Source organism: Muntiacus reevesi, chromosome 1 (genome assembly GCF_963930625.1).
Source record: "Muntiacus reevesi chromosome 1, mMunRee1.1, whole genome shotgun sequence".
NCBI classification, from domain to species: domain Eukaryota; kingdom Metazoa; phylum Chordata; class Mammalia; order Artiodactyla; family Cervidae; genus Muntiacus; species Muntiacus reevesi.
Genome location: NC_089249.1, coordinates 205,689,668 through 205,833,846, shown reverse-complemented (window position 1 = coordinate 205,833,846; position 144,179 = coordinate 205,689,668). Strand labels below are relative to the sequence as shown.

At 40.8% G+C, this 144,179-nt stretch overlaps 3 protein-coding genes and 1 pseudogene across 3 annotated transcripts; 3 read left to right on the top strand and 1 right to left on the bottom strand.

Moving 5' to 3' along the window:
- Nucleotides 1-23,757: 23,757 nt before the first annotated feature.
- ALDH7A1 (aldehyde dehydrogenase 7 family member A1) lies at nt 23,758-59,694 on the bottom strand. The gene is made up of 18 exons (XM_065918192.1): nt 59,464-59,694; nt 57,801-57,854; nt 57,053-57,118; nt 50,413-50,493; nt 49,811-49,934; nt 46,601-46,733; nt 44,358-44,402; nt 41,038-41,115; nt 38,436-38,533; nt 35,881-35,922; nt 33,906-34,000; nt 32,044-32,128; nt 30,987-31,093; nt 28,533-28,649; nt 27,224-27,321; nt 26,927-27,000; nt 25,570-25,645; nt 23,758-24,031 (listed from the first exon to the last, which is right to left on the bottom strand). The coding sequence occupies exons 1-18, from the start codon at nt 59,653-59,655 to the stop codon at nt 23,977-23,979; spliced, it is 1,620 nt and encodes a 539-aa protein (XP_065774264.1). The 5' UTR covers nt 59,656-59,694; the 3' UTR covers nt 23,758-23,976.
- Nucleotides 59,695-64,524: 4,830 nt separating this feature from the next.
- On the top strand, nt 64,525-73,423 carry PHAX (phosphorylated adaptor for RNA export). Its single transcript, XM_065918190.1, has 5 exons — nt 64,525-64,679; nt 66,345-66,958; nt 68,854-68,974; nt 70,311-70,394; nt 72,632-73,423. Exons 1-5 carry the CDS (start codon nt 64,584-64,586, stop codon nt 72,899-72,901), a joined length of 1,185 nt encoding a protein of 394 aa, XP_065774262.1. The 5' UTR covers nt 64,525-64,583; the 3' UTR covers nt 72,902-73,423.
- Nucleotides 73,424-73,746: 323 nt separating this feature from the next.
- SPMIP10 (sperm microtubule inner protein 10) lies at nt 73,747-78,933 on the top strand. The gene is made up of 3 exons (XM_065918191.1): nt 73,747-75,231; nt 75,778-75,886; nt 78,724-78,933. Exons 1-3 carry the CDS (start codon nt 75,146-75,148, stop codon nt 78,931-78,933), a joined length of 405 nt encoding a protein of 134 aa, XP_065774263.1. The 5' UTR covers nt 73,747-75,145.
- Nucleotides 78,934-81,392: 2,459 nt separating this feature from the next.
- On the top strand, nt 81,393-81,821 carry LOC136157108 (large ribosomal subunit protein uL24 pseudogene; annotated as a pseudogene).
- The last annotated feature ends 62,358 nt before the right edge of the window (nt 81,822-144,179 follow it).

The following is a 144,179-nucleotide window of genomic DNA, read 5'->3' as shown; positions in this document are numbered from 1 at the left end:
CAGCCTGCACACGGGCAGCCCTCAGTTCAGTTCAGTTCAGTTACTCAGTCGTGTCCAATGCTTTGCAACCCCATGGACTGCAGCACACCAGGCTTCCCTGTCCATCACCAACTGCTGGAGCTTGCTCAAACTCATGTTCATTGAGTCAGTGATGCCATCCAATCATCTCATCCTCTGTCGTCCCCTTCACGTCCCACCTTCAATCTTTCCCAGAATCAGGGTCTTTTTAAGTGAGTCAGTTCTTCACATCAGGTGGCCAAATGCTGAAGTTTCAGCTTCAGCATCGGTCCTTTCAATGAATATTCAGGACTGATTTCCTTTAGGATGGACTGGTTGGATCTTCTTGCAGTCCAAGGGACTCTCAAGAGTCTTCTCTAACACCACAGTTCAAAAGCATCAGTTCTTTGACTCTCAGCTTTCTTTATAGTCCAACTCTCACATCCATACATGATTACTGGAAAAACCTTAGCTTTGACTAGACGGACCTTGGTTGACAAAGTAATGTCTCTGCTTTTTAATATGCTGTCTAGGTTGGTCATAGCTTTTCTTCCAAGGAGCAAGCGTCTTTTCATTTCATGGCTGCAGTCACCATCTGCAGTGATTTTGGAGCCCCCCAAAATGAAGTCTCTCACTGTCTCCATTGTTTCCCCATTTATTTGCCATGAAGTGATGGGGTCAGATGCCACGATCTTAGTTTTCTGAATGTTGAGTTTTTGGAAAAGACCAAACCCAAAGAAAAGCAATGCCAAAGAATGTTCAAACTACCACACCATTGCACTCACCTCACACACTAGCAAAGTGATGCTGAAAATTCTCCAAGCCAGGCTTCAATAGTATGTGAACCATGAACTGCGGATGTTCAAGCTGGATTTAGAATGAGGCAACCCTAGAGCATATAAATCTGGTAACCAGGAGGGAGTGCACTGCTGGGTCCCATAGGATATCATCTATGTAAGGCCACTTCTCTAGGGTTAGGAAACATAACTGATCCACCTAACACAGAGAAATAAAAACAGAGAATTAGGCGAAATGAGATGACAAAGGAATATCCCAAACAAAGGAATAAGAAAAAGTCCCAGAAAAAGAACTAAGGAAAGCAATTACAATGAAAAGATCAAGGTAATGATCGTAAAGATGCTCAACAAACTCGGGAGTAGAAAGAATGAATACAGTGAGAAGTTTAACAGAGTTTGAAACTAAAATGAAAAGCCAAATAGAGTTTAAGAATACTGTAACTTATCTATTACATGTATAGTAGTTTGTGTCTGTTAATCCCATATTCCTAATTCATCCCCTCTGCCTCTCCCCTTGGGTAAGCATAGTTTGCTTAATATTCAATATCTTGTAATAACCTATAATGGAAAATAACCTGAAAAAAATGTGTATGTATATAACTGAATCACTTTGCTGTACATCTGAAACTAATACAACATTGTAAATCAACTAGAATTCAATTAAAAAAGGATTTTTAAAAAGTGGAAAAAAAAATACTGTAACTTGAACTTCCCTGGGGGTCTAGCTGTGAAAAATCCATCTGCCAGTGCAGAGGACACAGGTTCGATCCTCGTTCCAGGAAGATTCCACATGCCATGGGGCATCACAATGACTTACACCCTGTTAGTGGGAATGTAAATTGGGGTAGCCACTACAGAAAACAATATGGAGTTTCTGGAAAAAAATTAGAACTACCACGCAACCCAGCAATTCCACTCCTGGGTATCTTTCCAGAGAAAACAAAAACTCTAAAAAAAGAAATATGTGCCCCACTGCAGTTTTATTTACTAGCCAAGATATGGAAGCAACCTGAGTGCCCATTGATGGATTAATGGATAAAAAAGATGGTATGCACACAGATACACTGGAATATTGTCATTAAAAAAAAAAGAATGAAACCTTGCCATTTGCAACAACATGTATGGACCTAGAGGGTATTATGCTAAGTGAAATAAGTCAAGCAGAGAAAGCGAAATACCATATGATTTCACTTATATGTGGAATCTAAAAACAAAATAAATGAGCAGCACAGCAAAACAGTAACAGACATAGATACAAGAACAAACAAGTGGTTTCCAGAGGGGAGGCAGATGGGGAAAAATGAAATAGGTGAAGCATAAATTTCCAGTTATAAAATAAATGAGTCGTGGAGATGTAACACCCAGCACAGGTATACAGTCATTTTGTAATAACTTTGTGGGGTGACAGGTGGTAACTAGACTTATCACGGTGATTATTTTGTAATGCATAGAAATACTGAATCACTATGTTGTGCACCTGGAACTAACATAGTGTTGTAGGTCAATTATCCTTCAATTTTCTTTTTAAAGTTTGCTAAATGCCACCTGGGGAAGTGGTGATGAATATGAAATAAGGACACCTGAAAAGTCCCTGAAGCTATAAAATGACATAAAACTGTAGTAAGATGATGGCACTTACAGGGTTGCCTTTTCTGAGGTGAGTAACCTTAATGGCCTGAATAGATCTGTGTGAAAGGTCGCCAGTTTTCTGTCTGGTTCTGCTCCAAGTAAATATTCCCCATGACCACACCTGCTAGTGAGGTGTGCTGTGTGCTTAGTCACGGAGTTGAGTCCAACTCTTTGGGAATCCATGGACTGTAGGCCACCAGGCTCCTCTGTCCATGGCGATTCTCTAGGCAAGAATACTGGAGTGGCTTGCCATGCCCTCCTCCAGGGGATTTTCTCAACCCAGGGATCAAATCCTGGTTTGATACAGGTCTCCCGCATTGCAGGCAGACTCTTTACCACCTGAGCCACCAGGAAAGCCCCAACGTACAGAAATAAGAACGTAAAAAAAGAACGTAAAAAAAAAAAAAAAAAGAAATAAGAACGTGGTCTTCCTGGAAAAAAAGGAGACTGCATCTATTTCTAAATCAACATTTTTAGTCTTTCGTTCCAGTACCATCAGGTTTTTACATATAAAAGACTTCCTGGCCTTTGGATAAATGTTAATCAATCAACCCAGGTGTTTATAAAGAACAAAATAAATCACTCACATTCTTTGCTTCCAATTTCACTACCTGAGCAAGTGAGATTAAATAATTTTCTGGATGCCAAGCGCCTAGAACTGACCCAGGGGATTTGCTTTAGACCATTCAGTTTCCTTTCAAATCTGGGAGCTAGCCATGTGGACGTTTTTATTAAAACACACCTATATGATGGGGAAAAAGTGGAAACAACAGCAGATTTTATTTTCTTGGACTCCAAAATCACTGCAGACAGTGACTGAAGTCATGAAATTAAAAGATACTTGCTCCTTGAAAGAAAAACTATGACAAACCTAGACAGCATATTAAAAAGCAGAGATAACCTACATCGTTTGTGTTCAAGTTACTTTGAAGGGGCTGCCTTGCTTGGATGGCTCTAATATTTTTCCTCCAGGGAGAAAGGGAAAAATGTATGTTTATATCAATTTGCAAATTCCTATATATAGAGATACATATTTTTTAAGTGTGAATGTAACAACATACTGTGAATTTCATCTTGGTTACAAACGACACTCCTTCAGTCAGATACCCAAACAAAATCAGTTCTGAAAAAAAACCAGAGACATTACTTTGCCAACAAAGGTTCAAAGCTAGAGCTTCCCTTGTGGCTCAGCTGGTAAAGAATCCACCTGCAATGCAGGAGACCTGGGCTCAATCCTTGGTTTGGGAAGATCCCCTGGAGAAGGAAAAGGATATTCCTTTTTTTCCACTCCTGTATTCTGGCCTGGAGAATTCCATGGACTGTATAGTCCAGGGGGTCGCAAAGAGTCGGACACAATTGAGCGAACAGGCACACACACACACACACACACACACACACACACACACATAGTTTTTCCAGCAGTCATGTACGGATGTGAAAGTTGGACCATAAAGAAGGCTGAGTGCCGAAGAACTGATGCTTTTCAATTGTGGTGCTGGAGAAGACTCTTGAGAATCCCTTGGACAGCAAGGAGCTCAAACTATCAATCCTAAAAGAAACCAACTCTGAATATTCATTGGAAGGACTGATGCGGAAGCTGAAGCTCCAATACTTTGGGCACCTGATATAAAGAGCCGACTCATTGGAAAAGACCCTGATGCTGGGAAAGATTGAGGGCAAGAGGAGAAGGAGGATGAGATGGTTGAATGGCATCAACAACTCAGTGGACATGAGTTTGAACAAATTCTGGGAGATAATGAAGGACAGAGTAGCCTGTCATCCACGGGGTCGCAAAGATTTGGACACAACTTAGCTACTGTACAATACTATCTAGACCTTGGTTTTAGGAAGTAAGCAAGCATAGAAGTTAGTTTTTTCTTTCATGAATTTGATTTTCAGTAAGCATTTAGGATCCCATGAACATTATATTTCATGTTTAATGGTATTACTTATTTACGGAAACTTGGTACCAGACAGTACAACGAGACACTGCAATTCCCTGGTGAGATTAGTTTGAACAGCTAGGACACAAATGCTGCCTGAGTTTGAAACACTCAGCTCAAGCAGCTCATTTTCCCAGGTATTTAGGTTTCATCTACCTTCAAGCTCTCCTAACTTACTCTGGCACTGGGAAAAGTGCAGGCCTGCTGCAACAGAAGTGTTCTTACTGCCTCTCTTTCTCAATCTGATTCTGTGACAACAGGCCCAGACTGAGGAGGAATTCTTTGATTACTGGGCCATTCTATTTAGCCACTCTGCATTTCTCAGGGATAAACTCATAATGAAATTAAAGGCATTGGCCCTCCCACCAAAACTACATGGTCAACGCCGACCTCAGCATCCTAGGGAGGTAGATCCTGAAACCCCGTCAGATCTTCTGAATTGAAATTTCTGGTGATGGGTTTGAGAATCTAGTCTTCTCACTTAAAATAAAGTAAAATGGTTAAATCCAAATGCATGCTAGCTGTGAACCATGAGTTCCTTTACATTTGCAACAGAGGACAGTAAGTCTAAATATCACATTTATTAGGTAACTTGAGAACTTCATTCTCAAACGTACTAAAAAGGATCATAATATGCTCTCCCATTTAGACAAAGAATTACTTTGTGCTGAAGGCTTTTGAGTCCATGAGATCTCTTATCTACCAAAAAGCAGAGCCTCCCAACAGAACTCAATTGTCATAAGTCCACTCCCTGAGAACTCTAATTTAATCACACCCAAACAGACATTGTTGGAAGACTAACATTTTTCTACTTAGTCTCCTAAGTGAGCCCATTTACCTATCTAAAACCTCATTTGTTTTCCCCTCAGTGCCTTTTCTCTCCCTCCCTTTCTCCTATTCAGTTAATATATAAGACTCCAACTATGTAACTGCTTCTTTGGGATTTTCATTTCTTTTCTGTGAAGTCCTTCATACATGTAAAATTATTTATATCAGTAAAATCTGTATAGATTTTCTTCTGTGAAGCTGCCATTTATCAATTTAAATTGTAGGTCTCACAGACTGAACATAAGAGGACAGAGGAAAAGCGTTTCCTCCCCTACAATGTCAAATAAAGTCCATGGAAATTTGTGACCTTCATCCAATAGAACAACAAAAAGAAGAATTTTGTATTTTTGGATTAGAACTGGCCCAGCCAAAGGACATAGATATTCTTGATATTCCCAGGAGTTCTGGAGGAAGTGATAAACCAATTTCTAAATCTAGTGGCTTGTGAGCTCAAAAGTAGTTAGCAAATGTCGAGAGCATAGATTCTGGAACCCAAATCGCTACATTCAATTTTTTTTCCAGTGACTTACTAACACTGAGGTTTGGCAAAGTTCCCTGTCTTTTTGGCATTCATCACATTGCCTGCAGTGGAGATAGTGACTCACAATTCTGCATGTTTATTGGGAGCATTCAATGAAATAATGCGCACAATGATTCAGTAACAGGGTCACCTAGAGCTCGACATTGCTGTTGTTGATGGCAGGATGGGAAGAGAATCTGAGCCGCACCTTCCAGGGATATTAAATGCAAAATTCCCCCTTTATGATTATTTTTGTCTGATTAAGGGTCACTTGTGTTGGAATTGAGCATCTCATCATAGAATGCAATTAAGAACATATCTGAGGTTTCTCCTTATAAGTCACAAATTATACGAACACTGTCTTTCTCACACAAGTAGTAACAGGAATTGTTACAAAGCTCTTTTTTTATATAAAATGTGCCTTCAAGCCACAGAAAAATCTGGCCAAAAAGAATTTATTCCCATATTAATATTAAAATTTTACAGATGAGGGAGCTAAATTCTGAGAAACTAAATGACTTTACTAAGGGACTAAATGACAGGGGAACACACTTGAACCCAGATGCTCTGATTCAAAACTCCCAGCCTCTTCCTACCACACACTCTGCCGCATGAGCTTGTCCTAAATCCACACTGCAGTGCTTTGAAAAATCTCCTAACCAGTAGGGCGGAAAAGGAAAGCTAATCCCAAAAGACTCTCGAAATTAAAAATATTGTAGACTTCATGTTATATCACATTTCATTAACCATAATGAGTTGTCACATGTCACAAACCAGCTATTATATGGACAAGATTAATACAGCCATCCTTTAAATAACTCAGTTTGCATTTTTTGTTAAATATAACAGTAGTTTAAGAATTTACATTTTGCCTCAAGTTATGCAAACTTTCCCCAGAAATTCTGAAACAAGTTTGATTTGGATCTTGTGGGAACAACTCTCCTTTGCTTAAGGGCAGTGTTGGGCTCATTAGCCTTTCAAAATCCATTTAGTGCAATGATCCTAAGATTTTACTGAGACCTGAAATTTAAGTTCAATTGTATGACTAGTATTTGTGATTATGGTGTTGCCATGGTAACTTACATCATTATAAAGAACATTAATGTACATACAAGGCTGCTAATAAGGGGGGAACAAATTCACTACAAAAGTATCTTTGATAAGAATTAATTGAAGTCCATATAAAATATGAAATTACTATCCTCTGGACTTTCAGTTCAGTTCAGTTCAGTCACTCAGTCATGTCTCTTTGCAACCCCATGGACTGCAACACACCAGGCCTCCCTGTCCATCACCAACTCCTAGAGCTACTCAAACTCATGTCCATCGAGTCGGTGATGCCATCCAACCATCTCATCCTCTGTCGTCCCCTTGTCCTCCCGCCTTCAATCTTTCCCAGCATCAGGGGCTTTTCAAATGAGTCAGTTCTTCACATCAGGTGGCCAAAGTTTTCGAGTTTCAGCTTCAGCATCACTCCTTCCAATGAATATTCAGGACTGATTTCCTTTAGGATGGACTGGTTGGATCTTCTTGCAGTCCAAGGGACTCTCAAGAGTCATCTGCAACACCACCGTTCAAAAGCATCAATTCTTCAGTGCTCACCCTTCTTTATAGTCCAATTCTCACATCCATACACGACTACTGGAAAAACCATAGCTTTGACTAGACAGACCTTGGTTGGCAAAGTCATGTCTCTGCTTTTGAATATGCTATCTAGGTTGGTCATAGCTTTTCTTCCAAGAAGCAAGTGTCTTTTCATTTCATGGCTGCAGTCACCATCTGCAGTGATTTTGGAGCCCCCCAAAATAAAGTCTCTCACTGTTTCCATTGTTTCCCCATCTATTTCCCATGAAGTGATGGAACCAGATGCCATGATCTTCACTTTCTGAATGTTGAGTTTTAAGCCAACTTTTCACTCTCCTCTTTCACTTTTATCAAGAGGCTCTTTAACTCTTCTTCACTTTTTGCCATAAGGGTGGTGTCATCTGCATCTCTGAGGTTATTGATATTTCTCCCAGCAATCTTGATTCCAGCTTGTGCTTCACCCAGCCCAGCATTTCTCATGAAGTACTCTGCATATAAGTTAAACAAGCAGGGTGACAATATACAGCCCTGACAGAAATGTAAATCAATTCATGTATTACTGGTATCAAATATCTCATATGAATCTAGTCCTAACACATTAAGATTTAAACACCCAGATTCTATTCCAAGCATCCAGGGAATTTTTGAGCTTAAAAACATTTCTACATCTCCCAGATAACAATGCAATTGCTCATTTGCTCCATTAGTTTCTACTCCTACAGAATTAACTTATATCACCTCATTTATCCAGGTTTCAACCCTCCAGAATCCTCAAGCAACCAGAGCATCTCATACTCTGATAGTTCAAAATAAAAGAAAGCAAGAAATAGTAATAAAAAGGCAAAAGTTAACCAAACAATTAAAAAGAGAAACAGTCCAAAGAATAACTGAACATACAACTTCTGGAGGTTGTTAGAAGGCAAAATTCTGGTTTTCTGATGACCAGGCCTGGCCCTTTGTATAAAGGTCATAAAGCAATGGGGAAATAAAAGATGATTGGAGAAAAAGAGCAAAGGAAAACAGAAACAGCTGTTGATAAGGAGAAAAGAGGATGGGTCAGAGAGCCAGGCAGCGTCCACTTAGTGAAAAAGAGAGCAGAGGCACCCGTCCGAGAGGGTCCCCCTCTCTGAATGGGTCACTCAGGCTTCTACCCGCCCTGTGAGTGCCAACACCAGAGCGGGGTGTGCCCTGCACCCAGAATACAGCCTGAGGCCAACCAGTTCCCACTGTCACCTTGGGGGGAAGGCTGGGAGCCAGACCAGGCCAGGAGAGCCCTCAGACCTTACTGTAAGTCTAAGTCCAGGGAGGAGACAGACAGAAGGTTGGCTGAAAACATCATGAAAGGTGGGTTAGGCGGAGCTGTCAAGAAGTCCTTAGGCCAAAGGGGCAAACAAAGGCGCTCCAAGCGGTCCAGCATTGGGTCTGTCTTCACATTCTACCACGCGCAGTGGGCTACAAGCAGCTGTGGGGGCCTGGCCTCAGTGCACCTCGGTGATGGATGTCAGAGTACAGCGGCTGGCGCCCTTGGTCAGTCATGCTTCCTGCAGCCAGAGGTCTGCGAAGCACATCCGAGTGACCACCATGTCCCCCACCTCTTTGGATAAGTAGTGAAACTGAGTCACAGAGAAGTTAAGTAACTTCTGAAAAGTCAGAGCTAGTTAGAGGAACCAAGGCTTTGATGCTCTGGTTTCAGAAGCCATGCTGCTGAGCACTATGCTATAGGCTGTCTCCTGTCTAAGCCTACATTTTTCACACCTTCAGAAACTGTTTAAAATTCACAACATTGTCTGTAACAGGCAACTTCATGTGCTTCACTGGGAATACAGCATTCAAGAAAAGGCAATCTACAATAGTTTCAGTAGATGCCCATCAAAGCACAGTTACTACATTCATAAACCACCAAAATTAGGAGAGTATTTCTTAGCCTAGATAACTACAGAGCAATCTAAAAAAATAAAATAAAAATCACACATCTAGAATGACTCCTGAGCCCATGATGTGGAATAATTGAAATGATCACTATTTCTTGTTTTATTTCCATCCCACCCCCCTGCCCTTGACAGTCACAAATCATTCTCTATGTCTGGTCACTATTCTTTTTAATAGCACAACATCAGTCAACTCTATTTCATTAGGTCCCTCAAATCTTAGAACACCTGATGTATGTTTCCATTCTCTAGGACCAATCAAGGTCAAATTCTGAATGAGAAACCAGGTAAATAGTCCTGTATCACTGGGTGAAGATTTTCTTAGTAGACTTGGAAACATGTCTCAGTATCCTAAGTTTCTTCCCTACAAGTAAACATTTCTAGAAAAATTTTCTTTACAGAAAAGGGACTACAGAACTGAAAGCCCTGGAAACAAAAGCTGCATAAGGGGTTCCCCAGGGACTTTCATTACATCTCAGGTTGAACCCAGTCCATCTGTCATTTGCTGTCTGGCTCCAGCTCTGGAGGTCAGTGCAGGCACCCTTGGCCTCCACAGCAGCCCAGGACCCTCGTCTAATTCCCTCTGTGGCCAGGACTGCAGCCAGCACCCTGGAAGCAAAGACATAAGGAACCAAAGCCACTCCTCATTCATGCCTCGCACCCAGGAGCTCCAGGGGCCCAAACTCCCCATTTCTTTATAGTCACCTGAGAGTAAACCTATTAAATTGTTGAAGATTTCGAGGGCCAGAGAAAAGTTATCCGAAACTAAGTCAAGTCTTCTGGAAGCCATTCAGTGGATAACATCCACGCTCTGGCTTCCATCCATCTATCCATTCAAATTTTGCACCCAAGGGCACTCATTTGGGAATCACAGTGTCCCTGGACTCATTATCATACAAATGGCAGGTCTTTTGTCCTCTTTCTGGGCCTCAGATTGCTTAATAAAATACATTTCAAGTGTCTTACTCCCTCTGCATGTGACAGACAAGCAGGAACTTTAACTTTTATATAGAGAAAATCCACTAAAAGCAAAAACCTATTTGTATTAATTTGTTTTCCTTATGATAGTTCAGGAAAATAACTGCCAAGAATAATGGTCCCAAATCCTCTAAACCTGAGTCTGGTCTGAATGTGCAATGTATGAGGCCACCCTCCCCCATCCACCCCCAGGAACACACCAACCCCAGAATGCACTGGGCTCCTGAGACTGCAGCTGGAGGCAGCTGGCACATCTCAGATCTTAGGTTTCACCAAAAAGTGGATCAAGTGGGAAATTTCAGCTGGGTAGGGACTGTGGGTGGTTTTTTCCTCGGACTGGGTGTGTGAGAATGCGGAGGTGTCCTTTTCTCACCATCCACCAAGCTAAGCTTTCCAATGCACAGACAAACGTGAAAAGAATCTCCCTTTTCTAACACCCTGTAAACCCTGGGAAATCGCCCACCTGTAAAAAAAAAAAAAAATGTCCTTGGCTTTTTGTTTGTTTTTGTCTTGGGTAAGCCTGCCTTCAAGTACTGCCCAGAATACACCAATCATTTTTGCCGTATGTGCCTCTTAAAACTGTCTTTTTCACTATGAAGCTTGACTAGTCAGAACTCGATACTAAGATTCACAGCATTGAAACTCTGAAAGTAACTCATGTCAGACGGGTACATGCCATAGTCCCTGTCTCCCTTTTGGTGATTATCAACTGAAAACAGTGATGATGACCCAAAGGAGGATAGTGATGCAAAGCAAACACAGCTCTCTCCCCAAACGCCCCACTGATCTACCATCTGAAAGGCAGAGGGGCATATTAATTTCTCAGAGAAATCAGAGTATTACTCTGGCTAAATATCAAGTTATGTTATGTGATATTCTGAAGAAAACAAAAGCAGACAATAGACAATACAAAGTGTGACAACTTAACTAAGAGTATTAACATTGTGTACAAATTCAATTTTATCCTCTGGGCTTCAGAGAAGGCAGGAGACAAGTCAATAACAAAAAAGGATCTTTTCCTCTCAGGAAGATGCCCACTTGTAAATTTTTACTCAGTTCCAGGGGAACTACCTTCATAGCTCCTTATACAGGAAAGGGGCAGGTTTCCTTTACATTGGTAGGAAGAGCTAATCTAGTTCCCTAGGTTACAAAGGCAGTGACAGAGCAAGAAACCAGCAGGATTACCTGGGTAAGGACCCTAGCGTGGCAAAAAGACTCTGGACCCAAACCATAGGTATTGATAATTTAAAAGAGTACGTTACAAACGATGAGGGACACAGACTTATTCCGTTTTTGCTTTTAAAATGACACACATAACTAATATCCCTGTGGGTCAGAATTCTAGCTGTCTTCCTAGTCTCATGAAAGTGTGCACCCCGTTCCCAGCACACACCCCCTGCTTCACTCCAGGCCGGTCACACCAGTCTCACCCCGCTCCTCCTAGAAAGTCTGCCCTGTGTGCCAACCTCTTTCCTGTGGGAGAAGAAGCTGTTCCTCCACCCTCTCAGCTTCTGTGGCTCTGGAGCCTGTGGACTGAACGGACAAAAGAGAGATTAAGAACAAAAATTTCCACCAGGTCAACCTGATGACCCAATCTGCTTTCAGGGCATGGGGCATGCAGAGTTAGAAGTGTTTATTTTAATGTCGCATGACTCCAATCAGATTGATAAAATTCCCCACTTCATGACTATCTAAGCTTAATGGGAGTTCCTAGGGGGGAAAAACGTATTATAAACTGAAAGCTGAAGGGAAAGCCTTTTCTCATACAACCATGTCTCACAAACCTTGTATCTAGAGGCACAGGTCACAGACTGCCCCCTTCCCACTGCACGTCACCGCAGTCACCACTCCTTGAAAAGAGACAGAATTTCCTTGTTGCTTTACGGTTAAGGTAAATGAAACACAGCTTAGACAACTAGGTGTATGTAGGAAAGAACTAGTTTAAAAGATAAGGAAACATGTGATTGTCAAGAAGTTCTTGCTCATATGAGCTAAATTAGACTAGGCAATAAAGAAATTCAAATCTTATAAAGGACACCAGGAAACTGAAATTGCTTCCAATGACATAAACATAATAGGGGAAAAAATTAAAAAAAAAAAAAAAAGCAAGCAAGTGGTTGGTTGCACTCTCCTTATACTTAAGAGCAAAATAATACCAAGGTGGGTATACCAGACTTTTGGCTCTGCTGCCGGTAGCAGATGTGTAGCTACTTTCAGCCTCATAGAGCAAATCAATAGATCAACACTTAATGTACTGATTTGTTATTTACATTTCTAATCCAAAGGGTAACAGATGACATGCTCCATTTTGCTGAGCATATTTATGAAATAAATTGCCAAAGAAAATGGGCTTCCCTCATAGCTCAGTCAGTAAAGAATCTGCCTGCAATGCAGGAGACCCAGGTTCAATCCCTGGGTCGGGAAGATCCCATGGAGGAGAGCATGTCAACCCACTCCAGTATTCTTGCCTGGAGAATCCCACGGACAGAGGAGCCTGGCAGGCTACAGCCCATGGAGTCTTGAGTCGGACACGACTTGGGGACTAAATCACCACCACCAAAGAAAATACCCTCAGCTGAGGCTGTCCTAAGATTCAGAACATCTCTAACTGACATGGTTTTCTATGATCATCCCAACTAGATTTAGATTTCTAATCCAAATCTCTCCTCAGAAATGCAAAGAAAAGCCAAGACACCTGTTACAATTAGGTTTGGTTGCAAGTCATAAACAAAACACTGTAACTGCAACAGCATAAACAAGCTAGATGGTCATCTCTCTGTCTCAAAAGAGCCTAGGAGTTTGCAGTCCAGAGGTGATTCGTCTGCACCTAGAAGTCCTCGGGAACCCCAGCCACACCTTGCTGTAATAGACTAGCAGATGCTGTCTGTCTTCATCCAGGCACTCATGCACCCTCCACAAGACGGCGAGGATGGAAGCTGGAGTAGGAAATGAGCTGTCTCTACCAGATCCAAATCCTACCAAACACATAAAAGGGGTCACAACATGCCGCCCCCAAATATGCCACTTTGGCAGAAGAATTCTCCTTGAGCGGAAGGCCATTGAGAAAAAGCAGACCCAGGAAAAGCTCTCTGCTCATCTCCCATCAGCCTAAAAGCTTAACTTGCCTTGTGAAGAGGTCCTCCTCTCTCACACCCAGAAGGAAAGAACCACCTTCATCACCAGAGCTTAAGACAGCACCCAGACGAGTCCGCAGAAACTAAACCTTACTATTGACAGATAACCCTTTCTTCCATTATGTTTCCCCATATACTCAACATTCTCAAATTTACTACCCTTAGCAACTCAAACCCCCTTAACTTCATCTTTCAATTCGCCACCATTCACTGCCCTTTGTTAAAATGGAACGTAAGTCCCCAACAATAACTACTTCTTGGGTTTCCACTTCATTTGTAAGAAGGCCTCTGTGTACATGCATTTTAGTTGCTCAGTCATGTCCAATTCTTTGGAACCCCATGGACTGTAGCCTGCCAGGCTCCTCTGTCCATGGTGATTCTCCAGGCAAGAATACTGGAGTGGGTTGCCATTTCCTTCTCCAAGGGATCTTTCCAGCCCAGAGATTAAATCCAGGTCTCCTGCATTGTAGGCAGATCCTTCTGAACCACCAGGGGAAGACCCCTCTGTGTACATAAAGTAATATTAAAATTTGCATTCTTTTTCTCAGTTTAATTCACAGGGCTCAGTGAAAGAACATAAGAGTGAGGAAGAATTTTTTTTCCTTCCCCACACATACAAATAAAAGTCAAACCCTCCACAGAGCATCCATTTATTTCTTTATTCAACAAACATTTACTGATTCCATACTATGTGGGAGGAGAGACAGAAAACTTGGTTAAGTTCTGCAAGATCCTGCCTTCACAGAGCTTTCCTTTAGTGAGGGAAGCAGACATTAAACAATTACTGGGGCAGCGCTTCCTGGTGGCTCAGTGGTAAAGAACTCTGCTCACGCAGGAGACACAGATTCAGTCCCTGATCCGGGAAAATCCCACATGCCCCGGAGCAACTAAGCCTGCGAGCCTCAACTACTGAAGCCTGTAAGCCTAGAGCCACTGCTCCTTAACAAGAGAACCCACTGCAATGAGAAGCCCATGCACTGCAACAAAAAAAAGTAGCCCCTACTCGCCACAACTAGAGAAGAGCCCTCAGAGCAATGAAGACACAGCACAGCCAAAAATAAATTAATTAATTAAAAAAAAAATTACCGATGCAGCAAAACCGTGGGGATGCAACAAGGAGATCTAACACTGGGGTGAGAAAGATCATATGAAACTTTCTGTAATCTTCCTTATTGTTTTTAAGGAACAGACAAAACAAAAAAAGAAATAACAAACCAGAAGTCGACCTTGTAAGTTCAATCACAGCCCTGAAGTGAATTTCCTGTAGTGACTGACTTGGAGCCACAGAACAGCCAGCACTAAGCTGCTTAATGGTAAACGAAAGTCAGCCAGGGAGACTTCGCTGGAGGAAATCGATCGTCCAGTTAAAAAAAAGCCTCTTTTGTTTCTGGAAGCTACTAAAAACCCAAGCCCTGCAAGTCAGTTGGGCAACACAGAGGGAACAATTGGGCTTTCCCCGTTTTCAGAGGATGCACTTTATGGAGACGAATCCTGCTGGGGGAAAACAAGGGCAGCCCACTGACTTGGCTCTTTATAAAGATCCGGGACTGGGGGGATGGCGTGACTTCAGCCACTTAGCCAGAGCGGCGCGCAGACTGTGGCATCTTGACCTGGGAGGGAGGGGGCCCTTGGTGGTGCGGAGGCTCTGAGCAGGCTGGGAGGGAGGCAGGGGGGATACCAGCAGCAGCCAGCCCTCTGCTTTCATGAGCAAGAATAAAATGAAATCCCTCAAGGAGGAAAGGAGGGAGTGTGGTCATGAGAAAGTCCTTGTTACATGTGCAGAGGTCAGAAAATACAGTGGGGAACGCAGACTCAGCTTACCTGTGTTCATACGAGAGGCTGGAATGATCTGCCACTTACTAGGCAGCTAAGGCAGACTGTAGAGGTAGGCTCCTTGTGCAGGGCAAACTACGAGAATAAAAAATTCACTGGGTCATTCCTACAGAGTCTACAGCCTGAAGCTGTACAAAAAAAAAAAAATTTCCTGGTACTTTTTCCCTCAGAGGTTCTTTTCCATTTCAAGAGGTTAAAATCATTTGATAACTCTGTTTTGCATAGCTAGAATCTGGATTTAAAACACAAGGAAACACTGCAATAATTATGCAGAATTCTTTTAAGTCAGGGCAGGTCATTAAGTCAAGAAGAGAAAGAAAAACCTTCAATGAATCATCTTTGTTATTCTTACCACAGCTTGTTACATTTTTTAAATGAATAACTGAGGGAAGTAATATAAAACTGACAAGTTGCAATTCAAAATAAAACAAGATGCATCCCTGAGACACTGTCCCCTCCTGTTATCCCCAGAAAAGACAAGGCCATGTGTCATCTCCTCCCCCAAAAAGAACACAGGAAAAGACGCTCTCATAGTCCTCTCGTGAGGACTCCTCTCACAGGCTGTTTGAGATTATGAGCAAAGAGCATTTCCTGGCCCACAGCTGAATGTCCTCATTTTAATTGAAAACTCAATCCCTAAACTGGAGGAAATGTCTCCTCTTTTCACTCAGAAGACTTTTTCACAGCTGAAAGCCAATTTGAAGGAGTTCAACAGCTCAAAAGGAGAGATTCAGTGGTTTGGCATGTGGCTCACTGCAATCCAAGATCAAACCAGTTCCAGTCAGGGTTCTTGGGTTCCTCTAAAGAGTCCTAGGTTAAGACTTCCTTAAAGGGACTCTGAGCTCATCAGAGCACTGGCAATCCCACCACGACAGGAGTAGCCCAGTCTAAGGAGCATCTTTCTGACCACACACGAGACTGTGCCCATCCTCCCCACTCCTTTCCAGATATGGGTCTATGCTGACAGCCTAGGTCTAGACCTGCCAAATAGGAGCTAACTGCCACACTGTGAGGTCTCTCCCAGACCTTGTTTGTCAAAGGAATGACCTTTGAATCAGAAGTGACCCCCATCAGTCCAGATCCCTGAGCTTAACTAAATCAGTGCCCCTGGGCTGGCCCAGACCAGCTCCACACAGAATACAGGGAGCTCCACCGCTTCTTCCAGTATCACCAAGCATCTATTACACTTAACCCAGAAAGTTCTAACATCTGACATCACACTCGTATTTTACAATAGTGCTGGGAAAAGTATTGGAGGAAGATTATGCCCATTTTACAGAGGAAGACATAAGCCTCAGTAGAGATGTGGTTTTCCCAGTTACGAGGCACAGAGTTGAGACAGCCCTGATTCAAGATTAGAAATCCACTGAGCCACATCAGAAAATGCAGTTCACATCTGGTTCTCAGCCTCTCTTCCTTTTCCCACTTCCCTTTAACCAGCAATGACTTCTCCGGGTACCCACTTTCCACTTGGCTGTTGGCTCTCTACAGCATTTCCTGTCTTTGTCAACTCTGCCTCCAACTATCCCATTTGTCGAAACTCATCTCTTCCACCTCCCATTCTGTTCTAACCAACTCTGAAATTCCCCTGACTGGCTGCTTTTGGAAGCTGATGACTTCTATTTTTTATGAAGGGTCATGACGAATAGCCCTAAGTAATGATAGCAGAATCTAAATGCTTAATTGGCTGATCATCAGAGCCTAAGGAAGTAAAATGACATGTGACAGAAGACATTCCGCAGAGTACTTTTAACAAACACTCTGGTAGAAGTTGCTAATTTTCCCCCATTAATCATTTTGTCCTCTCTCAACAGAACACCCAGGTTGTGTCGGAGTACACAGCTCCCAAAACTAAGGTTTCCCAACCTCCCACTGGGCTGTATATGCTATGTGACTAAGTTCTGCCATGTGATGTGACTTGTTGCAACTGACAAGTGCAACTTCCTGGTCACACCCTTAAGTGGGAGAGTGCCCTCCCTTACCCAAGTATGTGGTAGTGATGAGTCATCTTTCATCAAGCAGAAAGAACAGAAGCTTCAGGCCCAGACACCAGGAGGTCACCAGTCCACCCTGGACTACCTACATCTGGACTGCTAAGTAGGAAAGAGATTATTACCTTGTCAAACTTTCATTCTCTGCAGTCTCCGAAAGAGAAGCTAAAATCATATCCTAAATATGGGCCTTGACTGGAAGTCTAGAAGCTGTTTTCATTCTTCTCGGTATAAACACTGCCTTTAGCTGAGAAGGGTCAGACTGGGGCAGGCGTGATTCACCAGAGCCCAAAGAATAAAGCCTCAAAACCTCTGGGCTGGAAGGAAATGTGTGAAACTTGGAAAGATCATCTGAGCTGTGGCTCACCTGTGGTTAACTGGCATGCACAGCAGCTTCCTTCCAAAAAAATTTAAATTCAAATTTTTTTCTGAAGGCTAACACCTAAGTATAAATCAAGCACTTAGCCAATTTTGGCCCATGGTCACCACATGGCCCAGCCTATTCACTTTACAGATGAGGGAGCTAGGGCACAGAAAGTTCAGATTACTCCCCTAAGAACATTCAGCCTCCTAGAAGCAGAGCTGCGCTGAGGACACAGGGGCTCCGCCTCCCAGGCCTGCGCCACCTCTACATCTAGCTGAAGCCCCAGGCATCTCAGCTCCCAGACAAGCAGGCAGGGTCAGGGACAGCATCATTTTCACTGACTCAGGATTCAACATTTAAGGAAAGGTCAGAGAAATTACCTTGTTGAGCCTTCATTCTTTGTAGTCTCTGTTACAGGAGCTAAAATTTACTCTTTGCCTACTTTATTTCTTCCAGAGCAGTTCAGTCCTAACACCATTAGGCAGGGAGAAGACTGTCCCCATCTGGGGACAGCTATGTATAGGATGCCTGAGTTGGCTGAGAAGGACATCCACATGTGAGATGAGACCAGCACCCTCAAAACCAGAAGCAGGTGAGGGAGGTGTCCTCAGAAAGATGGGAGGTTAGTTACTCTAGTGAGAAATACATTAAGGGTAATGAGAAACAGTTTCTTGCTATCAGAGTTGCAAATACCAAAAGAGAAAGAACTAAATGAACCCTGTGATGCTGGGCTGGATATGGAAGTTTTGATGTGAACTCCTAGCTTTCAGTATAAGCAGACAGATTCAGAAGTAAACACAGAGGTACCTGTGTATACAGTTGACCCTTGAACAACGCATTAGTTCACTAACCCTCTGCAGTCAAAAATACACATATAACTTAAAGTTGGCCTTCTGTATACAAGGTTCTGATCCTGCATATTCAACCAACATATGACTGTGTAATACTGTAATTCTGTTGAAAAACATCTGAGCCTAAGTAGACCAGTTCAGTTCAGTCGCTCAGTTGTGTCCAACTCTTGTGACTGCGTGAACTGCAGCACGCCAGGCCTCCCTGTCCATCACCAACTCCTGGAGCTTGCCCAAACTCATGTCCACCGAGTCAGTGATGTCATCCAACCATCTCATCCTGTTATCCCCTTCTCCCCCGCCTTCAGTCTTTCCTAGCATGAGGGTCTTTTCTAATGAGTCAGTTCTTTGCATCAGGTGGCCAAAGTATTGGAGTTTCAGCTTCAGCCTCAGTACTTTCAATGAATATTCAGGGTTGATTTCCCTTAGGATTGACTGGTTTGATCTCCCTGCAGCCCAAGGGACTCTCAAGTCTTCAACACCACAGTTCAAAAGCATCAATTCTTCAGCATTCAGCTTTATGGTCCAAATCTCACATCCATACATGACTACTGAAAAAATTATAGCTTATGTAGACTAGACAGACCTTTGTCTACAAAGTAATGTCTCTGTGGGCCAGCGCAGTTCACACTTTTTCAAGAGTCGGTTGTACATGTATTTCCAAGCTTTAGCCTCTGTAAGGACCCAGCAGCAGTGATATCTGCTGATATGATGTCACCAGTCATACCTATTCCAGATCTTGGCTTCCAAATATGATTCATTACTATGGTTTTGGCTGTGCTTCGTGGCGTATAAGGTCCTAGTTCCTTAACCAGGGTTCAAACCTATGCGTGCTGCAGTGGAAACAGAGTCCTAACCACTGGACCACCAGGGAATTCCCCTAAATATGGTTCTTGACTAAAAGGAATCAGAGCTCCTGGGAGAAATAGCTGATACCAGAACTGGGATAGGTTAAGTACAAGAACAACCTGAGACATCTTGTTTCAAAAAGCTAGGAAGTGCCTGAAGAACAAGGACACATTCAAAAGACAAAGAAGCCAGCTCGAGGGGAACTCTGCTGGCCAAATCAGGGACATCAAGGTACACTGTGAGCATCCAAAGAAGTAATAAAACAAATGGACTATAACTTACTGTATAAAATAGGAAAATAGATGAGACAGCTAAGTGGATAAAAGAAAGTTTGAGGGAGAACTGAACACACAGGTAGTTTCAAAGTACCTCCCCACAAAAGACCGTAATTTACAAATGAGAAATAGTTCACAATGAAAAAAGCTGGTAGATACCACTCTGGTCAAGGTATCAATGGTAATATGAGTAATAAGACAAAATGCAATCATGTACCACCTCATGGGACGCAGTCAGGGGAACATGACATCATTTCTGCAATTGTAACTGCTAAAGGTACACAACCGGAACCTAATCATGAGAAAGCACCAAGGTGAAGGTCACCGTGCAAAGTACAAAGTCTACCTACAAAGTCTGCAGTTTCCAAAGTATCAAGGCCATAAACGTCAAGAGACGAAAGGAAACTAAGTATATATGACATGACTCCCTTTGCTAGAAGACTCTACTGGCTCAAATGAAAAGATGAATGGAATCAGAGTATTAGTAACGTATCAATTGTATATGGTTACATAGTAAAATGTAGTTTGTGGGAAATAAATGCTCAAGTGCTTGGAGCTGATGTGGAATCAGGTCAACAACACACTCTCACAGTTTAGAGGGGGGAAAGTTACTTCCATTTTTAAGTTCATGATTATATAAAAAATAAAAAACATTACAAAAGAAAAAAGAAAGATTAGCGACTGAGAAACAGGCAGGGAAGGACACATTGCTAGAGCTCCAGTTTCAGGGGCTGCAACTCCTGTCACCAGACAATAACTCTTGGGGCCAAAATGCTTGGGGGCAAATTTCAGTCCCATCATTTATCAGCAGTGAGACTTGGGGAAAGTTGCTTACCCCCTCTCTGTACCTGTTTCCTCATCAGTAAAATGAGGATTGTGATACTTAATTTGTAGATTTGTTGAGAATTAAATGGGTTTATACTTAAGTGCTTTGAAAAGTGCCTGGATCACAGTTTAAGTAAAACACAATGTCCCCTGGAGTTGTTAAAAATGGAGTAAACTCACACATAAGCTCACTACGGAGAGGAGGAGGAGGAAGAAAAATAATCCTTTTTTAATGTAAAGACACTATTCTGTGATTATAGCCATTGTTTTTCCTCTGACACTTCCGGCCTTACGTTTCACCTACGCACAATAATCAACTGCAGCAAAGGTGATCTGTGTAGTTATCAGATGGAGGAAGGGAAGGCGGGTAACCAATGGTGCTGGAATGAAAAGCAGTTCAGAAAAGCCCGGCATTGAGTTTAACGCAAAACCTTTTCCATGGTGACTTCCTGGATACCCAAGAGTCCGAAAGAATCACTCCCCTGCCAAACTGAGGCGCTTGCTCTGATCAACAGCGCCACCTGCAGGGCAACACCGTGAAGGCAATTTGGTAATACCTGATTCCTGGTGAGAATTCTCTCATGGAAAACCGGAGAATTGCCAGTGAAAAGACCAACACACCGCAAACGCTGAGGAGTTACTGAATCTGTCCTCCTATTTTCACACCTAATCTACCCAGGGAAGAAAGCTGCCTCTGCAACAATTTTACACATAAGGAAAGAGGAAAAAATCCAACTGACAACTAAAATCGTAAATTATATAGGAATAAATTTTGCTAAGAATGATAAATATTTGAACAGATACCATATACCTAGATTTTTTAAATGAGTACTATAAATTGGTTCTTTCCTACTTATAAATTTGCGATTCCAATAAACATTTCAAAGAAGTTCACTTTTCAAAAACCAATGCTTCTAAATTTCTTTCAGAAAAACACATTTAAAAAAAATTTTTAAGTGCAAAAAAAAAAAATTTTTTTTTTAAGTGCAAAGTACAGAACACACCCTAATAAACATTTACTGAGCTCTTACCATTGACAGGCACTATGTTACTTTTGTAATATTTTTAAAAAATCTTTATAATCGTTACTGTCCCATAGAGTGGAAATGCTAATCACAGCTGCTCAGGTCCACTGTGGAGGCAGGAACTCTCGCAGTATGGCCACAGCCTCAGAGGGGGTCAGACAGTCACAAAGGGATCCAGTGTAACCAGTAAGTAACCAGTAATCAGAAGCACAGGCCTAGGACTCCCAGCACCTTAAACATGTACATTTTAACTTCTATGGCTAAAAATATGAGTAAATTTTATTAAACCAGTAATAAAACAAAGAGGGCCATTTAAAGGCAAAATTGTTTAATAAATGTCACAGCAAAAAATGTCCTTGTTGCTAGAAAGATGTAGAAAACAGAATTAGTTTCAAAGAAAACTTTTGCAATCAGTTTAACTTGACTTTTATAACCTAAGATTAGAGCTGCTGGCACTCCTCTCACCAGTGTATTGGAGATTATTATTTCAAATTGGCTAGCACGGCATGGCTTCAGGAGATACACAGGAAGATGGAGAACCTCCTTAAATACCTGGAGAGAAATTACAAATGTAAAAATTTAAAAATTAAAACACCAACACAGCTTGTGTTTCAGAATACTTGTTAAAAAATAAAATGCTTGGGAAAAAAACTGGGTATAAAAAAAAATTTCAATCACTATTAATCTCATATAATTCCACAAAATGTAAACAGCCAGTTACTACATGGTTCCTAAAAATGTTTTTAAATAGTGCTTTATTTTCTTCAGACTATATTCTATAGTCAGGGCTACAAGACCTGGCACTGCAACTTACAAAGAAAAACCATGGCGAGGTTGTTTTACAAAAACAAATGCCCAAACATTAATTTTCTCAAGCATCGGCTTGTGTTAAAAAGTATGTATATATCAATACAAGGTGATTTAGTCTATTCTGAACTTCAAAACATGGAAGAAAACTTGGTTTTCAGCACAATCATTTCATGAGATGTTTAAAAGGAGTCCCTAGTTCAATAATGGGAAACAGATAAGTGTGCGGGGATGTGTGCTAGGGAGCGGGGGTGGTGGAAACGGGATCAAGAAATGGAGGATTTCAAGCACCTGATTCTCCAACCTCATTTTCTTTTTCATTGGCTTTCATTTTTAATCAAAGTTATACATCCTTTTGATTTAAAGAGACAAACAGCTCTACAAGACCTGTTATGGAAAACAGCAATGCCTCCTTCCCCATGTCCCTTCCCGCCACCAATTTACTTTCTCCTGAAGCAAAGATTTTTTTCAGAATTTCCTATCTTTATAAGCCTACATTGGTATTTCCTGTTTTATAACTTTAGACATTGCTCCTCCACCACAGAACATAAACTGCCTGCCTTTCTAACCTACTCTCAAACCCTGAACTTCTGCCGACATGCTCTCAAAAGGTTTATCACCATGTTTGGCTTAATATTCAAGGTTGACCACAGCTTTACCTAGATGAACACCAGTCACAGCTGGGCCATGGAACATGCTACGAATACCGGTCCTTCCCTGACAAGTTTATAATTGGTTGGTCTTTTCATTTGCTTGCTTCTCTGTCATAACTCAACCCCAAACTCTTTGCCCGTTGTCTAAATCTCTCCAGTACACCCTGACACATCAGGCCTTGTACAAACATCACGTTCTTCCAAGGCTTCTGCCCAGTCCAGTCTGGCAGGAGTCAAGGTGCTGAGTAGCTGCTACCCATTAGGGGGGCGAAGGCTGCAGGAAGATGGAACTGCAGGAGCCAGTATGCGCTCGGAAGGGCCCTTGGCTGAACCACGCCAGGGGCTCCTGGGCAGATTCTCAAGAGAAGGAGGCAGATGCTCAGCAAAGAGAAAGTGAATTATGCCGAGGTCACTGCAAACACATGCTGCTACACACTTGGTATTCTCTAAGAACAAACCTAAAGGCAATTACAGAAGCCTAACAGCTAAAAAGGATGGTCTGAGGTTGCCTAAGAAATCCAGAGGTGCTCTGCATAGAAGTCCAGTCATCCACAGGGCCAGGTTCTAGGTGGGGCAGGGGCAAAATCCCCATCTGTCTCACAAATTGCTTCTGTGGTGCCACAGGTGATCCTGAGCGAGAGAAGCTGTGATGGTGATGAATGCCCTCAGTCATCTTAAACAGCAAGTCGATCCACAAGCATGACTGTGCTATGGTCCTCCATAAACAAGCGACACTCTCTTCAATCACACCCTTTCCAGGGTGTGAGGGTGATGTGATCAAGCCCGTCACTGATTTATTTGCTTAGGAGATGTTCCTGCATCCACCGACCAGACTTCTATTTTCTTCTCTATTATGTTCAGATTTTTTCCAAATTCCCACCATGACATGTACTATTTTTTTTCTAAATTATAAAAATAGTCCTAAATGTAAAAAATCAGTAACTACTAGTAACATAAAAATTACTTTTTATTACTTGAGATGATGTCATGAAAAGTTTTATTTTTTTAAAAATGAGTCTCTTGATTTAGGCCTCAGAAGCATAAGGGATTAACCACTGTCATATTCAAAATGATGCATTTATTCAAGGCAAACACTCATTTTCTTTGCTTCTTCAGAAGAGTTACAACAATGCGTAAAAAGCTTGAAATGTCAATTAAAAGCACTTTTTTACTGAAACTTGATTCCTTGGGCCAGAGGAAGGTCCTTACTGTAGTTGATGGTACTAAGGGGGTAAAAAATGAACAAAATTAAATGAAGGATAGTACACATGTAATAGAGGAAATTTTATGCCATGAAAAAAATGTAGCTGATCTGCATATATTAACAAGGGCAAATGTTCAAGTTATAAGTTGGTGAAAAAAATTAGTATACAAAAAAGTTAGTATAGATTCAGTTTTATAAAAGAAAAAAAAAAGGAGAAACACAAAAGTCTGAAAAGACACACAGCATATGTGTTAGTCGTGGTTTTCAGGGTGTAAAGAATATGGAGACTATAACTTCATCTTCTTTATGTCTATCAATAACATGCAGTGAATTAGTAGGAAAAACACAGGGATTCACATTTGATAGAAATAGAATAAGGAACTATAATAATTTAGAAAATAAAAGCTTCCCTTTTAGCCATCTGGCTTTACTCCTGACACAGACTGTCCCCGTTAAATGGGCTCCAAAAAGGCCGCAGCTATTAATACATGCTTGGTCCCCTAGATCCCATGTACATAAGACAAATATAAGGAACAAGACTGTTTTCAACAAAAGGGAATCAGGCAAAGAGCGTGCGTATGTCTGAGACTAAACAAGCCATAGCCAAAGCACCTCAGAAACTCCTGACATACCTTCAAAAATTTGCTAAGAATAGATCTTAAGCACGCATGCACGTGCACGCACACACACACAAAGATGTGATGAGGTTAAGGATGTGCTAACTTGACTGTGGGAATCTTTTCACAATGTAGGCATAGGTAAATCATCATGTTATCCTTTTTAAATATATTGCGATTTTGTCAATAATATACCTCAGAAAAGCTGGAGGGGAAAAAAAAATTCCTGACCTACATGAAGTTGCTGGAGAACCCCCGACCTGCTCCTCATGAGGTTCTAGAGCCAGTAAGAAACAGTAAATGAGACCAAGACAGTGTCCTGGCCCCTCACCCGTGCTCCTTTAACACCTAACACCACACGGGCCTTCCATACCATCTTATTGCATTTGGATAAAGCGATTTCTATTTAAAGGGGAGGGAAAATAGAAAACAAGTAAAATGTCCTAATCGAAATCTCCCAGCAACACATTCCCTCACCAGTTATCTTTGTGCTGGGTGAACCTGCTTCTGCTTTCAAGGCTCATGTTCGCTACTCCCAGAGGACAGGATCCGCCCCCCGCTCACTAGCCAGGCCTGCAGGCAGCCTGCCCAGCTCCATTCCTTCTACCCTGATAGACTGCAGGGGTGGGTTGACTGCACCCAAGGAAAAAACTCGAAGGACAGCCTCTTCCACTTTATCCTGCTGGCTGACACCAAGTATCTTGCTACGGTGCTGTCCCTAGACAGAAACCGCTGGTTTCACAGTCAGGCGCTGGGCACTCGCTGAAGACAGTTAGGAAAATAATAGTACCAAGTGGATGATCAGGGAGGGGAGAGCTGCGGGACGTCAGAAACACAGAATGAAGAGAAATTACACGAACACACAGCAGAAAGCAGAAATGTGTAGGAGCATGTTCCAGAGGCTGTAAGGCCAAACCGCTTCCCCAAAGCCTTCTCTTACCACGTAGATCTTCGCATGTACTGCTTCCAGGCGTCGCTGCCCGACTCCCTGCCCCCGCCAGTGTGTTTCTCCCCTCCTAGAGAAGTGCACAAATAGCCCGTGACTCTACGCATAGCGGATATATGTGTGTGTACATATAGCAGCGCCTGTGTGGCCTCCTACTCAGAACCATGGAAATGAAGACACCAGGGGGCCACAGCTACCTGGCCAGTTACTTCACCTGCGGCCAGAGTAGCTCCTTTGCAAACAAATACATAAAAGACAGAGACCAAAATAATCACAAAAAAGGGAACCACTTTGGAAAATAAAGTTAAAGGAATTAACAAAAAATAGAAGTATCAAACAGCAGAAGGAAACCTAAAAAAAAACCTTACCATTAGACCAAGGTGTTAAGAGCAGAAACCTCTCGACAAGGGAAAAATAATTTATTTTCCCATTTATGCTTATCTGTATAAAATTTTCTAAAATTTACATAAACTGATCTTATAATAAAATGTTCGAATGTTAACAATTAATATTTTAAAAGAAATTATAAAAAGATAAATGATTCCACAAAACAAGAAAAGGTTACATTTAAAAGTATGCTATCAAAGTACATTTAATATTGTTTTTTGTAAGAGAAAAAACTTGAGAGAAGGATTAGAAAAAAAGTTTGAAGAACTCTCTCAAAAAGACTAATGAGATAGATAAAGGGGGAAAGAAACAAAACAAAATTAGATAATTCTTCAAGAGAGAACATTCATATAATAGGAGTTCTAGAAATTAAAACAGAAAACAATCAAAGGAAAAAAAACTCAAACACCACCAAAACAAAATAAAACTATCAAAAACTTTCCACAACTAAAATCTGTGAGTTCCGATGCTAAGGCCAATTACTAGCCCAGTGACTGTGCAAAAAGAATTTTACCAAGGTCTCCACTGAGGCATATTACTGAAGCATTTACAACATCAGACATAAATAACAGGCCCCAAACTTTTGAAATGAGAGGAAAGATCAGAAATCAAAGTGGATTGGGCTTTTCAACTACAGTAATGGAAAACAAGTAAATTATAACTTCAAAGTCTGAGAAAAGTTACAATCTGTGCAGAAAATACACAGCATATCTGTTTACAATGCCGCTAGCATCTGGAAATTTACAGGCTAACCCATACGGTCTCACTGGGCCAACAATGTAGTTTATGTTTAATACCTGTTTTCCTTCTGAGAGTCTGAAATTTGGGGGCACGTTAGGCCTTGCATGCCGGTGTGACCAACTCCTAATAAAAGCTTTGGATACCAAGTCTCTATGCTTTCTTGGCAGACAATGTTTCACACAAGTTGTCCAGCATGGTAAAGGAAAAAGCATTCTCTACATACCAAATGCTCCTCCAATCTCAGCCCCACTCGTCGGAATGTTGACGTTTACAATGCCACAATCTGATCCTTTTGGTCTGCGTATATAAAAAGGGAGGCACAGTGAAAGCAAAATATAGAGAAGTTTAAAAATATATATATATATATACAAAAATGAATAAATAAGCCGAACAAAACTTCTAAGATTCTCAATGCTGAAAAACAGATTTTCACCTATGATGGCTTCATTTTCTTTTTTGTAAAGTCGATTCACCACACAAATCAGACTTATATATATTTTCAAAATAGACAAAGTTATACCCAAGCCAGCGAAAGATTCTGCCCATATCCTTGGTAAAGATGCTACTTGAAAGTCCCTGTTTGACTTCATTATTCCACGCAAAGACCTCATCTTCATTCTAAAAGGACAGACATTGGAAGTTGTTAGAGGATACAGTGCCAGGCCCAATCACTAATGGTAAACTCATTCCATAAAATTTACCAGTATAATCGTAGGGGAACTGAGGAGTCAACATCTTCCTAATACAGTGCTTGGTGGGATCCTCCCCTCAAATGAACTTTGAGAAAAACATATAATGGGACGTGCTTGGCTGTCCAGTGGCTAAGACTCAGAGCTCCCAACGCTGGGGATCTGGGTTCCATCCCTCATCAGGGAACTAGATCCCATATGCTGCAACCAAGAGTTTCCATGCAAAGACCCAGCACAGCCAAATAAATAAATAAATATTAAAACACACACACACACACACACAAGTACATTCTTCCATTCATGCCACTACATACAAGATCTATTATTTACTAAGCCCTTAGCACATGCAACACAAACACAACGACATTGAACATACATTTATATATTTAATTCTCAGCCAATGACAGGCTCAATGTTATCTCAAATTTACAGATTAGGCAAGAGGGGTTAAATGAGATGCTCAGGAACTCAAACACGTAGATACATGACAAAACATGACATTACAATTTATAGTCACATTATGTGGAGCAAAAATAGACAATTTAAAGCAAGATTTTAATTCATGCAATCACATCATTGCAACAAGGTATGTCTCATTACCCTTTAACTGTTAATCACAGTAGCCAAGCCTCAATTCAATCTCTAAGCCTCTGCTGGCAGAGTAGGGCCTGTTGCACGTGAGGAAGGAGACCCTCTAGACATCTACATCTGCTGAAACCTCTGCAGCCTGTCCTCTGATACAGGTTGTAATTGTACATTTCTACCTTCTCATTTTGTCCACTGATATTGAGCACTCAGACTATCAAACTACCTGGTCCCTTTTGTGCACAAGATGATTGCATAGCGTACACAGCTCAGAATCAGGTGATACAGACAATGTGGGCCACATTCTCCACCAATTTCAACGTTGGCCCTTGGCTTGTCTCAATTTCCCTGGCATCTAACTTAACATGCTTTATTGCTTAAAGTGTTCAGATCATCCTATTTTGTCCTTAACTTTCAAATCTCTACTAATCAGAGTCATTTTATAAAACCTCCCCAAAAGGCTGAGTGAAATTTAATATGCCTTTATTTTCTCCTGGTCTTCTCATTTGTTTCAACATTAAACTAGAGAAAAGAGAGAAGGAATCCACATTTTACCTTGAATTTAAAGACATAAAGAATCGGGGCAAAAGTCTCTGTGTGTACGATGGATGCGTCATGGTCAAGACCTGTCACAATTGTCGGTTCTACGTAATTTCCAGGGCGATCCATAACCTGCAGCAGAGAAAAGAAATAAAATCAAGAACATTTGTTTTTGATTCTTCGGTTCAGAGGATACCATTTTTGCCTATACTTTAAGGGTTTTTGTTGGGTTTTTTTGGATATGGACCATTTTTAAAGTCTTTATTGAATTTGTCACATTATTGCTTCTGTTCTATGTTTCGGTTTTTTGATGGGGCATGTGGAATCTCAGCTCCCCAACCAGGGATCAAACCCACACCCCCTGCATTGGAATGTCAAGTCTTAACCACTGGACTGCCAGGGAAGTCCCATGCCTATACTTTTGGGGGAAAAAAAAGGACGATTTATAAGTGAATTATTTCTCCAAAATAATTTCCCATCATGAATGAAAATTTCTCTGCCACCTATTGGTTCTAACTTAGTTGGTCAGAAAAAGAAAAGAAAAAAGGGTCAAGGACAGAGAGCTGGGCTATGCATCATGACCAAGTTATAGTGAAAAAATGTGGCTACAGGTGGCTATTTTAAACTCCACATAATTTTTAAAGAGGTAATCTATATCCATCCTGTTACAACATACCCCACACCCCCCACCACCTTCCCAATTCTTACATTGAAGCCTTAAACCTCACCTTCTCCACTGTGACTAAATTTGAAGACAGGACCTTCAAGGAGGCAAAGTTAAAAGAGGTCATGTGGGTGAGGCCCTTATCAGATAGAACTAATTCCTCATAAGACACCAAGGACCTCCTCTTTCCAGACAGACCATGTGAAGACACTGAGAGAAGTGGCCACCTGCAAGCCAGAGGCCTCATCAGGAAGAACCAAACTTCCCAGCACCTCAAATTTGGACGCAGCCTCCAGAACTGTGAGACAATAAACGCGTTGCTTAAGCCACCCAGTCTGTGATGCTTTGTTACGGCAGCCCTAGCAAACTAACACACAGTAACACAGAAACCTAAATCTCCAAAAGGACATACTGTAGACACCCTCCTAACTGAGCTCCACGTAACCAAATTGCTAGTCCGTCTCCACGTAACTTCTATAAAATATTCTGATGCCGGCAGCAAGCTGCTTGGCCAGTGGTCGGTTCTCCAGTGTGCCTGTACAATTCTGCCCACACCTTCTGAGCTGTATGTTTACCCAGCGTCATCTGTATTTACTCCCAGTTCCATATGCAGCAGCTATATTTGTTACTGTAATCCTATACTGCATTGTGTACTTTAAGTAAATATTACCCAAGGAGGGGGGAAAGTTACCTCTAAAAAGATTAAGTTATATGCTTAAAAAAGCTCAAGGTAAATAAGTAACAAAAATACAAATATGCATATACATCTCTATCAGGTGAAATGTAGGTGTGTCAGTGTTAAGAGAAGGATTCTGCCCTCAGACAGCTTTGCGAGAAACTCACTTCACTGTGATTTTTAAAGAAGTGAAAATACATTGTAGGTAATAAATGATACTTATAGCTTATTCAAGGATGAAGACAAATTTCTATCATACATGAAAAAAATGCCTTGGGTCTACATCTCAAGAATCAAACAAATAGAGTGTGAAATGAAACTCATATTTTACAGCAAGACAAGAAAAATTTAACCATCAAAAGCTTTCTTTGCTCTATGGCCTCCTCTCTCCCCTCTACTGTGCATTGTGTATCTGCATTATGCATCCACCAAACCTCCCCATAAGCAGAAATACCTGCTCAACCATAAAGAGCAAACATTCTCCTAGCACCAATAAGACAATTCCTAAAATATAACACTCCTTCATTATCTTGTAAGGAGCCACAATGACATTTCTCTAGACTGTATAAACTGTCATTTAATATACAGCCCTGTTTAAAATACTTTTATAACTGCCTTGACTTTCTAACAGGCAGAACGGTTCTCAGAGCTTTCCAAGATGCTGTTCCTGGGTTATAATCCTCAACTTGGCTCAAATAAAATTTTCCATTTCTTTCTTAAACCAACTAATTAATTTTCCATTGACAACAGTAATATGTGTCAAATTAAAATGCTTGCAGTGTGTATTTTTTTTGATTCTCCACCTTAAATGACTTAAAAATCACTACTAAATGTGGATTTAAACTGCACTGAATACAGTCTTCCCCTGTACCATGAAAAAGAGGTCTTCATCTTCCTTCCATACAAATTGCCAGGCACTCAATTCAAAGATAACCTTGGCTCTGAGTTATGTCTTTTCAGAAATGTTCCATGTGTGTTACATTGTCATTCTTTCAAACATGTACTTACTTCCCTGTTACAAAAGGATTGCAGAAAAGAAAGCTGGTAGTCAGGGATACCTCATCAATTTACCCAGAGCCTACTTGTGTGCAAAAGGAAAAGAAAAGTCCTGATCTCAAGTGGTCATTACCTTGCCACCATAGACAACGGTGCCACCTTCTTTCTTTGCTTCTTCCACTGCTCCAAGAAACATGCTTACTGCCTGTTTGGTGTGGAGTGGCCCATAGAGAACGTTAGCTGGAGAGAAAAAAAGACTGCTCTTCATTTCACCCTAAAAGGCATCATTTTATTATTCTAACAGCTATCCCAATGAGCAGACCAGTCCCTTCATATATCACTTCGGCTTAGAGCAGGAGGCGCTTCAGCAACCTTTCTCTGCAAAGAGCCAGACAGTAACTATTTAATACTTGGTGTGACATATGTGGCATGAGTACTCAACTTCACCAATGCAGTGCAAAAGCAGCCACAGAAGATACACAAAAAACCAGGTATGACTGAGTCCTCATAAGCTTTCTATAGAGAAACACGGAGGGTCAAATCTAGGCAAAGAGCTACCAATTCATCAGGGCACTGCAGTCAAAATATAGGCTATGCTTACTCATTACAGGGTGACTGTTCTCTAAGAACTTCATAGGCCCAGCAGTCGTGAACAAGTTAAGGGTGCACAGGTGGTCGGGGGGGCAATGAGGTCAGACCATGCAAGACTATAAACTTGCTAAAACGGGACTCCAAAGGCATCGAAGTTAAAGTCCAAAAGCAATGACTGTGTTAAGCAAGAGAGTGAACTATCTAATTACATTTTTTAAATTGCTTTGGTTATGATGGAAGGCAGAAATGGAAGCAGAGAAGTCAGGTAGGTGCCTCTCGCTACCTTGCCAGAGGGAGGATGGTGCTAACTCCGAAGAGGGAAATGGAAAAGGAGAAGCTCATCAAACTCACCCCACCTCAAGATCATATCCCAAGCTCACCCACCAGCTCACATGAAACACTCAGATCCTAACTTGGAGCAGACTTGTCACCCTAACTGCCCAATAATAACCTGCTTCATAGTCCCTTGGGCCTCTCAGGAAAGGGAAAAGAAAAAAAAAAAAAAAATATATATATATATATATATAAGTAGAAAACCAGGAACTCTTATTAACACCAGTAGTTAAAAAGAAAATCTCTGAAATCAACCAGATACTCACAGTCCCAAGGGTTCCCAACACGGATCTGTGCGTAGGCCTTTTTAAGTCTATTGACAACTTCATCATGGATGCTTTCATGTAAGAACTAAATGAAGAAACATTCAAGGGATTAGGAAATATAAATGCACTAGTAATAGTATATATAAATAATACAAATAAATGCAAAAAATTGCTAACAATGTACAATTTTCTTTTTTTCCTGTAGCCTTTTTTTTTTTTCAGTCACATTGTGAAGCTGTGGGATATCTTAGTTCCCTGGCCAGGGATTGAACCCATGCCCTTAGCAGTGAAATCTCAGAGTCCTAACCACTAGACTGTCAGGAAATTCTTCCAATTTTTCTTAACATTACTGGTTTATACAAGTGACCCTGGAACAACATGGGTTTGAACTGCTCAAGTCTCCCTGTATAAACATATTTTTCTAGTGCGACTACATGGTTTACAGTTGGTTGAAACAGAGGGCCAATGATAAATCATACAGAGGTGTGTAGTAATGCAGTGGATTTTTCTAAAGACTACTACTGTCCCTATAGAAACTGATTTGGGTTATGACCAATAGTATCCTTTAATATTTGACACTTAATAGAAAGCATAGCTATGCATATTTGCTCCAGGACACAAAGGAAAAACAAAAGTTAACCAAATAAAGAAATGCTTGACATTTACATCATTTCATAGTTTGTCATGTAATTAAGATTGTAATATTTTGGAGTATGCCTGTTTCCTTCTAAGCTTTAATGTAACAAATACTTAAGGTGAACAAATTTAATAAATTGTAAATACTTTATGAACATTGTAGCTTAGATGTTTTTAAGAACTTCAACTGATTAATATAAAAACCAAGAAAAGATTGATATTCATCCATTGTAAAATATAGCAAGAGTGAAAATAAGTCATGGCAAAAGTAAGGACTCAAATTCCCTATTTTCTTATCTTATTCTAACTAATTTAATTGTGCTAATCTTATAAAGAATTCGTTCACATTCATTGTGGGTGAGAGGAAAAACCCAAAGCTAATTCCTCCATAATTTGATTTTTTTTTTTAATGACAGGAGGAAAACTCAACAATAATTATTTTTAAAAAGGCAAAGGTAGCCAAATTTTCTGCCTAATCAAAACTTGTTTGGCACAAGTTTCCAGTAGCACGAGTCATGAAAATCAAGGTTGTATCCCAGAAAAAAACATTTTAAAATCCAGCCAAAACTAAGGGTGGATATTAAACTTCCCAAGCCCCAAACACTGAAGGGAAACCACTTTCATCATATTCACTTAATATTTACGTGCTCTATACATTATGTGTATAGACTTAGACATTTCTAAAGAGAGAATACACATACATTTACTTTCCAGAAAATTATGTCACATCAAGTCAAATCCAAGACTTACAGGCCCAAATCTTAATTTTTAAAATATTTTACAACTTAAAATGTCTTTATAAAAAAGCCAAAATTGTCTTTCTTTTAGCAAACAGTTTCGAATTTTTCAAATGTTTTGTTGTTGTTGTTGAGGCTCTAAGTCGTGTCCGACTCTTTGCTATCCCATAGGGTGTTTAGATTGTTTTATTCTCTAAGTGACATGGGATTCTGTCCACAATGTTAGGTGCAGGATTGAAAGCAGGTCTAATCTCCCAAGTCCGACTCCAGTGAGGGCTGGACCACATCCAGCTTGGGCAGAGCTAAGGCAGAGACCCTGGCTGACCAGCAGAATGCGCCATGAGCCCAGAACAGAGTAGGAGAGTTAAACTATGTACAGAAACTGCAGGTTTCTAGTAGCGCTCCTGTCACACTTCCTGAATGGTACAGTGTGTTAAAAAATGGCAATGGAAAAGCAGGACACTCTCACACGCCCGTGCAGACACTCACCAGGCGCCTCGCGGTGGTACACCTCTGGCCGGCTGTCCCCACGGCTGCAAAGAGAGCCGAGGGGACGACTAAGCTGAGGTCCGCATCCTCAAAAGCTTAGGGAAACAAAACACACCATCAGTGTCGCGAGGGAGGCAGACAAGGTACTTGACGCTAAATGGTGTAAGATGATGCCTTTAGGAAGCGTAGGAAGAGAACATCAGGACTATTTCTGTAAGATGAGCAGGTTCACGCTGCAGAGGCAACTCCTCTCCCAGGGAAAATGATATGAGACTAGAGCGATGAGCTCATCCTCTTCCGACCTGCTTTATCTTTCACCCCTCGGGAGTTTCTGGTGCTGACTACGCCTTGTCTGCACCCATGTGATCTCTTCCATAAGACACCATTGTCTTTGTCAGTTTTACTTGCCTCCACCCTCAACCCCACGGCCGATTACAACGGCAACTTCCCTGGGCCAGGGAGCCCATTGGGACCCCTCTGATTTATTACCATCATCAAACCAAGCTCTCTAACAACATCCACACCCTCACCTGCATCAGTCCGTTCCCTTAAACGCCACTTGTTCCCCCCTCTACAGAAGTTTTTTCAAATCTCTCAAACCCCTCGTGCCCTTTACTCCCGCACCAGATGACCTCACCCTGCACGTCACGAAAAATCTTGGAGGGATCACACACCAAGCCCTTTCCTGCTTCCTCTGCAACTCTGAAGATATCAACGCAAAGTCACCTCTCGATTCCTCTCCCCTTTTGTCTATATTCCTTCCTCCTACTCTTCTGCCCTCTGAAGAAAAAACTCGCATCATCTTTACAAGATTAACCCTGCCAGTGATACACTGTATTACTTATAACTCCTTCCTTTCCATCCCTTCCATAAACTTACAGTCCCAATTGCCTTTTACATCCTCAATGTTCCCCTGTCCAGTTTAATAGCCTTCTCAGACTAAAGTGATAGTTAAGAAGGCAGTTTGTACAACCAAACAGACCAAAGTTCTTATCCATCCCCATCCCCTTTTTAGTTGTGTTATTTTACCTTTTTAAGCCTCGGTTTCCTCATCCATAAAATGGAACACTATTTCCTGGGGGTACTAATGGACGACAGGAAGGAGTTTTAGAAAGAGAGCTGTGCTCTGGGGTCTGATTGCCAGGATAGAAATGCTGACTCTGTCACTTTAGGCACATATTATTTTAAGCCTAAGTGTAACCTTCAAATGAGATTAATAAAGGTGGGACTATTGTGGGGATTAAATGACATATGGCATATGAAACAGCCTATCACAATACTTGTCAAATGCCTAGTGATAAATAAATGCTAACTGTATTTTTTAATCAGCTCCCTTTTACAAGATTAGAAGTTCACCCAGAACAAATCCTCATCACACACTTTTTCTATTCCTGGTGTCCCCCACAAACACAAAAGCATTAAACACGATAATGATAGCAATGTACAATGAGAAAGTTTTTTATCATAAAATTCATGATTCTATGAAGTCTCAACCAACTGATATTCATTATATTATCCAGAAGTTATGCTGGTGGACTATTTTCTTTTGTGTCAAACAAGTGAAAAAGAGAATTAAATAATCTCTAAGACTACAGCTTAAAATACCTTAAGGAAGTGTTCCTTCCCAATATAAAAGCACTCAATATTCCACTGAAGACAAACTAGTATTTCTGGAAACAGATCATATAAGAGTGCCTTATTTATTCTAGAGAAACACATGGCCAGTTTAAAAAAAAAAAAAATAGGAGAACAAGAAACATGCAACATTAGAAAGTCTCACACACAGGTTCTAAGCCCCAGGTGACGTTTTCCAAACAGGAACACACTGTGTTCTCTCTCGTAAGGAAAAGTTCCCACGCACGGGACTTAGATCTCAAACAACACACAACAGATGAGTTCTCACACGAGCTCTACACATTCAGGACGACTACTGAAGATATGCCGACCAGAAAACAAACAAAAAAGGCAGCCTTACCTATAATGGCATTGTTTCCTCCAAGTTCTAATAAACTTCTCCCTTTAAAAATATACAAACACAAATTAATGCCTATTTCAGTTTATTGCACACACCTGCAAACCACAGCCTATCCCATTTGTTTTACTTTGATTTAAAATACAGCATAAGCATAAATCAGTTGTACCTTAAGGAAAAGAAAAAAGAATGAGCATTGCATTAATGTCAAGATGACTGATTTTAATAACTGTATAATGGTTGTTATATGACAGAAAGTCCTTGTTCTTAGGAAATACACAAACATATTTAAAGGAATACAATGTCTTCAACTTTCTCAAAAGGTTCAAAAACAATATACTCTCACAATATATATGTGTTTTTATGTGTGTATGTGTGTGTGCTGCTGAAGAGAAAGTGATTTTAAAAATGGGGCAAGTGACTGGTAAAACTTGTTAAAGAGTACATAGGATTCTTTGTGTTAGTCTTGGAATTTCTCTAAGCTTGAAATTATATCCCCTTAAACTCCAAACAGTTAGTGTAGAATGGTACAATCACTGAGGAAAATTATATGACAATTTGACAATTTCCCAAGAACTTAAACACAGTACTACCATAAGATCTAATAATTCCACTCTGGGTACTTAACCATAAGAAGTAAACAGGGACCTGAGTAGTATTTGTAACAGCATTTTCCACAATAGCTAAAAGGTAGAATCAACCCAAGTATCTACTGACAGATGCATAGATAAACAAACAGTGGTATATCCATACAATGGAATATCATTCAGTCTCAAAAAGGAAGTTCTGACACATGCTACAACATGCGTAAACCTTTAAGATACTATGCTAAGTGAAATAACTGAGACACAGAAAGACATCTACTGTATGATTCTACTTCTAAGGGAGGTTCTTAGAATAGTCAAGCCTGAGGCAGAAAACAAAATGCTTGTTCCCAAGGCCAGGAGAAGGAAGAAATGGGGAGTTGGTTTTTAATGGGTAGAGAGTTGGGAAGACAAAAAAAGTTCTGGAAATGGATGATGTGACAGTTTCACAACAATATAAGTGCAAATGTACTTAATGCAACTGAACTGTACAGTTAAAGTATATATATATATATAAATCAAATATTAAGTTTTGTTATACATATATACATATATATTACCATAATAAAAAAGTTTAAAAATTATGTGCTCATTGTAGAAAATTATTTGAAAAAAAAAAAAAAAGCAAAAAAGAATCAAATAAGCCAAAGGCATGGCACAAATTACCATGAAATCTCTCCCATAACTTGATACAGTGCCTTCCAATCTCTTTCTATACATCTATATTCAGTTGAGATAATAATTTTGCTTTATTTCCTTAATAAAAACCTATACCTTTTCTCTAAATTATTAAGAGCTTTTTTTTAAACACCACAATATAGTATTCCATCACAGTGATATTAGCCAACTTTTATTTAACTTCTCTAGTGTTGAATATACTGGTTATTGATTACCTACCTCTCGATTACCTGCTTAGGTCAGCGCCAAAGGGTATGGATATTAGAGCTCCTGATGCACAATGCCCGGTTACATTCCAGGAGGGTATACAGGAGGCTATGTACACCATTCTCATTGTGCACTCCTGAGCACTGAGACTTGAGATTTGCCTGCCTCAACTTAGAGCTGTGGTTACTACTGATCTTTTACATATATATTTACTTTTTCTTAACTACACTTCAAAATCAGCTTCTATGTAAGTAACTTGTATTTACTTGTGATATTAGGAGCATATGTGACAACAGGAGAATATGTTCTCACCTCCGCGACTCTGAAACAGTTAAGCATCAAATGGATTTTTATTTTTAAAGGATTTTATTTCTAATTAATTTATTTTTGGCTCTCTTGGGTCTTCCTTGCCGCACAGGCTTTTCTCTAGTTACAGATGGAGGGGGCCACTCTCTAGTGTGTGGGCTTCTCACTGAGGTGGCTTCTTTTGTTGCAGAGCACGGGGCTCTTGGGCCTGTAGGCTTCAGTAGTTGCGGCTTCTGGGCTCAAGAGCACCAGCTCAATAGTTGCGCACAGCTTAGCTGCTTCAAGGCACGTAGGATCTTCCTGGATCAGGGATCAAACATGAGACCTGCAGTGGCAGGTGGATTCTTTACCACTGGGCCACCAGGAAAGCCTAAGCCTCAAGCGGATATTAAATTACATGGGGATGGGGCCGTCATCACCAAAAGCCACCGAGCGCTACATCATAAATGAGAGACGAACAGACACAAGTCTTCTACACCGCATTCACTCTAGGTCCTGTACTCTGAATAGTCCTGTTTAAATCCTGAGTTTTCTTTTTTTACTTGCTAAACTGGTCTGATACAGATTAATAAATACATTTGATATGATTCTACTACAGTCAGTTAGGGAGGGAATGACATCCTTTTCCAAATTATGGATATATATCTGCTGGTAATATTAACCCACCATTAACTGTATCTTTTCTTTTACTTGGACAGTCAGATAATCCACAGAAAAAACCCAATATTTAGAATGCACATCCATAGTCGAGGGTATAATGCTCAGTATGAAGCCAACACTTACCAAACCTCTCCTGCACCATAAGGGCCACCTGTTTTCCCACCTGCGTGCTCCCGGTGAAGGACAGCAGGTCCACTCTCTCATCCTTGGCCATAGCTGTGCTGCAGGGGAACAGACACGGTCACCCAAGCAGAGAAACCCAGCAACAGGGGCATCTGACAGTGTCCAACCCGCTCTGGGAGCTCTCCATAGATAGAAATCACTTCAAGGATGCTGTTAAGGAAGATATTCCTTCTTGTACTGATGCATGACTGGACATTTCAATGGTAGCATTTCCTTGACGAGCATCTCAGCTATTTTGAAGTCTCTTAATTAAAAGTTTAGGGACTTCCCTGGTTGTCCAGTGGTTAAGGCTCCATGCTCCCAATGCAGGGTGCACAGGTTCAATCCCTGGTCAGGGAACCAAGATCCCGCATGCCACGTGGCTTGACCAAAAACAAATGAACTCTTCAAAATAAAATAATTTTTAAAATCTTTGAAAAAGAATTAGAAGTGCAAAGACTATAGGGAAATATCCTAATCATCCCTCATGGAAGCTGATTTAGAAAGTCTGTGCTAGGATCTCCAGTTTCTAAGGGAGGTAGACCAGACACTGTCAATCTGAACCTCCTTACTTATAGATCAGTGCTTCAAAGGGTGTGGTGTGTGCCAAGCAAGACAGACACAGGTCCAGACCAATGCAGGGCTGGAAATGCTTGATGACGGTGTGCCTGCGGGCTTCCCCAGGTCAGTCCACACACACGGGCACTGACACTCACGGGGGACGCTGCTTAAAGTCCCTGTGCACACACTCCTGTTATCATCTGAGCTACACCAAGGCCAGCTTGCAGGACTGCACGTCCTGAGGACAAGAACAGAATAGGTCAAAGGGTAGACATGTTTTAAATGTCATATTTTACTGGAAATAGAACTGCCATATGACCCAGCAATCCCACTTCTGGGCATACACACCGTGGAAACCAGATCTGAAAGAGACACGTGCACCCCAATGTTCATCGCAGCACTGTTTATAATAGCCAGGACATGGAAGCAACCTAGATGCCCATCAGCAGATGAATGGATAAGGAAGCTCTGGTACATATACACCATGGAATATTACTCAGCCATTAAAAAGAATTCATTTGAATCAGTTCTAATGAGATGGATGAAACTGGAGCCCATTATACAGAGTGAAGTAAGCCAGAAAGAAAAACACCAAAACAGTATACTAACACATATATAGGGCATTCAGAAAGATGGTAACGATAGCCCTATATGCAAGACAGAAAGAGACACAGATGTACAGAACAGACTTTTGGACTCTGTGGGAGAAGGCGAGGGTGGGATGATCTGAGAGAACAGCATCAAAACATGTATATTATCCAGTGTGAAACAGATCGCCAGTCCAGGTTGGATGCATGAGACAAGTGCTTGGGGCTGGTGCACTGGGAAGACCCAGAGGGATGGAATGGAGAGCGAGGTGGGAGGGGGGTTCAGGACGGGGAACACATGTAAATCCATGGCTGATTCATGTCAATGTATGGCAAAAAACACTTACAATATTTTAAGGTAATTAGCCTCCAACTAATAAAAATAATTGGAAAAAAAAAAATGTCATGCCACTATATGCACTCTTTATATGGGAGTTGTATTTTCCAAATAGAATTTCTAAAATGTTCTCCCTTATCTTAAAAAAAAAAAGTCTTTACTACTCCTTTTTGAGACCGCCCATTAAGTACAATAGATGGAGACAAGAGTAAGACTTTTACCATACCAGTAAGGGTTCTAAGACCTGACTCCTAGGAAACGTCAACTAAGAAAAAGTCCAGGCCAGTAGAACCAGCTTTTACCATGGTTCAGAGAAAGTATAGTCCATTTCAGCTGAAAAAGTGGCTGTGACATTCTGCCAAGCGAAAGAAGCCAAACACAAAGGCAACGTGTTGTATGATTCCATTTATAAGAAATACCCCAGACAGGCAAATACAGAGACAGGAAGTACAAGAAGGGCTGCCAGGGGAGAGGGAGGGAAGTGACTGCTGTGGGTGTCAGGTTCTTTTGAGGCGAGGGTAACAAAAATGTTCTGGAACAAGGTAACGAGGATGGCTGTACAGCACTGTGACTGTTCTAAAAACCACTGGATTGTACATTTTTAGAGAGAGAACTTTATGGCATGTGAATTACACGGCAACTTCTGACAAACAGTAAATTAAATCAGAAGTTGGGTCTTCAGGGTTCCCTTCTTTGGTCACAGAGGAACCCAGAAAATAGGCTACGTGTCCTTGGGGGGGATGAGACACCAGAGCACAACTCCACAGTTCTGCTTTGTAAGTGAGCACATTGATACATCAAGCGTCGGGAAACCACAGGCTGCACGCTGGCACAGTAATGTGTAACCAAACGCCTTACAATAGCAGCTCTGGGCAATGAAAAACATAAGTCTCACTCACCCTCCAACAACAGCTACATATGAATGAAGTAAAGCCCAGTGAGATCTGTAACAGTAAAGATTTCAAAATGCCACTCTCACCTCCTCCACTATACTGGGGTTTGAAATTCTAGTAAAGATGATTCTAGGTGATCATCCCAGGTCCTTCAGCAGAAAGACACTCTGGGTCTGCTGACTCACCCGATATCCGCTCCACCGCAAGTCAAGGAACAAATTGCACCAGGCAGCTTGTTGTCCTCCAGAACTTTGGCTATTATCCTAGAAAAGAAAAGGCCATTCTAAGGAAGGGACCGATTTAATTTCTTACTGTATTTGGAAAAATAATAAATTCCAACCACTTGGCTTTCCTTTTTCAACTTTCTCTCCCATCCCTCAAATATCTAAGCCTAGATTTCTCCTCAGATACTAGAGGAGATTTTCAAACACTTAAATGAAGAACTTTTTTTTCCCCCCTGAGAGAAACTTCAGAAGAAGACAGGCAAAATACATAAAAGACCTAAAGCATTGATCAGGAAGTTCAAGTGATCACTGTTCTCAAATATTTTCTGCCCAACTATGAAGACATCTGGTTCAAAGTGGTAAACTGACTGCAGGGCTTTTAGGGGGGAGCCCTTTCTCACCAAAAATCCATTAAAATAATGTTAAAGAAATAAAAAGGGGTATATGGAATAAAACCCAGAAAGACGAAGAAAATGAAGGATAGTTCCCATTAGCCATGAGAGGTTTGGCCGCATCTCTTCCAACCAGAGCCAGCTAGAGAAATGGTAAAGGATGAGAAGGGGAAAAGGTTCCCCAAACCAAGAGGGGATGTGGAGGAAGCAGCAGAGGGCACAGGACCTGCCTGCAGAACCCCAAGGAAGTTCAGCACTAGTCAGGAAATATCGCCCCACCCACCAGACCAAAGCAAGGGGGACAAGCAGTCTTGTCTTAGTCTGCTGCTTACAACTTAGGCTGTTAGAGTCAAAATGAGACATATAGATCAATGCTATTTAAATCTGATTTTAATAATTAGCCTCCAACTAATAAAAATAAATGAAAAAATAAAAAATAAATAAATCTGATTTTAAGTTGTAAAATACGGCTCCAGTAATTCCAATTTCTCGGAAACAGGGTTCTTTCGATGGTTTTGAGCTTCCTGAGGAGCTGATGCCTCAATGGGGCAAAAATTCCTTTGATCCACCACCCGAAGCTACCGGCTACTTTCTACCTGAAATTTCACAAAGATCTAAATCCTATACCCACTTCCATAAAAAAGATACCATTATCATACCCAAGTAAATTCTCCAATTGGGCCCCAAAATGTCCTTTACAGCTGTTTTCTTTCCTCCACCCATCAAGGATCACACACTGTAGTTGTCATGTCTGAGACTAAGGATCAGGTTGTATAATTCTCTCCAGGGACTCGGTGTATCGACTGTCTGCACAAGCAGCTGAAGGGTAGGCATTTTGCCTTGCACCTGTGGGTAAAAGTTAATCAAGCCCTCTTTCCCTAATTCATGAGAATCTGACCTTGGGTTAACTCCTCAGTTTTGTTCCTCAGCTTACCTGATAAACGCCAATGTCAACAATGCTACCTAGACAACATGGCTCATGGTAAAAGCAACCCCTGACTGATCGCCCCCATCTAAACTGGAATGATGACCCGAGAACTATGAATGGAACCTCATGCTTTCACTCTTCTCTGAGTGCAGTGACTTCTGTAACTACCTGTCCCTTGTGAGTGGCTGAAAGCCACACATACAAGAATTGTTACAAGACTTTTTGGTTTCTGTGGGGCATTCAACTTCTAAGCCAAGGTAACCCCTATCCAGTGTAGATCTCAGCTCCTCTGCCCCAAATAAACTGCTCCAAAAACAACCAATGAAGAGAAATACCTGTACCTGATGCTATCCTCCCAGAAAACTATGTTCCTGTCCTATGTGCTTCTGGACAGACAGGTACAATACATAGTCATCTTATGAGTCTGAACAGAAGCTGAATTTAAAAACTCCCAGTGAAAAAAAATACCAGTGGATGGTATGATACCTTTCGGTAACTCTAGCACAAAATATCATCATTTAACTTACTATCTTCTATCACAAAAATCAGATGATATTCTCAATTGTCTAAAAAAAATCATCCGCCCTGTTCCTATATGAAAACCTCAAACCTTTCAAAGGTTTGCTACTGCTGCTGCTAAGTCACTTCAGTCGTGTCTGACTCTGTGCAACCCCATCCCTGGGATTCTCCAGGCAAGAACACTGGAGTGGGTTGCCATTTCCTTCTCCAATGTATAAAAGTGAAAAGTGAAAGTGAAGTCGCTCAGCCATGTCCTACTCTTCGAGACTCAGCCTACCAGGCTCCTCCGTCCATGGGATTTTCCAGGCAAGAGGACTGGAGTGTGGTGCCATTGCCTTCTCCTTCAAAGGTTTTTTTTTTTTTTTCCTTCAAAGGTTTAACCAAATAAATATTTAAAAGCACAAAGAATAACTTTATGTTTTAGAATACTGAAGCAATAACTGAGAACATCAAAATAATAATTTAATCAGCTATTTTATAACAACTGGCAAGTCAGTTCACCATGTTCATATTAACTGTGCTTTTTTTTTTTTAAGGATTATTTTTTAAAATTGCCTAGGGGAATCTCACCATTTTTATGTGTTTTGTATATGGGTTCTTTTTAATATTTAATTTGAACCCTTGCATTGAAAGACATTGTTTCCTTAGTATCACACATTCCTTTCAATACTGACACACACTACTCTCTTAGCTGACTTTTTGCTTCCTAAGCCAGTGTTCCTAAATGATCTTCTAACATTAAGTACCCTCTTATGAACAGACTCCATCACAAGCTCTCTGCCAATAATTCTCAGAGAATGCAGGCCATAAAAACAATGCATCATCAAGGGCCCATCATCACCCTACACAGGAAGCCATTTTCCTCTATACGTTCTTTAATTCTGGAATGATAAATTAGTTAACATTGATTTTATGACTTAACTAGTGTTATCATGTTTCCAAAGAGGAATAAATAAAACAGGAATTTTTAACCAAAAGATGAAATACATTTTAGGCAGTGTCAGAAGAATCAGTTGAATGGTATAACACTTTCTTTGTTTTGCTAAGGTCTATTAAACAAGAGCAATAAAAGTATCGGCCAGAGTAGAAATTAAGACCATTAACATGCTGCACATTTATAGCATATAGCCCCTAAATTGCAAGACTATTTCCTCTCCACTGGATTTATTTTTATTTTGGAAGTGACAAAAAGAAATGTTTTAAGACTTCAACGTTTATATCAGTATCTGGCATGTTTCCCACGACTTAAATGACATGGCCTGAAAAGGATCTGTAAACTACATAACGATATAAAAATGTTATCACAATCAAAAAACAGAGTTTGTCCAGATTCTATGCTAAAATAAATATGACACTTTCATGTCAGATTAAAAATTCAGTGCCTATCAATCACCCTTTAAGATTCTCCCAGACCCAGGAAAAAGAAAGCCACACATACTTACTTTGTGACAGCTACACTAATGAGGGAAGTTGTAGGCGCTCCTTTCCTTGTAAGAGTGAAAAATAAAAACAAAAAAGCAGCTTAATTGGGTGAAAATCATAAATACCTTTTATTTTTAAGCAGAAGCAACAGTCTTTGTGAGAAAAAAGTTTTTAGTAAACAACAGAGCCTAATAACTGAAAGAGAATTCAATCCTTCAGTTTGGTGCCTCTGGGGCTGAAGGGACTATAAAACTTTCATTAAGTATAAAAATGGTACTGAGCAGTTCTGAACCTGCTTGCTGCACTGATCACAGGAACTTTACATTAACCTCTGTCTATTGTGGAAACTGAGTAAAACAGAGATCAATCAACAGCAACTTTCACTGGAAGACTCGGGGGGCTGAGGAACACCATACTCCTTCCCTAACATGATGCTGAATCATTAATCCAACTATGTCTTACTTATATAGCCTTTGACTACCTTCAATAAAGAACAACACTAAGATTAGTACATGTTAGTGGGAAGACACAAAATGGACAAAGACAATTCTCCTGGTTTTCCTGATTTAAGTTCCTCCATTGAACACGAAAGCTAAAAGCAAGCAACTGTTTTGTCATCTATAAATACTGACATTTCCCCAGCTAACTTTTACTATCGCATATTTCACAGCGATGTAACATTTAATGCAGCCATGGGAATACTGGCCAAGTGCCTCAGAATCACTTGGGAATTCACTATCAAATTTTTATGGAATTAAAAAAGAATTGTGTTTCCAAAAGAAGGTTGTGCCTTATCACAAGCTCTCTTTTCCCTGCTACTTGTTCATTTAGTTTTCTGCTTGTGAAATGTAGCATAATGAAGACTATATCTGGTGTTCAGTTCGTTTAGTTCAGTCATGTACGACTCTTGGCCACCCCATGGACTGCAGCGTGCCAGGCTACCCTGTCCATCACCAACTCCTGGAGCTTCTCAGGGATCTGGCTCCCAGTTTCTGGCACACCCAGGATCAACAACCTCAGAGCTGTCTGAATGATAGAAGGGCCTTTGTTATGCTACTGAGGTAACTGCTGCCCCTCCCCACAACATAGCTTCAGGATGGGGGTGGGAAGGAGGAAGACTTGAGTTTGGTCACGTGTAGGATGATTTACCCAATCGTGCCAATGTCATAAAAACCCCATAAGAGTTCCCGACACCAAAGCTCAGTGGAGCCTCCTGGTTGTGAAAGTGACATGCCCTGACCTCACAGGGAGAGGGCAGGGACGCTCTGTGTTTGAAACCCTTCTAAACCATGCCCTAAATGTATCCTTTACAATCAAAGTGCAACCGCTGAATACTGCACTTTCTTGAGTCCTGTGGACCATTCTCATGAGTTACTCAAACCAGGGTTGTGCTGTGCTTAGTCACTGAGCCCCGTCCAGCTCTTTGCAACCCCACGGACTGCGGCCTGCCAGGCCCCTATGTCCACGGGGATTCTCCAGGCAAGAATGCTGGAGTGGGTTGCCATGCCCTCCTCCAGGGCATTTTCCCAACCCTTCCAAAGTCTCCCGCATTGGAGGCAGATTCTTTACCATCTGGGCCACCAGGAAGCTCTACTGAAACCAGTGGTAACCTCCAAATCTGTAGACAGCCAGTGAGAACTGCAGATGTCCTGAGGACTGGGAACATCTGCAGCTAGCATCTTAAGGAGGAGAAGTCTTGTAAAAGACTGAGCCCTTAAACAGGTGGGGGCTTCCCTGGCGGCTCAGAGGTTAAAGCATCTGCCTGCAATGCGGGAGACCCAGGTTCAATCCCTGCGTCGGGAAGATCCCCTGGAGAAGAAAATGGCAACCCACTCCAGTATTCTTGCCTGGAGAATCCCATGGATGGAAGAGCCTGGTGGGCTACAGTCCACAGGGTCGCAAAGGGTTGGACACGACTGAGCGACTTCACTCACTCGCTCACTCAAACAGGTGGAGTCTGATACTGAGTCCAAGTAATTAATGTCAAAATTGAATTACAGTATACTTGCTTGGGGTAGAAATAACTAGAAGGAAGATGGTATAAGGTTGTGTCAAAAAGTTAAGTCAAAAAATATAAATTTTACCAATGGTAAAATATGTAAATAACTAAAACCCAGCATTTCACAACTAGCAGGTGTCACTTGCAATGTTAACGGAAAGTGTAGTAGAAAACATTTCAATACATTTGCAATACTCTCAGTAGTACCTGAAAATGGAGACTTTTACCATCTAACTGCTGGATAGGAAAAAGAGCCGTTCTTACCAAAGGCAAGCATTCCCACAGATCATGGCAACGGCGTTGTTCCAGCCGTACACGGCCACAGGAAAGTTGAAGGCAGTGATGACTCCAACCAGGCCCACAGGATTCCACTGTTCAATGAGAGCATGGCCAGGTCCTGAGGACGAAGAAGGCACGGAACATGCTTAAACACGTTAATTACAAGCCTGTCGAGGTCACAAGAACAAAGTCTGCAATCTTTCACTTTCAGAACAAAGATGCACCAGAGCACGTGGGCACTACAGACGCTTTGTAGCAGATCACCTAACTCAGCTGGGGGACTCGGTACATTCACCAGCATACAACAAACGCTGTTAGTGCCAGACTGTCTTATAAACCATGAGGATCTCCATCAAGCCTCTACTCCTCGAAGGAACTCTGTGTGGATCAGGGCAGTGCCAGTCCCATCTGGGAGACAGGAAACTTCAGAGAGTAAACGAGACGTGTCCTCGGTGATGTGATCGCCAAGGGCAGGGCATGACCACGACCCAGGAGTCACGACTCTCAGGGCCGTGTTCCTGACGCTGCCGGATGAAGCCCTCAGCTCACCTCTCTAAGTGCAGGACAAGGTGACTCACGTACAGGGCGGGGAAGTTTTAATAATTACATAAACGTTGAATGAATTAACTGTACACATCTCTACACACCTATCGGAAAACTGAAAATATAAATTCAAACAGCTGTATCTCATAGACAAACTTAAGTCACCATAATCCCACAAGCTGTTGTTCAGTCGCTCAGTCGTGCCTGACTCTTTGCTGCAGCACCCCAGGCGTCCCTGTCCTTCACCATCTCCCGCAGTTTGCTCAAACTCATATCCACTGAGGTGGTGATGCCATCCGACCACCTCACCCCACAAGAGCCTTATTTTAATCAAAGGCAGCTGAAGCAGTGAAGAACCAGAGCGTGGAATGCGAAGGTTCATGAAGCTGGCTAAAGGCAGGAGGAAGGCTGCCCTCCCAGCCATCGACCTCTCTGGCCATGCTCACCCTGCCAGCGAGAACAGGGACCCCAGCACTTGCCCCATCGCACTCCCAGGCTCCCCCTTAGTCCAGGAGCCCTGTTCTCCGGAGAGGTGACGCGCTGGGACAGTCTCCTCCTCGCAGAGCCTGCCTCCTCCTCTCCGCCGCTCCCCTCTGCATCCTTCCCTCCAGGGAGCCAGCAGAGCTCTGATGACAGGACTCCCCCCGCTTGCCACACTCTGGCAACCCCATCACTACTGAAGCAGCGCTCAGGATAAAGTCCAAACTCCAGGAAAAGTCCCTTCCCGAGGTTCCTTCTCCACCCAGCTCTCCCTTCATACTGCGCCCTCTGGCAGGGCTGAAGTAACACAGTTCCCAAAGTAAGCCAAGTTCTCCCATCTTAAGCTTCCACACAGGCTTCTTCCCAGTTTAAAACCACCCCTGGGAATACACTGGCAGCCCAGTAGTTAAGATTTCATGCTTCCACCACAGGGCACAGGTTTGATCCCTGGTTGGGGAACTAAGTTAAGATCTTGCATGCCATGTGGCCAATAAGTAAAAATAAACAAAATTAAAATGCAAAGAATCTACAGCTTTATACATTTCTTGAGGGAAAGGACTACACTTTTTCAACCAAGTATTACCTATTAGATCACCTGGCAGACACTCAACAAGCATTAATTGAATTAATGAAGTCAAAGTTACCCAAGAGCTTCTGCATAAATGAATAATCTATTTTTTAATGTGTAAACAATTGAAAAGGATTTTAATTGGTGAGTCAGACATTATAGCAGGTAAAAGTCAAAGTTACTTGCTTGCACATATATACCTCCAAAACTGGCAGTTTACTTTCTTAACTCTGAACAACCTCTGAAAAGTGTTCAATAGAAAATTAACCTTGGCTAATGGGACTCGCTGTTACATATCAAATTATGGACAATAACTGTACATTTGAAAAGAACTCCCTCTTTCTAGCAGCAGGGAATTTGCCCAATATTCCAAGAGGAAACAGGAAAATGTGATTTTTTTAAAAATGTCTTTTCCTGATTATAAATATAACCTAATTCCCAGTGTGGAAACGGGAAAATATAGAAGACAGACAATACCAACCACTAATAATTCTGCCTTGACAGATAACCACCATTACTACTTCAGGAGATTTCCACCTCTGTGGTTTCAATACAGTCACATGAATTCACCCGGTTTGCTCCATTGACACGGCAAACACTACAAACTGTGTAAGCCCTTGTCCCCATCACTGAGTGCAAGGTTGTAGCACAGTTTAACTGCCAAAGACTGAAAACACCCTAAATATCTATTACTTGGGAACTGGTCACCCTTACAACAAAACAGCCATAAAAAAAGAAAAGATGAAGGAAGCACCTTATTGGAACAATATGAAATAATTTCTAAGATACATTAAGTAGGAAAAAAGTATAAAATGGAACAGATGGTTTGCTACATACCTGTCTGCAGGTGAAAAATCTCCGGAAAGATATACTCAAGAAACCAGAAACATTTGATACGGTCATGGGAATACTATGGAGTAGCCCACTGGGAGGAAGAAAATATTTCTTCCTGCACCTTTTTATTCCTCTTTAATTTTGTGACATGAAAAATACTACCTTCTCAAATCAAAATAATATCAAAGTAAGTATATATAAAAAAAGACGAAGTAAAAATAAGTAAGTACAACTTTCCTATAAAGTCTGCGGTTGGGGAAGGCAACCTTTATGATCTCTTGACAATATCTGCTAATAGACTGCCAAAATTATTTGCTCAACCTTTGTCATGATTGGACATTTAGGTCATTTCTATTGTTTCCTGTTGATGGGACAATGAACACCTTAATACTTGAACCTCAGTTGCATTTCAGATTATTTACTTAAATCAAGATTCTGGAAACTTGCATTAAATATTTAAGGCCTTTTTGATAGATATTTTTCCAAACTGTTTTCCAGAGAAGATTGGTGATTCACTTCACAAAGTCTCCATAAAAAAGTATCAGTCTCACCCATGAACTTGCCAACACTGAGCTTTATCTTGAAAAATTTAAAAAGTTTAAGCATCTTGCTCTGATTATTTTCACTTGTTTTAATTTGACTTTCTTAGTAAAGAGATTAAAGACATTTTCATATACAAGTATTTTGTGGAAACTGCTCACAACCAGAGAATTTTGGGGAGCTCTCTGTTTTGGAGCACAATACTTAGCAGAACTGACTTCGCTGCTTACTTTCAGAAGGCAGGATGGGTCCCCCAATCATCCGAGATAAGCCAACAGCATAATCACAAACATCCACGTATTCCTGAACTTCTCCCACACCTTCCACCAAGATCTTCCCCATCTCCAAAGACACCTAAAAATACAGAAGACCAAGCAGCAATTTTCCAACAGAATTCATGCTTTAAACATGAAATTTGAGGTGGGGAAAGCAAAACATTTTGTTTCTGCTTTGTGAGGGTTACAAACCACAGTCTGTTTATTTTTCTGAAGAATTTTAAAGCCCAAGAATTGTCTTCACATTTTCCTATCCATCTTGTTAATCTTTCCTCTAAAGAAAAGATTTTTGAAATATAAAAGTTACAAATTTATATACATATATATTTTTGAAATACATAAGTGAGTGAAATCGCTCAGTCTTGTCTGACTCTGCAACCCCGTGGACTGTTACCTGCCAGGCTCCTCTGTCCATGGGATTCTCCAGGCAAGAATACTGTGGTGGGTTGCCATTTCCTTCTCCAGGTGAAATACGTAAATTATGACCTTAAAAAGATCACAATCTTATACACAAAAGTACAAAATAGACTTATATATTTACTACAAAAATACTTTACCAAGCTTCCTAGTACTTGGATCTTCTCCCGCAAGGCATCACCAATCTGTCTCACTACTTCTCCTCGCTTTGGAGCAGGAATCTAAGGAAGGAATGGCATTTCAGTGTCTGCTGAAAAGTTTAAGCTCTTGTCTATTAACACGGTACTAATGTGCTATAACAGAACAAAGCAGAACTATGTCAAAAACATTTGTTTTGATCCCATCAGTGTCTGATGACAGGCCTTAAAACCCATTCCAGAGACCAAGAAAATATACAGATGACACATTCTTGGTGAGCAAGGGCTGTGCCAAGTACAGAGAGAAATTCAGACTGAACACAACTTTCTGGGGTGACTCTGCGTGCTTAGTGGTTTGTTCCTTCAGACGTGTCCGACTCTCTGCAACCCTATGGGCCATGGCCTGCCAGTCTCCTCTGTCCCTGGGATTCTCCAGGCAAGAATACTGGAGTGGTGGGATGACTCTAGAAAGCTCTAAATACCTTACATAATCTGGAACCCTATATGATTCCCAGTGATGTTTTCATACGGGTCAAACTGATTGCAAACCCAAACCCTAAATTCAGCTTACTTAGGCTGGTGTCCAAAATCCATTCAAATCATACCACTCACTCACAAAATACTTTCTGAGCACTTACTGTGTGACATCAGTGATACTAGGCACTGGGGCTGAAATAACTGAGGCACTCATGGAGCTCGGGGCTCTTCTTCACTCTCTCTCTTCCCCAAATGTACACCAAATATCCTTGTATAGTTTTTCTAATCTAAGGGTAGCCTGGCCTTCTACTAACATTTCAAATACATCCTGAGCCCCCACTACTTTGAACAGGCAGTTCTACTTCTGGAAATTGAACATATACATAAGTGTGCAAAAGTATAGGTTACAACAGAATTTACTGCAGTGCTATTTCCAGTAGAGAAACAGAAACCATCCAAATGCCCATCAGCATATGATTGGTTAATTGTGGAATAGCCATAAAATGGAGGGCTTCCCTGGCAGCTCAGATGGTTAAGAATCAGTCTGCAAGGCAGGAGACTGGCGTTCGATCCCAGGGTTGTGAAGATCCCCTGGAGGAGAGCATGGGAACCCACTCCAGTAATCTCGCCTGGAGAATCCCCATGGACAGAGGAGCCTGACAGGCTACAGTCCACGGGGTCAGGAAGAGTTGGACACGACTGAGTGACTAAGCACAGAACAGCACATAAAATCTCTAGACACGTTCTAAAAAGAATAAAATGGATTTATAAGGAAAATCTTCTAAGAGCCATAACAAGACAACAACAAAAAGCAAGATAATGCATATGGTAAGTAAACTTTTGCTTCAATTTGATGGAATTTGCAACAAGAGGTTAACAGTTGCAATTTCCAGGAAATGGAATCATAACACGGATTCTCTGCATTCTGTACGTCTGCAACATTTGCCATTTTTATGATACATGCACACTTTTGGAAACAGTAAACAAAAATTATAACGTTAAATGAAACAGCAAAGATCCTCTGTATTTTCTAAGGCACTGAATGAGTTGAACCAAATTTAGCCCACACATTTATAGCCTTAGCAAATTGGTTAACTTCAACTCGGAATGGCTAATTCAGTACACATGACTATTCTGAGCTTATTTACTCTATCAGTCACTGAGCCACCACTTACTGCACACATTTTATGTGCCAGATAGTGTGCTATTCCCCAGGATTCAAGGGAAACAAGGCAGCTAGATTCAAGTCCATTGGGGATGGCAGACACAAAACAGATTATAATCTCACGTGGTAAGCGCCATGAAGGTGCTAGACTACACAAGCAGACCACCTATTAGTAGTAACCCAGTAATAACTCCTTAGGGGCAAGGAGGCGGGAAGGAAGGGGGGCTTTTAAAAGAGTTGAGGCCTAAAGCTTGATTGGTATTTGCCATCTGAAGAGGTAGATAAAGCAGAGGGAAATTATGGGGGACAGAGAACATAACATATGCAAAGGTTAAAAGGCAAGAGAATATGATAATTTTGGGAAACTATAACGACTTGAAAGAAGTTAGGAGTGGAAAGTAGGGGCCACACTGCCAAGGACCATGTAAAGGATTCAAAGAGCAGTGGGGAAATCACTAAAGGGTTTTGTACAGGGGAGAGAAAAATCACAGTGCATTTTAATTTTTTAGCCACAGCATGCAGGGACTTAGCTCCCTGATCAAGGACCAAATCCAGGCCCACTGCAGTGGAAGCACAGTCTTAACCACTAGACCACCAAGAAAGTCCCTCACAGTGCATTTTAAAATACCACTCTAGATGTGGTATAGAAAAGGTTATCAGAGGGAGGAAAGACTCAGGCAGGAACACTATGAAGCCAGACAAGAGATGGTGGCTGTCTGGACCACAAAAACAGCAATAGAGATAAACATAATTCAAACTGTTTAAGACCTGGCAACTGATCAAGTCTCAACCCTGGGTACACATTAGAACCAACTACCCAAGGTTTAAACTACATTCCATCTCAGACCACTCAAACTTGACTTTTTTTTTCTTTCTTCCCGCTTCCAAAATGATGGGCAGGAGCAGCAAGAGATAAAAAGAAAGTCAGGATTAAGTATGAGGTGAGGGATGAGGGGGAGCAGGTAACCAGGAAGACAGTCCCATTCCCCGTGTGGGTTTGACCAGCCCAGCACAACAGCGTATCAGTAACCTTCGACCCTCCTGAAGACAGCCACCAAGTCCTCATTTCTGCACACTTCACTCTGAAGTCAGGGTTACAGTGAGCATCAGAGACAGCCATGAGCAGAGAACTAAGAGCACTGAGTTAGTTATCTGCTGAGCCCTTGGGGAAGTACTGCAAAGACAACCGTGTTAAAGAGCTACAGAGACATATGCATACCTGTGGCTGATTCACATTGATATTTGGCAGGAAACAACAAAATTCTGTAAAGCAATTATCCTTCAATTAAAATTAATTAACTTAAAAAAAAAAAGAGAGAGAGAGCTACAGATATTTGGAATCCCTTTATGCAGCTGGAGAAGGCCCATTCAAGTTCCTGTCATCAAGAGAAGAAAGAGACTGGCTTTCCTCCTCACCAGGAATGCAGAAGGAAAGTGATGGCACCCACAGGGGATGCAGATGGGCAGAAACAGGTGGCATCTGGACTAAATCAGCTCATGAAAGAAAACAGCAGAGCAAGAATTCCCAACCAGGTTCTCGGTGGTTAGTTTTAGTTAAGAGAAACATTTTTACAAACTGCCTTTTCATATTATCATACTCTGTCTTTTTCCTTAAAAAAAAAAAAAAAAAGGTTCCCTTTGAAAAATTCCAGGTCTAATACATATGAACTAAACGAAACGGCAGTTTGTCCTCACAGGCAAAGCACCCAGAAGGGTCAGGGCGAAGCAGAAGTAGCCCCATGCAAGTGAGGATCCAAGAGGAAAACTATGTACATGAGGAGGACCAAGCTTTGTTCTGTTCACGTTTGAGCAGTCCTGGAGGCACACAGAAGAAATGCTCTGCTTCCTCCCTAAACTCTGGACTCAACGGCTTAACTCAAATTCCAACAAGTGGAATTCCAACTGATTCTCCCATCACCCAGGAAAGCCACTCGTTCCCACTTAGCAGTCCCACTCTATGGAGAGGAATAAAAATGAAGAGCAGAAAGAGAGGCTGGCGTGACTGTGGAAGAGCAGACCTCAAAGAAGAACCTGAATTCGAAAACAGCAGCAATGTCACAGTACAGCACAATGTTAGACATCACAGTGCCGACGGCCACCCCCGTGGGCAAAGCCAGGACTGACCGAAAAGTCAGTTCAGGGAAAGAAAAGACCCTGAATTCACACAAATTCTTTTTCAGACAAGACTGTATTTACTGTGGGTACATACATACATATAGTGGAAGTTTCTGATCAAAAGTTCCACTAGCATTCAAAACAACACACGCAAAGAGTGAATCTCAATGCAACTTATGGACTTCAGTTACTACTGATGTGTCTGTACTGGCTCACCAATTATAAGATATAACACACACACACACACACACACACACACACACACACACACACACACGATGTACCACACTAATGCAGGGTGTTAATACAGGAAACTTAGGAGTTTAGAATAAGCCACTGGCTCACCAATTATAAGATATAACACACACACACACACACACACACACACACACACACACACACACGATGTACCACACTAATGCAGGGTGTTAATACAGGAAACTTAGGAGTTTAGAATAAGCCACTGGCTCACCAATTATAAGATATAACACACACACACACACACACACACACACACACACACACGATGTACCACACTAATGCAGGGTGTTAATACAGGAAACTTAGGAGTTTAGAATAAGCCACTGGCTCACCAATTATAAGATATAACACACACACACACACACACACACACACACACACACACGATGTACCACACTAATGCAGGGTGTTAATACAGGAAACTTAGGAGTTTAGAATAAGCCACTGGCTCACCAATTATAAGATATAACACACACACACACACACACACACACACACACACACACACACGATGTACCACACTAATGCACACACACACACACACACACACACACACACACACACACACACACACACACACACGATGTACCACACTAATGCAGGGTGTTAATACAGGAAACTTAGGAGTTTAGAATAAGCCACCCCAGTATGGGCCAGTCTGACAAGTTCTTTGGTTTTATTTTGAGCTACAGATAACTAAAGCCCAGGAGACTTAGGAAAAGATTTCTAACACCCCTTAACAGCCTAAAAGAAATTTAAAAGGGACCTGTACCAGGAGTTATCAACAGAGAAAACTTTTTATATCTGACTTATCTGCACAAGAAGGAAAGCGTCTGCTTACCGAACACTTGCTCTGCTCACATTCCTAGCAATTGTCCTCCTCCTCTTTGAAGCCCGGTGCTCCTACTTAGCTCAGGATGGTATATAAACTTCAACTGCCTGGCTGCCTTCGGGTCTCATATCTTTATGCTTCCCCCTCATAAAAAATTGAAATTTGTTTTTCTCCTGCTAATCTGTTGTATATTGGTTAATTATCAGGCCAGCCAAAGAACCTAGAAGAATAAAAAATTTTCCTCCCCTACAGTTTCACCCTAAAACTGTTCTAAAATAGTCTATTAATTGAAAAAACAAAAACAATACAACTGTCCCTCAGTATCCATGAGAGATTGGTTCAGGACCCCCATGGATTCCAAAACCTATGGATGCTCAAGCCCCTTATACAGAGTGGTGGAGAAGAGTCAGCACTCCATTCCTGCAGATGTGAGCCCCGCAGATGTGGAATGAGCTTATTTAAAATAAGCTGACATGGCATCGGCCACTATTCTCTACATTGCTAAGGTGAACTTCACTTAGCACACTATTGACTTTTGCAAGCAGTATTTACTTTGTTCAAGGATTTTTTCAGTTCAGTTTTTGATTGTATGTCATAAACCCAGAGCCTAACTTATAGCCAAAATTAGTTAAAGGAAACATTCTTCCTGCTCTGCACAGAGGCAGTCTCTTGGCTAACAGTAACCCTGCATCCAGTTCAGGGCTCTCCTGGAGAGTCTGCCCTTTCCCAAGTTCCCGGAGCAACCAGACTTAGGAGGAAATAACAACAACAAAAAAAATCACTGAGGCTCAGCAGTTCCAAACTTAGCAGCACATGGTTCTAAAAATCAAACAGGTACTAAGGTTTACCCCTGCATGTAAGCATGTTAAATGATTAGCTCATTTAACCCTTTTGATAACCCAAGAGGTAAGCACACCTGGACTCCCCTTTTCTACAGAAGACAACGCACACGAAGCGAAGTCACTGCCTGGGGCAGAGCTGGGTTAACCTTTCAGGATATTCCTGTAGCTTCATTCCAAGTATCTCACGCCTGAAGACCAAAAGGGAGGTTCAGGGTAAACCAGGAGATCCAGACTAAGCCAGTTCTTTACTCTCCCCTCCTCCAAAGCCTGGCCCTCATCTACTGGCCCTCAGGGTGGCCCAGCCCAACTCCAGTCAGTTCCTACACCTGCTCACAGAACTGGTGGAGACAGAGAGGGGGAGGCAGAATTAGCCTCAAAGCCTCATCAGACTGCAGAGGAACTGGAGCATAGGCCCTATGAGGGCAGCTGCTGACACCACTCCCTCTGAACCAAGAATGCCGACCTATTGCTAACATCCCCTCCCTGCCCCTAAAGAAACTTGGAGTGTAACTCTATGGCTGATTCATGTCAATGTATGACAAAACTCACTGAAATGTTGTGAAGTAATTAGCCTCCAACTAATAAAAAAAAATTTTTTTTTAAATAAAAATTAAAAAAAAAGGAAAGAAACTCGGAGGTGGGGGAGGAGCATATGGTTTATTTTTAGCATAGATATTCCTTTCTCTTTGCTTAATTTTTGGAGACTTGGGTGTTCAGAGATCAGTTGGAGACGCAAGTGTTCATAGATTGTTTACACTACGACAGTACAGAGTTCTTTTCCCTTTAAAATTACCCTGCTATTGAAGGTAAAATATGGAAAAGAGTACTAGTTCAGGACTACAGCTTAGAGATAGTCACAGCCCCCAAAAAGCTCCAGTTTCAGCAAGGGGACGCTGGCTGCCTCCCGTCTGTCATTACAGTAGGTATTTGTGTCACAGACTCCGTACTTACATCTGCCCAGATGCTCCATGCTTCTCTTGCTTTCTTTACAGTTTCTTCATAGTCAGCCATGCTGGCCTAAATAAAGATTTGGGGGGAGACAAAGGGAAAAGGAAAGAGCAGTGATGATCTTCTCCTAAGAATATAGACTTTTGGAAAAGAATTGTAAAATCCCCAGTGACCCTAAGATTTGTGGTTTAAAATGATTATCACAGCTTACACTTCCCAAAACTTGCTGGAATTTGCTAAGTTAGAATCTGTACCTTTTAAAACCTTGCCTTTCAAAGCAAGGTCCAGGAGCCTCATCTGTGAGCAATATCTGAAGTATATTAGAAATTCAGAACCTCAGGCTACAACCTAGATTCAAGAGATCAGAACATTCATCTTAACCCAAGTCCCCTAGTGATCCAGAAACATAGACCTCAATGGAATCCCTCTTGGGTAGTCCTCTCTAGGGGTCACCTTTTCCAGGGCATATACACCCTCACAGAGTACAGGGTCTCCCCGAGAATTTTTTTTTCCAGCCAGGCAGTGTAGCATGCAAGATTGAAGTTCCCCCACCAGGATCAAACACATGTTCCCAGCAACTGAAGCCCAATACTTAACCACTGAAGCTGCAGGAAAGTCCCTCCCCTAGACATTCTTAAACGTTAAATTAAAAGGAAACATTCTTTGACTTTGTAAATTTGTATTACTCAATGATCACTGGCACAAACTCCCTAAGGGCATTTTGCATTAAAAAAAAAAAAAAAGCACTTACCTGTCTGACTCTTGCAATGGGCTCATTGTTAGCAGGACAATAGGTGGTGATAACCTAAAACAAAAAGATGATCTATATAAATAGAAAATGGGGGAGCAGACTTAATGCAGGAAGGTAAAAAGGAAGGTGGGGCAGAAACTAAGATACAATAACCCAACTCAGAACCTTTACGTGGGTGGTGGTGGTGGTTTAGTCGCTAAGTCGTGTCTGACTCTTGCGACCCCATAGGCTGTAGCCCGCCAGGACACCCTGTCCACGGGATTCTCCGGGCAAGAATACTGGAGTAGGTTGCCATTTCCTTCTCCATTAACTTGTTACAAACAGGAGACTACAGAGTGTTCACTTTTGACCTGAACACTCAGAACCACTTTTTCTGCAAAACCCACCCTCCGCATCTAAAATATTAGGCATCTAAACAAAAGCCGAAAAGTAACATGTTATTTTGCCTCTTCTTTCATTAACAGGCCAAAGTTACAAGTTTTAGGGACTTCCCTATAGCTCAAATGGTAAAGAATCTGGCTGCAGTGCAGGAGACCTGGGTCAGGAAGATCCCCTGGAGAAGGGAATGGCAATCCACTCCAGTATTCTTGCCTGGAGAATCCCATGGACAGCGGACTCTGGCGAGCTACGAGTTCCTAGGGTCGCAAAAGAGTCGGACATGACCGAGCAAATAACACACGTGCAGTTACAAGTTTAGCTTATTCCCTCTCTCCATAACTCTGCCCACCCTCTGGTCAGAGGTGAAAAGGCCAAGGCTAAACAACCATGGGAAAGGCGTGTGTCCACATGAACTGGAGGGATAAATTAGAAAAAAAAACACAACCAGGTATAGCTTTAAGAAGACTTTCCAGAGAGGGTATTTTATCCATGAACCTAATGATTAGATACCACAGGAAAAACAGGATAAAACCACCAATGGGGGATTTGGGAAAAATTAAAACCACCTGCACTTCCTACAGCCGCATATAACTAAAAGATGTCTTTCCTCTAAAAAGCAGGTTCATTCAACAAACTGTTGGGATGTTATATAACGTTTTCTTATGAAAGTTTACTTTCCTATGCAGCCCTCAAAAATAATCCAAGTGATAACAACATTATCTTTCCATCCTAGTCTATAAAACATTTTATTGAACATTAACTGAGAGTCATGCAATTGTTAGGGTTTGGAAATAGAGAAATGCTGAAAATCTGGCCCTCAAGGAAGCTCTGAGCCCAATGACTGCAAAACAGGATTTCAGCAACTCCGAGCTTGCATTCCAGACGATTTCAGAAAAAATAAAACTGTACTGTTGAACGTTACCTGTGGCGCACGTCACATGTGAGGAGTAGAACAGTAGTAGAAAAGTAGAAAAGTCAGATGATTTCCACCGCCTAGTGTGTGCCATTTGGCACTACAGAGGGCAGAACTCTGCCGTGCGGTTTTAAGTACGCTTGGGAAGGCCAACTCCTTTCTGCTCCAAAATGAACTCGATTCTCGGTAACACGCGGGACCTAATATCTAACGGTACTTTTAATGGTTCTACTTCAGAAAACGTTTACTATGGGCTTCAAAACTCCCCACCCAGTACAAGCCGACAGCGTCCGCGGGATTTGGGCTGGGCAGTGTCTGTCCGGCCTCCCGGGGCGAAGAGAGGCCGCAGAGATTTGCCCAAGACGTGCATACCTCTCCCCGGCCTCCCCAGCTTCCGTTATACACGCCGTCGTTTTCCTCGCGGAGCCCCAGCTCCTTCAGCCACGCATATTGGGGCTGATTGATGAGCAGAGTGGACATGAAGGCGGCAGGCCTGTTCCAAGGTCCGGAGAACTTGCTCTTCCTTGCAACGCGCACGCAGAGCAGACCGGGAACGCGCCACATACTGAGCCTGGGACGCGAGCGGCGCCTGCGGCCCGAGGAGCAACTGAAGTGCGGCCCCGCCCCCGACCCGGAGGAGCCCATTGGGTAGGCCCGGCCCCGCCCCCGGGCACGCCCCCCGCCGGCGCCCAGCCTAGCTGGGTCCTGCGCGGGAGCCGGGAGCTGTGGCCTGGAGGTTAACCAGGGCCTGGAAAACAACGAAGGTGAAACCCGGAGGAAGTGAGCAGGCTACTGCCATCTAGTGAAAGACGGCGGGAACGGCGGCACCAGCTAGGAATTTTTTCCAGCAAAATATTGACTCTAAAATGTAGTGAGTTAGAGCAGGGCCTCTCAGGCTGTAACGTGCATGTGATCTCACCTAGCTGTCGTGTTAAATGCTAACTGTGATTCGGCCCGTCTGGACTGGGGTCTGAGAGTCGGTATTTTTAACCAGTTCTGGTGAAAAGGAGAGAATTGTTTCCTCCCCTTTGTTACATTACAAATTAGAGTTTTCTAATTAATGAAAAATGGCAAATTGCCGTAGTTCCCTCCAAATATTCTGCGTGGGTATATTCTTGCTTTTGAAGAACAAAGACGGTTTTGATCAGTTTCCTTTTTTCTCCATTTCTTCTCTCTTCCTGCAATATTCTTGCCATCCCCACCATCCCATCTGCCACCTAACTCCACAATAACTAGGCCTATCCTATTTAAGGGAAATGGCAACATCTCAATCAGCATGATTTGGGCAGGAGTTTAAAATATACACACACTCTCAAATCATTGCATAAATAAGGTGATTCCAAACCTACTTTCCCAAAATATTACTTCTCCGTACTCACCTTGTGGCCTTCCACATGGCAACCAGATAGTTGAGAGTCACACGTTTCTTTATAAAGCCTGTGTTTTCCTCTCATGGTGCCTTTGCCCTACTGTCCCCTCCACCTGTAAAACCTTTCCTTCCATCTCTGCATTCAAGCTTTATCTGTTTGACCCTTAGAACATAAATGATTTCAACAAATTATGTTGAAATAGGCATGTATCAAGCAAGCATTTATCAGAAACTGTAGTAAGTGCTGGCAATATCTGAATGGTGTTTCCACTTGAAAATGTTATGCTTTTTCCCCATTAAGGCAAGGACCACCTCTGACTCATCCTTGCATGACTCCACAATTCCCAGCATCCTACCAGGCTCACATTCATTTACATCACTGGGGAAAAAAATGAACCTATGAACACACCTCAGCAGTAATAAGCAAGGATACCCTGTTCAGCACTGGTAATCTGTATCAAAACAACCCAACTACTCCTGTCCATCCACTCCTAGGACTGATGCATTAATTTCCTTCATTTTAATTCTCAGACATTTTAATACAGAATTTAATTCTCCTCACTTTCTGGCTGCCAGTAAGATTCTTTGTACATGTATCCCAACATCACATCCTTCCATTCTCTTCCCCTCCATTTGATTCAAAAAATGAAAAGACATTTACAGATGCACTAAATTTTAGAAGCAACACATGACACTCTCAAGGAATATTAACTTCCATCTCTTCACTAAGTAAAAAAAAACAGAGATTCATGGTGGTCTCCCTCTAAACAAATTTTGGGACGATACACACTAGCAACTGCCTATATGGAAAATAGGGAATACATCTCTCTTCTACCTTCTTTTTTCAAAACGTACTTAGCCTGTCAATAGGAGGTCAGGAAAAATCACCAACAATGAATTTGATGGGGCAAAGCGGGAAGATATAGAATTAAATGAATCCTATGAAAGCACATTTCACACTTGAAAAAGAATTAAATGGATTGTACATGAAAGCATATATAAAAACTGCAAAGCCCTACAGAAATTTAAATGTCAGGATACCCTTGAACTAATTTTGTATTAAAAGTAGAGGAGTTAGTAGATGGCAAATTCTACTTTTCAAATGACTTATTAAAGGCCTCAGAGAGTGGTTAAAGCAAAGACTCTGGAGTCACAGCATAAGTACAAATGACCTGTGCTTGGGAAGTCCTCTGTGAATACTAGCTGTCTTTATTCTTCAAAGACAGTTGGCCAGGAGGCAGAGTGATATGAACATGCATGCTTGCCCCAAGGCAGCAATAAATTGGAGAAATCACCACCACCCAGAATATAATTTCATTATTGTAAACTCAGCATCTGATTTTTCAGAGCATGAGTGAGTGACACTAACTATTGCTCTGGGCAAACTCAAATTAATCAAGTTCACCAAAATATCAAACTATGATGTTGCAACTAACATGCTGGCTTATTATTTAATGGAGAAAATTATTCTCAGAAAGGACCAACCATTCACATCCTCTAAATGCTGCATTCTCTCCCAGGGTACATTCTACCTATCTAGTGGTATGAGCCCAGTGTCACAAGAAGAGTTATTGGTTAGTAATATTTGATTCCAGCATTCAGTGGTATCAGGCTACTACAGTCTCTCAAATGTCCAAATTAACCTATAGATTCAATGCAGTCCCAATCAAAATATCAGAATTGGCAAGCATGTTTTAAAGTTTAAATGGAAAGGGAAATGATCTAGGATAGTCAAAACAGTTTTAAGGAAAAAAAAGAACAAATTCACATTACCTGATTTTAACAATTATTTTAACAATTTTACAACTGTTATAAAGCTACAGTAATCAAGAAAATGTCACACTGGTATAAAGACAGACATAAAGATCAATGGATCAGAAATAGGGTACTCAAAAATAGACTTTCACATTTATAGTCAATTTTCAATGAAGGTGTCAAAGAAATCAAAAGAAAAAGAATAGTCTTTTCAACAAAGAGTGCTGTATTATTTGGATATTCAGATGCAAAAAAAAAAAAAAAAGAACCTTGACTCCTACTTCATGCTATATACAAGAATTAAGTCAATAATAACCATAGACTTATAAGTAAGAACCAAAACTCTAAAACATCTAGTGGAAAACACTGGAGAAAAATCTTTAGTGTGAGGGCCTGTTCTATGCATTATATGATGTTTAGCTGCATCCCATACCACACAGTATGTTAATAACAGCATGAAAATGTACTCCTACCTCACACTACACACAAGAACCCATTCAGGGGAACTGTAATTCTATGCAAAAGAAGTAAAATATCAGTTGTCTAAGAGGAGACCTTAGACAACCTAATAGACTTGTTTATTAGGAGACCTGGAGTCAAGACAGAGGTCTGCAAAAGCTTAGCTATGTAATCTCCCTTCAGTTACCAAAATAAAATGGGCCAAATGACTTCTAAGTTCCTTTATAGGTACTAAATTCATATTTCAAAAATATAAATTCATTTTTCCCTATACAGTCTATACTAAGGAAATAAGAAAACAAGTTTGTAAAAAGACATGTTCATTGCAAAACTGGCTACACTTTACGTGTACACCATCAGAAACTAAATAAATGATGCTATCTCCATGCAATGGAAAAGCTGAGAAGTCATTAAAAAGGAGCTAGATCTTTATACATGAGTATAGGAAAGTGTCCTGGATAAACAGTTATATTGTTTCTTTTTGAAAGGAGATTACAAAATAGTAAAAGAATGTACAGAACAGACTTTTGGACTCTGTGGGAGAAGGCGAGGGTGGGATGTTTCCAGAGAACAGCATGTATATTATCTATGGTGAAACAGATCACCAGCCCAGGTGGGATGCATGAGACAAGTGCTCGGGCCAGTGCGGGGGGGGGGGGGGGGGGGGGAAATACATGTGACTCCATGGCTGATTCATGTCAGTGTAAGACAAAACCCACTGCAATGTTGCGAAGTAATTAGCCTCCAACTAATAAAAATAATTGAAAAAATAAATAAATAAAGTGACCAGAAAGTGTTATTTAATAGAAACTGCATACATTTTTTTTTAAGTCTCTATGGACCCTTTGACTCTGGAGATTCTTATAATAAATTAACAGTATAATAGGTTATTATTTTCAATTATGAATAAAAATGTATGAAGTAAAAGATGACTACTGTTTTTAAAAATATTTTTCCCCATTCCAATGTGTATTCATTATAATAAAATCAGGAAAGGCAAAAAAAAAAAAAATAGTAAAAGATACAAATAATAAGATCCCCTTTATACCCCCCCAAAATTCAATTAATATTTCTTCACCATGTTTACATACAAGAAATCACTGGTCTGGGCACAGGTAGAAAAAAGTGAATAAAACAGGCATTTTGGTGGGGAAATTCAGACAAAAAAATAAAACAAATAGGCATATAATTATTGACGCCATGAAGGGATAAAAAGGGTGACAGGAAAGGCAGGACCTTGCTTTAGTGAGAGTGCCTGAAGAAGACCTCTGCGGGAAGGGCGCTTTTAATCAGAATTCTGAATCATGTGAGAGCATAACCTCTGGAAGAATGGGGTGTCGGAGTACTGGAGGGTCTGTAGGCCGAGGGAACAGTAACTGCAGCGCCCTTGGGCCGGGAAAGGGCCCAGGATGCCTGAGGAATAACGTGAGAGGCGCCAGCGTGGCTGGAGAGCAGGAGAGGGACCCCAGCCTGAAGCACACAGCTGCAGCTCCGTCGGCTGTGCTGAGGTCTGAGCCGGGCGGCGACCTCACGTTCCGTCTGGAAGGCTCCCCTGGAAGCTACTTGCAGAGGGGATCACAGAGGAGCAAGAATGGAAGCCGAAAGGCCCGCCTGGAGCATCCAGGCGAAGACTGTGAGACCGAGAGAGGAATCCCTCACGGCTGCCACGCGTGCACACCTTTAGGTTTGAAGAGAGCAGGTCAGAAGAAAAGGCGCCAGCGTGTGGAGGCAGCACTCGGGAGCAGTTTGCAATGATGATGCAACATCTGCGAGTCTCGACTCAGGCGTCCGGGCCAGGCCCCAGCGGCCGCCCGGGCGAGCGCGGCCCCCTCGCGGGGGCGCCCGAGCACCCACCGCCCGCCGCCCCGCCGGAAGTGCTCTCCCGGCCCGCCGCGCGCGCCGGGGGAAGATGGCGCAGGAGGCCGGCGACATGGAAGATGGGCAGGTTTCCGACTCGGATTCCGACATGACGGTGGCACCCAGCGACAGGCCGCTGCCGGGGCCGGTGAGTGCGGCGGGCAGGCGGGTGACTCGGGGCCGGGAGCGCGGGGCCCAGGCGTCCTCCTGGCGGGCGCGCGGGGCCCGGCCGGCGGCGGGGAGACAGCGGGCCCTACGAACCTGGCCTGGCATCTAGCTGCGAGGCGGGGTGCGCGAGGCGGGCGGCTTCCCTGAGGCGGGCGTGCGGTCGTCTCTTTCCCGCCTCCCGTGCTCCTCTTCTCGTTTTCTAAACCTACAGAATTCCCTCCTTCGGCGTGGCTAGGTTCTCCCCGAAGGGCAGATTTTCCCGAACAGGTAGAACGTGGGGTCGTCGGCCCACAAGCAGGCTTGTGGCGCTCATTTGCGCCCGAAGAGAAAGGGAGTGAGGACCGGGAATGAAGTTCGTCTCTTGCTCAGGGGCCTGTTCTTCCATATTCCCATGGAACCTAGCTTCGTGGTGCCATAATGTGCCGCTGGGTTTTATGTTAGCTTCCCAGGTTTCTAAATAGGCGTTTGTCTTGGCCGCCCTACTAAGTAGCAAGCTGTTTTGAGAAGGCTTTAGTGCCAGGGTGCCCGCGTTCGAATTTCAGAGCCGTCACTGTGTGATCGGTGACAGGGTATTTAGCCTAGTGCCCCATCTTTAGAGTGGGAATAATAGTACCACAGTGATGGCTGTAAGGATTCGGTGGAGCCTAAATGATGGCTGACAAGTGTTACTGCCGTTACTGTTTCCAGATACGAAGCCTTAACCTTCTGTCTTTAAAATACCCCTCTCCCATTCCTAGCACGGACTAGGAGCTCAACAAATGGTTTGATGTTTAGTTGAAAAAGCAAAGGTGATTCCTTTTGCATGTAGAAGCATCTTGGGAAATCGGTACCAAGATATTTTATTTTTCAGTCTTTTTCAGTTTTGCATAGGTTGACTCTTGACTTAGTAAACTTAATGCCATGGACTCTGCGGTTTTACAAGTAATTTGTCAGTGATGCCTACACATAGGATTTTACTGTCTAGTCTAAAAGGAACACAGTCCCAAAACCTTATAAAGGCAGTTGATACATCCAAATGCAGGACAGGAGCCTCTGGAAAAGGGGAAAAGAAGTTCTAACTGCCTCTAATAATTTTTGAACATGTCATTTTCAAACGTTCTGACAACTGAAAAGATTGAAAATCTTCTGAAGGTGAGAATTAAGAGCTTTGGTAATTTTTTTGAAAGCTGTTTTAGCACTAAGTGCTACATTAGCTATATAGAAATAAGAATTTGTGGCTTTTAAGATGGAAATTCCAGAGAGTTCCCTGGTGGTCTAGTGGTTAGTATTGGCCACGTTTCCCGTGGGGGACCCAGATTCAATTCCTGGTTAGGGAATAATCTTTGGAAGATCTCTGAAACCAATTCAGTCCCTTACATGGATTCTTCTCTCTCTCTTTTTTTTTTTTTTTGGCTGCTTGCAGGATCCCCGAGTGACTCAGGCTAACACTCTCAGGGATGCTACAAGTGGTCAAAAAAAAAAAAAAAAAGGAGGTTCCATGTAAACCTTTAGAAATTCAGGCACTGAATTGGTTTCAGAGATCTTCAAAGATCACTGCTGCTTTAAAATGGTTCCGCGGAATCTCTAAATAATTTTTTTAGATAGCACAGGGTGTGTGGGGGTAACGTCTTTGGCGACATTGACTGTCCTTTCCCTTCACTTGCAGAAGGCTCTAGGTGGGGACTGTGCAGTGCGGCCCTTCCAGAGTGCTGCAACAGTGTGCGCCCCGGTGTCACATTATCGGACTGTGAAAAGTGTGGATTCAAGTGAAGAGAGTTTTTCAGATTCAGATGACGATGGCTCTCTCTGGAAACGCAAGCGCCAGAAATGTTTTAACACCCCTCCCAAACCAGAGCCTTTTCAGTTCGACCAGAGCAGCCAGAAACCACCGATAGCTGGAAGGAAGAAGGTTAACAATATCTGGGGTGCTGTGCTGCAAGAACAGAACCAAGATGCAGTGGCCACTGAACTTGGTATCTTGGGAATGGAGGGCACTATTGACAGAAGCCGACAATCGGAGACCTACAATTATTTACTTGCTAAGAAACTTAAAAGAGAATCTCAAGAACATGCAAAAGAATTAGACAAAGAGCTAGAAGAATATATGCACGGTGGCAAAAAAATGGGACCAAAGGAGGAGGAAAATGGGCAAGGCCATCTCAAAAGGAAACGACCTGTCAAAGACAGAGTGGGAGACAGACTAGAAATGAACTATAAAGGCCGATACGAGATCACGGAGGACGATTCTCAAGAGAAGGTGGCTGATGAAATTTCTTTCAGGTGAGCATTTAAATATTTCTAGAAGTGAACACTTGACCAATTATCTTCCATTTATAAGAAACACCATAGATTCCAAATACATTGATGGTGATGTTCCTTTTTGAGATTTTTTAAATCCAAAGCAAGAACTGGACTTATGTGGTTATATGAATATGAATATAGTTGACTATTCTTAAATTTGGGCAGATCTGATAGAATAATTGTGTAGATTTTTGTGAACTTTTGAGCAACTCTTTCTATTGAGGGCTGTAGAACTACTCAGATAAAAACAGATCCTTTTAAATCATATGGGTTTCTTGGAGTGTTTTCAAGCATTTATGACTTGTTTTTACAACTTTATTGAGGCTGATTATACATGTAATAAAATTTGTCCTCTTTAAGTGTTGACTTTTTTTGGTAAATTTATCGGTTGAATAATCATAAAGCACTTCTAAAACATTTCCATCACCCAATAAGATCCCTCATGCCATATGCCCATTTAGAGTTAGTCCTAGTCCAATTCCCAGGTAACTGCTAATCATTCTATTGCTGTCAATTTGCATTTTTTGGAAATTTCATGTTAGTAGAATCACAATATGTAGTCTCTTGTGCCTGGCTATTTTCCCTCAGTGCAGTGTTTTTGAAATTCGTCCATGTCATAGCAGTCATCAACAGCTTACATATTTACACACACACACTTGTATTGGCTATTACACTATTTGGCAATTATGAATAATTCTGTTATGAACTTCCATGTACACATCTTTGGACACATAGTTTCATTTATTTTGGATAGATAGGAGTAGAGTTGTTTGATGTATGGTAAATTTACATTTCATGTTTTTTTTTTCATTTCATGTATTTTTAACATGAAATATCTAAAGTTGAAATTTTGCTTACATTTTATTAGCTCTAAATTATTAGTGAACAGTGTCACAAGTTTGAAAACATGTTTGGTTCAAAGGTAATATAACTAGTAGGAGAACAAGTATTTACTTTCCAGGCAAGCCTGTCAATAGCAGTACTAGATTTTTTAAGTACTGAGGTGGTTTGGAATATAAATGCTGGAAAGAAACCTAGAGACTTTGTAAACCAATACCTTCACTTTACAAATAGGAAATTGAGGCCTAGTACTTGTGTGGTTTGCTCAAAGTCACTAATGTGTCAGACCTGGACCTGAAGTCTAGTCTCTTTATTCCTAGTTTAGTGCTCTTTCCACAATAGAGAAAAAGCAAAAGAAGCCAGAGCTTGCTAGGGAACTGGTAAGACTTCTGTAATATTAATCCTCCTTCATCTCTGCAAAGTATGGTCTCTCATGTTAGGTGTGCTATACTTATTTAGGCTTCCTGTGTTTTTACCCGTCAGTGGTAAAAATAATTATATCTGCTTTGTAAGACTGTTGAGAGAATTAACTGAAATATAGTGCATATATAGTTCTTAGGATTGTGCTTATCTCATAATAAGCCTTTGGTAAATATTAGGTAAAAACATATCGTCTGTTCTGAGACAGGGAGCCCATGAGGGAAAAGTCCAATCCATTTTAAAGCTCCTGGACATCTTGAGTTAGGAGAGCTAAATTTTAGGAAACGTGGTATATGTTTGCTTTTAGACTTGCATTCGTCATGCTGTGTGTGCGTATTTCTTTTGAAATTTACTGTAATCCCATAAGGCAAAGTGAAGAGGCCAGTACGTAACTTGAGATGGAATCTTGACATTACTGTCTGCTTGGGTAACCCAAGATAAGAATGTTTCCATGTCACTGATTCCAAGGTTAAATACTAAAGATTTTGGAAAGCAAATGTTACTTGAATGGGATGTTAATTCTATCTGGGAACTAAATTGGAGACTAAGGTAGATTTCCTCAACTTTATGCAACAAATAAAGAGGTTGATATTACTTCATTTGTTCCTTATCAGGTTGCAGGAACCAAAGAAAGATTTGATAGCCCGAGTAGTGAGAATAATTGGGAACAAAAAGGCAATTGAACTTCTGATGGAAACTGCTGAAGTTGAACAAAACGGTGGTCTTTTTATAATGGTAAGACTAATAAAATACCCTTGTCTCTGATTGTTGGTTCTCTTATGTATAGATTATAACCAGTGTGTTTCAGACTTTTAAAAACCTTCATTAATAATGAAAATTGAATTTAAATATTCAGTATGGTCAGTTTTTACAATTAGTACTTTTCTTATTAAAAATGTATCTAAATTGTAGCTTGTTAGTGTGTAGTCAACAACGAATCCCTCACAGGCTTCATTAAGGGTAGGGGCTGAAATTTTAAGAAAAAAGGCAAAAAAGAGAAAAAAGGGCAATGGACCTGGAAGCTCAAACTTAGTGAGTATGGGTTTTGGAGTTTGGGGTTTCTTATTTTGAATTTTGGATGTGCAGCATACTAGATGTGACATTTAGCTAAATTATTTGACTTTGGATACCTCAATCTCAGCTATAAAATGGGATTAATCCTCTAATGTAAGGATTAAATAAGATAATGCATATATAGTGCTTATCACAGTGCCCAGAACTCAGTTAGTAGTGGTGAAGAGAAGTGTTATTTTTGGTTCATTTAATTCATACATTCTTGAAAACTGGTTCTTGGGGGGGCAAAAAAAAAATCTTGTTATGTATAAAGCACAGATAAAGTGTATCTATGAGTATTAAAATTTCATGGGTGGTAGGGGTGAATAGGAAACAAAATGTCTAAAGAGGTTTCTGGGATTGAGGAAGGGGAAAAAAAAAAGTGGCTAAAAAGCACTTTACTGTCCCAAAATGACTGATAGAGCAATTCTCTTGCTGGGGCCAGATCACAAGCAGTGGCAGTTTATGCTGTAGAATGAGTGATCTTGCAGATCTCATTTAATTGAGCTTTCACCACAGGATGAGGATGAAGGTCGAATGGTTTCCTTCTTATTTGTTCCTCGTGAATTTGAGTAATAACATCACAAGAGACCCCATCAATATTATGCTGTGGAAATGGAGAGAAAAGTAACCAATTAGAAGTGATAGCACTGGGTGAAGAAACAGCCTGTGGACATAGATTATAGAAGTTAACAACAAACTATGATGATCATGAGTGTAGTGGCACCCCCTGCCTGTGTCGTAGTTTAAGGCACTGTTTTAGATACAGGAAGCTTATGTTGTAATGGGGGTGGGAAGGAAGCAGTCTAAAGAATAAATGTAGTATCTTCCAAGTATGCTAGAAAGTGATACCTGCTATGAGAAAAGAAATGGAGCAAATGGGAAGTCTGGAGAGATGAGAAGGACATGGCAGTTTAATGGAGTGGCATAGTAAATCTTCATGGAATGTCTCTGAAAGTTGCTCTGACCATTCATGGTAAGAGTCTACACAGGATGATTTTTCTGTTCTTTTTTGTAGAATGGCAGTAGAAGAAGAACCCCAGGTGGAGTTTTCCTGAATCTCCTGAAAAACACTCCTAGTATCAGTGAGGAACAAATTAAGGTAAAAATGACAATGTCTTTTACTTTTAAGATCAATCATAATTTGACTGCCACTCAGCCTCTAGCTTCATTTTCTGTTGGTCTCTATTACATGCTCTGCCTTAACTTGACTGATTTTTTTAGTTGCTCTTTTCAAGTAAAACTTGAACCTCTTATAAAGCTCTGCCTCCTCTTTTCCTCCCCTTTCAGAGCCAAGGTCATGCTTCCTTTTATGGCAATTTTTCCTGGTGTCTTAGCATGTACTTATTTTTTTCTACTCTCCTATAACTTGGTTTTCAGAATCTTAAGCCTTCCCTGGTGGCTTAGACAGTTAAGAATTTGCTCTGCAATGAGGGAGACTTGTGTTCGATCCTTGGGTCGGGAAGATTCCCCTGGAGAAGGGAATGGCAGTATTCTTGCCTGGACAATCCCATGGACAGAGGAGCCTGGCGGGCTGTAGTCCATGCGGTCACAAAGAGTCAGACATGACTGAGCAACTAACACACACATAACTTGGCTTCCAGGATCTTAGTTCCCTGATGAGGGATCAAACCTAGGCCTTCTGCACTGGAAGCATGGAGTCCTAATCACGCCCTCTAAAACTTTTTATTAATGAAAAATGTCACTCTTTTGAAAGATATAGTATGATCTGATGAAAAGGATTCTCTAGATGAAAAGATTCAGAGTCTAAGTTTTAATCTTAATTTTGCCATTTAACCATTGTAGACTCTGAGAAGATTGCTCACTGTCTCCCCCAGCCTTAATTTTTTCATCTATAAAGTGAGGACTTTAATATGTGCCCTGCCTGTTTAATATTACTATAAAAGAGTTAAATAAAATGATGTCTAAAAAAGCTTTTTCTTGGTAACTAAATCTGGACAAGCAATTTCCAGAAGCAGGAGAGAAGAAAGGAACATTTATTCACCATGAGCCTGGCACTAAGGCCAATATTTACAGTACTTAACTCTTGACAGCCTGTCATTGGGTGTCACCCTGCTCTGCAGATGAAAGCAAGAAAAGGATAGGTCTGAGATCACACAGGACTCTGCCTTCAGACCCATGTTGTTTTCACTGAATCACCTGTCTTTGAAATTCAGTTCTTCTAACTCGTTGTGGAGGGAATTTACTGTTTGTAGATTTTTATCTTAAACTGTCAGAAACATTGCATTATAATAAACAGTGGAAACAATTTTAATAGTATCAAATAATAGGGGAATGTTTTCTTATAAGGACATTCTTAAAACAGCTATTGTGTAGCTTCTATTTTTATGAAACAATTCTAAGAAAATTAGAAAATAAAATAATAGCTTAGAGGCAGAGTACAGATTTTTAAAGAAAAAGAGTCATGGGACAATAGATTGGTAGTTAAAACACCAAAATGTTACCAGTGCTTTGGTTTATTGTGAGGGGTTAGAAACGTTTTGGCTTTAAGATTTTTTTTGTTTTCTGTTTTTTCCAAAATTTCTGTTGTATATGGATTGACTACCTTTGTTACTAGAAAGGAAAATCAGAAGGTAGATATAATTTTATTGCAGGTAATTTCATATTTCATCCAAATAATGGTGTTATAGTTTTTCTTTTAGTCACCCTATTGTTAACAATCACAGTCTGTAGAATTTGGAAGCCAGAACTGAACTGAGTGGGCTTGTTTTCAACTTTTTCTCACTTGATTTTATTTTAGTATGTGACCTTATATTCTCTTCTTCTAGAGAATACAAAGTTTGTGAAGATAAAAAGAGTAAGAATAGTTAGAGGTTAATTTGCTCTATTTTTTTAAAGTCCAGCTATAATGATTTCCCTCTGAAAGTAGTATGCACTAGGTTCTTAACTTATGGGTGGGAGAAGAAAAATTTCTCTCAGATTATCTATTGTCTGCATTTGTCGTAACACATTAACAATATGATAAAAAAGACATTTCTTTAGGCCATTCCCTGGTGTGTTTTATTTAAATATATAACCCATGGGAATGACATTTCCTCATTAATAAAGTTTGCTGTATTTGGAGGAAAAGGGGGAACTTCATAATTTAATTTAGTATTGCCAGGCATTGTACTAGTTAGAATTGTTTTTATCAAGATGTTTGGATGTGTTTTCATATAAAATGAAAATACTGCTACTATGCTCCACTTACAGGTAAGTAGACGCTTGAAAAAATTGTGAATTTTCACACTGTTGTGAAGGCAACATAATAGGGTTTAAGGATATGGTAGTTTTAATAAATAGTAGTTCTTGTTTACTAAAGTTGTTCCTTTATTGTAGGACATTTTCTACTTTGAAAGTCAAAAGGAATATGAAAATAAAAAAGCTGCTAGAAAGAGAAGAATGCAAGTGATGGGGAAAAAGATGAAACAAGCCATTAAAAACCTAAATTTTCAAGAAGATGATGATACATCACGAGAGACTTTTGCAAGTGACACTAATGAGGCCCTGGCCTCTCTTGATGAATCACAGGAAGGACATGGAGAAACAAAGTTGGATGCAGAGGAGGCCATTGAGGTTGATCATTCTAATGATTTGGACATGTTTTAGTACATTTTGAGGAATAAACCTTTCTAAGATAACATTGTAATAAACCATTTCTACTGAGATTATTTTACTTTGCACTGATAAACACAAAAATCTGGAGAGAATTGTTACTTTGTTTTAAATAAAATTGAATATGTGTGAGATGAATGTGATAACATTTAAAACTTTCTCATGTCTGACAAAATATTTAAAAGTATATAGTGGAAGATTTAATTTCTTAATCTGTTGCATGTGCTAATTATTACTAGTTGATCATCAATTTTGTCCAAGTCATTTTAACATGCTTAAAAGTTTTTCTGATTTATCTTTACAATGAACTATGATTGGTTTCAAAACATTCCATTAAAAGGTCCTATTAAGACATAAATTGTTAAACTGTTACAAATGCATTCAAATTTAGTTTTTCTATGTTTTAAGAACTCTTAGGCTTTTAATGATAGAAACTAAAAATAGGTTTATACTAGTGGCTCTTCCCACTTATGTGTTTGTTCCGAAGTAAATAAACATCAGACTCTTTTCAAAGAAGTATCAGTTCATAACTTTAACTTTGTTTTTGACTTATTAGTTACTTTGGTCATATATTTAAATACTAAATATAATCCATATGTGCATAATTGCAATGACATTTAAAAAAATTCCCAGTGGTGGCCTGCCTAAGACAGTTTTACCTTATGTTAAGGAAGTTACGTATTAAAAATGTTTCTTCTGCATGATGTTTAAAATTATTCATTTTTACTTAAGAAAATAAATAGTTTACTTAAGGTGTCCCAAGAGTTGACTACAGTTTACAGAGTAAGCAAAAATATGTAGGAAGCAGTTATTATCTATTATTTGCAATAATGTACTTGAAGTCTTTCAGTAATTTTTGAAACACGTAATCATTGAAGTTGGATCTAAGCAGGGAAGGAAGAGGAAAATGGTTATTGGTTACATTTTATTCATAAAGAATGCAGAAATAAAATTAGAATTCTGGAAGTCACTGAGTTTCAAGTGATTTTATTTTATAATCTCAATTTTCTTTCATAAAATTGCCATAACCAAGGAAAGAAGCATTTTAAATAGGTAAGTATTTAAATATTGTCCCGAAAGTTTTTTTAACCTTTTATTTATTGAAGAATTTTTTTCTAATTGAAGTATAATTGACTTACAGTATTACCTTAGTTTCAGGTGTATAGCATAGTGGTTCAGTATTTTTATATATTGTAAAATGATCACCACAGTTCCTGGGATTGCTTTATGTGAGGTGATTTTAAAGGTTTGGTATATTAGGTAAGAGAACACTCAGAAATCTAAATGTCGTGTATCCTTGTAAATATTACTGATTTTCCTAGTGTAAGTTACAGTTTTTGAAGGATATTAGTGTCTCAGGGCTACTTCATCTTTAGTGGATTGCTCATTTCTCCCCCACCCACTTCCTAGCTTGTTTTCATTATTTTCTTAACATTTGCAAACTACACAGATTTCTGGATTGTATTACATCCGAAGGTGTATAGAAACCAGTGTTTCAGTTTTTAAGGTTTAAGGTTTTGTTTATTAACATTACTCTTCTCTAAACCTTTCTAATTATCCAGATCTAGGAATGTCTTCCCAAACTTGCCAGAAATGTATTCCCTTAATACTGTCATCATACCAGCATACATTACAGTCATTCTTCCTGCTCAGCCTAACATTCTCCTACTTGCTGGCTAGTAGGGTTAACAGTAATAGCCCTCTGTGTCTCTGGCTTAGTAATTTAGGTGCTCATCCTCACTCATAACCTTTATTAGAATGAGTTTTTTTTACCTAAAATACTCTGTGATTCAATTCAAAACCTAGGAGATAAAATGGGTTGAATTGGCTTGGGTTAAGGCAAGTTTGATTTACACTCACAGGTGTCTAAATAATGGCGAAACAGGAATGGGACATATAAGCTATGTGCAGTCTATAAAGAGGAAAATATGAAGTGGTTATTTGTGAGTAATAATTGCTTAGTCCACTGTATTTCCTAGTATCTTTGTCAAAGTTGTAGTATGTCTGCAAACATGCTTATTTTTTAAGTGCTCATGGAAAGAATTGACAATGTACTCAAGGAGTATTTAAAAAACACTTGAAATGGCTCTAAGTCCCACATTCTTAATTAACTGCTGAAGCAATTACTACAGGTTGCTATGAAGTTAGCAAAACATTGTTACATCTGAGGCAGCACTGCCATCATAATTGGTAGACTAGTGAAGTTCTAGATGAGAATTCCTGACACCACGGGCAGTGATGGCTTCAGGCAAAGACACTTGTCCGATCTTACCTAAACTCCCCAACAACTGTTGTGATGAGAATTCAGATAAGCCTGCTAATAAGTGAGGACTTAAGGGTTTGGGGTTTTCTGGGGGTTTTGTTTGTTTTCAGTCTGGGAGTTACATTCATGGGGACGCCAATTCTGTGCTTCCCCTTGGTATCTATATAGAAAACTTAATGTTCCAGAACAAAACTGTGTATGCTAGAGAAAGCAAGACTGTCCTGAGTGTAGAGCATGTACTAAATTCAGAAGCTAAATTACTGATTTTTGTGACTGGCCAGAGATTCCTTTAGCCAGTGCATAGGCCTGAGCTAAATCATGGTGTGCTATTTTTCCCCTTAAAATAAGGCCAAAATGAACATGAGTAAATTGTAAAGGACAGCATGCAGTTAGAGTAATGATATCCAGAGTGGACCCTTGGTGACACTTGGGGATTTAATGGGTCGGTTATCTACTATTAATAGGTGAGTCTCAAAGCAGTGACTGCTCTGTCCTGCAGCTGCAGGGGTCCAAACCTCACAGACACAACTGCTTCCGTTCCCTCAAATGATGCTAAAGCAATTGTATTTAGTTCGCAAGATACTCTTCTTGCTTTCTTAATCTTCAGGTGTTGTGAGATTCATTTGCCACGGTTTTCCTTAAAGCAAGGGATGATCCCAAGAAGTTATGTAATGCCTTGGAAACAGAACATGGAATTCAGGAATGTGAATCTGAAGGTATTTTCCTATAAATATTCATAATTTTAAAAAACCTATAGTATGTAATATATCTGTGAATAAACATACAACTCTACAAAGTCTGTTTTGAAATTTATTTTTCATTTTTTCAGCTTTATTGAGGAACAATAGACAAATCTGATTGTGTATATTTAAAGTATACAACATGGGCCTTCCCTGGTAGTCTAGTGGTTGAGGCTTGTGCTTCCACTGCAAGAGGCACAGGTTTGATCCCTGGTTGAAGAAGTTCCTCACGCTGTGTGGTGTGGCCGAAAAAAACTATGGAAAATTGTGAATCACTATGTTGTCCAGCAGAAACTTACATAATATTGTACATCAACTGTACCTCAACAACAAAAAATTTTGAGGGCAACTTGGGGAAATATTTATAGCATATACAGCAAAGGGCTAATTTATTAAAAAATATTTAAAAATAGGAGCTTCCCTCTAGTGGTTAGGAATCTGCCTGCCTGTGAAGAGGACACAGGTTGGATCACTGGTCCAAGATGATTCCACATGCTCAGCCCAGAGCTAGCCAGTACCGCTTAGAGCCTGTACTCTGCAACAAGAGAAGCCACCACAATAAGTCTACCCACTGCAACAGGAGAAAGTCCACATGAGCAAGGAAGACCCAGTGCTGCCAAAAATAAAATTTTTTTAGTGTAACACAGCCTGATGCTTTGTACATCACTGATTACCGAGATCAAGATAATTAACACATTCATCATCTCTCATAGTTAACTTTTTTCCTTGTAGTAAGAATACTTCAAATCTACTCTCAGCAGCTCTCAAGTATACAGTACCATTTTATTAACTAGAGTCACTGTGTTGAACGTTAGACCCTTAGAACTTACTCTTCCAAAACTGGAAGTTTGTATCCTTTGTCTCATTTCTTCCTCTTCCCAAGCCCTGACAACCACCATTCTAACAAAAGTTATTTGGTGCACCTGCCACATAAACTTGCAAACAAAAGTTAAATAGCAGTGTCTTACTCAAATAACCCAATTATAAACTTAAAATAGATAAACCAAAAGATATCAGAAATACATGTCTACATTTTCTTTACATAATGCCGGTTCACAGTTGTTAAGTCCATCAGTCGTAGACACCATTAATAGTAAGGCTGTAGTACAGAGTGTGTATTTTTTTATTGAAGTATATTTTATCTTCAATGTGTTAACTTCTTCTGTACAGCAAAGTGATTCAGTTATGTATGTATATAAATATACACACATTTTTTTTTCTATTCTTTTCCATTAATGGTTTATTACAGGAAATGGAATATATTTCTCTGTGCCATACGGTAGGACCTTGTTGTTTATCCATTCTATATACAATAGTTTGCATCTGATAATCCCAAACTCCCAATCCAAGTCTCTCCTACCTCTCCCCAACCTTGGCAGCCACAAGTCTGTTCTTTAGAGAGAGTATTTTTACAGCTGTACTGCAAACTCAGGTTGAAAACTATGGGAACAGTTTGGCTAGATTTATAGATAAGACTCCTTGTTTACTCAGTTCTCCTATTCAGTAGTCAGCAGTTTCAAAACATTTTCCAAATTCAGATTGACCATTCCCTTGTGAAAAGGTAAGTTGTTTCTTTAAAAGAGAATATAATATTTTGTAATAATCAGACAACAAGAAGTTTCAAGTTACGATTCCTAGGAAGAAAGGTGTGTATGTAACTAATTTCCACATTTCTAATCAATAAGCAATTAATGTTGAGTAAGAATATACTTTACCAAAACAGATGATATTATAGAATGTGACTATTATATACAAAACATTTCTATGATTCTTGACCTTACTCTTTAGAACTATAATTCAGCATAAATTTTTCATTGTTATTTCACTTCTGCAATTTAGTTGACAGTGTTCCTAACAGTTTTAAAATGTAATTAACAACTGGTGTATGGAGCATCTATCTTACAGAGTAAAAGTGAAAACTAAAGGAGAATTATAATGAAGTGAGTGTGCGCTGAGTAAATGCTAGCTTTGCTTTTCTTCCACTGTACCATTTTTCCTATAGGAGTTGAAATAGCTATTTAACAACATAAAAACAAGAGAATGGCATAGGAGAGAGGGGGCTGCACCCCAAGACCAGGCCAGACTGCTATTCAGCAATATCAGAGAATCAGAAATACATGTACAATTCAGATAATAACCTCTCACTACAGATAATAAGTAACTTATCTATCCAACAGCAGTTGCAGCAGCCTCCGCATCCCCTATAGCTCATTTTATTTGTGTTGTTGTTTAGTTGTTCAGTGGTGTCCGACTCTTTGTGATCCCATGGACAGTAGCCCGCCAGGCTCCTCTGTGTATGGGATTTCCCAGGCAAGAATACCTGAGTGAGTTGCCATTTCCTGCTCAGGGATCTTCCTGACATAGGGATTGAACCCAAGTCTCCTGCACTAGCAGGCAGATTCTTTACCAATGAGCCACCAGGGAAGCCCTAAAAAGAGCTTTGAAAGTCAGCAAAAGATTTTTCATTCGCATATAATGTTTTATTCAACACTTAAAGAATTGTTTAATAATTCCCATTTTATATTTGAGAAAACTGAGTCCCACAGTGCATAAATGACTTATACAAGGACATATAAGTGGTGAAGCTAAAGGTCAGTGATCCAACTCCAAGTTTAGAGTCTGCAGTCCACACCACTGGCTCTTCCTGTTGGTTGGAAGACACCAGTTAGCACTGCTTTTTAAAAAATGGTTATTGCTCTGCCCACTAGAGATTCCTTCTTGACAGTAATAGAAAAACTACTGGGCAACTTCCATCTTAATATAATAAAGTGGTTTTTGGTGTGATATACAGCAGATTTTTTTCTTCCTCTTAGCACGCAGAAGCATGTGGGATCCATGCTGGCCCTTTGGAAGACACTCTGTTTTTGGATCACAGTGAAAGGCTTTGCCATGGGGAAGATCGTAAAGTTGTCTTGAAGAAAGGCCCGCCAGAAATAAAAATTGTAGATATGCCTCTGCATTCACCTCTCTCCAAGTACCAAAGCACTGTGATTTCCCACGGCTTCAGGAGGCGGCTGATCTGATCAAAGAATAAAATAATCAAGTAGTTCAGTCTCTCTCTCTTCCATAAATATTTCACCTACAGGTTTAATTTATTCAAAGGCTATAAGGCAACTGCATATTTTTTTACATTATTATATCTTAGAAAGAAAATAATCTCTGAGAACACCTGAGATGAAGTAGAGGAGCAAGGAAAACTGTCTCACTGAAATTAATTTCAGACTAAGCAGTTAAGAAACAGCAGACTGATCCAGTCCCACCATCTATCTTCATCACACTCCTCTCTCTTTTTCTCCTCCTCATTCTATCCTTATGATTCCTCTCTTCAAAAACTCAGGTAAACCAAACTGAGACAGAGTTGGAGGATGTGGGATTATTTTTGCTACTTTTCTGATTTACTTACTTTTACTTTCTTTCTTCCTCCCTCACCAATACACATACCCCTAAGAGACTGGTAACTAGCCAATAAGGTTATTAGAGGTGTTTTGTAGACAACTCTATGATGCATCATATGATTTTAGCTGAGATATACTTTCCATATTGGTTCAGTGTATCCAAGTATCAATATCCTACAGCGAAGAATTGATTCACATAACTTAAGAAATAAGAATGACTATGTGTAAAAATGATACACTGCTGTGGAAGACAGTATAGTGGTTTCTCAAACAATTACACACAGAATTACCTTATGATCCAGCAATTTCAATTCTAGGCATATGCCCCAAAGAATTAAAAGCAGTGATGAACAAATATTTGTACACCAGTGTTCACAGCAGCATAATTCATTTTAGCCCAAAGGTAGAAACAAATGTCCATCAACATTTGTTGGGGATGAAAAAAATTTTCCTCTATTCTTCTAGGTTCTTCTGGTGGGTTTAAGAATTGAATTGGCATGAGACAGATGAACAGGAGAAAATCAAATAAACATTAAATAACATGTATACATGGGAGAGACCCAGGAAAACTGAGTAACTCACCAAAATGACTGAAACCCTCACTTTATATATCATTTTCAGCTAAAGACAGAAGAGGATTTGACAATAGTGATTTGGGCTTCAAAGAGGAAGAACATAACTGACATGGAGATGGAAAAGCAAATGTTCCATTAATGTTTGTTGGGCCATGCAGAAAAAATGGGACATAGATTGGATAGAGACCTTGAGCGTTTCCCCCGCCATAACTTGCTCATGTTTTTGCAGACATCCCTGGTGATATAGCTCTATCCTTGTAATAAGCCTTCTATCTAAATTCCTTTAGGCACTTTAGGGTACCTAGCTCAGGGACAGTCTCATCACCCTACAGTATCAATTTTTCTGTTCTACTTAATTTTCTCTAATTTTGTGTGGCCCTCTAAGTTACATCCTAGTAAGTGATTCTCTTTCAGATTATTCCTCATCTAATTTCACTGTCTTAAATGTAAACACTAACTTGTACCTATGCCTGCCTTCTTTAAAAATTCCAGGGACTTCCCTGGTGATCCAGTGGCTAAGACTCTGAACCCCTAATGAAGAGGGGCCCCTGGTTCAATCCCTGCTCAGGGAACTAGATCACACATGCTGCAACTAAGAGCCCACATGCCTCAATAAAAAATGTGGCTCAGCCAAATAAATAGATAAATAAATGTGTTTTAAAAGAGTCCCCATTCCACTGTGGTTTAACTTAAAACTCTGAATTTCTTCCCAAGAGAGCAGATTATCATGTTGCATCTTGGCCCAGGTGGGTTAATCCCCATGACTGGTAAATCTCTGAGATTTCCAGGGTCAAAAATGCCAAGGGATATATTTTACACATATTGAGAATATAAGTGATCATATTTGACCATTGCTAATTAGGAGCTCCAACCAGTCCATCCTAAAGGAGATCAGTCCTGGGTCTTCATTGGAAGGACTGATGTTGAAGCTGAAACTCCAATACTTTGGCCACCTCATGCGAAGAGTTGACTCATTGGAAAAGACCCTGATGCTGGGAGGGATTGGGGGCAGGAGGAGAAGGGGACGACAGAGGATGAGATGGCTGGATGGCATCACCGACTTGATGGATATGAGTTTGAGTAAACTCCGGGAGTTGGTGATGGACAGGGAGGCCTGGCGTGCTGCGATTCACGGGGTCGCAAAGAGTCAGACACGACTGAGCGACTGAACTGAACTGAACTGAACTGAACTGAACTGAACTGAACTGAATTCGCTTCCAGCAGGCTAAGGGGCCGCCAAGAGCAGGTGGAGAGGTGTGTCCCACACAGGCGTGTCTGGCAGAGAAGGTGAGCACTAGCTGGAAGGGCGCCAGCGCTACACTCCCCGAGTCCTGTGCGCCTCAGTGCACAACTGGGGCCCTGGCGATACAGGGACCAGTTCCAAAGGCTTCACTACAACTTCTCTGGCTTTTCATGTGATTTACCACTAGAAGCCTGGCTGTCAGAAAGCGTCTTCCTTCTTTTAAGAATGTGACCAAAAGAGTGGCCACTGCTGAAGCACCAGCAGCCAAAATGAAGTTCAATTCTTCTGTGGCTTCTCATCAAAGCAAGAACCAGAAAAGGCACGTCAGTGCACTTCCCCACATTCACAGGAAGATTATGTCTTCCCCTCTTTCCAAAGAGCTGAGACAGAAGAGCAGTATTCGATCCGTGCTTATCTGAAAGGATGAAACAGTTCAGATTTTGCGAAGGCCCTGCAAACAGCAGCAAACTGGCAACACGGCCCGAGCTTATGGGGAGAAGTATGTCACCTACCCTGAGTGCAGCGAGAGGAAGCTAATGGCACAACTGTCCCCGTAGGCATTCAGCCCGGCAAGGTGCTTGTCACTAGACAAAAAACGGACAAAGACTGAAAACGGTCCAAAATCGCGCCAAGTAGGAAAGGCAAGGGGCAGACATAAGGAAGAAACAATTGAGAAAACGCAAGAATCATCTTATTAGCAACTTTCATTAGAAACTGTTAAAATGGGACTTCCCTGGTGATCCGGTGGTTAGGAATCTGCATCTCCACTGTAGCGGGTGCAGGTTTGATCCCTGGTTGCACATGCTACACAAAAACAAAACAAAAAAAAAAAGGTTAAAATTTTTAAAAAGGAGAATGTGGCAAAATATGTGCGATAGAAGTCTGGCTTAAAAAGTCAGGATGTATCAACTTGTGTGGATAAGAAGAATGTCTATGACCAGAAAACAGTGCTGGAAGCCAGAACATCAAAATGTTTACAATGTTAGTTCTAAAAGGTGGAGTTTTGATTCTTATTTATATCCTCGCATCTTTGTAACTTCTCTGCAGCAAACACTGCTGTGTTTTACCTTTGCAGACACTGCTCCCCACATGTGGAAGGCACTCCTTTCTATTCTGCTGTCAGTTTCATATTCAACACAACTGCCAACTCTTCTATGAAACCTCTTTCATAGTCTTTTTTCTCCAATACCAATTCTCTCCACCTTAACCTTTTCCAAGTTGGTTCTCTGCCTAAGCCTTCTGCTTCTTGACCAGAAGAGGTCTCTGCTGTGTTGCTCAAAAAAAAAAAAAAGCTTTTTTTTTAAAATGTTTTGTTGGTTTGCACTTCTTTAATAAGGAAAATCTTTGTCATTACCTGTTATAGATATTGTGATATTATAGAAATCAGAGGTAGAAATTCTTCAATGCTTCTGTAACAAATTTTCAGATAGAGCATTTTATTCACAAAAGGGAGCTTAAACCCTTTGGGTCTACCCCTCAGTGCTTTGCAGTGGAATTACACCTGATATGTAAAAATTTGAAAACTGAAAACGAAAGAAACCAAGGGATAACACATTTAGAAAAACATGTCTTTTTCTAGGGACAAATTAAAAACCATCAGTAAAGTGCTTCATTGTAATTCAAGGAAGGCCTCGGAGGCTAAATTTTTTCTATAGACAAGAGGCAGGCAGAAGACATGTTGCGGGGAGTCTGTTCCAGGAAGGCCCATAGGGTTCTGCTCAGTTACAGATACAGAGCAAAATCAGCAAAACAAAAAGGCACATGGGGTGAAGTCCAAGGGACAACGAGCGCTTATTTCCAAAAATCCTCTTTCAGTGAAGTAACACAAGATATATTTAATTACCCCTAGCAATGAGCTGTGACAACTCTGTTCTTTCTTTGATCAGGAAAATTAACTTGTGCATTCTTTGTTCTTTTCTGGGGATTTAAGAGACTATTTTGCAAGTACAGCAAGGTTCATTTTCTTCCCGGTATTAGGAGACAAAGGTCATGGGGGGGGGGGGGCAGGGTCTCAAGCAATCACAGGTGCATTTCATCCTAAGTGATGACTAGATGATCGGGCCTCAGCTGGTGCTACCCTCCAGAGGAGAGTTAAGCTTTAGAGTGTCAGAGAAGTCAGAGCAGGTTCCAGCAGGATGCTGGATTTGAGCAATGGGTCACATGCAAGCCAGTGAGAGCTAGAAAGGCCTTTCCACACATGGGAAAAGCATAAACAGAGGCAATGAGGAAAAATCATTATGTTTACAGAATATGTGAGGATATCCTGGACAGAGAAAAGTTCCCTGCTGGAAAATAAAAGAAGGTAATCTTAGGGAAAAGGATCCAGCTTATAGAGGATTTTAAATTCCAAACCAGTGGTTGAAATAGATTACTATTAATGATCATGACAGAGTTTGAGAAAAACTAATCTGCCAATAGTTCAAAGGATGGATTGAAGATTAAGAGATAAATAAACTGGTTTGAACCTAAATCCAGGTAAGAAATCCTGATTAGGATCAAAGCTATGCAGATGGGGAATAGGGACCTCCATCGAGATGGTTTATATCGGAGTGAATGAAGTGCACAAACCAGGCTTGAGCACGTGGTCAACCTATCCTGGAAATGAGTTTAGCTGCATGTGGTAAGTTACCTTTATCAATCAGGTCAGTAAGGCACTATTAGAACCTTTTTTTTTTCCATGCACAGCTTGTGGGATAATACCTCAACCAGGGATCAAATCCCAGCCCTTGGGAGTGAAAGGACTGAGTCCTAACCACTGGACCACCAGGGAAGGCCCTATTAGAGCCATTTTAACCTCCGAGAAAAGTTATAAAACACTTTTACCAGAAAGACAGATGACAACGCAGAGAGGAAAAAATCAGTGTGTGGTGTAGGAGTACCAGGAGGTGCAGTTTTGTTTTGCTTTGTTTTATGATGAAGTATTTTAAGTAAACCATTTAGGGTGACTAATCTGTTTTCCCTTTCAAAGGTAGTTCATTTAAGTATAGCCTGATTAGAAGGAATAAATAAGGCACGCAAGGTCAAGATTGGACCTGCTGTGTTAACTTATGAAAATTCATGAAAGCAATGATATTTAAGAGCTCATGCATTCATATCTAAGATCTGATACATTTGAAATGAGCTATGAGCTAATGTGGGGGTGTGTATTTTTAATAAAAGCAGGAATGGCATTTCTTTTTTAAAAAAACATTTCATTGAAGTATTAGCTGATTTACAATGTGTTAATTTCTGCTGTATAGCAAAGTGATTCAGCTATATATATATATCTCCCCATATATGTACATTCTTTTTCATATTCTATTTATTATTATTTTTTTATATCTTTCTCATATTCTTTTCCATTACAGTTTATCACAGAATATTGAATATAGGCCCTTGTGCTATACAGTAGCACTTTGTCTATCCATTCTCTACACAATAGTTTGCACTGCTAACCCCAAACTCCTAATCCATCCCTCCCCCAAACCCCCTTCACCTCTGGCAACCACAAGTCTGCTCCCTATGTCTGTGACTCTGTTTTGTAAATAACTTCATTTGTATCATTTTCAGATTCCACATATAAGTGATAGCCTATGGTATTTGACTTTCTTTTTCTGACTTTGCTTAGTGCGATAATCTCTAGGTCCATCCATATTGCTGCAAATAGCATTATTTAATTATTTTTTATGGCTGAGTGGTAAGCAATAACGTTTCTAATCACACCTCTCAGATTCTCTCAGTACAAAGACAAATAACATTATTAACATGCCTTAAAGATGTACACGGTCTTGAGGAAGTGGTCGTCAGAATAAAGCCCAGCCACTGTCTGTGTCATGCCGCTCTGCCGGCTTCACAAGCTCAGTCTCCATCCTCACCTCCGTCACCCCATTCCACTGCAATGGCCTTTCTGCACTCCAAACATGTCAAGTGAGTTCTCATCTCAGAACTACCTGCAATGATCTTCCCAGGATTTTCCCGTGGCTGCCTCCTTCTCATCATTCAGCTCTGAACCTGTATCATCTCCTCAGGGAGGGACAGAAGATGCTGTTGGAGGTCCTGCCCGTATGCCCCTCCCCAGGGTGTGCATCCATCCCCCAGGTGCTGTGGGTGTTGGCTGCTCCTGGCTCAGGCCTTTGTCCTTTCTTGTGGAATTGTCCTTGGCTTGCAGGAGTGCCCTTGGCACTGGTCCAGGAGATAATGGCAGTAACTTACACCACCTCACCCAGCGGAAGGCCTTGGACAAAGGCTGAATGATGAAAGGATTAGCGGCGTTCACCTCTGATGGCTCAGATGGCAAAGAATTCGCCTGCAATGAAGGAAACCCCAGTTCTTTCCCTGGGTTGGGAAGATCCCTGGATGAAGGGAATGGCAACCCACTCCAGTATTCTTACCTGGAGAATCCCATGGACAGAGGAGCCTGGTGGGCTACAGTCCACAAGGTCACAAAGAGTTGGACACGACTGAGCAACTAACACAGGACATGACACCTCTGGGTGGAGCGATTCATGATTCAGGGCTTCCCGTGGGAGCCACATCTTTACTGAACTTCATCCCCTGCTGTCTCCTACTTTTTTTTTCACTCCCTAAAAGGTTCCTCCTTAAGATCTTTTAAGTAAGAAGTCCTGCCTCAGATTCTCATTCACAGAGAAAGTGATTTAAGACAGCTAGTGAGAGGAATGGTCCTAGGAAGCCAACTGGATGTAGGTTTGGCGTTGGAGTACTCATCCACTAGATGGCAATGAGAACCACATCATCGGTAAGTGAGTGAACTATTGTTACTGCTTGACTTGCTGTAGTGTGTGCCATTGCTAAGATTCTCACCTGCAGAGAACTAGGACAAAATATAGGAAGAAGAAGCTGCGTTGAATTCTGCAGTGGCTCTGGGTATTTAACATGTATGAGGAAAACAGGGGGAAGCTTGGTACACAGGAATGCTTGCACTGTCTTTGCCACTTCTTGGGAGTCTGTAGCTATTTCAAAAGTAAAAGTTGTAAATGAAAATAGCTATTTAATGGGTGATGAGGAAGTTTACTGGGCTTCCCAGATGGCTCAGTGGTAAAGAATCAGCTTGCCAATGCTGGAGACAGGTTTGATGCTCGTGTCAGAAAGATCCCCTAGAGGAGGAAAAGTCAACCCATTCTACTATTGCCTGGAAAATCCTTCGGGCAGAGGAGCAGGGTGGGCTACAGTCCACGAGGTTGCAAAGAGTTGGACATGACTGACCAACTGAGCTTGCAACATGAGGAAGTCTACCAGTTTAAGTGGGACTTAGAATACAAAAGGGCTCTGTAGTGGATCTAGGTTATGGTATAAGAAACACTGCCTTTTGGGCCACATGACTCCCCAAATTTTAGGGTATTTGATGTATCTGTGGTAAATAAAGATGCTGTGTGAAATACTTGAGAACCCTAAATGTGAGAATTGCAGTGCAGATCTCTAGGGTTCTTGGGGCAGGCTGTGTTACCAGTAGCAGAGAAATACACACCATTCACAATACAGCGTCGGACACATTATTGCCACCTGGGAGTGACTATCTGATTATGAGACATCAAATGACTATGAAACAAGGGCTGCCCACCACACGCTGGGTTTGGTCAGACCTACCAAATCATAAGATTGGGTACACCAGCAGTGTCCATCATAAGATGGAAACAGTGATCTGAAACTGGGCTCAAGCAGTTCCCCAAAGCAACAAAGCTGCGCAAACAAGTAGACCAGAACAACCACTACTTTTAACCTGAGGACGGCCTGCAATATCAAAGTTGTAATTTGTTCCAATAATTCTCCCCTTATAAGTACCAGAAATTGCACCAACCGGAATGCTGGAGGACCTGCAACCACATGGAATGACAATAACATGAGAAACAATTGGCTCTGAGTGGTACAGAGGGTAGACTGTAGCAGATGCTATTGGTGCCTTTCAGGTGGCTCAGGGCTAAAGAATCCGCCTGCCAATTCACGAGACACAAGAGACGTGGGTTTGATCCCTGGGAGGGGAAGATCCCCTGGAGGAAACGGCAACCCACTCCAATATTCTTGCCTGTGAAATTCCATGGACAGAGGAACTGGGTGGGCTACAGTCCATGGGGTCGCAAAGAGTTACATAACTAAGCAACTGAGCGTGCATGCAATCCCCTTTACACACTGGAGTACCAGTGTTGGCTGCAATTAGCCTGCACTTTTCCCCAGGAGGTTGCATTTGGCTGATTGGAGCTGCCTAAGTCAAAGATGAAGCCTCCTTCCGCAGAGTACAGAGGCAGCTGTCCAGCCATGGACTACACTTGTCAGCCTCTCTTGCAACTCGATAGGGACAGGTGAATAGTTCTCACTGAGAACTATTGAGATGTATTCTCTCAAGACCAAGATTAAGAACCTTTCTCCATTTGTTTTTGCCCTATGCTCCTCCTGCATGTAAGGGGTGAAAACCCTGGGAAGAGGAGGCCACAGATAAAAGGAGGCTGGGTTCCTGAGTCACCATGTGGAAGCTGCCGCCTGTCAGGAACACGGGTATTGTTAAATGACTGGGGTCACAGCCGCGGCAGCTGCATTGCTCTAATATCCTCTCTCTGTGAACTCTAACGGGATTCCTGACATACTGCGAAGTGAGACTGGATGCTTCTGAAAGCTCCTTCTGATACAGATTCTCTGGCACATTTCTTCTGAAATTTATAAACTATTGTACTTGAAGGTGATGTTGTCAAATAGGATCATTTAATTCAGTTCAGTTCAGTTCAGTCACTCAGTCGTGTCCGACTCTTTGCGACCCCATGATTGGTACAGATTAAAACCACTGGGTCAGAAAAACTGGTTTCTAGCTCTGGCTGTTCTATAAGCGTGTTATAGAGTCTGGAAAATATAACCTTACTTCTCTGAGCCTCAGTTTCATCAATTGTAAAATACAAGTAAAATGCAGTATGAACGAGGTGACAATATGACCTCTAAGTTCCTTTGAACTCTTATGGTTATTACTTCTCTGTATCATATTAAAATAAAATCGCTTCAAGGAATGTACAGCAACAGCTCTTTATAGGCAGAGAGAAGTGGGAGCACAGAACTTTAGTGCATTAATTAATATTGCACTAAACTTAGCCTATAATAAACTCTTTAATCACAGAGTATCTTTTATTATTGGACTTAAAAAATTGGAGATGAGTCATTAGGTTCTTTGCTTTTGGCTCTAGATGTAGTCAAATTGTCTTGACCAACTCAGATTCTCCATTCAGTTGAGGCAGTAATTGGGGATGATTTGTTTCAGGAGTAGGAAATGGGGCCAAGTGAGTCCCATGGGAAATGGCTGGCAAAGCCAAGAAACACTCCAGGGCACCGGGCCATGACTGTGTCAGTGACATACAGCCCTCACTGACCATGAATCTCACAGTAAACCATAGGCTGATTGAAGTTTTGTTTTCCTTTATAAATAAATAGGCATGGCGGTGTTCCAATAAAATTTGTTTACTGGTTTCGTTTATTATTTTTTTTTAATTTAACCAACCTAAGAAAGTCATTTAGAAGGCACAAAATTATTACAGAACAAATTCTGCAAGCTACTAGATAAATCTGTTTCCCTGGTAAACATGAAGTCTTCTGACACTCTGCATCTCTAAATCACATCATTTCATTTTGTTTGTGTTGGACAGGGCATTTAACTAATCTCATGGTGTTTGTGTAAGGAACTTGGGCCGGCCGTAGATAAGGGAGGGATTGGGCTGCCTTGTGTCTTATCCATTGTAGAATGGATATAAACATCCATATGCATGTTTTCATTGGGTTGATTTTCCTGCAGGTGAACATGATGAGCAATTCTCAGAGGTTAGAGGAGCTGCTGGGTTCAATCTAGGCTGTTGGATTATATTTTCCTGAATGGCCACACATGCAAATGTTTGTCAAAATCTAAGATTAAGATGCAGCTCCAACAATGATATCTGGTATCTCGAGGGATGGAAAAAGGAGATAATTTCTTCAGACTCTTTACCAAGCATCAGTTCAGTCCAACCTCCCACAGACCTGGCTCCCAGTGTTGGGCTGTGTATTCCTTGTGCTCCTAATAGTAAAATAAAGAGAATGCACTGACTTTCTCTGCTGAGGCTCTGTGGACAAATCTGATGTCTCCTTGCATACAAATACATCAGACCTTGAGAGGACATACTGAAGGATCCATAGGTGTCTAGGACATGCTTTAAGGATTACCCAAACTTAAAATCTTAGCTCTGTCTGCCCCCACCCCGGACTGCCTTTTACCTTCTATAGCCAATCACTTGCCAATATATGTTTATTCAACATACACAGGGGTTTTCATTTCTTTCTAGGGCTACTCTCACTTACTTCAGAGCCTCTCACTGACACTGTAATACTAGATTCTAAACTGCCTTTCCAGGCCCAATGCATCTTAGACATGCGAGTAGACTAAGCATTTGAAACCTGGTTCCCATCATATTAATTTCTGCTTGTCCTCAGTGGTTTCCTGTTGCATATATAATTATGTGTAACCTCCTCCTGGCATCTCTTAAAATTAAGCTCAAATTTGCATTTTCCAGTCTTAATCACCTATTTCACACATCCAACTCTAATATAACTACCTGGAAAAGCTGAAACTTTCTTATGTATGTGCTGTTTTTCATATTATGCCTCAATCTCCTTTGAAACTTTTTCCATTTAAGTTGGCCCTGTTTTTGTTTTCCTTCACTACTCCATGTGCAGAACCATTTACATAGCTGGTTTTCAGTACATTTTTGTGGATCTGAGTTTGAAGGTGAAGTCCTTCAGGAACAATCCGTTCTCTCATGGTTATATGTCAGGCATTGTTCTAGGACTTGGGATAAAAAAGCTGAACACACGAATAGTACTAGATGTATGTCCTCACGAAGCTCAAATGGGGGGAGCTTGGGTAGGAGACAAGATATTAAACAAATAAGCAAGCAACATACTTAGAATGTCATATGAGATGTGAGCTATAAAGAAAAGCAAAGTGGGGAGGGGAAGGGTGAGTACCAGAAGTGGCTGGGATAGGGGGAGAAATTTTAAATAATAGTGATCACAGAGGGTCCTTCTGAGAAAGTGATGTTTGAACAAAATACTTATTGGGGAGGAACTTGTGGCTACTGAAGAGAAAAGCCTTCTAAAGAAAGGCACCAGATATTCGGAGGCTCTGAGGCAGGAACTTTTGGTGTCCCAGTAATGAGTAGTAGAGAAAGCAGAGTGAGCCAGGCAAGAGATGACAGTGGAGGGTCTCAGTGGACCACCAGCTATTGTAAAGGCACTGACATTTACCCTAAGTCAAACGCAGAGGCTTGGCAGGGCGCTGAGCAGAGAAGCTCCATGATCTGTATTGTATCTTAAAAAAGACCTCTGGCTCCTTGAGGGTGAACTGATAGGCCAGGTTTGGTAGAAGCAGAGAAACCACTTAAGAGCATCTACGGTAAGCTAAGATGGTGATTTGGACTAGGGTGGTGGTGAAGGGTTTGAAAGGAGGTCAGATTCTAGAAATATTTTTAAAATAGAGCTGATAAGAACTGCGGATGGTTTGAACATGGCATGTGAGAGAAAAAGAGAACCAACAATGAGACTTTACGAGTGGTCCACTGGTTCAGAATCTGCCTTTCAATGCAGCGGACATGAGTTCAGTCCCTGGTCAGGGAACTAAGATCCCACATGCCACGGGGAAACGAACCCCGAGCACCCCAACTGGAGAAGCCTGCCCACCGCAACAAACAGGCCCACATGCTGCAGCCAGAGAAAGCCCGGACACTGAAATGAAGAGCCTGTGTGCTACACGAAAGACCCAGTGCAGCCAAAATTTTTTAAAAATAAAATTTTTAAATTAAAAGAGAGAGAGAGAGAAAACCAAGGATAAGTCCAAGGTTATCCTTGAGTAATTAGAAGGAAGTTGGCCTCATCAAGATGGGATAAACTATGCGAGGAACAAATTTTAGAGTTTGGATGGCAGGATGATCAAGATTTTTATTAGGTTATCAGTGATAATTTAAGGTAATTCTGGTCTCATCCAAAGTTTTAATTAGTATGTTCCTTTCTATCAGACCATGAATTTTATCTCAAAGCCTTTTTCCTCTAGTGCTCTTATAACACAAATCCGAGACACTGTAGACAATTAAAAATTAAATTATGTTTTAAAAGTTGGCACAGCGAAAACTACCAAAAGCAAAGACTAAATGCAAATGACAAACCATGAAACAGTATCTGTAGCTCATATTATAATCCTAGCTTTCTTAATATATAAAAAACTCTTATAAATAAATAAGAAAAAACAATAACAACCCAAAAGGAAAAATGGACAATGGATGTGAACAGACAATTCATGGAAAAAGAAAACCCCACTATGAATGCCTCTTAAACATAAGACACTTAATGTCACTCATTTAAAGCTATAATTTGATAGCTTCTTCCCTATCAAATTGACAAAGATCAAAAAGCTTAATAACTCAGGATACTGGTTAGAGTATAAGGAAATAAGCTTTTTCATATATCAACATCTATGGAGGACAACTTAACAACATCTGTCAATATTCAGAACATTGTTCTGAATCTTTTAAAATTACATACCATGCTATAAAACCTAACCTTGTGTGTGTATCTTCTCTGACAGATGTTATCTTCTCTGAAGATACAGATGTATCTTCTCTGAAATATGTTACTACATCTCTAGCATACCTAGCTAGAAGTCAAACCACTTTGTTGGTTTAATATTGGTCATAACTTCCAATGAGTAAGCATCTTTTAATTTCATGGCTGAAGTCACCATCTGCAGTGATTTTGGAGCCCCAAAAAATGAAGTTTGCCACTGTTTCCACTGTTTCTCCTTTTATTTGCCTTGAAGTGATGGGACCGGATGCCATGATCTTTGTTTTCTGAATATTGAGCTTTAGGCCAACTTTTTCACTCTCCTCCTTCACTTTCATCAAGAGGCTCTTTAGTTCTTCTTCACTTTCTGCCATAAGGGTGGTGTCATCTGCATATCTGGGGTTATTGATATTTCTCCCAGAAATCTTGATTCCAGCTTGTACTTCATCCAGCCCAGCATTTCTCATGATGTACTCTGCATATAAGTTAAATAAGCAGGGTGACAATATACAGCCTTAACATACTCCTTCTGCTATTTGGAACCAGTCTGTTGTTCCATGACCAGTTCTAACTCTTGCCTCTTGACTTGCATACAGATTTCTCAGGAGGCAGGTCAGGTGGTCTGGTATTCCCATCTCTTTAAGAATTTTCACAGTTTATTGTGATCCACACAGTCAAAGGCTTTGGCGTAGTCAATAAAGCAGAAATAGATGTTTTTTTGGAACTCTTTTGCTTTTTTGATGATCCAGGGGATGTTGGCAATTTGATCTCTGATTCCTCTGCCTTTTCTAAATCCAGCTTGAACATCTGGAAGTTCACAGTTCACATATTGTTGAAGCCTGGCTTGGAGAATTTTGAGCATTACTTTGCTAGCGTGTGAGATGAGTGCAATTGTGTGGTTGTTCGATCATTCTTCCAGTGCAGATAGCTGAATATTGTGATAGCTACAGTGCACCTAACCCAGACGGGGTGGTGGAAGAGGGATGGGGAAGGCTTTCTGAAAGCCTAAGATAAAATTTTAAAGATAAAAAATGGGCTAGCTAGGTAATGGCAAAATGTTCCAGGTAGGCAGAAGAAGCAAATTTCTCCTTCTACTTGACCTTCCATGGAGGGAAACTGAGAGAAGGGACAGCACGTTTAAGCAGAGACTAATGGTTAAATAAATTGTGGCACATCTATTGTAAACATCCATTAAAAATAATGAGGCAGATCTAATAAAAAAACAGATTATTAAGGTGTAAATATATAATTAAATAAATCAATATATAATTAAATATCTCAGCATTCAGAAAACTAAGATCATGGCATCCAGTCCCATCACTTCATGGTAAATAGATAGGAAAACAATGGAAACAGTGACAGACTTTATTTTGGGGGGCTCCAAAATCACCAGAGATAGTGATTGCAGCCATGGAATTAAAAGACGCTTGCTCCTTGGAAGAAAAGTTATGAGCAACCTAGACAGCATATCAAAAAGCAGAGACATGACTTTGCCAACAAAGTTTCATCTATTCAAAGCTATGGCATTTCCAGTATTCATGTATGGGTGTCAGAGTTGGACTATAAAGAAAGCTGAACACCAAAGAATTGATGCTTTTGAACTGTGGCATTGGAGAAGACTCTTGAGAGTCCCTTGGAGATCAAGGAGATCCAACCAGTCCATCCTAAAGGAAATCAGTCCTGAATATTCATTGGAAGGAGTGATGCTGAAGCTGAAACTCCAATACATTTGGCAACCTGATATGAAGAACTGCCTCATTTGAAAAGACCCTGATGCTGGGAAAGATTGAAGGCAGGAGGAGAAGGGGACACAGAGGATGAGATGGTTGGATGGCCTCACTGACTTGATGGACATAAGGTTGAGTAATCTCCAGGAGCTGGTGATGGACAGGGAAGCCTGGCGTGCTGCAGTCCATGGAGTCTCAAAGAGTCGGACAGGACTGAGTGACTGAACTGAACTGAACTGATATAATTAAAAGAAAAGGCAAAATGAAGAATGATTTGTGTAGTGACCTACCATAGGTTTTAAAAAATACGAGAGAGACAGAATGTACACGTGTATATTTTTAACTGCCTGTGCGTATTATGGCAAAGTAATAAATATAATGGCCTCTGGAAAACAACTTGGGGGAGCACTCTTTTTAAATAGATGACTCTGACATCATTAGACCCCCTGGAGCTACCATCTCATCCAAGAGGATTCTTACGTTCCTTTAAGGCACCCATTTTCCTTCAGGTGGCAGAGGAGGAAAGAGAAATAAGCAAAGTAATCGTGACTTGAGAAAGAAATTCACAACTCCATTTTAAGTGAAAAGTGCCATATTTTATCTCCTTGTCTAATTTTAGATAGAAAACTTGGCTACATCTAATTTGAAACCATTACATTTTAAAATAGGTTTGGCATCCTTATCTTTTCTTCTGTTTCTTTCTTTTATTATGAAATTAACATATTCACAGAATTCCCTTGTGGTGGACCAGTGGCTAAGACTCCAAGCTCCCAATGCCGGGGACCTGATTTCAGATTCTGGTCAGGGAACTAGATCCCACATGTCACAACTAACACCCAGTAAGCCAAATAAGTAAATGTTTTTAAAAATAAAATAATATAAAATATTCATATATTACTTAAATTCATTGGGGAAAAAAATGAGATTGAATGAGACTGAAAGAGGAACTTCCCTGGTGGTCCGGTCGTTAAGAATCTGCCTTCCAGTGCAAGGGCTGGTTGGGGAATTAAGACCCCATGTGCTGCAGGGCAACTTGTCTGTTCAGGCTGCTATAGCAGAATGTCATTGACAGAGTGAATTAGAAACATGAAAATTTTATTTCCTACAGTTCTGGAGGCTAAGAAGTCCAATAGCAAGGCACCAGCAGATTTGGTGTCTAGTGAGAGCCTGTTTCCTATTTCCTGTTAGAAGTCTTTTCCCTGTGTCCTCACATTGAGAAAGGGGTGTGGAGCTCACTGGGAATCTGTTTATAAAGACACTAAGGTCGCTCATGAGGACTCCACCCTCAAGACATAATCACCTCCCCAAACCTACCCCTTCCCTCCCCCACCCTGGCCGAATACCTTTCATATTGGTTAATTTACATTTAATGCACCAATTCAGGTGGAGGGGGTCTGGTGAGTTCAGTTCAGTCACCCAGTTGTGTCCGACTCTTTGCGACCCCATGGACTGCAGCACGCCAGGCCTCCCTGTCCATCACCAACTCCTGGAGCTTACTCAAACTCATGTCCATTGAGTCGGTGATGCCTTCCAACCATCTCATCTTCTGTCGTCCCCTTTTCCTACTGCCCTCAATCTTTCCGAGCATCAGGGTCTTTTCCAATGAGGCAGTTCTTCACATCAGGTGGCCAGAGTACTGGAGTTTCAGCTTAAGCATCAGTCCTTCCATTGAATATTCAGGACTGATTTCCTTTAGGATGGACTGGTTGGATCTCCTTGCAGTCCAGGGGACTCTCAAGAGTCTTCTCCAACACCACAGTTCAAAAGCATCAATTCTTTGATGCTCAGCTTTCCTTATAGTCCAACTCTCACATCCATACATGACTACTGGAAAAATCATAACTTTGACTAGACAGACTTTGTTGGCAAAGCCATGTCTCTGCTTTTTGATATGCTGTCTAGGTTGGTCATAACTTTTCTTCCAAGGAGCAAGCGTCTTTTAATTTCATGGCTGCAGTCACCATCTGCAGTGATTTTGGAGTCCAAAAAAATAAAGTCTCTCACTGTTTCCACTGTTTCCCCATCTATTTGCCATGAAGTAATGGGATCAGATGCCATTGGTTGGTGGCAGGGAGGAGCACAAATATTCAGTCTATATACCTTACTTAAAAAAACATTCTAACTGAAGTTTTAAAAGGTTTTTATTTCTTCTTTTTTTTTTAGTTCCCCAACAAGGGATCAAACTCTGCCTTTTTCAGTGGACATGCAGAGTCCTAACCTCTGGACCAATGGAGAGTTCCCTAAAAAGGTTTTTAAGTAGACGTTTAATATGCTCATTGACACAAAATCTGTCAGAAAAAATTAGCTTTAAACTTAATATTTAATTGTAAAGTTTTTGTTTATTACCTCCATTCTGACTTTTGATGTCAGCTATTTTATTTGCTCAACATCTAAAAACTTCTATTTTCCCAGGTACTGCTTGGCATAGTTTGTGGTATTAATCTTTCCAATACATTATTTTCTTTGCACTTCTTATTATGGGGTGGTAATTCTTTTCATTTAGTAAGACATGTTTAAACAAGCAGCTTTGGTCAACATTCTGCTACTAATGCATTATTTTTTTTTAAGTAACTCTGTTTATAAAAGTAAACCATACTCATTGGAAAAAAATCAGAGAAAGAAAAAAAAAAAAAAAAGACCAGAGAAACAAAAGTAGAAAATAAAGATTACATAAAATTCCAGTTTCCAGAGACAACCACTGACAATATTTTGTGGTCTAATCCTCCAGATTTTATTCTATATATAACATCAATTTGTTATCACAGTACATAGACAGATATCTGAAAATCAGATGTGGCAAACAAATAAAATGTGGCCAATTTGCTTTAATGTTTGGAGTAAAATGAACCATGATAGTGACAGACATTGCAAAAACACATGGTTTTATACTAAAAGCGCATCTTGTGAATCTAGGGACTTAGTGTCAGGATATTTTTTTCATAATTTACTAAGGCTAAAAAGTTGATGCTACTGATCTATCTAGATTTTGGTCTCAAGTTCATATCCTTCCTCATGGACAAATAAGCCAGAGTTTCCCAGTTTGTTGGCAAGACTGTAACTTTGCAAATTATAGGGCCTGAAGAACATCACAGTTTTACACAGATGCTGCAGTAAAAGAAGCATCCGATGAGACTTTCTGAATTAACCAGGTCTCTTCTTGTATGTCTCATTGTTGTTTAGCCTACAGCATTAATTAACCTTTTCATATATTTACTCTGAAATGTTCATCCAGTTATTCTCTGAACAGATGGGCCCCAGAAGTTACCTCATTCAGAATAGGGTAATTAAGCACGAAAATTATGATACGAGTTATGATCCCATTTACCACCGAAAATGCCACAAAATCCTGCAGACAGGGTGGATTTAAAACAGTGTCTTCAGGTATGCTGTGCTTAGACCAGAGCATGAAAGAGGCCCATCCTTGTGTTAAACAGGTTACAAGAAGAAGAGAAGCAGTTATTCCCGTATTTCCAGTTAGTAAGGAAAGAACTTTCAGAGCTCACTGGCTATCCAATCCCCACGGCTGTTAGTGGTAAATCCCTAGTGACTATGTCAGATTTTTCTAGGGCCTGATCTTTCTGCATGAAGCTTTTGGATTACAAGATAGTTGTGAAGTCTTCACTGCTTTGGCATATTAAATGTCTGATTTTAAGTCAGACATTTGGAAATTGCTTGAAATCTTCAAGATGTAAAGTTTAGTCCAGCCTAATGGATGATCTGTATACAATAGTGGTGAAATTATATAATGGCTTGAAAAACTTTCTTGCAAATCTGTAGATTTGAAAGTCTGATAGCCCTGGTGGGGTGTGAATATTAACATCATTTACTTATTCATTTGTAGGAATAACACCCCTCCTCATTTTCTCCATTAACGTAGTATGTTGTTTGGCATTTGGGCCTTAAGTTTCCCTTTCTTATGTACAAATATAGATCACATTTGTTCCTCTTTCATATTTCTGGTTTCTTTTGATCCTCGTACACCTCTTAAACCCAGTCCTGTCGATCACAAGTAGCTGCAAGGATCTGACTCTTTCATGTCTTTCAATGCTTCACCACTACGGAAGGTATGGTTGAAGGACCTCACCTGGGAGCTTGCTGGAATTGCAGGATCTCAGTTCCCTCCAAAACTACTACATTAGGATCTGCGTTTTTTACAAGATGCCTGGGGCATTCATATGTACAACTAAAGTTTGAGAAGCACTGTGATAATGTAACCATGCCCTATGGTTCAATTGTTGAAATGGTGAAAAATTACATAATATTTTATTATAAATTGTGTTATGGGCTGAATTGTATCCCATTAAAATTCACATTGAGTTTGAAGGCATGACCCCTTCAGAATGTGACTTTATTTGGAGACAGGGCCTTTACAGAGGTCATTAAATTAAAATGAGGCCCTTGGCGTGGGACTTAATTCAATCTGAGTGGGATCAAAACAATATGATACTGGCATAAAAACAGACATATTGATCACTGGAACAGAAAGGAGGACAAGAAGTAAACCCACACATATATGGTAAATTAATTTATGACAAAGAGCCAAGAATATAGAAAAGGGAAAGGATCGTCTCTTTAATAAATGGTGTTAGGAAAACTGGACAGCTACATGCTGAAGATGAAACTATACCCTTATCTTTTGCCATAAACGAAAATCAACTCAAAATGGATTGAAGACTTGAAACTATAAAACTTCTAGAAACAAACATAGAGGGTGAGTTTCTTGACACTGGTTTATATTGCTCCTACTGATTTAGAAAAATATAACGCAATTTACTTTTCTCATTGGTAATCCCTAAAATACAAATACATTATTTGACAAAGCAGAAACTTGACAATTTTGTTTTCTCCCTGAACAATTCAAGAATTTCAGTGCTTTTAACTCTGAGAGTTCCACTCTCATCTTTTCTTCCTTTGATTGCCTAGTATTTTAGTATATCGCTCTATGGGGTCGCGCAGAGTCGGACACGACTGAAGTGACTTAGCAGCAGCAGTAGCTTGATCTAAGAATTACATGAGAGAATTTGTTTTCTTTACATATTTGTATAGAAGGGCCTTTATTTTGTGATCATGTCAGTTAGCCTAGTTTTACTGAATTGTGAATAGAGAATGTGGCCTCTATTATTACCATTTTAAGTTTGCTCAGTGTTTTTTTGTGGACCAATATACGATCAGTTTTCTATGGACACTTGAAAACGAAGTATATTATCTATCTTAAGGAAACACAGTATGCCTACCGTGTACTATTGAATCCAGTCACCGTTTCTTTCTTTTACATTTTAAAATCACTGCTTGAGATTCACCTTTCAATTTTGGCATCTCATAGATGCTTTTGGCCAGGTGGCAATCATAAGGCATTGCTGCCACAGGCATATACGTGGTCCCTGCTGTTTATATCACTGACACATCAACTGAGATATGTTTATATTGCTGACTCTGTACATGAGGAGTTTAGTTACCGTTTTAAGTGGTTGAAAAGATTACAGTGTATTTTGGTGTGGAAACTAAAATTTATTGGGTACAGAGAAAGGCTTGGAAAGGTGTAAATTTGATATTAGTAAAGCAAATATTATTGAATTGCAAACTATATACATTTTCTGGCAAGAAACAACCAAAGACTGTACAGAACCTTAAAACAATAAAGGAGACTATGAGTAGATGAATCTGTTTGGCATTTTATTCCTGAGATACATGCTAGAAGATACCTACTGCATATCAACTGAAGCAACTGAATTTAGGAGAAATTGCAAGATCCCTCAAAATAGATGAAATAAATTTCATAACTAGCAGAGGATACTGAGACTTCTTCATGCATTTTGCAAGCCATAAGGCATGTGTCATAGTTTAATTGATAGCACTTATTTTCTTGTGCTATATTTTAAAAATGACATGTTTTACAGTTGATGGCATCTTACATTCAAATGAAATGTGATCTATTGACCAGCTTTAGCTTATCATGCTCCTTACGTTGTCTATATTCTCACACCCCTTAAAAATGTCTTTGATCTACCTTAAATGTAAATGTAATGTCTCCTAAACAAGCACATCTGCTTCCCTTTGTTATCTCCTATAATGTCTGCTCCTTGAATGTTGCTACCAAGCTCTAAAGGCATGTATACCACAAGTGTTATATCACCATTACCATTTAAATCTTTTAATTTAATATTATAAGTAGCCCTACTTGGTCTCATTTTATGGCTTTTTGGTATGAATATCTGTTGCTAATATTAAGATCACAAATCCTGCTTTTTTTTTTAAATTTGCATCTACCTACTTTACTTTTGCCCATCCTCTTATTTTCAACCTTTGTGAACCACTTTGTTCTAGGTGTGTTTCTTTTACATACCAAAGAGTTTGGATTCTTGCCTTCTGCTCTAATCTGAAAGTCAGTATATTTTTAAAAGGTAAATAAGCACATTTTAAAAATTTGACTGACATATTTGTCTTGTTATTTTTTATAATTTTTAAATTTTCTCATGATATAACTTATTTTCTTTGCTCTTTTGATAATCTGATATTTGGAGAAATTTGTGGGTTTTGTGACTTTAATTTTAAATTGTTACTCAAGAAAATATTTTCTTTTGCAAATAATATATCTGATAAATGAAATGTATCCAGAATATTTAAATGACTCTTAGAAATCAATAGTAAAAAGACAGAAACTCAGTTTTAAAATGGACAAAATATGGGACTTCCCTGCTGGTCCAGTGGTTAAGACTCTGAGCTCCCAATGCAGGGGGCCCAGGTTCAATTCCTGATCAGGGAACTAGATCCCACATGCTACAACTAAGACCTGGTGCAGCCAAATAAATAAAAAACTAAAAAACTATTAAAATGGACAAAATATTTGAACAGACATTTCCCCAAAGAAGATAAACATATGAAAAGATGCTCAGCATCATTAGTATTAGGGACATACAAGTTCAGATTTACAGAAATACTACTTTATATTCCCTAGGTTACAGACTGAATGCCTGTACTCTAGCAAAATTCAGATGTTTTAAGTTCTAACTCCTATGTGGCTAAATTTGGATACAGAGTCTGTGGATATAGAACCAGGGATAGGAGGAATGGTGGATATAGGTGTATTTTTGACTGCAAGGGGCAGCGCTACACGCTCTAATGCCTGTGTTGTTCAAGGGTCAATTGTATTCAGAGAAAATTAAGTAAAGGGGGGGAAGGTAATTATTAATGCAAGGGGGTAGTGAAACAGAGGTAGGGCAGGGAGGAATGCTGTAGAGGAAAGCGAGAACATTCAGTCACTATATACCACCTGACTCAGCCATGAATAGTGTTTACACAGACATAATAATGAAATTCCGATTATGAATATAAGCAATCTTACAGTATAACTGTGGAGACAAGGGGAATGAGAAATGTGTCTGTGTGTGTGTGTGAGAGAGAGAGAGAGATACAGAGTTAGAATTCATGTCAGTCTCCCCACGGTGTGAAATCAGTACATAATGCCTACAATTAGCAATTCAAGAAGTGATATTATAAGCACATTATTTAGAGATATGGAGGTAAGTATCTAAAAAATGCAAAAAAATATAGTTAAAAATCATTGCTATGGGAAACAGAAATAGGATGTTGGGGGCGGGTGACATGTTAGAGAGTGGGGAATAGCTGGGATTTTTAAAATAATAAACATTATAAATATATTTAACTCTACATATGTATATATAATTTTTGATAAAAAATAAAATAAGAATGTATGGTCAACTGTGCTGAATGTCACCAAACAAAAAACAAAAAACCACCAGATTCACTACAAGAATTAAAAATAAATTGTGAGGGACTTTCCCAGAGGTCTAGTAGTTAAGACTTCTCCTTCCAATGCAGTCAGGTAGCTAAGATTCCACATGCCTCAGGGTCAGAAAACCAAACCATAAAACAGAAGCAGTATTGTAACAAATTCAATAAAGACTTTAAAAATGGTCCACATCAAAAAAGTCTTCTTAAAAAAAGTTATATTAATAACACTTGGCAACATTAATTTTTCCAACAATTGTATATGTTTAATACTCATCTTTTTTACATGCCTTCCATCATTTTATTTATGTATAGAACCTAAAGGAACTACCCATATGAATATTTTTAGTTTATTATAAACTACAAGTTATCCATTGCCATAGTCTGTAAAGTCATCTGTTTGTAGGAAACTTCAAAGGACAGATAATGTGTAATCTCCATTCCTTCCCACCCAACCAGTTCTCACTGAAACTCTTCACCTGTACCTTGAGGGCCTCTCCCAGCAGCTAGATACCAGTCATTCTTGTTTTAGGGGATGAGTTTCACTATCAGCATGTTGGAGTTATGAAGACTGAGAAATTTAGAGACACATTTACAGTTCCCTGCAGCCCTCTCCGCATCCACCCCTTCTGACTTCTGACCGAATTAAGGTTCCACTGGAGGGAAGGAGAGACAGAGGGGAGAGACCTCACAGGAAGAAGTGGGTGGAGAACGGCATCGGTGTTCAGCCTGAGCAAGGAGGCCGGGTGTCAGCGGCAGGTCAGCTCCCAGGGGCCATCCAGTCGCTAGGCGAGTGAGGTCGGGTCACCGCTCTGCAGCGTTGTCGTCTTAATTATCCTCATCTGTTCACTCTCCTTCCCTCCCTGACACCCAGAGAGATCAGTAGTCTGTTAGGAATGACCAGCCTCTTTCCCAGCAGTGGCTTTGCCACCTCCCACCCCACCGGCTCCATGTGCTCGGGCTGGCCTTTCTGTGGCCATCATTGGCAGCCCTTGTCTGAGCAGGACTGGACCAGACACAAGCGAAGAGGCATCTAACACTGGGGGGTGCTGGGGAAACGTACTCTCCATTGTGATCCCAAGCGGGGTTGGGCCCTCTGGGGAGGCAGAGCTTAAGGATACAGAAGGATGGAGGGGGTCTGCAATCACTGCTCCATTCACGCTTCAAAGACCACCCCCTAACTCTGCAAACGCCACCTCCAGAGATTCGACCCAGGACCCCGGTCTCTGGTAAGGTGGGGAGGAAAGGCCAGTCCTGAATATACCTTGTCCATCTGCGTGCCAGTGAGTAAAACAGTTGTCTTTTTGCAGTGTGCCTTATTTAACATCAACAGTTTCATTCTGTTACTCAGAAATTGTTCAAGTTTTCAAACGAAGGCCTTTGCCTTTCTCTACTTTTAGTAAAATAAAATATTTCAAGTAGGTAAACACCAAAGCTGGCCCCAGATATTCTGTAACCTTCCCTTTACACCATTACATGTTGGATAATGTTATGATTATCTTGAAGCCCATTGTGATTTAAAATACTGAAGAATGATGAAGGATGAAGTAATTTGTTTTGAACTAATAAACTAGTTTTGACTGAATTATTTGTAAGATTTTTTTTTAAATGACCCAAATCGACTTTTTAAAAACCTAGAAACTTGCATAATTGTAAGAACTTGACAAATTCCACTTCTTAGCCTAGACAGATATGTAAGCACTGGCAGTTCTGAGATCCATAATCCAGCACTAAGATTGCTCAGGTAACATTGATTTGTGAGGTTTTAAACACTTATCGAAGCCAAACTTAGACAAAAGGGCAACAATTTAGTGTTTTGAAAAATCCTATAAAGTTTTCTAAACATTGCTAACCCTTTCTTTAATTTTAATCTTTTTCAATCACTTACAGACTAAAAGTTGAATTACAGTTTTATATTTTGAGTTAAACTTTGTAATCATAAAAGTAATTATTTCCCTGACAGGATCTCAGAGACTAATCTTTAAGCTTAATACAAATATTCTACTACATCTTCCAAGAATCTATTGTTTTCAGAACTGAGATAGTAAAGATATTTTAAAATTAAACCTAAATTTTATGTGAAAACAAGAAACTGGCTGTAACTCTTGTACCATTTCTACATTTGCATAGCAAGTGATAATTGCCAAAAAATTAGAGAAACTGTCATCTTCCCTGGAGTTTTAGAAGGTACTTCTTCATTCTTTTATGAAAAGATAAAGCTTGTGACTGAAGAGGTCGGATTGTTTTGAATCTGGAGGCACAGATTTAATAATATTGGATGGACTATTTCCTCTGCTGCTGGGACTTACCCCTAAGGGCATTTGAGTCTCAGAAGAGCACAGCAGCTGCCTTGAGCAAAGCAAAAAGCAGGGTTTAGCAGCAGCTCATGTGAAAATGATTTAGGGAATGCAGGCGGCAGTTGTATTAGTATACACCCATTTTGAGTTTACACCAAAAAAATAATAATAAAGTGACTATGATCTTGATCTGCATTAAGAGAAAAGCAGAGATGACAGTTGCTCTCTCTACTCCAGAAACATGACTTTCAATTCTGGACATCACGTCTTATAAGGAAAAGAGACAACCGCAAAATACTCAGGGAAATCAGGAGCACGAAAGGCCTTGACACATGTCACACAAGAAACAGTTGCACAAACAATTCTGAGTGTGTTTAGCTTTGGAAAGTGAGGTCTCAGACTGACCGACTTTACTTTGGTATTTTGCAGAAGATGGATTAGATTTAGCCCTTATTGCCTCAGACTGTAGAATCCAAGAGTGAACATTACACAAATTCAAGCTTAATTTTCAACATACTATTTTATTAATGTTTCCAAACACAGAATGAGGTGCTTCGGAAAAGAGTGAGTTTCAGTCTTAAGAGCTGTGTTGAAACAGGCTGAACAACTCCTGGCAAGAAATTTTTAATGCTGGGTGTGTCGTTAAATGAGACAACCTTTAAAGTTATCTCCAAAGTCCAAAATACAGATTTCAGGACCTCAGCACAACAGAATAAATACCCAGTTCTCTTCAAAATGTAACTGAGGTTACATATGATTTGGGGTAGAAGCAATGTTTCCCACCTGCACATATCCTCAGATTATCGGCAAGTTCAATTTTTAAAAAAAATTTGATTAGAGTATAGTTGATTTCCAATGTTCTATTAGTTTCAGGTGTACGGCTCCAAGTTCAATTTCTACTCCTCAACCCCCATGTCTCCTCCAATCCCATTATATTTGGGACCCTCTCAAAGTACTGTTAACCAAAACAAGTTTGTTTGGCTTGATGCCCAGCAAGCAGTTTGCTGCAACACAAAAGTCTGAAGCAAATAGAGGACTTATTCACAAAGAAGTCAAGCAAGGAGAAGAGAAAAAAAGTCTCAGATCAGCCTCTCTGAAGACAAGGGGATGGGGCACTTAAGGGATAAACATACAGCAGCAGTCTGAGGCAAGGGGAATGTGAGGAAAGGTGACTGGGAAAAGGTGTGCAATATCTCCCTGCAGAGGTGTAACTCATCTGCAGGCCTCCGCAAATTCAAAATGGAGGCACTTAGCATGCTCTGAGGGCGGAGTTTTGGCTCTCTGACGTCAAAAGGTCACGGAGCCAACATGTGCGCATGCCCAGTTGGAGGATTGATATCCTAGCCAGTCTTAAGCAGCTCAGTTCTGCTCATCAGTCCTCTCGGACTCTTTGCCACCCCATGGACTGCAGCACGCCAGGCCTCCCAGTCCATCACCAACTCCGGGAGCTTGGTCAAACTTATGTCCATCAAGTCAGTGATGCCATCCAACCATCTCATCCTCTGTGTCCCTTTCTCCTCCCGCCTTCAATCTTTCCCAGCATCAGGGTTTTTCCAGTGAGGCAGTTCTTCACATCAGGTGGCCAAAGTATTGGAGTTTCAGCTTCAGCATCACTCCTTCCAATGAATATGCAGAGTTGATTTCCTTTAGGATGGACTAGTTGGATCTCTTTGCAGTCCAAAGGACTCTCAAGAGTCTTCTCCAACACCACAGTTCAAAAGCATCAATTCTTTGGCGCTCAGCTTTCTTTATAGTCCAACTCTCACATCCATACATGACTGCTGGAAAAATCATAGCTTTGAATAGATGGACCTTTGTTGGCAAAGTAATGTCTCTGTTTTTAATATGCTGCCTAGGTTGGTCATAACTTTTCTTCCAAGGAGCAAGCGTCTTTTAATTTCATGGCTGCAGTCACCATCTGCAGTGATTTTGGAGCCCCCCAAAATAAAGTCTGTTACTGTTTCCATTGTTTCCCCATCTATTTGCCATGAAGTGATGGGACCAGATCCCAAGATCTTAGTTTTCTGAATGTTGAGTTTTAAGCCAACATTTTCACTCTCCTCTTTCACTTTCATCAAGAGCTGATGAGCTCATTAGTTCACAGCTGACTTTCCACAAGTTCCTGGAAAGCAACTGGGACATCTTTAGGCTACATGCTGCTTGGCAGACATTCAGGTCTTAAAATGACCTTGCTTAGTGAAATGAACCTGATGCAGGGTTTCAGTGCTTCATTTCAAGGGGCAGTCCTCTTTGCTCATGTCTCACTGCTAGAGACTAAACAAAACTCAGATAGCCACCCTCGCTTGAGCTTTGGAGACACCAGCATCTGAAGACAGTTGCTCTAGCGTAGAAGGAACCTCCATGCTGCTATTGCTGTAACCAGAGGTCAGTGGTAGCCCTGCTGAAACCTAGGTAATCAAAGAGCTCTCTACTCACATCTGTTACCATCACATACCATTGCTCATCGTGTCCAAAGCAACACGACTGAAGCTGGGGCTCACTAACACAGACACTTATCACACTCCTGGCAGTTCTGCAAGGAGTTTCAAAGGGTAAGGAGGAGCAGGACTCACAGTCACAGCACCTGAACTCCCAACCGAACAACCCAACTGAACAAACTTTTAGACTGAAATCACCAGCTAACTTCTGGTCTATATGTCCCAAGACTTAATCTCTTTAAACTACACTCAGCTGCCAGGAGAAAATTAATCAGGAAATGTGGAAAGATTTGATGCATGTCCATGAAGAGGGTTGGTAAAAGGGCAAGAATTCCCATATCACATTATCAAACCAATTAGGAGAATGGGAGCCACTTTCATCCAAATGATTCGTTATTAAATTTATTCTGGATTTATTAGTCAACTGGGAAATTGCTGCTTAGTGGTTAGGACTGGGGGTTCTCAGGCTGGTCTGCCTGGGTTCACATCCCAGTCACATTACACCTCAGAGTCTCTGCTTCCTCATCCTTGTGTTAGAGATTACAACAGCATCTACCACACTGGGCACTTGTGAAGATTAAATTAGATGACCCACATTAAAGCAAGACTAAGAAAATAGAATTCAATAAATTTTAGCTTTAAAACAGATGCTTCTGGAAAAGACCCACTGTGCTGGGAATCCTGATTCTGATTCCCAGGTACAATCTGAGAATGCCTGAACAGTAGGCTCTCTGCTAAAAATGTACATTAGTAATTTAGGAGGGCATCCTCTGCATTACCTAGTTATCTCTTTCTCCTTACTAATATTTCTGGGACTGTATTTTTTCCTCGAATTTATCTTCAGTATACCTGTACTCAAATATCCTTGTATCCATAACAAGACTGCTGAACTTACAGGGGAAACAAAGCTTAAGATAGATTATCTTCAAAAACGTTTTTGGATTTGATCCAGTACTTGAACCAGACATCTCTGGTAGGTCCCTCCCTGTCCCAGTTCCCCTTCAAGTGTGCTTTACGTACCCTGGAATTCTCTGCCCAAATTGCCTCAAGAAGTTCATTTTCAAGACCTGGTTGACTTGGCCCTGTCTCTACTCCATTCACCCAAGAATGGGCCACAGCACTGATGTGCTTGCTCCTAGCCCAGGGGGTTGAGCAAGTATGTAGGTACAGCTTGAATAGGAGAATGAGATAGTCTCACAGGTGCACGCAGCCCTGTTTAGCTAGAATAGAGCTGGGAGCAGGAAGAAAAAATTGATGGGCCGTGAGGGGACCAGAGCTGAGACTGGACCAGCTCTTCCTATTTCTCCAAGCTGGGATACAGTAGACAGTACCTACTGTCTGAAATTTGAAAATTCTGAATTGATAATCTGGAATTTTAGGTGGTTCTGAAGGCAGATGTGTCTGAGTATAAATAATGGTGCCTGAAATATTCTTGCACACATGTAATTGAAATGTCTCCAAATTCCCTTACCTTCTGGGTTACCTAACCCACTCCAGTATTCTTGCCTGGAGAATCCCATGGACAGAGGATCCTGGTGGGCTACAGTTCATGAGGTCACAGAGAGTCAGATGCAACTAACACTTCCACTTTTCACCCCATTCAGAGTAGCCCAGGACCTTCTGTTTTATACTAAAAGGCCTCTTAAGGTGAGAGAGAGCAAAAGGAAGGAAGGAAAGAAGGATGGGAGGGAGGGAGGGAGGGAGGGGAGGAAGAAGATGAAAAAGAGGAGGAAGAGGAAGTTTGAGAACAGAGGAGTTGGGAAAGAGAAGAAAAAGAAAGTAATTTCCTACTTAAAAGACAGACTGCTTGTTGTCTACTGTGACCAGGTGGAGATTTTATTCCCTTTACACACACACAAGTCTTTGTTCTTGGCACTGGTTACTTTCTTAGGCCAAATCCCCAGAAGTGAACTACTGAGATAAGGGTCTGATTGTTAAGCGTTTTAAGATATGTTAAACATATTGTCAAGTTCTGCTGCAGCTGCCATGGCCTGATATGTGGTGTGCTCTCCTTGACTTGATTCAGGTCTCCTACTGGCCACTCTGGGCTTCTCTGATGACTCAGAGGGTAAAGAATCTGTCTGCAATGTGGGAGACCTGGGTTCGATCCCTGGATTGGGAAGATCTCCTAGAGGAGGGCATGGCAACCCACTCCAGTATTCTTGCCTGGAGAATCCCATGGGCAGAGGAACTTGATGGGCTATAGTCCATGGTCGTAAAGAGTCGGACACGAGTGAATGACCAAGCACAGCACAGCACTGGCCACTCAGCTTGTGTTGCCCGTGACTTGTTCACAAGACTTTTGTGAAGTAAAGGCTGCTCCCTGACACCTTATCCCTAAAACAATCTAGAGAATCCTGTGCCAGATGAGAACAGAGATCACCTTGCTGTATTGCTGGCCGTAATGAGAATGTTTCCTGGTGTTTTACTATTGAATAGAATGTTGAGTGTTGGTATAAGAAATACAGTTCTAAAATCAAGAAGATATTTATCTTGGACTAGTCAGGCTTCTTGTTTTCAAAATCCCAAACAGAATCTAGGTAACTTAAGGGAAGAAAATATTGGATGCCTATTAGATAACCCATGGAATCTCTGGGAAAATTGAAGATTCAAACTCAGCTCATAAGGACAAAAAAGACTGGGCATCATAAAATTGGAAGTTCTTTTTAAAATAAGGGGTTTTGCTTATTCCCAGACTGAGAAGTATCCAGGAATAAATCTCCAGTTTGCAAATATGAGTTCTTCTGATCTGAGTACCATCTGATATTTGAATCATCTTTGCAACATTCCTATCAAGTGCAGATCAATCAGCTTTTCTCTGAATGACAAGACCAATGCCAGAAATTGGTCTTGCCAATTTCCTTTGACTTCTTGTAGCATTTACCCATCATTACTAGCTTTATGCCTGGAGTCATCAGAATAAACCCAATGCATTCTGTTCGTTCTTCCAAGAATGCTTTTCCCACCTTCAAAAGACACAAAAATACTGATCCTTCAAACATGAAATGAAATTTTATCAGTTCTAAAAGAAAAAAAAAAATGATGGGAAGCCAGACTGCAGACGCCTCTGTCCCAACATGCGTCAGGTTGAGATGCCTCCTGCCGCCCCGCTGATCTCGAACACTGACCCATCAGACACTTCTGTTCACCTCTGCTTCTCTGCATTACCCGCTTGTGACTCAGAGTCCCAGGTGAGGGTCTCTGGTTGACGAGGTTAGGATCAGTGCTTGCACTGTGGCTCCCAGGGTCAGAAAAATCAGTGCTTCGTTTTCCTAGTAGGACCCCATGTCCCACTAAGATTCACACAAACTCCATACCCCAGAATACGAAGCTGATGCTGGATAGCTAAAAATAGAAATGACAGATGTCTGCTGCTGCTGCTAAGCCGCTCCAGTCGTGTTGGATTCTGTGCGACCCCACGGATGGCAGCCCACCAGGCTCCTCTGTCCCTAGGATTGATGTCTACTACTCATCTATTCTGACTTTACTAAAAATTTCACCAGAACTCAATATTGATTACCTTTCGAGTCTTAGCAATAACCATATGATTTTTCTGCTTCAAGTCTATTACTATAGTAACTTTATTTATAAATATGACTGAACTATTTTTCCAGTTTTGGAATAGCTCCCAGTTGGTTGTGATATTGTGTTCTCTTAATGTACAGCTGGATTCTGCTTGCTAATATTTTATTCATAATTTTCATGGTTAATTTATAGGTGAGATTCATATGCATAATCCTTTTCAGGATTTGATATTCATCTTTTGATTTCATCATAAAATACTTTGCACAGTTTCCCTCTCTATTCCCTGGAGCTTGGAAACACTTATATATGATATATTATGCACTTAAAAAATTTTTATTTTTAAATTGATCTACTGATTTATTTTGACGCACCACATGGCCTGAAGAACATCTTCAACTAGGGATTGAACCCATACCACCTGCAATGGAAAAACCCCCTGCAGAGTCTTAACCACTGGGCCTCAAGGAAAGAACACCATGTACTTCCAAGTGTGTTACATGTTACATGTTACATGTATTAATTAATCTCTCCAGCAACCCTATGAAGTAAGTGCTGTTATTTCCATTTTACACACAAAAAATTTGGGAGAGTGGTTTAGTAACTTGTGTAAGGCCACAGTGGTAATCAGTATCAGAATGACATGTTGTTTGAAAATTAGAGATATTTTACCTGCAAGATATATCCAGGAATGGTATTTACTTGGATAAAAATCTCTTTGACAATTAAACAAAGAAACTCCAAAACAGAGGTTCTCAAAGTGTGGTCCTCTGACCTGCAGCATCAACACCACTTAGAAAGAGACCTGCTGAATCAGAAACATCGGGGTGGTTCCCAGCAATCTGTGTTTTAACAAGTTCTCCAGATGTGTCTGATGCACGTTAAAGTTCAAGAGCCAATGAGCCAGAAATATAACCATATTAGTCAAACATTCAATGGAATATGGCTGAACCCAAAGGTAAGGGCAGATTTGAAGTTGGAATCTTCGGAATGTCTTTTGGTTCTGTTGTATGAAGCTCTTCTTTTGGGGAGCAGGTTCACTCCAACAGCAGTGCAATCGGGTGATTTTGATGGGGCTACTAAACCAAGATCCTATTTCATAGTGGGCACAGAACACTCCAGACATTCCTAATATCCTAATATCTTGGGCTTCCCTTGTAGCTCAGACGGTAAAGAATCCATGTGCAATGTGAGAGACCTGGGTTCTATCCCTGGGTTGGAAAGATCCCCTGGAGAAGGAGATGGCAACCCACTCCAGTATTCTTCCCTGGAGAGTTCCATGGACAGAGGAGCCTGGCCGGCTACAGTTCATGGGGTCACAAAGAGCTGGACACGACTGAGTGACTTTCACTTAGTAGGAAAAGGTCTGCATCCCAAGTCAGGCCAACGGAAATCCCTCCTGGGATTTTACATTTAGAGTTGGAGGGGAAAGCACTTTGCTTTTTGTGTTGTGGAGGTGGGAGCAAAAAAAAAAAAAGAAATTTTTTTTAAGTGGACCATTTTTAAAGTCTTTATTGAATTTGTTACAATATTGCTTCTCTTTTATGGGTCGTTTTGTTTTTTAGCCATGAGGCTTCTTAGTCCCCCACCAGGGATCAACCTGCACTTCCTGCCTTGGAAGGCAAAATCTTAACCACTGGACTGCCAGAGAAGTCCCAGGGAAAGATATTCATGAGGAGACATTGTCTGATAATCTCCCTGTTATGTGAGAAAAAGCCTACCTGCATAGAAGAGAATAGGTCCAGAACAGTTAAAAAAAAAAAACAAAGTTGAGAAATCTGACAGGCTCATCTGAGACCTTGGATCTGTCATCCTGAAACCAGCCACACCTGGAACACCCTGAATTTACCAGTTACACAGAAGGCAGTCAATTCTCCTGTGTGTGTTAGTCACTCAGTCATGTCTGAGTCTTTGTGACCCTGTGGACTGTAGCCTGGCAGGCTCCTCTGTCCATGGGATTCTCCAGGGAAGAATACTGGAGTGGCCATTCCCTTTTCCAGGGGATTTTCCTGAACTAGGGAATCAAACCTCAGACAATTTTGAGTTGGCTTCTGTCACTTGCAAAGGAAAGCATGCTGCTTACTACAGTAGAGGCAGGGAGGGTATGGAGGGTGTTAACCTATTTCATAATCACAGTATTTTAATTTTCAAATCTACAATTTTTTTGGCAACAGCAAGGGGCTTATCTAAATTATGCTTTTATACTATTTCATACCTTATGCATTGTGTAACTAAAGTAATTTGCTTTTTGTATGTTGTTGGTCCATAAACTTGCAATTTCTTTTTTGAACTCAAGCCATTACTTCCATCTGTCACCAGTGGACTATGTATGATACTTTGCTTCCCCGAAACTGGCACCTGTCACAGGAAACATCAAGGCTAAACTGCGGTCCCCTCTGGGAGCTTGTTCATTTGGAAGAAAACTGAACAGAACAAACCTTGGCAGCTCTCGTTGCTCTATTCAGCTTAACCAAGAAGAAAACACACAGGAAGCCCTCAACGAATATTTACTGAATACATGAAATACAACCTGGGAGAAACGTAACAATTAAAACTGAAGAACACTGAGAATTTTATTTCAGCAGCTAGCTTCAGTATCCATGCATGAATTTAGGAAATGTATTCACTTTGGGAAATGTTATGTGTCAGAAATGAGTGTAGTTGCAGTAACAAAAGTTGTGTTATGGTGCCTTGAAGCCTTAGATGATCCAACCAGGACACCTGTGATGCACAGCCAGAGTCTGGGCTCATCAGGTGGGAGGTAAACTATGGACATTTAGCTGGCGCTGCTTATCTCTGACCCAGCTTCACCCTCGCAGCTGTCCAAGTGGATTACTGTATTGTCTTGGCTCCTAGCCAAGGCTGGCTTGGATGTGTGTTTCTGAAATGTTTATGGCTGGTGAGATTCCAGCCTGAGTGGTGCTAAGCATTTACTCCGGTGAGATATCATCCGTAATGGGATATAAATTCTAGTGAAAAGGAAGTTCAGGGAGACAATTGATTCCCGCTGGAGTACTAGACAGATTTCCTTCTCAAGTTGTGGTGTACTGACCTTTTTGATAATTGACCTTGGGACTTCTCCACGAGGTCCAGTGGTTAAGACTCCATGCTTCCAAGGCAGGGGGCCCAGGTTCAATTCCATGTCAGAGAACTAAGATCCCACGTGTCCTATGGCAAGGCAGAAAAATAAAAAGAAATAAAGAAAATTGGCCTTGTTAAATAGAAACAATTGGGTCTTAGATTCATTGTTCTTTTTCTAAAAAAATTTTATTTAGCCTCCAACTATGAGTATCCTTTGGCTATCTGACTCTACAAAGTAGATTCTTTAAAATATAGTTCAGTTCAGTTCAGTTCAATCGCTCAGTCATGTCTGACTCTTTGAGACCCCAAGGACTGCAGCACGCCAGGCCTCCCTGTCCATCACCAACTGCCAGAGTTTACTCAAACTTATGTCCACTGATTGGTGATGCCATCCCATCATCTCATCCTCTGTTGTCCTCTTCTTCTCCCTCTTCCAATCTTTCCCAGCAACAGGGTCTTTTCCAATGAGTCAGCTCTTCACATCAGGTGGCCAAAGTATTGGAGTTTCAGCTTCAACATCAGTCCTTCCAGTGAACGCTCAGGACTGATCTCCTTTAGGATGGACTGGTTGGATCTCCTTGCAGTCCAAGGGACTCTTGAGAATCTTCTCCAACACCACAGTTCAAAAAGGTCAATTCTTCTGCACTCAGTTTTCTTTATAGTCCAATTCTCACATCCATATATGACTACTGGGAAAACCATAGCCTTGACTAGACAGACCTTTGTTGGCAAAGTAATGTCTCTGCTTTTTAATATGCTGTCTAGGTTGGTCATAATTTTCCTGCCAAGGAGTAAGCATCTTCTAATTTCATGGCTGCAATCACCATCTGCAAAGATTTTGGAGCCCCCCAAATAAAGTCTGTCACTGTTTTCACTGTTTCCCCATCTATTTGCCATGAAGTGATGGGACCAGAGGCCATAATCTGAGTCTTCTGAATGTTGAATTTTAAGCCAACTTTTTCACTCTCCTCTTTTACTTTCATCAAGAGGCTCTTTAGTTCTTCTTCACTTTCTGCCATAAGTGTGGCATCATCTGCATATCTGAAGTTATTTATACTTCTCCTGGCAATCTTGATTCCAGCTTGTGCTTCTTCCAGCCCAGCATTTCTCATGATGTACTCTGCATATAAGTTAAATAAGCAGGGTGACAATACACAACCTTGTCGTACTCCTTTCCCTAATTGGAACCGGTCTGTTGTTTCATGTCCAGTTCTAACTGTTGCTTCCTGACCTGCATACAGATTTCTCAGGAGGCAGTTCAGGTGGTCTGCTAATCCCCTCTCTTGAAGAATTTTCACAGTTTATTGTGATCCACACAGTCAAAGGCTTTGGCATAGTCAATAAAGCAGAAATAGATGTTTTTCTGGAACTCTCTTGCTTTTTTGATGATTCAGCAGATGTTGGCAATTTGACCTCTGGTGCATCTGCCTTTTCTAAAACCAGCTTGAGCATCTGGAAGTTTACGGTTCACTAATTGCTGAAGCTTGGCTTGGAGAATTTTGAGCATGACTTTACTAGTGTGTGAGATGAATGCAATTGTGCGGTAGTTTGAGCATTCTTTGGCATGGCTTTTCTTTGGGATTGGAATGAAACTGACCTTTTCCAGTCCTGTGGCCAATGCTGAGTTTTCCAAATTTGCTGACATATTAAGTACAGCACTTTCACAGCATCATCTTTTAGGATTTGAAATAGCTCAACTGGAATTCTATCACCTCCACTCGCTTTGTTCATAGTGATGCTTCCTAAGGCCCACTTCACTGCACATTCAAGGATATCCGGCTCTAGGTGAGTGATCACACCATCGTGATCATCTGGGTCATGAAGATCCTTTTTGTACAGTTCTTCTGTGTATTCTTGCCACCTCTTCTTAATATCTTTTGTTTCTGTTAGGTCCATACCATTTCTGCCCTTTATTGAGCCCATCTTTGTATGAAATGTTCCCATGGTATCTCTAAATTTCTTGAAGAGATCTCTAGTCTTTCCCATTCATTGCTTTCCTCTATTTCTTTGCATTGATCGCTGAAGAAGGCTTTCTGATCTCTGCTTGTTATTCTTTGGAACTCTGCATTCAAATGGGTATATCTTTTCTTTTCTCCTTTGCTTTTCACTTCTTTTCTTTTCACAGCTATTTGTAAAGCCTCCTCAGACAACCATTTTGCTTTTCTGCATTTCTTTTTCTTGTGGATGGTCTTGCTTCCTGTCTCCTGTACAATGTCACGAACCTCCATCCATAGTTCATCGGGCACTCTGTCTATCAGATCTAGTACCTTAAATCTATTTCTCACTTCCAGTGTATAATTGTAAGGGATTTGATTTAGGTCATACCTGAATGGTCTAGTGGTTTTCCCTACTTTCTTCAATTTAAGTCTGAATTTTGCAATAAGGAGTTCATGATCTGAGCCAGATCTGAGCCTGCTCCTGGTCTTGTTTTTGCTGACTGTATAGAGCTTCTCCATCTTTAAAATATAAGCCCTTTGGAAAAAATCCTTAACTGCAGTTTTCAGGTATTCCAGTTGCAGTTTGCTAATCCTCTCTGGGCATTCTTGACATTCGTAGGACAGAAAAGAATATGTCACACATTTTGAATTAATCTTTCTTTAAAAAAATTTTTGATGAATTGATACTACCACTAAATCAACACTTCAGTCTTCTTTTATTGTCTCCTTTGGGTACTTTCTTTAAGTATCCTAAGGTTTTGATTCTAAGTGGGTTTAATGAACTAAAATATTCCAAATATTTAGAAATGTGAAACCTAGACAGTATTCTTCTAGAGCTTTCATTGGATATTGTAAGTGTAGTGGTCTACATGTTAGACCTTCAATATTTGCAAAGTAGGTCCAATTTCTTGACTCAGGCAGATTATACAAGTGGGCTCTGTTCGAGTGATTTTCTGTAAATGCCACCCTAACACAACCAAATAGATACATTTGATGACATTTATCTTTTGTTAAGATGATCAAAAGATACTCCTGTAGGTCTGTTTCTGAAGATTGGATTTGTTTGACTTGAGGGAGTAGACAGTTTCACCATTCTTTAAGCAGTTGAGAAACAGAATCATGTTATTTATTATGGAAATATGCAAGTTCTAAGTTGCCAAAAGTAAGTGTCTGACACATATCAGGGAGGTTTTGGCATGCCCTAGAGATGCTGCTTGCCTTCTTTATACATTTATCAAATGATCAAGGGTGTTCTCTGAACAATGTAGCAGGCACTCCCTTTGGGGCATGAAAAGCTTTGAGAATGTAATCTAAGAAAACAAAAACAGCACCTCTTATTACAGAATATTTTACATAGATATGTACTGTTACACAAGTCAGTTCCTTTTTAAAAGTTTAAGTCACAAAATACCAAAGATGATGGCAAAGAAAAGTTAAAAGATTTTTTAAGGGAAAAAAAAAAACTTTAAAGACAAATATCCAATAGCCTCACTTCTTTAATGTATACCAGCTGTCAAGCTGAGTTCAAGAGCTTTAAACCTACACAAATGCTGCATCTGCAACTAATCAAAGTCATTGACTCAATCGGCTCTCTGAAATAATTGAGTCTAATTCTTATTTGGTTTGTCAGAGCCACCTGCCTCTGCACCATTCTATCCCAACGCTTTGTGACATTGACCCCAAAACCTTGTTTAAACTTTCTTAGTCTTCCTGTGTGTTCTATTCTGGAATATTCCAAGGCAACATTCTATCAGTAGAATGTAAAAGCTCCACTTTTGGCAATTGCTAAAGTCTCTGAAGCTGCTCCAGGAGTTTCTCATTCCTCTGCTGCGTTGGACGCATTCCTTCTTACCTTCTCTGGCATCTGACTTCCTTGGCCCTCCACCTCTCCTGGTGCCTGCCTCGGGCCACTTGCTCACTCGCTCTGACAGTTCATTTTAGACACACCTCCCTGAGTAGTGCTCTCGTGAATGGATTGGATCCACATACTGTAGCTGGGGGTTAAAAGTGCTTGTCCCCAGCATGACCCTGAGACCAGCAGCACCAGAAGACCAGCCAGTGGTGTCACTAGGCCAGCCCTGCCCAGCTCTTCTGTAGATCTTCGCTGTTTCTAGTGAACACTGTCAAGCTCCCTGTGAGTGAATTGCTCAGAACTTCCCTTTAAAAAAGGTAAAAAAAAAAAAAAAAAATCACACCACTTAACACAAAAATTATGTTACACATGGGTTTCTTTAAAATACCTTTTATTGTGTCAAGAACAGGTAACAGCAATTCCAAAAGGTAGATACATATGAATAAAACTAAAAACATTTTCAACCTCTGAATTTCTTTATAATCTTCTTTTTTTTAATTCATAAAGATCTTACAAAGCACCAATGGTACAAAGATTCTGAAAAGAAGTTTTCACTATTTATTTAACATGGAAGAGAGGGATTTTCTCTCCCATGTTCACACCCTATTTTTCCTCTTCCCCAATTTTTTTTAACATGATAAGACCCTAGAAGTTATGTCATAAAAAGTGACCAATTTTAGTAGGAGAAAAGTTTATTTTCTGCATCTGCAATCCAAGGAGAGAGAACTTAAAGAAACCAAACTCCTTGATTTTGGACTTCCAGTCTTCAGATCTGTGAAAATAAATTTTGGTTGTTTAAGCCATCCAGTCTGTGGTATTTTGTTATGTAGCACTAGCAGACTAACATTCTATGTGTCCAGAGATTTCACTCCTAGGTATGTTGCCAGGTGTGCGTGCATGCTCTGCTCAGTCACTTCAGTCATTTCCAACTCTTTGCGGCTCTATGGACTGTAGCTCGCCAGGCTCCTCTGTCCATGGGATTCTCCAGGCAAGAATACTGAAGTGGGTTGTCATTTCCTACTCCATGAGATCTTCCCAGGGATCGAACCTGTGTCCCTTACATATCCTGCATTGGTAGGTGGGTTCTTTACCACTAGAGTCACCTGGAAAACATATGACTACCCCAAAATTTGTACATGAGTGTTCATAGCAGAATTATTCTTAGTAGCCCAAACCCCAAATGTCCATCGCCTCTATGAACCGATGAAATGTGGCATATCCACACAATAGATTATTTATTCAGTAATTAAAACAAATGGAGAACTGATAGATGTTACAACACAGATGAATCTTAAAAACATTATGCTAAGTAATGGGAGCCAGACCTTAAAGACTACATATTATATGACTCTGTTCAAATGAATTGTCCAGAATAGAAATGTCTATAGAAACATGGCACTGGTGGTAAAGAACCTGCCTGCATGGAGGAGACACAGGAGACTCGGGCTCAATTCCTGGGTCAGGAAGATCCCCTGGAGAAGGAAATGGCAACCAGCTCCAGTATTCTTGCCTGGAGAATCTCATGGACAGAGGAGCCTGGAGGGCTACTGTCCAGGGGCTCACAAAGAGCTGGACATGACAGAGCAACTAACACACACACACAGACACAGAGAAACAGAAAGTGTTTGCCAGAAATTGGGGATGGAAGGGAATGGGAAATAATTGCTAATGGGTAAGAAATTTCTTTTAGGGGGTGATAGAAATGCTCTGAAAATAAAGTGGTGATGCTCCCACAACTAAAAACTGCTAAATTGTACAGAGAAAGAGAGAATTTTATAGTATATTTGGTAGATCAAAACCAAATGAAAACCAATATGACCCTTATTGTTGATCTAGATCGTTGTTCTTCAGTCATTCAGCTGTGTCTGATTCTTTGCAACCCCAAAGACTGCAGCACACCAGGCTTCCCTGTCCTTCACTATGTCCCAGAGTTTGCTCAAACTCATGTCCACTGAATCAGTGATGCCATCCAACCATCTCAACCTCTGTCATCCCCTTCTCCTCCTGCCTTCAAACTTTTCCAGCATCAGGGTCTTTTCCAGTGAATCAGCTCTTCACATCAGATGGCCAAAGCATTGGAGCTTCAGCTTCAGCAACAGTCCTTCCAATGAATATTCAGGGTTGATTTCCTAATTTAGGGTTGACTGATTTGATCTCCTTGCAGTCCAAGGGACTCTCAAGAGTTTTCTCCAGCATCACAGATGGAAAGCATCAATTCTTCGGCGCTCAACCTTCTTTATGGTCCAACTTATATCCATACATGACAACTGGAAAAACGATAGTTTTAACTGACGGAACTTTTGTTGGCAAAGTAATGTCTGCTTTTAAATACACTGTCTAGGTTTGTCATAGTTTTTCTTCCAAGGAGCAAGCGTCTTTTAATTTCACGGCGGCAGTCACCATCTGCAGTGATTTTGGAGCCCAAGAAAATAAAGTCTCTTACTGTTTCCCCATCTATTTGCCAGGAACTGATGGGACTAGATGCCATGATCTCTGTTTTATGAATGTTGAGTTACTTTTTCACTCCCTTCTTTCACCTTCGTCAAGAGGCTCTTTAGCTCCTCTTCGATTTCTGCCGAAAGGGTGGTGTCATGAGCATATGATATTTCTCCTGGTAATTTTGATTTCAGCTTGTGCTTCATCCAGCCCAGGATTTCTCATGATGTACTCTGCATATAAGTTAAATAAGAAGAGTGACAATGTACAACCTGAGGAACTCCTTTTCCAACTTTTGAACTAGTCTGCTGTTTCATGTCCGATCTAGCTGCTGCTTCTTGACCTGCATAAAGGTTTGTCAGGAGGCAAGTAATGTGATCTGGTATTCCCATCTCTTTAAGAGTTTTCCACAGTTTGTTTTGATCCACACAGTCAAAGGCTTTAGTGCAGTCATGAAGCAGAAGTAGATGTTTTTATGGAATTGCTTTGTTTTTTCTATGACCCAACAGGTGTTGGCAATTTGATCTCTGCCTTTTCTAAATCCAGCTTGAACATCTGGAAGTTCTTGGTTCATGTACTGTTAAAGCCTAGATTGGAGGATTTTGAGCCTAAACTTGCTAGCGTGAGAAATGAGTGCAATTGTGTGGTAGTTTGAACATTCTTTGTCATTGACCTTCTTTGGGATTGGAATGAAAACTGACCTTTTCCAGTTCTGTGGCCACTGCTGAGTTTTCCAAATTTGCTGGCATATTGAGTGCAGCACTTTCACAGCATGATCTTTTAGGATTTGAAATAGCTCCATTGGAATTCCATCACCTCCACTCGCTTTGTTTGTAGTGATGCTTCTTAAAGCCCACTTGATTTTACACTCCAGAATGTCTGGATCTGGGTGAGTGATCACACCATCATGGTCATCCAGGTCATTAAGACCTTAGTGTATAGTTCTTGTGTGTATTCTTGCCATCTCTTCTTAATCTCTTCTGCATCTGTTAGGTTCATACCTTTTCTGTTCTTTTTGGTGCCCATCTTTGCATGAAATGCTCCCTTGGCATTTCTAATTTTCTTGAAGAGCTCTCTAGTCTTTCCCATTCTATTATGTTCTTCTATTTCTTTGCACTGATCACTGAGGAAGGCTTTCTTGTCTCTCCGAGCTATTCTTTGGAACTCTGCATTCAAATGGGTATATCTTTCCTTTTCTCCTTTGCCCTTCACGTCTCTTCTTTTCACAACTATTTGTAAGGCCTCCTCAGACAACCATTTTGCCTTTTTGTTACAGGAGGGAAAGGGGCAGGGCACAACTTTTGAAAGAATGACATAGCCCAAGGACACAACATAAACCGATTAGTATCAAAAGGGTCCAAGATGGCAAACAAGTGACTTTGATAAGACCTTGATCCTCAGTCAACAAGGTAAATGACACATGCAGATGAAAAAGAAGCTGGAATCAAGATTTCCAGGAGAAATATCAATAACCTCAGAAATGCAGATGACAGCACCCTTATGGCAGAAAGCTAAGAGGAACTAAAGAGCCTCTTGATGAAAGTGAAAGAGGAGAGTGAAAAAGCTGGCTTAAAACTCAACGTTCAAAAAACTAAGATCATGGCATCCAGTCCCATCACTTCTTGGCAAATAGATAGGGAAACAATGGAAAGAGTTAGAGACTTAATTTTCTTGGGCTTCAAAGTCACTGCAGATAGTGATTGCAGCCATGAAACTAAAAGATGTTTACTCCTTGAAAGAAAAGCTATGACCAACCTAGTTCAGTTCAGTCGCTCAGTTGTGTCCAACTCTTTGCAGCCCCATGGACTGCAGCATGCCAGGCCACCCTGTCCATCACCAACTTCCAGAGTTTAAGCAAACTCATGTCTATCGAGTCAGTGATACCATCCAACCATATCATCCTCTGTTGTACCCTTCTCCTCCCACCTTCAATCATTCCCAGTGACAGGGTCTCTTCAAATGAGTTGGTTCTTCTCATAAGGTGGCCAAAGTATTAGAGTTTCAGCTTTAGCATCAGTCCTTCCAATGAATATTCAGGACTGATTTCCTTTAGGAAGGACTTATTGGATCTCCTTGCTGTCCAAGGGACTCTCAAGAGTCTTCTCCAACACCACAGTTCAAAAGCATCAATTCTTCAGTGCTCAGTCCAACTCTCACAGCCATACATGACCACTGGAAAAACCATAGCTTTGAGTAGACTGACCTTTGTTGGCAAAGTAATATCTGTTTTTTGAAATGACCAACCTAGACAGTATATTAAAAAGAAGAGGCATGACTTTGCCAAGAAAGGTCCATCTAGATAAAGCTATGGTTTTTCCAGTAGTCATGGATGTGAGAATTGGACCATAAAGAAAGTTGACTGTTCAAGAATTGATGCTTTTGAACTGTGGTGTTGGAGAAGACTCTTCAGAGTCCCTTGGACAGCAAGGAGATCCATCCAACCAGTTCATCCTAAAGGATATCAGTCCTGGGTGTTCATTGAAAGGTCTGATGTTGAAGTTGAAACTCCAATACTTTGGCCACCTGATGTGGAGAACTGACTCATTGGAAAAGACCCTGATGCTGGGAAAGATTGAAGGCAGGAGGAGAAGGGGATGACATAGGATTAGATGGTTGGATGGCATCACTGACTCAATGGACACGAGTTTGAGCAAGCTCCGGGAGATGGCGATGGACAGGGAGGCCTGGTGTGCTGCAGTCCATGGGGCCACAAAGAGTCAGACATGACTGAGTGACTGAACTGAAAGGGCCCATGACAGTTCCAAGCTACTGGCAAAAGACCAAGGAGTGGGCAGTGGCCCAATCCCTGGAAATCTCTGTCCCTTCCCAAAAATAATTGGAATAATCTTCCCACTCATTAGCCTATGAAATTACCCAATCTATAAAAACTAACCATGCCACAATCTCATGGCTGTACTCACCCTCTGTGATGGTCCACACTCTGTTTGTGGAGTGTACTTCTCTGAATCTGAATAAATCCACGTCTTACCTATCACTTTCTCTCTCACTGAATTCTTTCTGTGATGAGACATCAAGAGTCTAAGCTTCATTAGGTTCTGAAACCAGGTACTGTGGGTTTTGGCTGGGTTCAAGTCCCAATCTGAGGTAAGTAGTTTCATTTTTGCATTTCTTTTTCTTGGAGATAGTTTGGATCAGTGCCTCCTGTACAATGTTATGAACCTCCATCCACGGTTCTTCTGACACTCTATCAGATCTAATCCCTTGAATCTATTTGTCACTTCCACTGTATAATTATAAGGGATTTGACTTAGGTCATACCTGAATGGTCTAGTGGTTTTCCCTACTTTCTTCAATTTAAGTCTAAATTTTGCAATAATGAGTTCATCATCTGAGCCACAGTCACCCCGTCTTATTTTTGCTGAGTGTATAGAGCTTCTCCGAAAGTGAAGTCACTCAGTCGTGTCTGACTCTTTGCAACCCCGTGGATTGTAGCCCACCAGGATCCTCCGTCCATGGGGTACTCCAGGCAAGAATACAGGAGTGGGTTGCCATTTCCTCATCCAGGGGATCTTCCCAACCCAGGGATCGAACCCAGGTCTCCCACATTGCAGGCAGAAGCTTTAACATCTTAGCCATCAGGGAAGCCCGATTAGAGAGGCAGTAAATAGCTAATGGTCAAAAATATTATCAGACAAATCCATGTTTGTATCTTAATGTCCTAATTTTTTCCCTCTAACTTTTAAGTTTAGTATAAAATCAGTATCTAAGTTTCAGTGGTAGCACACAGAATTGCCAAGGAACTTTCACCCATTTCACAAATATTAACATTTTATCTTATATGCTTTAATCTTTATCCTTATTGCCAAATTCAGACTTAAATTGAAGAAAGTAGGGAAAACCACTAGACCATTCGGGTATGAACTAATTCAAATCCCTTATGATTATACAGTGAAAGTGACAAATAGATTCAATGGATTAGACCTGATAGACAGATGCCCAAAGAACTATGGATGGAGATTAATGACATTGTACAGGAGGCAGTGATCAAGATCATTCCCAAGAGAAAGAAATGCAAAAAGGCAAAATGGTTGTTTGAGGAGGCCTTACAAATAGCTGTGAAAAGAAGAAAAGCAAAAGGCAAAGGAGAAAAGGAAAGATATTCCCATCCGAATGCAGAGTTACAAAGAATAACAGGGAGAGATAACAAAGGCTTCCTCAGTTATCAGTGCAAAGAAATAGAGGAAAAGAATAGAATGGGAAAGACTAGAGATCTCTTCAAGAAAATTAGGGATACCAAGGGAACATTTCATGCAAAGATGATCACAATAAAGGACAGAAAGAGTATGGACCTAACAGAAGCAGAAGATATTAAGAAGAGGCAGTAAGAATGCACAGAAGAACTATACGAAAAAGATCTTCATGACTCAGATAATCACAATGGTGTGATCACTCACCTAGAGTCAGACATCCTGGAATGGGAAGTGAAGTAGGCCTAAGGAAGCATCACTACAGACAAAGTGAGTGGAAGTGATGGAATTACAGTGGAGCTACATTCCAGGATGTCTGGCTCTAGGTGAGTGATCACACCATTGTGATTATCTGAGTAATGAAGATATTTTTTTGTACAGTTCTTCTGTGTATTCTTGCCACCTCTTCTTAATATCTTCTGCTTCTGTTAGGTCCATACCATTTCTGTCCTCTATGGTGCCCATCTTTATATGAAATATTCCCTTGTTATCTCTAATTTTCTTGAAGAGACCTTTAGTCTTTCTCATTCTATTGTTTTCCTCTATTTATTTGCACTGATTACTGAGGAAGGCTTTCTTATCCCTCCTTGCTATTCTTTGGAACTCTGAATTCAAATGGGTATATCTTTCCTTTTCTCCTTTGCTTTTGCTTAACTCAATGAAACTATGAGCCGTGCCGTGTAAGGCCACCCAAGATGGACAGGTCATGGTGGAGAGTTCTGACAAAATGTGGCCCACTGGAGAAGGGAATGGCAAACCAGTTCAGTATTCTTGCCTTGAGAACCCCATGAACAGTATGAAAAGGCAAAAACATAGGATACTGAATGGTGAATGCCCCAGGTCGGTAGGTGCCCAATATGCTACTGGAGATTGGTAGAGAAATAACTCCAGAAAGAATGAAGAGACGGAGCCAAAGCAAAAACAACACCCAGTTGTGAATGTGACTGGTGATGGAAAAGCAAGGTCCAATGCTGTAAGGAGCAATATTGCATAGGAACCTGGAATGTTAGGTCCATGAAACAAGGCAAATTGTAAGTGGTCAAACAGGAGATGGCAAAAGTGAATGTTGACATTTCCGGAATCAGCAAACTAAAATGGACTGGAATGGGTGAATTTAACTCAGATGACCATTATATCTACTACTGTGGGCAAGAATCCCTGAGAAGTAGTGGAGTAGCCATCATAGTTGACAAAACAGTCTGAAATGCAGTACTTGGATGCAGTCTCAAAAATGACAGAATGATCTCTGTTTGTCTCCAAGGCAAACCATTCAATATCATGGTAATAAAGTCTATGCCCTGACCGTTAATGCTGAAGAAGCTGAAGTTGAACGGTTCTATGAAGAACTACAAGCCTTCTAGAACTAACACCCAAGAAAGATGTCCTTTTCATTATAGGGGACTGGAATGCAAAAGTAGGAACTTAAGAAACACCTGGAGTAACAGGAAAATTTGGCCCTGGAGTACAGAATGAAGTAGGGCAAAGGCTAATAGAGTTTTGTCAAGAGAACGAACTGGTCATAGCAAACATCCTTTTCAAATAACACAAGAGAAGACTCTATACATGAACATCAGCAGATGGTCAACACAGAAATCAGATTGATTATATTCTTTGCAGCCAAAGGTGGAGAAGCTCTATATAGTCAGCAAAAATAAGACTGGGAGCTGACTGTGGCTCAGATCATGAACTACTTATTGCCAAGCTCAGACTTAAACTGAAGAAAGTAGGGAAAACCACTAGACCATTCAGGTATGACCTAAAGCAAATCCCTTACAATTATACACTGGAAGTGAGAAAGAGATTTAAGGGACTAGATCTGATAGACAGAGAGCCTGATGAACTATGGACGGAGGTTCATGACATTGTACAGGAGACAGGGATCAAGACCATCCCCAAGGAAAAGAAATGCAAAAAAGCAGAATGGCTGTCTGAGGAGGCCTTACAAATAGCTGTGAAAAGAAGAGAAGCACAAAGCACTGGATCTCTAGACTTAACTGATGATGAAATGTGAATGGAGCTCTTTTGAAAGATGATAAAGACGTCAATAATTAATCTTTTTTTTTTAATATGGAACACTTGATGAACGTGCGTGTCACGCTCGCGCAGGGCCGTGCTAACCTTCTGTGCACTGCTCTAGTTTCAGTAGATACGCTGCCAAAGCCAGCACAGCTCTTGCTTGTCACTAAACCAATTTACTTCTTGTGGAGACCGAAGGGACCAGCTATTTCCAATCTGGGAGTTCTATTTTTTTACAAAGGCAGAGAGAGGTTAAAAGATCCCCAAGAGGAAGAAGAGCTGGGGCTGTAAGCTTAAGATTCTGAGTCCAGGACTTCTTCATAGTGCCAAATTCATTTTGGTGTGGTCCATCCCTTTACAGGCATTCTCTGGCGGCTCAGAGCGTAAAGAATCCACCTGCAATGCGGGAAATCTGGGTTCCATCCCTGAGTTGGGAGGATCCCCTGGAAGAGGTCATGACAACTTATTCCAGTATTCTTGCCTGGAGAATCCCGTGCACAGAGGAGCCTGGCAGACTATATAGTCCATGGGTCGCAAAAAGTCGGACTAATCACATCCCTTTACAGACACAAAGCAGGATGGACAAATTGCAGGACCTTAAAAGATTCTAAGAGCAAATTGTGGTTGCTCGACAATCTTTTTTCTAAATCAGGTGAAATTCACATAGCATAAACGTCATGGTTTATGATTTTAAAGTATACAATCCGGGGGCGCTTGCTGTACTAGGGTTTTTTTTCTCTTTTTTTCTTTTTTCTTTCTTGAACTAGGGTTTTGTCTCTCATTTTCTTACTTTAAAAATTTCACATATGAGATTCCATTAGACCTGGTCTCACTTAAACTCCAGATAAAGAGTTATTTTCAGAGGCAGATGAGTGAAAGCTTCTGCAGAGAAGGAATGCAATCAATCCTCCCCTCACACAAACTGCAGAGCTGAGGAGATGCTGAGTTAAACCGTTCAGTGGATACTTGCCAAAGGCGATAAAGGTCACTCCTTCTCGGGCACTATTTTATTATGGTTTATATTGTCATTTTATTTTCCCTGCTATTCCCTAGGTGCAAAAAGAACAGGGGGAAAAGCCTAACAGCTTTGATGACAGTTTTGGTTTGACTATCATCCATTTAAAGAGCTTGGGGGTGGTGACTATTTAGGAAGCCCTGTGGAGGTGGGAGGGGCTGACTCTCATCCGGTCATTGCAATTTCAGCGGGTTCCACCTCTCACTTGAGACTTTCCTTCACATCCCCATTCCTCCCCCCTAATTCCCCTCCCCCAACACCCTGGGGTTCACTTTGGGGGCTACTCTGGTTCCAGGTGCAAAGTCCTGGGTTTTTGAGTGATCTTTTAATACATTAATACCTTGTTCAGGCACTACAGTTTGACTGAATACTGAAATCTCTCTGTATTTGTCAAACTTACTACTTTTTCATTAATTCGATAAATATGTGTTGTGGTATGTCTTAAGTTGTTTCCCTCTTCATGAAATTTGTCTGTATGGTGTGGAATCTAAAGTTTAAGTCTATATAGTTCTTACTCCCTCTGAAAACTCAATTCTAATAGGAAAGATAAAAAGGATATGTTCATTTGACAAATATTTATTTATTGAGCTTCTTAATAGCCCACATGATGGTAGGTGCTAAGAGATGCAAAGATGAATTGGATGATGTTCTAACACTCAATGACTCGTTCACAGCATGATGAGAATTGGCAGTTCAGGCTGACAATTAGACTTGTTTCTGAACTCAACCAGAAGATCCCTAGGACATGCTTGAATTTCTCATTTAAGTCAGGGAGGGTGTGAGTTTTAAGACATCTTCACAAAAAGGTAAGCCTAAGAATTCATTTACTATCTCATAAACAATTACATGAGGATTAAAGAGCCTTAATGAATTGGTGGGAGGGAGTTAAGATCAATAAAAGGATGTTCTAGTTAGGGACAGATTGGAACTCCAACTCAAGTCACCACGTCTAACCTTACCAAACACTGTCCCCAGGTTTAAGCCATTTATTTGGGGGCAAAACGGAGATCAGATAAGTTCTGTGATGCCTACTCGTGCCCTCAATAGAGATTTTTAGGTTCAGCAAGATATTGCTGCTTCCGGAAGCAGGGGGTGGGCCTGGGAGGAACAGAACCATACACTCAGTTTTCATGATAGAGATCCTGAAGAAGAATCCAGAGGTGCTTGCTTTGATATTAGTGTAATTGGAAACACACCCTAAGTGTTAGACAAAACCTAAATGGTTGCTTTCATCTGAACTCCAGAAGAATTAAAGACTCCGGGTTAATTACACTGCCCACTCCCACACTAAACAATATGCACCTATTAAGTTCTCCCAGGACTTCCCGTATGGCTCAGCTGGCAAACGATCCCTCTGCAATGCAGGAGACCTGGGTTCGATCTTTGGGTTGGAAATATCCCCTGGAGAAGGGAAAGGCTACCCACTCCAGTATTCTGGCCTGGAGAATTCCATGGACTATACAGTCCATGGGGTCATAAAGAGTCAGACACAACTGAGCAACTTTCACTTTCACTTTTCAGAGTTAACTGAACCTATGAGACAATCTAATCGAGTCCAGTGAATGTGGCAAAACAGGATACTATGTATTTTGTGGCTGCAACTGTAGTTCTGCATGTGGTGGTGAGAGTTTTGCTCTGTTTCCTGCTTTTTAAAATTTTTTGAAACCTCATTGCCATAAAATGACTTAGCACTTTTAAATCCTGAGTAGGTCAGCAAAGACATTTATCCCTGGTGCTTAAGCCAAAATGAAGACTCTCCTTCGGTTATAGGAAGTTGAATAGCTTTTAATAATGGTTCACAAATAGTCTCCTGGGTGATGCTGGGATTTTAAAAGAAAGTCTAAAGGACTTTTTTTAAAGTTAGTGTACAGATTAATAAACCCCACATTTCCCTAAAATTCCTTAAATTATTTTCTCTTATACTGCTTTGTTGTTGTTTAGTCACTAAGTCATGTCTGATTCTTTTGTGACCCCATGGACTGGAACTCACCAGGCTCCTCTGTCCATGGGATTCTCCAGGCAAGAATACTGGAGTGGGTTGCTATTTCCTCCTCCAGGGGATCTTCCTGATCCAGGGATCGAACTCATGTTGTGTGCATTGCAGGTGAATTCTTTATCACCGAGCCACCCTGCTTTAACCTACTTCAGATAATTCTAAACATGTCAGCTGAGGTTGTTTGGGGTTCTTCATAAAGGACAGTGTCAGGTAGAAGATAAGTCTATGATCTTCATGCTACCAGAAACCATAAATTTCATGTTAGCATGGAAATAATGACATATTAAGCATGTGTGTTGTGTTAGAGTTTTCTCTGCTTACAAGTGAACAAAAACAAACAGAACTTGAGCAAAAAACACAAGGGTGGAGGCCCTTGTAGGAGGATAGTCAAGCATGGCTTTGAGTGCAGGGGAGAGTGGGCAGCAAGCCTTGAAGTGGCACAACCAGGGCATCTCTGGGGACCTCAGTGAACCCAGACACAGTCAGGGACTTTCTCCTTAGAGGGCTTGCTGCTTCAAACACTTCTTGGTCAAAAGGTACCTCCTGGGGAAGAGAAGCCAATTGTCCCTCTTTGCTCAGAGTTCTGCTCTGGACTGGTCAGCCATTCTTGTAGGACAGAACCGTGCACTGGAAACGAGACTTAGGAGAACCCACCCATCTGGGAACACAAGGAAGTTCTTAAGGAGAAGGGAGGAGGGAGGAGGCGGGAGGGGAGGGGGAGTGGTCCACTGCCCACCACAGATTGACTTTAATACAATAACCACGTGTTACAATTAAAGTCAAACTTTGTTAATTTTCCATAGTATATCGATGAGCACATTAAATGTTATGTGTTTCCTAATACTCTATTTCCAAGATTTTAAAAAATTAAGGCTTGGTGCAGTGATATGAGTCAGGGGAAGGACCAAAGGAAAAATAAAGGGTGAGTCTGGCATCTTAATATGCAGTGGAAGATAGGTGAGAGACAGACAACTTGCAATTACTATAAACATACAATCAAAGACAGATCGCTTATTTAATTAGCTTTTAAAATAGAATTTAAAAAAATGTTAAAGGTCTCAAATGTATCTTTATTGTTCTATGCCATGGATATTAGTTGGCTTCTATTCTTTATTATGTGTGTGTGTGTGTGTATATATAGACACATGTACATATATTTTGACATCACTGTTCTTCATCACATCCAAAAATACTATCTACAGTCTTTCTAAATATAAAGATGGAAAACCATAATTAACAATGCCTATATTACGCACATAAATACAGCTGTTGGAGTCTCTAGTCTGGTAGCCTGTGCTTGTTTAAAGACCTATTTTTTTTTTGTCTCACGCGAATATCCTAAGTCTGTTTCCTATAGCTATATGGTATACTGGGTATGATACATCTAATGCAAGTCCCGAGGTGAAAAGACTGTCAAAATGTTTTTCAGGAAACCCAGAGAAGAGCTCAGCATGCCCGCGATGACCCTAGATTTGAACACTTCTTTCCTAGGAAGGGGACTGTGTCAGCCCGCCTCCATCTGCAGCTCCTGATGTTATTAGAAACTGCGAACTGTAAGCCCTGCACAGATAGTTTCCTGCCTGATTAATAAGTTGTCTTCATTTCTAGAGACACATACAGGTAAATGTTTCTTTCTCTCCCAGAAGTGATTTATTTGACTGAACCAGGTCTTTGTTGCAGTATGTGGGTGGCATGCAAACTCTGAGTTGCAGTATGTGGGATCTAGTTCCCCAATCAGAGATTGAACCTGGCCCCCTGCACTGGGACCCAGGCCATCATGGAAGACCCTCCCAGAGTTTAATATGTATGAGAATCCTGGAAATCCTCACTCTGGACTGCAACAAGCACTTATATTTCACATGAATAAATGAAGATGTCATCTCTTGAACTATTTATCTCCTTATCATCCCATCAGCTGGAATTTACTTTTTTTTATTGTTCTCTAAAAAAATTGACTCTGTTTTTTTTTCCCATTATTTAGTAACAGAAAAAAAAAAATGCCTAATTTACTCCTTCTGTCAACCTCAACCCACAGACTGTGAAAACACATTAGTCACTCAATTTACACCTCTGAAGGAAAACAAAACACCAAATAGAAAAAGAAATGTATCAAAGCAAATGCCCTGATTCTTAGATCATCAGATTATTCCAAACAGAGTTGATATATTTGTATCTCAACTGCCAGACTGAAATACCAGAAACCTGGGGTAACAGAGCAGAAGGAAGGGACCCATGCTGTTCTGGGAATCTGCAGTGCCCAGTCTTGGAGTCTCTAGATCTGCACATAATGTTCCCCTTCTCCCACAGCCTTATTTCTGCCCGTTGTTCTTGCAGCATCTTCCAGGGGGGTGTACAAAGAAACTGGTTTGTAGACAAGCAGGCCTGGATTCCAGCTCCTCCTCACACCGTCTACTGTGGAGCTCTGATTATCCTATCCTTAGTGTTTACTTCTCCCTTAAGCTGGAAGTAACCACATTTGGTCCAGGACTGCGGCAGGATGGTAAGCAGTAGTGTCAGTGGCACTGCAAGGAAGGGAACACTGGAAGTGATGATGTCTGCTAGTGGTGTGACCTGGAGTTCTCCCCGAAGACACCTTTGCGCCACTGGGGATGCGGGTACAGTAAGTGCCACCCTGAGAAATTTAACAGCTGTTCCTCATTCCACAGAATCCTGAGACTTAACATTTAAGAAGACAGTGGGAGATGGGGAGGGAGGTACCCTCTTCCGGCATTTCCTCATGTGTGTGGTGCCTCAGAGACAGACAGAGATTTGCTCAGTTGTGTCCGACTCTTCGCGACCCCACAGATGATAGCCTGCCAGGCTCATCTGTTCATGGGATTCTCCAGGCAAGAATACTGGAGTGGGTTGCCATTTCCTTCTCCAGGGGATCTTCCCAACCCAGGACTGAAACCTGGATCTCCCACATTGCAGGCAGATTCTTTACTGTCTGAGTCACCAGCGAAGCCTGGTGCTGCAGAGAAATGCTTAGAAAGGGCTTACAGGCTAAGAGGTATGGATGCTTCTGCCCTTAGGAAGGAAGGCTGCAAAGGTGGGGCCACAGCAGTCCAGGGACCCGTTTTCTTCTAAGGAGCAGTGTCACCTTTTCACCCCAGTATGCTGTGCAAATATTTTCCTTTTCACACAAAGTGCTGGTGGCCCTGTAGCCTCTAGGACACTTTATGTCCAGCTTTTAGATGAGCATAGGAAGTCTAAAGGGCTTCCCAGGTGGTGCTAGTGGTAAGGAACCTGTCTGCCAATGCAGGAGACATAAGAGACCCAGATTCGATCCCTGGGTCGGGAAGATCCCCTGGAGGAGGGCATGGCAACCCACTCCAGTACTCTTGCCTGGAGAATCTCATGGACAGAGGAGCCTGGTGGGCTACAGTCCATGGGGTTGCAAAGAGTTGGACACCACTGAAGTGACTTAGCACAACACAGGGAGTAGCTAGAGAGCAGTATGGGGTACATCACTGTGATGAATGTCTAGGTACCCTATGACCTGCAGTTCCCTCTCAGGGGACACATATGAGATATTCACTAAGACGGGTGTTTAGAGACAGGGATCCATGCAATCAGGGTGCCTGTTACTGGGGATGGATGGTGATGTAGGAGATGACCACCATGAGGTCCTGAGTAGCGGACTAGATGTGCACACAGGAACGCTGTAGGTCTCCAAAGCCAGGCTGAGGAAATGAAGGAAGAAACAGAATGAGGGCGGCATCCTGACATCACTTACACAGGTGAAAGATGCAGGCGTGCAGGATAACCCTAGTCTTTATAGTAACACAGAGGACAAGATGCATTTAACGCATCAAAATGGTTGCCTATGGGACTGCAAGCAATGGGGAATAGAGATAAAAGGGAATAGAGGGATGGATGATGGATGGACGGTTGAATAGATAAATGAATAAATAAATATGCTTCCTGTGCAGAGGGACTGGGGATATGGTTGACTAAGGCTTTTGCTTCTGTATTCCTAAATAGAAATTTATTTTTATGGGCATGACTTTTAAAAGATTGAGAAGCAGCTATTCTAGGTAATGCAAACATTTCCTTAGAAGTTATCAGAAGGAGCAATGAATAGCAATTCAACAAAAGTTAAATGTCAGACTAGGAGAGAAAAAATGTGTATCCAAGGTGTTTTTCCCATAATAATTATAGAAGAATAGTTTGTGAAGAGAGGCCATAACTTCAGCTGTGCCAGGTCTTAGATGCAGCACAGCGGATCTTAGATCTTTGTTGCGCCATGTGTGATTTTTTTTTTTTTTCATGTGTGATTTTTAATTGCAGCATGTGAACTCTTAGTTGCCACAGGCGGAACCTAGTTCCCTGACCAGGGATCAAACCTGGGTCTCCTGTTTTGGCAACACAGTCGTAAAACACTGGATCACCAAGAAGGTCCCAAGAGAGTCCATAACTTTGAATTAAGGTGTTAAAACCACTAACTCCATTCAGTCCAGTTCAGTTGCTCAGTCGTGTCCGACTCTTTGCAACCCCATGAACCTCAGCATGCCAGGCCGCCCTGTCCATCACCAACTCCCGGAGCCCACCCAAACCCATGTCCATTGAGTTGGTGATGCCATCCAACCATCTCATCTTCTGTCATTCCCTTCTCCTCCCACCATCAATCTTTCCCAGCATCAGGGTCTTTTCAAATGAGTCAGTTCTTCGCATCAGGTGGCCAAAGTATTGGAGTTTCAGCTTCAACATCAGTCCTTCCAGTGAACGCTCAGGACTGATCTCCTTTAGGATGGACTGGTTGGATCTCCTTGCAGTCCAAGGGACTCTCAAGAGTCTTCTCCAACACCACAGTTCAAAAGCATCAATTCTTCGGTGCTCAGCTTTCTTTATGGTCCAACTCTCACATCCATACATGACCACTGGAAAAACCATAGCCTTGACTAGACGGACCTTGTTGGCAATGTAATGTCTCTGCTTTTTAATATGCTACCTAGGTTGGGCACAACTTTCCTTCTAAGGAGTAAACATCTTTTAATTTCATGGCTGCAATCACCATCTGCAATGATTTTCAAGCCCCCAACAATAAAGTCTCTCACTGTTTCCACTCTTTCCCCATCTATTTGCCATGAAGTGATGGGACCGAATGCCATGATCCTAGTTTTCTGAATGTTGAGCTTTAAGCCAACTTTTTCACTCTCCTCTTTCACTTTCATTAAGAGGCTCTTTAGTTCTTCTTCACTTTCTGCCATAAGGGAGATCTGCATATCTGAGGTTATTGATATTTCTCCCAGCAATCTTGATTCCAGCTTGTGCTTCCTCCAGCCCAGCATTTCTCATGATGTACTCTGCATTTAAGTTAAAAAAGCAGGGTGACAATATACAGCCTTGACATACTCCTTTTCCTATTTGGAACCAGTCTGTTGTTCCATGTCCAGTTCTAGCTGTTGCTTCCTGACCTGCATACAGGTTTCTCAGGAGGCAGGTCAGGTGGTCTGATATTCCCATCTGTTTCAGAATTTTCCAGTTTATTGTGATCCACACAGTCAAAGGCTTTGGCATAGTCAGTAAAGCAGAAATAGATGTTTTTCTGGAACTCTCTTGCTTTTTTGATGATCCAGCGGATGTTGGCAATTTGATCTCTGGTTCCTCTGCCTTTTCTAAATCCAGTTTTAACATCTGGAATTTCACGTTTCATGTATTGCTGAAGCCTGGCTTGGAGAATTTGGAGCATTACTTTACTAGTGTGTGAGATGAGTGTAATTGTGCAGTAGTTTGAGCATTCTTTGGGTTTGCCGTTCTTTGGGATTGGAATGAAAACTGACCTTTTCCAGTCCTGTGGCCACTGCTGAGCTTTCCAAATTTGCTGACATATTGAGTGCAGTACTGTCACAGCATCATCTTTTAGGATTTGAAATAGCTCAACTGGAATTCATTACCTAATTATTTTTAAAATGACTTCTTTGATATTCAAGTAGATCATCAGGTGATCTAGGAAGTTTAAACTTATAGAATGTAGTTAGCAGTAGGGACAGTATTTTTCCCTTAATACCATTTTGCTGTCTTCTCCCTTCTGGCGATGAGAGTTGCGTTAAGTTTCTGATCCCCATCCCCTACCCCCTGTCTGGTCAAACATCTGAGAGGTGTGTCTGCAACCATCCCTCTTAAAATCAGTTCAGTTTGTCTCAGCAGCATCCCTCCAGCTGGATGCTAGGAAAGGGAAAGAATGCTATTTTGGCTGACCCTTGAGTGATGGGTAGGATTGAGAAGTCTGTTGATCAGTGGAAAGGACATTCCAGGTGTAGGAAACAGCGTGATTGATGGCACAGACATAGGAATGTCCAGGGCAGATACAGGAACGGGTCTGGAAGCAAAGAAACTTCTCTGCTGCTGTGATGTTTGGCAGGCCCAGGATCCTGCCGCAGCTCAGACTCTTCCCGCTATGATTGATCCAGTCCGGGAGCTTTCAAGTATGCTCTTACATTCTGCGGGCCTACAGCCAGCAACTTCTCCTTTAAACCTCACATATTAAAAAAAAAAAAAAAAAAAAAAAAAAAAGCCAATTACCGCCAAGTGTGGTTTTCATTTTCACTTGAATATTCTCAACTTCCCTCTGCCAGTGCTGCCAATTTTTAGGTGGGTGTGTCCATCTCTGCTAGATTCTTATTTGTTACATTTTATTTCTTTTCAATGATAAATTCCTGATGTATTCCAAACCTTGAGATGTTTGTGTTACTATTGTCCCAGACACATGCATCTAACTTGCTGTGAAAGGGAAGTGAGTAGTTAGTTATCCATTAGACAGGAGTAACAATTTCTCAGTTTCCAAAAGGTTGCAGTTCTCGAACCAAGTGCCAAATGTTTAAAAGCGAAGATCCCTAAACACTTAAAAGAGTAATTTTTAAACCACTTTGTTGAGATTCAATTCACATAAGATACAATTCACCCATTTGAAGTGTACAATTGAATGGCTTTTGGTATGTCATTAATATTTTTAAGCTGTATTGACATATATCTAACAAAATTTGCCAACTTCATCACTTTCAGTGTAAAATTCAGTACCATTCATTACACTCATGATGTTATGCAACCAGCACCACAATCTATTTCCAAACTTTTTCATCTCCCTAAACAGAGCTGTTTATAATCTTGCTGTGGTATAATTAGGTCTAGACTAAAAGAGCTTGTTTATAAAGTGGTGTTTAAAATATCATACGTTAACACATATATATGGAATCTAGAAAAAATGGTACCGATGAAGCTATTTGCAGAGGAGGAATGGAGAGGCAGACAGAGAACCGACTTGTGGACATGGTTGGGGAAGGAGAGGGTGGGACGAATTGGGAGATAAGATTGACATATATACACTACCATGGATAAAACAGATAGGTGGCGGGAAGCTGCTATATAGCGTAGGAGCTCAGCTTGTCACTCTGTGACCTAGAAGGGTAGGATGGGGGTCGGGTAGGAGGCAGGCTCAAGAGGGAGGGGATACATGTAGACAGATAACTGATTCATGTTGTACAGCAGAAACCAACCCGACCTTGTAAAGCGATTATATTCCAATTGGGAAAAAAAAAAGTGTTTAATATTATCATCTTCTCTTATGCTTCCCTACCCCAGGTATTCTTTCTTACAACACTTCCTTCTGCCTGTTTGTGCTGGGAGTTCCAGCCTTGTGGTGAATCCCATCCATACCATCAGGCAGGCTCATCTTCAAACCCAAAGGATGCATAGCGGAGTTTCTTTCCCTCCTGGATGTCTCAGGGGCAGAGGAAATGGCACCAGGCGTGTGGGCCAGACACCTTCAGATACGCCCAGCATTCTGCATGAGTTTATTCAGCCATTCCCTTTTATCTCCACCCCCGACTCCTATTTCCAATTCCCGTAGGCAACCAGTTTCATATGTTTAATGTATATTATTTTGCTTTATGTTTTTGTAAAATGTCTATAGTTTTTTACTCCTGCCTTTCTAAGCTGTATAAGTTATCTAGACCTGGACCTAGATAAAGGGGTAAGGCTCCCCATCCTTGTTTCGAGACTACCACTGAAACCAGTCTTTCTCTGTATATCCTGGATATACACACACGCCTACTTACAACAACGGAAAATATGCACATATCTCATCGCTAATGAGCTTGCCTTCAACTCTTTCATGAGCCATATATAACTTATAAGAGAAATTGTAATTCAGTCCCAGGTTCTTCTCTTTTAAATTCTAAGTTACTAGTCCAGAGGTTCTGTGTCCCATAAGGTTCTTGACTACAAGCAAACAGAAAGTGATTCTGACTTAAGCAGAGAAGGAGGGAAACAAACTGTCTAGGTCCCAGAGTGGTGGGAAGGCTGGAGGTCATAGGTCAAAGGAGGCTTCATCCAGGGGACTCAGAACGTGGCTGGGAAGTTCACTACCGTTCCGAGGAAGAGGCGATTCTGTAGCTGCTATCCCCTACCCCCACAAACCCTGCAAGAAGGATGGTGCTCTGTCCCCAGTGCCTTTGGGAAGTTGAACGTCAATACCAGAATGGATTCTCCTGTCTTGCAATGCTTTGGGTCAAATTCTGGATCTGCTGCATCTCATTGGCTAAACCTAGGCCTGAAAAAAAAAAAAAAAAGGAAAAAGGCTGGCTGACTTTCTTAGCATCTATAGTGGAAGGCAGACCCTGTCTCTTGCTAAGACTCGAATGGTGAGGAATTCCCCAAACATAGAAAGACAGTTCAGAGTGAACAACCAAAAAAAATTACAGATGTTCCCTACAGGTAGGAAGCATCTGGTGTTCTATACAGATCTGAGTCACAGCGTAATTTTATCTGACTTTGAAAAATACTCTAAACTGGTTTGTTGTCCTCCCTTTCCTTCTGTTGTTAAAAATACACACTTGGGCAATTTCTTTAAAAAAAAAAAAGGTAAAAATTCTGACATCAAAATCTCACAGTATTTTTGTCTTTTTCAAATATACATTGCTGTGTTGAAATATAACTATGGACCAAGTCTTTTTATAGTAAACTTAACTACAGCTTTTTTCCAAGATTCTAGTCAGATTCTTATTCTGACCCAATATTTATGGTTTTATAATTTTCAAAGTTCGTTTTCTATTGTGTTTCTTCTTTTAAACTGGAAGAGTTAGATTTTCTTTTTTTTTTTTTTTTTAACAAAAAGTACATAGCTTGTATTACTACAAGGTAGAAAAAGAGAAAAAGTAGGTCAGAACAAGAAGAAAAAAATATTATTTTGTAACCAAATCCAAAGTTAACAAAGATTTTTATTAGTGAAACATCAATTTATCCAAATTGTCTTATTTCCTAGGTAAATAGGATCATATTTCTTGCGTGTTAATAGCTAGTATGTGTTTATTGACTAGTTAGAAGACTCATTCTATTTATTCTTTAAAGTCTCAAAATCTTAATCTGCTTCACTGAAGTCCTATTTATCTGACATCTTTTTAATGAGTAATGACATTTGGGCTGTCCCTGCTGTTTCACATTGAATGTACCCTCTCATCATTTCCTGTGGCTTTATGGCGAATGATACTATATTTACTCAGTGATTTTGTTTCTATCTCTGCCATTAAAACTAATTGCCCCTAAAAATTCACGAGGGAGACTCAGGGTGGGAATTAGGTGCTGTCAGACAATTGTCAGACCAACAATTGTCCATTACAAAGTGGATTGGATTCCAGACCTACCGATTTCCTTGGACAGGGAAAAAAGATGTTTTAAGGTTTCATCCATGAAAGACAGCTTTGTTGGTGTGAGTGGGGGAGGTAATTTGCGTAATTTCCTTTCAAATTTTAGAAATGCACGGCCCAGAATTCTGCTGAAGTCCGTTCTTGTCTCTTCCTAGGACAGGCAAATGCCTCTAGCCTCCCCTAGTCAGAGGATGTGGAGAGAAACTGGAATGAGAGGGAAGGGAAGGCCACCAGGAGGAAGGGCTGAGGTGTTAATTAGCTTTCCTTGGCTCACCCAGAGCCAGCGGCAAGCAGATGGCTGCACCCTTAATACCAGCTTTTTTTTTTTTTTTGGTCCAGCAGGGAGAAAGCATGCACTTTTATGTCTTTTCCTCTTCAGAATGTGGAAGTGGTGAAGAAACATACAAAGGGAAAAATCTAGATTTAAATGTTATAAGTATCTAAGAAAAACAGACCTTATTTCTTTCCATCTTTTGCAATAAGGAGATGTGCCTTCATATTCTGAGAACAACTGAGAGTGATCTGTTCTTTCTATTACAAAAATCAATCTAAACTAATCAAACTGTGCATGGATGTCTGAAAGATAATCTGTAAAATGATAAAACCGGTTATGAAGTTCAAACTCAATACCACAGCATCTTGTGTTTGGAGAGAACCTGGCTTGTGGACAACTCTCAGAAGATTCAGCAGAGCATATATGAGAGGTACTGACATTGACCTCTCCCCTTGGACACTGGCAGTTTCTGTGGGGCAGGGATTGTGGCTTGATCACTTCATAATTTCTTTTACACTGGCCATAATAATATTCACTGGAAATTTACTAAATGAAATGAAGTTATAGTAAGTCAACCATATTATATGTACTATTCAATATTTGTACAATTATTGACTTTATGTCAAGATACACATTAGTAAGCATGACAAAGTTTAACAGTTTACATTTTGAAAATGTGGTATTGTAGCAGGCGCAGATTTTTCTCAGTGCTGGTATTTGGCTTTATATGCCAAATTAAATAGTTTTCAAAACTGACAAGTTAATATCCTGATATCTGTTTTTGAGGAAGGGAAAGGAAAAATATTTACTAAGTATTGCCTATGAAACAGATATACTTTAGATGCATTAACATATTCATTTATTCCAACATCCCTATAGGGTAGTTTTCTCTGCTTTTTACTGCTGAGGAAGCGGAAGTTGAGAGATGTTAATTGCTAGAGGTCATATAGTGTCTGAGAAGGATGCACACTTGGGTATGCCTGTCTCTTGTCTTGCCTTTACTTCCCATGAACCCCGATATCTTCATTGGCCCCCCAATATTCTCAGTTTTATTTGTCCACTGATTGGTCAAATCAGCCTACTCTATCTCTAAAGTGGGCTTCCCAGGTGGCGCTAGTGGTGAAGAATCCACCTGCCAATGCAGAAGACGCAGGAGATGCAAGAGAGACTGGTTGGATACCTGGGTCAGGAAGATCTTTGGGGGAGGAAATGGCAACCCGCTCCAGTATTCTTACAGGCAAAATTCAATGAACAGAGGAGCCTGGCGGGCTATAGTCCATGGGGTTGCAAAGAGTTGGACATGACTGGGCACGCAGGGCACCTCTATCTCTAAAGTAGTCTCCAAGTGGTCTCCACATTCTTTCTTGGCCCTGCCCCAATGACAGAAACAGATCTGGCATCCAGATCTTCAACTGCTTAGTGAAAGTGAAAATAGCTCAGTTGTGTTCGACCCTTTGTGACCCCATGGATATACAGTCCATGGAATTCTCTAGGCCAGAATACTGGAGTGAGTAGCCTTTCCCTTCTCCAGGTCAACTGTTTAACTCTTAAAACTAAACATTTTTGCAGCTTTAAAAAACAAATGGGAAGTGAAATAGTATATTGGTGGTAATCCAAGACAGAAAAAAAATTTTTTTTGGCTGAACGGAGTGACACGTGGAATCTTAGTTCTCTGACTAGGGATTGAACCTGTGGCTCCTACATTGAAAGTGTGGAGTCAACCACTGGACCACCAGGGAAGTCCTAGAGCATTAATTTAATCGTAATGTACAATTGTGCAATTCTACTAAATTTCCACACTTCACATTCACCTTGTCCTTGCTAATATGTGATACACATGTTACATTTTTGTATCTGTATTTGATATTTGGGACAGGTGATACATCTATGGTTTTCTTTCTCATTGCTTAGCATACCACACTCAATTTTTAAAATATGCATTTTAGGGAGTTCCCTGGCAGTCTGAGCTTTCACTGCCAAGATCCAGGTTCAATCCCTGATTAGGGAACTAAGATCCCTCAAGCCATACAATGTGTCAAAATACACATATATGTATGTATGATATATATATATGTATATATGCATTTTATTATTTTTTTTAAAATTTACTATTTTTTAATGGAAAGAAATGGTATGGACCTAATAGAAACAGAAGATATTAAGAAGAGATGGCAAGAATATAGAGAAGAAGTATACAAAAAAGATCTTCATGACTCAGATAATCACAATGGTGTGATCACTCACCTAGAGCCAGACATCCCGGAATGTGAAGTCAAGTGGACCTTAAGAAGCATCATTATGAACAAAGCTAGTGGAGGTGATGGAATTCCAGTGGAGCTATTTCAAATCCTAAAAGATGAAAGTGCTGCACTCAATATGCTAGCAAATTTGGAAAACTCAGCAGTAGCCACAGGACTGGAAAAAGTCAGTTTTCATTCCAATCCCAAAGAAAGGCAATGCCAAAGAAAGCTCAAACTACCACACAATTGCACTCATCTCACATGCTAGCAAAGTAATGCTCAAAATTCTTCAAGCCAGGCTTCAACAGTACGTGACCTGTGAACTTCCAGATGTTCAAGCTGGATTTAGAAAAGGCAGAGGAACCAGAGATCAAATTGCCAACATCCACAGGATCATCGAAAAAGCAAGAGAGTTCCAGAAAAATATCTACTTCTGCTCTATGGACTATGCCAAAGCCTTTGACTGTGTGGATCACAACAAACTGTGGCAAATTCTTAAAGAGATGGGAATACCAGACCACCTGACCTGCTTCCTGAGAAATCTGTATGCAGGTCAGGAAGCAACAGTTTGAACTCGATATGGAACAACAGATTGGTTCCAAATAGCAAAAGGAGTACGCCAAAACTGTATACTGTCACCCTGCTTATTTAACTTATATGCAGAGTACATCATGAGAAATGCTGGACTGGAAGAAGCACAAGCTGGAATCAAGATTGTGGGAGAAATATCAATAACCTCAGATATGCAGATGACACCACCATTATGGTAGAAAGCGAAGAAGAACTAAAGAGCCTCTTGATGAAAGTGGAAGAGGAGAGTGAAAAAGTTGGCTTAAAGCTCAACATTCAGAAAACTAAGATCATGGCTTCCGGTCCCATCACTTCATGGCAAATAGATGGGGAAACAGTGACAGACTTTATTTTTGGGGGCTCCAAAATCACTGCAGATGGTGACTGCAGCCATGAAATTAAAAGATGCTTGCTCTTTGGAAGAAAAACTGTGACCAACCTAGACAGTATACACAAAAGCAGAGACATTACTTTGCCAACAAAGGTCCATATAGTCAAGGCTATGGTTTTTCCAGTCATGTATGGAAGTGATAGTTGGACTATAAAGAAAGCTGAGCACTGAAGAATTGATGCTTTTGAACTGTGGTGTTGGAGAAGACTCTTGAGAGTCCCTTGGACTGCAAGGAGATCCAACCATTCCATCCTATAGGAAATTAGTCCTGAATATTCATTGGAAGGAATGATGCTGAAGCTGAAGCTCCAATACTTTGGCCACCTGATGGAAAGAACTGATTCATTTGAAAAGACCCTGATGCTGGGAAAGATTGAAGGTGGGAGGAGAAGCAGATGACAGAGTATGAGGATGAGATGGTTGGATGGCATCACCGACTCAATGCACATGAGTCTGGGTAAGCTCTAGGTGTTGGTGATGGACAGGGAGGCCTGGCATGCTGCAATCCATGGGGTTGCAAAGAGTCAGACATGACTGAGGGACTGAACTGAACTGAACTGCTTTTGTTTTCTGTCAAACCTCAACATGAATCAACCATAGGTATACATATATCCCCTCCCTTTTGAACCTTCCTCCTAATATAAATAATATATTAATATTTAAATAAATCTAAATAAATTTATATTTAGACATAAATAAATATATATGCATGCATTTTAAATCAAGTGGTTGATTTCTTCCAATTTCTTCATAATGAAGTTTGTTGGAAGCATTTGTGATTACATAGTAAATCTGAAACAGATAGGCTGCTGGTATTTAAGGAAAAAAGTCTTAACTTATATACATTATTTACTATATTTGGTACTATTTTATCAATAATAGATAGATAGTGATGAAATATACATTATAGATCAAGCTCATTTTCATGCAAAACTTATAGAAAATAAGAAGTTTTTCAAATGGAATTCTTATTAAGTCTTTAAATAATTGTTTTCTGAAGTTTTAAGAGTATCTCTTGGGACTTTCCTGGTGGTTTAGTGGTTAAGACTTTGCCTCCCAGTGCAGGTGAGGGTTTGGGTTTGATTCTTCGTTGGGAAGCCAAGATGTTTCTCGAATGGGATCAAAAAGCCAAAGCACAAAATCACAACGAGTGTTGTAGCAAAATTCAACAAAGACTTTAAAAGGATTTTTGTTATTGTTCATCGCTAAGTCATGTACGACTCTCTGTGACCCCATGAACCGCAGCACGCCAGGCCTTCCTGTCTATCACTATCTCCTGGAGTTTGCTCAAACTCATGTCCTTTGAGTCAGTGATACCATCGAACCATCTCATCTTCTGTTGCCCCCTTCTCTCTTGCCCTCAATCTTTCCCAGCATCAGGGTCTTCTCCAATGAACTGGCTCTTTACATCAGGTGGCCAAAGTATTGGAGCTTCATTCACCACCAGGCCTTTCAATGAATATTCAGGATTGATTTCCTTTAGGATGGACTGGTTTGATCTCCTTGCTGTCCAAGGGACTCTCAAGAGTCTTCTCCAACACCACAGTTCAAAAGCATCAGTTCTTCACTGCTCAGCCTTCTTTATGGTCCAACTCTCACATCCATACATGACTACTGAAAAAATCTTAAAATAAAAATCTCTGGACTCATGCCTGTAAGTTTTTGCTCACTTCTTAGATAGGGTAGACTTATTATGAGAAATGAGAGATTGATGAAAGGCCAGGGGACTTAGATTATCCTCTGTTGTATATTGCTCCTCTCCCAGTTGGGTATTGTGGACAGAAAGAGGACAATATTTCATCATTTGCACTGTCCCTCAGGGAATTACTCCACTGGTGAAGAGTCTTATGACTTGGTCAAACTGATAAATCGAAAAGCAATATGCTTGGTTCCAAGTGACTGTTGGAGATAATCATGCCTGGGGGGTTCATAGGAGGAATGCCATCTTAATTATTTTGGGGTGCAACAGATCTTTTAGATTCACTTCACTTTTAAAAATAATGGTGCTGGGCTCACCCCTGTAACTTCTGTTTTTCCAATGACGGTGGAGATCTTGTTTCTGCATCCCTCGTTTGAGACCAACCCAACTTAACTCCCTTAAGGGAAGTATGTAGTAAATGAAAAGAACTAAGAAGTTTAGAGAAATGAAACCAATTTCTTTTAAATGACAACACATTTCTGAAAACCTTGTGAAAGGGTTGATTCAAGTTACCACAGGGTGATTTTTTCCAAATGAATGTCACAGTAAAAGAACGTCCCTGCAGTCATGGTTGTCATGGCGGGGTGTCTGACTTAGTTACTTCTGGTATGTAATGGTATACAGGTGTGCGTGGTTCTGGATGTGACTCAAGAGCCCCAGCGAGACCAAGGGCAGGAACTATGTGGTGAACATCCTCTACATTCTCCACTGCAGTGTCTCATAAATTTATCATCCCACAGTCTCTTTTGATAAGCATAAAAATGTCATCTGCCCACCCAATTTGAGAAAGCCCCTTATAAACAGGGTGCCTTTCTGTTCCCCCCCACACACTCAGTTAAGCATCACAGCTCTGACAAAGCCTGTCTGGCCAAGAAGATTTAGTCAGACTTTTAAATATGTTTATTAAAACAACAGATACATTTTTTTGCTGTCCTGGATTTTTATAACCCCCCCCCTTTTCTTCTCCTTTTCCTGATTCCCAGTCCCTTTGAAAATTTCTTCTCTATCCTAATTAATTAAACAGTAGTGCATCTTCAGTGTTCAGAAAGTTGTTATATTAATAGAAGAATTTAGGACCTTGGATTACTAGAGATCAGTATTTGTATCTGATCAACAGAATGATCAGTGTCCAAATATGTCATCTTATAAAATGAAACCAATACAGGAGTGAAAAACAGAGTTTCATGGGTAGAAACTAGCCATTTTAGGTTTCTTTATTTAGAACTTCCTTTATTAAGTCCTCAGTTTTTTAGTGTCTGTATTCCAAACTTTTCAAGACAAAAGTTGGCAGTAGCTCTCTTCAAGTCACAGGTTTCACCCCTAACATCTGGCTTCACTACTTAAACACATCGTTTAAATCTGATTAAGTACTAGACTTTTTTAAAAAAGGGTTTATACAGTTTTTTGACT

Coding starts and splice junctions, on each gene's coding strand:
- SPMIP10 (XM_065918191.1), top strand. CDS start 75,146: ATGGCTTCAGGCAAAGACACTTGTCCGATCTTACCTAAACTCCCCAAC. Junction 75,232..75,777: donor TCAGATAAGCCTGCTAATAA/GTGAGGACTTAA, acceptor CTTAATCTTCAG/GTGTTGTGAGATTCATTTGC. Junction 75,887..78,723: donor TCAGGAATGTGAATCTGAAG/GTATTTTCCTAT, acceptor TCTTCCTCTTAG/CACGCAGAAGCATGTGGGAT.
- PHAX (XM_065918190.1), top strand. CDS start 64,584: ATGGCGCAGGAGGCCGGCGACATGGAAGATGGGCAGGTTTCCGACTCG. Junction 64,680..66,344: donor ACAGGCCGCTGCCGGGGCCG/GTGAGTGCGGCG, acceptor CTTCACTTGCAG/AAGGCTCTAGGTGGGGACTG. Junction 70,395..72,631: donor TCAGTGAGGAACAAATTAAG/GTAAAAATGACA, acceptor CCTTTATTGTAG/GACATTTTCTACTTTGAAAG.
- ALDH7A1 (XM_065918192.1), bottom strand. CDS start 59,655: ATGTGGCGCGTTCCCGGTCTGCTCTGCGTGCGCGTTGCAAGGAAGAGC. Junction 50,494..57,052: donor CATGGAGCATCTGGGCAGAT/GTAAGTACGGAG, acceptor TTCCTTCCTTAG/ATTCCTGCTCCAAAGCGAGG. Junction 46,734..49,810: donor ACCCATCCTGCCTTCTGAAA/GTAAGCAGCGAA, acceptor CTTCGTCCTCAG/GACCTGGCCATGCTCTCATT.